The 117,982-nt window shown below is 34.5% G+C and overlaps 1 protein-coding gene across 4 annotated transcripts; it reads left to right on the top strand.

Annotated features, from left to right (window-relative positions):
• The first annotated feature begins 5,559 nt into the window (after window positions 1–5,559).
• LOC123554135 (guanine nucleotide exchange factor DBS-like) lies at window positions 5,560–101,329 on the top strand. 4 transcript variants are annotated; one of them, XM_053548417.1, is made up of 20 exons: window positions 21,772–22,133; window positions 37,754–38,494; window positions 44,904–44,987; window positions 46,095–46,209; window positions 50,503–50,593; window positions 52,161–52,271; window positions 55,531–55,647; window positions 59,544–59,803; window positions 61,009–61,123; window positions 62,627–62,749; window positions 93,557–93,748; window positions 94,282–94,470; window positions 94,910–95,179; window positions 95,630–95,826; window positions 96,152–96,218; window positions 96,895–97,010; window positions 97,422–97,491; window positions 98,422–98,610; window positions 99,530–99,658; window positions 101,090–101,329. In XM_053548417.1, exons 2-20 carry the CDS (start codon window positions 38,017–38,019, stop codon window positions 101,312–101,314), a joined length of 3,138 nt encoding a protein of 1,045 aa, XP_053404392.1. In that variant the 5' UTR covers window positions 21,772–22,133; window positions 37,754–38,016; the 3' UTR covers window positions 101,315–101,329. The 4 variants fall into 4 exon arrangements, with proteins under 4 accessions (XP_053404394.1, XP_053404395.1, XP_053404392.1 ...); XM_053548419.1 differs by lacking the exons at window positions 21,772–22,133; window positions 37,754–38,494 and adding an exon at window positions 5,560–5,913; XM_053548420.1 differs by lacking the exons at window positions 21,772–22,133; window positions 37,754–38,494 and adding an exon at window positions 9,967–10,076.
• The last annotated feature ends 16,653 nt before the right edge of the window (window positions 101,330–117,982 follow it).

Genomic DNA, 117,982 nt, shown 5'->3' with positions numbered 1-117,982 from the left:
GGTTGTATCTCAGTAACCAATGAAGATACTGATTTGAAATGTCATTTTTGCCATCAGATGGACTCAGACAATATGGGTAGATAACTTTTGACTGAATTTATGACAAATTACCTCCCTTTATTTTATGTAAATGAATATACCTCAGCAGCATCTAATGAGATTGGTTTTAAATGTTATTTAAGTCTTCAAGGGTAAGAAATAGTCATGCTAGTACAAAAATGCAGCATTTGAGCCTAGGACCCTCAGACTTGGTATGGAGATTGGTCCTGACTAATACGTGACTCATAGGTCAAAAGGGACTTTTACAAGAAAATATTTATCCTGATGATATTTAAAGTGTATGTCTATGTGATCTATGTCAAAACTTGATCTTATCATTAAGAGCAATGGTACTCAGGCGAGCGATATTTTGATATCTTGTTTATGTGTCCGAGCAATATGAAATATTCAGTATTTCAGTCATGTAACGGCAGGCAGTTAACCTAACCAGTGTTCCTGGATTCTGTACCAGTACAAACCTGTTCTTCGCATGTAATGCCAACTTCCCCACATGAATTATCAGAGGTGGAAGACTGGTTTCAGACACAATGTCTTTTATCAAATCGTCACGGAGAACATGCGCCCCGCCTGGGGATCAAACTCATGTCCCCGCGAACCATAGACCAACAGCCTCCCTACTGAGCTAAGCGGACGGGTGCCGTGCAAATTTAATCAATGAAAACTTTATCTTTGGGCATTTTTAGCTCGACTATTCATAGAATAGTAGAGCTATTGGACTCGCCCATGCGTCGGCGTCCGCGTCGGCGTCCACGTCCCGATTTGGTTAAGTTTTTGTATGTAAGCTGGTTTCTCAGCAACCACTTGTGGGAATGGATTGAAACTTCACACACTTATTCACTGTGATAAACTGACTTACATTGCACAGGTTCCATAACTCTGTTTTGCTTTTTTACAAAATTATGCCCCTTTTTTGACTTAGAAATTTTTGGTTAAGGTTTTGTATGTAAGCTGGTATCTCAGTAACCACTTGTGGGAATGGATTGAAACTTCACACACTTATTTACTGTGATAAACTGACTTACATTGCACAGGTTCCATAACTCTATTTTGCTTTTTTACAAAATTATGCCCCTTTTTCGACCTAGAATTTTTTGGTTAAGGTTTTGTATGTAAGCTGGTATCTCAGTATTCACTAATGGGAATGGATTGAAACTTCACAGACTTGTTCACTGTCATGATCTGACATGCACAAAGCAGGTCCCATAACTTTATTTTGCTTTTTTACAAAATTATGCCCCTTTTTCAACATAGAAATTTTTGGTTAAGTTTTTGTATGTAAGCTGGTATCTCAGTATCCACTAATGGGAAAGGATTGAAACTTCACACACTAGTTCACTGTCATGATATGACATGCAGTGCAAAGGATCAATAACTCAACTTTGCATTTTACAAAATTATGCCCCTTTTTCAACTTAGGAGTTTTTGGGTTAAATTCTTATATGTAAGCTGGTATCTCAGTACCCACTAATGGGAATGGACCGAAACTTCATACACTTGTCCACTGTCATGAGCTGATAAGCACTTTGCAGGTTCCATAACCCTATTTTACTTTTTTACTAAATTATGCCCCTTTTTCGACTTTCTTATTCATTCAAGCGACAAGGCTGTTAAATAGTCGAGCGTTGCTGTCCTCCGACAGCTCTTGTTGTTCTTGAAAACTATCCTGGTACAATGTACAGCTATCACAGCTACATTGGGGTAAACATTTCTAACAATACACCTAGATCAGCTTAAAAGTTACAAGATCTATCTTTTAAGCAAGGATAGTTTGGTCACTGGACACGAAATCGAAATCATACAATTCAGAATTTTCATTTATTCTAAATTTTTCTCATGAGTGAACACTGATTTACCGAAAAGCTTCAAATTTTACTGTGATCTCAGAATTCAAATAAAATATGTAAAGGTATTTCCTCTCAATGGCTTTAAACAGTATGTCATTGGTCAACTTTATCATTAAAGGCTCATAATGTCTTTGTTATCCCCCGACGAAAGTCGGAGTGATATAGTTTTGGCGTTGTCCTTCCGTCCGTCCGTCCATCCGTCCGGAGCCATATCTAGGAAATGGTTGGGAATATTTATTTAAAACTTCATATACACCCCCCCCCCCCCCCCCCCCCCCCCCCCCCCCCCCCCAACTTCACCCTTTTACCCCCTTTTTTTTTTTTTTCATTTTTAATTTTCAATCAATATTTATAATCAACATGTGAAATTTTGTTTCCTCTCCTGTTCCCCTGCACCCCCTACCCCCTAAAAAAATAAATATATACATATATCTATATATATATACATATATATATATGTTTCCATTCCTTTTTTTTTTTTTAATGTTCAATCCTTCAACATGTTAAGTTGTGACTGCACAAATCTTGCCCTCAGCCATGTTCAAGATATCTTACCGGTGTTCTCTTAAGGACATCATATCTGTTCTTTTAAGTTCAGATGTACATGTTAAACAGCAACACCTGGTGCCAAACCACTCAAAGACAATATTTTGTTCCAGTTTAACTTCAAGCTCACATTTCAATTAACTGCATTTAATTTTAAAAGCTAAGCTTATTACAGTAAGCATATCCCATTCAAAATAAATTCTTTAGTCAGGATCAAAGTATCATACATTTATTATGTACTCTTTAATTAAACATTTTGTTTTTTGTTAAATTGATTTTGACTAATGAAATTATTTGCTTCTTATTAACATCCTTAACTTTTTGCCAGATTATTTTTTGCCATTCCTTACCACAAACCCTTTCGGCGGGGGATACAATTCATCGAATTTACTTGTTCAAAATGTGGCTGCCACATTTTCCATTGTGAACATGAAATATATTGATTTCTTGTTAAATCTTATTTCCGATAATTGTTTTCTCTAATATTTGTCAAAAATTTGAATGTTGATTAAATTTTAGAAGGAAGTTTTACTGAATCTATTGTTTTTTTATTACCTCCCTTTAGGGCTCTAATTGTAAAAGTTCATGTGCAGTATTAAAAATAGTGCCTTTATATCCATATTATTATGCATAAGACCTATTTGGGGAGCTGTTCCATCTGTTTTTGACATAAAGTTTAACCTTAATGGAACTTTAAGTTATCATTCATCCATGGTTCAAGTAAATAAGTGTTGACACAGCATAATTTTGCCTTTGCGGGCGAAAAGAGATGCCATATCTATTTGTTTATTTATAACTTCTGAGGCTATATCCAGTGTATGTTTTCCCAACATGAATAAGTTCCCTAATATCCTGGCAACATTTCAGTATTTTTATGCCCCCGGCAGCTACTGTGATGCGGGAGGCATATAGTGATTGTCCTGTCCGTCCGTACGAGGTTAACCAAATGGGACCGTTTGTCTGGCATCAATACCCCTTACTAGAATGACTTGATACTAATGCTGATGTAACCTGTGACCATTCCTCATCTTTAGACATCACCTGACCTCAGTTTGACCTTGACCTTGACCTTGACCTCATTTTGGACTTAGGTTGCTTTATATGGGCCATCTCTTGGTTAACCAATGGGACCGTTTCGTCTATCATCAATACCCCTTACTAGAATTACTTGAAACTAATGCTGATGTAACCTGTGACCATTGCTCATCTTTAGACATCACCTGACCTCAGTTTGACCTTGACCTCATTTTGGACTTAGGTTGCTTTATATGGGCCATCTCTTGGTTAACCAATGGGACCGTTTCGTCTATCATCAATACCCCTTACTAGAATGACTTGATACTAATGCAGATGCAGACATCACCTGACCTCAGTTTGACCTTGACATTGAACTTGACCTCGTTTTGGACTTAGGTTGCTTTGTATCGACAAGGATGCCACCGGGGGCATCAAGCGTTTATTGAACACAGCTTCTTGTTTTCATTTAAATATTACACAATTTAAATTAGCTATTGAAATGTATATAAATCTGTGATGAAAGTTTATAAACTTTAAAATGTAATTTTGTTACAAATCTGTATTGACGTTCAATTCAGTATCAAGATTGCATCAACTTATTTGAAGTTGGCATGATAGTGAATAAGTACATCAGCTTGTGTCAGCTTTTGAACCGACAGATTCGACTTATGTCCGACAATCACAAGATGATGTTAAAAATACAACTTGATATAGCTGACATACTAATTCCACCTACCCAACTGTCAAATAACTTCTATTGTTACGTTTTAACCCTTATCATGCTAAACATGAATGATAATCAGCCTTTGCGATCAGTGTAAATCATGATCAGCTTGCACATTCATGCAGGCTGATCAAGATCTGAGCTGTTCGCCATTCAGTCACTATCTTTTTGATAAGCACCCCTTTTAACAGTTAATGGTATTATCCAAATTGAAAGATGGACCAGTTCATCATAAAAATTTAGCAGGGTAAGGGTTAAATTTCCCCGACTCCTTGTCAGTAGATGCGTCCACTTCTTGTTCTGTATCAGATATCGACAGAGCTTCCAGATTGCTTACTTCCGCCACTACATACTTCAGCTACTATATCATTGACCACGTCTTGTACCTATATGGTCAGACCAGTGCCGTCAGCTGCATGAGTTGACATCTCTCTTCAGCAATATTTACGTCATGTGAATGAAATTCAACAGTACCAATGACTTCCATATTATCTCTTTAATAATTGATGCATGCTCATCCAACAACTGTGCAACTTGATTAGAATTATGTTATTCTCATACTGCATCTAACTTTTTTAAAGAGGGGTTAAAATTATACAAAAGTGTAGAACCCTGTGGCTGGTAAGCAGGAACTATCTATCTAGCTATCTATCTCTTAACACTGTTCAATTCCCCTTTTGCGTAATATTAACAGATGTGCAGCTGACCAGTGCAAGAATAGATATTTGTATAAATTTAAAGTATTGACAATGCGATATCAAAATGGGAAACTTTGATTGAAAAGCAAAAAGTAAAAGTTACTAGGTTTAACATTATATTAGATATACTGTTCAGATTAAAACTAATTGTGGGGTCGAGAGTTCGATCCTTGGCCGGGGCATATGTTCTCCGTGACTATTTTATAAACGACATCATGTCTGAAATCATTAGTGGGGAAGTTGGCAGTTACTTGCGGAGAACAGGTTTGTACTGGTACAGAATCCAGGAACACTGATTAGGTTAACTGCCCTCCGTTACATGACTGAATTATTGTTGAAAAACAAAAATAAAAACAAAAATAAAACTAATTGTATGTATTTTGGTATGATGGCTGCTTGAAAGATTAATTCTTGTCAGTGTAGAAAATATTCTGATAGAGGATATCAAGGATACTTGGAAAGAATGAATGAAACTGAAGCTAAAAATGGTCCGAGTCTCCTGTGTTTTTAAAAATAATATTGTACAAAAGCAACATGGAATAGGTAGATGGTAGTTTGTATATAATTATCAATGAATGTCACCAGTCTTTTAATGATACTGTCTTTCTGTGTCTTTCAAACTTTGGGTTCATTTAATTGTTTCACTTTCCTGTCATTTATTGTCAACGTAACCCTTGACCTCCGACCTCGTAATTCACACCCACCTGTCAAACCACCGATAAACACATTTTACAGTAATAATTTGGAATATTTATTTTATACAATTAATTATCAAATATAAACAATTACCACATGTGACTGCGGAATGACTTTTGATTAAATAAAGATGGATTTTGTTTGTGTTTACCTGTAATTACCACCTGCCACAGGTATATTCGCGATTGACAGTGTCAGTAGGTCACCGGAAGCTGAGTGATGTTCCTGTTGGAATTCCAGTGAGAGAAGTAAACAGAGAAACACAAATTACGAAAAAGAAGGAAGAACCAGAGGTTTTCTACTTGGATGTCATCAGATAAACCCACAGGTGTGTTGTATATCTTTCACTACCGTTTAGAAAGTGTTGACATTGAATTTGAATCACAAATTTCAAAATTTCACATGTTACAGAGTCTAAGAGGTTGGTATCATACTATCCATGTTATAGTTTAATCAAATTGTTTTGGCTTGTTAATTATTATTTATATTTATGATAACATATATCAATAATTGTACATGTACATAAAAAAAAAATAAGTAAATGGGTCGGCCACATTAGTTCTTGCAACATCAGTAAACGTCCCTATCCATTTCATGTTTGTTGTGTATACAATTTTTAAATTAATAGTAGAGCTAGGTCACTAACAGGGGATTGAGACTATTACAAACTGCAGCCAGGCCGGTGACTGTACATTTGATGCATTTGTTTGGTCAGTTTTAAATGATGCTATGATTATAAAAAAACAGCCATAGACATTCCAGCACAAAAGTAAATCCATTGACATTTCAGGACAAACAACACCTCCAACACACCAGGGACATAAATAGATAGGTGTTATACATTATTCTTGAACACGCTAGATATATTTATTAATAGACATTCAAGTCAGTCGAGGACAAAAAGTGAATGCAACACCCATTTAATATGTTAAAAGGGTACTGGATTTATGTTTTGTCTATGAATGTTTTTATATCCCAGGTGTCAAAAGCTTGGGAGGCATATAATAATGATCTAGAGTTTCATTGGACTGACCGTCTATCCATACTTATATACAGACTAACCTTCTGTCCCACTTCCTTTTTGTTTTCTCAACTCTGTCTACAGTTTTCATCCAGGTCAAATAAAACTTAGTATACACATCAAAATGAAGTACCCATGTATTGCCAAAACTTTTAAGTCTGATTATTGATTTTTGAGTTATGCCCCTCTTATATTTATATATTGCCATAATACAACTACCTAGACCTTATGTTACAGTTTCCATTCATTTCAAATAGAATTTAGTATACATATCATCAACTTCAAGCAGACACATGCATAGATCTGGAATTGCATGTCTGATTAATATTTCTTGAGTTATGCCCCTTTTATGACTTTTCATCTCCACCCGGTCTCCTCTTAAGTTTTCATCTGATTCAAATAAAACTTGGTATACTTTATTAAACTGTCTTTATCAACATGAAGTTGACATGCGCATATTATTAGGACTTCCATGTCTGATCATATTGAGTAATGCCCCTTTTGGGCTTAGCAGTTACACTTGGCAATACTAATTGCCTCTTGGCATTCATCGTCAAAATAAAGTAGTCATTCACATATTATTGGGAATTTTGTCTAATTTTGTTTCGAGTTTGTCCTTTTTTAGCTCGACTATTCGAAGAATAAGTAGAGCTATCCTACTCACCACGGCGTCGGTGTCGGCATCGGCGTCACACCTTGGTTAAGTTTTTCGTACAAGTCCACATTTTGACAAGTCTTTTGAGATAAAGCTTTGAAACTTTCAACACTTGTTTACCACCACCATGGCCAGTTATAGGCAAGAGCACATAACTCCATCAAGGATTTTGGCTGAATTATGGCCCCTTTTGATTTAGAAATCATGGTTAAGTTTTTCGTATCAGTTCGTATTTTGACAAAGTCTTTTGAGATAAAGCTTTGAAACTTTCAACACTTGTTTACCATCACCGTGACCAGTTATAGGCAAGAGCACATAACTCCATCAAGATTTTGGCTGAATTATGGCCCTTTTTGACTTAGAAATCTGGGTTAATATTTCGTACCAGTTCATATTTTGACAAAGTCTTTTGAGATAAAGCTTTGAAACTTTCAGCACCTGTTTACCATCACCATATCCAGTTATAGGCCAGAGTACATAACTCCATCAAGGATTTTGGCTGAATTATGGCCCCTTTTGACTTAGAAATCTTGGTTAAGTTTTCCGTACCAGTTCATATTTTTTGTAAAGTGTTTGACATTATGGCTTTGAAAGTTTTATCACTTGTTTAGTATAATAGTCTCTATCTGTAGGAAAGAGTACATAACTCTGTCATCTATTTTGGCTGAAATATAGCCCTTTTTGGTCTTTGAAATTGGTTCTGTTTTCATACAAGTCCACGTTTTGTCAAAACTATTTGATATATGGCTTTTAAACTTTGAACACTTGTTTATCATTATGATTTCCATCTGTAGGCAAGAGTACATAACTATTTTGACTGAATTATGGCCCTTTTTGGACTTTGAAATTGGTTCATACATTGCCATTTAGTGCAAGAGTTATCAAAATCAAAGAAATACAGGAACATTGTCTAATCTATTTATTTCTTTTGTCTGAATATCTGTGGAAATATTTTGACCCCATTCTTCAATCAATTCCTCGAATAGTCGAGCGCGCTGTCATCAGACAGCTCTTGTTTGAATTTATAGTAAATGAGTGCTAAATTTTTATTTTATGACTTGGAATGAAGATATATATGTGTGTGTATGTGTATATATTAGGTAAATATCTGAGGATGCACTAAAACGGTCAGTAAAAATGTTGTGGTAAAGTTACAGCTTGACTATTACTAAAACATTAAGAAAATCTGAGATATTTTGATTTATTTTAGGACATAATAGGGAATTGCAGTGCTAGGACCTATAAGCAGCCACTCTAAAGCAGAGTGCTATATACAAATGATGGCTTAAATGCAGGCTAGACTGTATTCAAGTTATTTAGTTTATTTGTGATGTAAAAATGAAAAAGAAAGTTTGTTTAATCTCGATGCATACATTTTAACCCAAAGCATATTTGCTATTGATCTCAAAGCATGTGATAAAAGTAAAATTTTAGGAGATAAGGCTGGCAGTGATTGAAATGAATTATTTTTGTTGTATAATAGATAGTGCATGAGATTAGAATGGTTAAAGGAAATAACCAGACTGTTAAAAAAAATAATCATTGAAGAAAACTTCTTTTTTTTTTTAGTATTGATATAGTCAAAAATATATTAGCAGCTCTCCAAATAGTTCATATTGATGAACTTGAGGGTGTAATACTGAGGAGATATTTAAAAATATTCTAGACATTACATTTGTAGACCAAGTGTTGTAAAATTTCTAGAACTAACGCAGTCTGTAAATTATGAAGTTGTATTTAAACTAAGTAAGTTTATAAATGAAGCCATTGCAATTAGGCAAGGTATAATAAATAGTCATAGTTAGACATGTATTTACCGCCAATTTTCCCTAACCATCATTTACATGCCCCACTTTTATCATTATAAGACATAATAGCATGTAACCTTAGGATTATATTGTACTGTTATTCCTTTTCATATGATAATATATGTGATGTACCCAATCCATCCTCATGTGCATGTTTATGTAAACAAATATAGAATGATGTTGTCATATAGTTTTCCATGTCCTTGTACATAATTATCATGTTTGTAATATTGTTACGTTTAACAAATTATTGTATCATGTAACAAGAAACGTTTATATGTTTACATTGCTTAATAAAAGATCTTGAATCTTTATATTAAAGTAAACACATAAATATAAAAAATTATAAAATTTCAAAATATCCGTTAACATTTCCTGCCAAAAAAGGTTACTGATTCATGATATTTGAGAAATTTAAATATTTTATTATAAAGAGCTGCTGTCATCTGGAGAATTTTTGTTGATGCATTTATCAGGAAGAACATGTCTTTCCTGAAAGAATTGAATCTAGCAGTAGTTTCTTTAATGTTGAATAAATTTTGTACAGGTAAAGTTTATGACCTGAAAATGGTAAAAACTGACAAGTTAGAAATAACTACTGGTAGCCCTTTAAGTAATTGTGTATTTTTCAGCAAATATTTCAGTATAAGGTTTGATTTTCACAAAAAAAATGTCATGGTTTAAATAGGTTCTGCCGTATATGTCATAAATTGTAACAATAACTTTATCAGTGTAAACAACAATTTATCAGTTCAATAAGCCACAGGAAGTGATCAATAATTGCACAAAGTCATGTCTATTTTTAGTCTCTTATGGTCATAGACTTTATATATAATGCTGAGCAGTCAATAATATTGTGAGGCCAGGGAGTCATCCTCCTGCTATTTCATGCATGTAAAGACCTCCTTTACACTGTTAAATATCTCTAAATTACCTTTTTGTTTAAACTGTTGAAAACCAGGAAGCAGTGTGTATAGTTACATTTACATTAGATTTTAATACTTCAGGTATGTCCAAACTAAAATGATTTATGTATGAATGTAGATAAAACATTGTATTCAGTAACACTTTCAAAAAATCCATTTAAGACAAGGCATGCAAAATATTTAGTATGAAATGGATTATGATGAGATGTGAGTCAACAGTAAACTGTTGGTGGTTCCCCTCAAGTTGTCCAATTTGCACTTGCAGTTACATTATTTTATTGATCATATAATTTTTACCTTGTTTTTACCTTGATTACTAATTGACCAACAAAACAGAAAGCTTATTATGAGTCATGCGATGGCCTGATGTATCTTTGACACATAATAAAGAGGTGTAACTTTTAAATATAGTTTGAATTTAAAAGTTATTTGAATAATAAATTGATTTGCTGTTATTTAATTGGTATTTTGGAATGTGTTAATACATTAATAGGATGTGTAAACTGATAAATGGTATGATAAATTTATTGTACAATAAGTACCTTGTGTCTGAAACAATATTATCTTCTTCTTCTCTTCTTCTTCTTCTTCTTCTAATTATTATTATTATTATTATTATTGTTACTATTATTAATTTCATGTACATGTTTAAAAGTTACTTGAAAGCTAAACAGTATGGGTAACAGATTTCATGATGTATTAACCATGACTATAGATATGTTGTAATTGTTTAAAGCAATTTTTTAGGTGAAATTGTTTTTCTTTCAAAAATGGATAAAATGTGGGTACTGTAATGTGACCAGTGGTACAAACCTGTTAAGAACATGATTTTTGCAAGATATTCTAATGAATTACCAAATATATGTACAGAAGGGAGTAAACAACTTGTAACACTTTTAAAGATGGTCAATCACATTTAAACAACATTTAATGACATTTTTTACTTTTTGTATATTCTGGTACAGAATTATTTAAGGAACAAAAAGACCGATTACATAGAGTTAGATTCCTATTTGAGATGTATATTTTATTATTTTTATAAAATTTTGTAATTACTCCCCTTTAATATGAAAGTATATAAAAAGCTGGGTATTTCTTTTTATTTCGATACAATGTCTAGTTTTACATTTGCATTTGATAGACATATCAACTATTGAACAATCTGAACCAAAATGCAAGTTTAAAAGCTGTGTGTAGCTTCTGAATTCATTTATTTCCAATCTATCTTGGTTGCGCAACCAAGATAGGCAAAGGGAGGTAATAATAATTTTTCAAACTTGTGTTTCTAATGAATTCCATCTAAATACATAATTTTTAATGCAAATTTATTACAAATATATTACAATATGTCTAATATTTATACATTTCCTTAGGCAAAGTATGTTTATCAAATTTATACTTATGATAAAATAACTCTATCTTGGTTGGCCAACCAGGATAGGAAAATGAAATTTTAAAAATACCTCCAGTGAAAATCTAATTTGTATTAAGTGTTAGGTGAACATAAATGAGTGTAAATGATCAGATGCTAAAGTTTCGAACAAATCCGTTACATGGCCAAAATCTGATTATCCACCTTTAAATAAATGGAGAAAATCAACATTCTGTCTTTTTTTTCACCAGTATGAATTTATTTTTACTTACTTGATCATTTTTCAGTGTCATATAATTATGAACATGTGCAGAATTATGCTATGCCAAACTTTGCAAAGTTAAACATGAATCAGAATTTTGTCAAGTAATGTATATGTTTAAGACTTAAACATGTGATAATTTTATCTTGGCAGTGAGATTTATTCTTGTTAGATTTTAACTGGAGGTATTGTTAAAATTTGATTTTCTGTCTTGGTTGGGTAACCAAGGTAACCAAGTCAGTGTTATTTTAGCATAAATGAACTTCATTAACATACATAGCCAAGGAAAGATAAGAATATAAGAACTACTATGTTATATTTCATCAAAGAGTTGTATTGACAACTCTCTCTATATATATATACATTTAGCCAATATTCATTAAAACTGTTATTGCCTCCCTTTACCTATCTTGGTTGCACAACAAAGATAGGTTGGAGAAGCAACACACAGTTTCAAACTTGCTTTTGGTTCAAGTTGTTGAAATATCCCAATATCTATGAAATTGAAATGTAAAATAAACCAGAAATTCTGTTGAAATTGGAAGAAATACTCAGTTTTTTTTTTAGTATTTCCATATTAAAGTGGTGGGGGGGGGGGGGGGGGGGGGGGGGGGGGGGGGGGGGGGGGGGGGCGTTACATAACTTTATAAAAAAAATAAAGTTTACAATTCCATTAGAGATCTAACTGTATGTAATGGTCTTTTTAGTCCTTAAATAAGTCTTTTATACAATTCATGTATATAAAAAGTGAAAAATGTCACAAAATGTTGCTTTAACATGACTGAACACCTTTAAAGTTTTTAAACAAAGTAATCTTTTTATTTACTGTTTAACCACATCAAAGTTGAGTGTTTCAAACCCAAATTCAAAAACTTCATTGTACCCAAGGAGATGCAGGTCAGTCTGTAAAAAAATGTTTGAGTGGACAAAAACAATCTTCTGATTATCAGAGAAAATCTATGTGTTATCAAAACAGCTTGAACAAAGAAAAGTAAAAAAAAATCCAGAATATTCAAAAGAGAATATAACTGAAATTTGTATTTTATCTTTTCATGCATTTATACTGTGCTTGCCATTTATATTTGTACAAGAAAGAGTTATCTGCACCATGAAATTTACATGGATGGTTCTTTTTAAGCATTTCTTTGAGTCATAACTTCCAAACAAGGTAACTTACCAAAAAAAGATTTGTATTGCAAATATTAATTTTTTCAGTTGATATATGATACAAAATGTACAGAGCATCATATTCTTTTACGTGTACAGTCTCACAGTAAGCACCAAATGGTGCAGTTCTGTTTCTTTACCATGAGTTGGTAATCAGGCTGTGTTTCATGGAAATCATTTTCATTCACAATCAGTACGTTAGCACTGCATTGTAAAATTTCTTAACAGTTGGTTACTTTTTAAAACACTGTACCATGAAAATTCTTAAGCACTGCCAATGGAAATTTTTTGTATTTACAGTCAGTAAGTTAGAACTGCACCATGGAAATTCTTTTTATTTACTGTCAGTAATTAAGCACTACACAATGGAAATTCTTTTTATTTACTGTCAGTAATTAAGCACTACATAATGGAAATTCTTTGTATTTACAGTCAGTAACTAATAACTGCATCATGAAATTCTTTTAATTTACTGTCAGTAATTAAGCACTACATAATGGAAATTCTTTGTATTTACAGTCAGTAACTAATAACTGCATCATGAAATTCTTTTTATTTACTGTCAGTAATTAAACACTACATAATGGAAATTCTTTGTATTTACAGTCAGTAAGTAAGAGCTGCATCATGAAATTCTTTTTATTTACTGTCAGTAATTAAGCACTACACATCATGAAATTCTTTTTATTTACTGTCAGTAATTAAGCACTACATAATGGAAATTCTTTGTATTTACAGTCAGTAAGTAAGAGCTGCATCATGAAACTCTTTTTATTTACTGTCTGTAATTAAGCACTACATAATGGAAATTCTTTGTATTTACAGTCAGTAAGTAAGAGCTGCATCATGAAATTCTTTTTATTTACTGTCAGTAATTAAGCACTACACATCATGAAATTCTTTTTATTTACTGTCAGTAATTAAGCACTACATAATGGAAATTCTTTGTATTTACAGTCAGTAAGTAAGAACTGCATCATGAAATTCTTTTTATTAGTCTCCTACTGGTTGAAAACCAGTTTCGGGGACTATAGGAATGCGCTTTTCCGTCCGTCATTCCGTCCGTCCGCAATTTTGTGTCCGGTCCATAACTCTGTCATTCATGAAGGGATTTTAATATTACTTGGCACAAATGTTCCCCATGATGAGACGATGTGTCATGCGCAAACCCCAGACCCCTAGCTCAAAGGTCAAGGTCTCACAATTGGAGGTCAAAGGTCAATAGGGCTTTTTTCCTGTCTGGTCCACAACTCTGCCATCCATGAAGTAATTTTAATATTACTTAGCACAAATGTACCTCATGATGAGACGACGTGTCATGCGCAAAACCCGGACCCCTAACTTAGAGGTCAAGGTCACAATTGGAGGTCAAAGGTCAACAGGGCTTTTTTCCTGTCCGGTCCATAACTCTGCCATCCATGAAGGGATTTTAATCTTACTTGGCACAAATGTTCGCCATGATGAGACGACGTGTCATGCGCAACTTTCAGACCCCTAGCTCAAAGGTCAAGGTCACACTTGGCTGTCAAATGTTAACATGGCATGAACAGGTTCTGTTTTGTGTCCGGTCCATAACTCTGTAATTTGTCAAGGGATTTTAATATTACTTGGCACAAATGTTCCCCATGATGAGACGATGTGTCATGCGCAAATCCCAGACCCCTTGCTCAAAGGTCAAGGTCACAATTGGGGGTCAAAGGTCAACAGGACTTTTCTCCTGTCCGGTCCATAACTCTGCCATTCGTGAAGGGATTTTAATATTACTTGGCACAAATGTTTCCCATGATGAGACAACATGTCATGCACAAAACCCAGACACCTGGCTCAAAGGTCAAGGTCACAGTTGGAGGTCAAAGGTCAACAGGGCTTTTTTCCTGTCTGGTCCAGGACTCTGTCATGCATCAAGGTATTACAATATTACTTTAGTGTTATTTCTAGAGCGACGCAGCGGGGCGCCCCGCCCTGCCGTTTTTTACTGCCGCCACGCTGCCCGTAAAATGTGCCCTGTTGCCTTTGATCTTATGCTAAATCCCGCCAAATTCCCTGTTGACATGCCTCGGCGATTTTTTATCAGCAAATTACGTCACGGCGAGTGCACACAGGTAATGAGAATCAATGAAGTGTTAAAACAAATTGATAAAGAGTATGTGCGTAAGCGGCCAGCTGATTACCGAGCACGTGAAAAGTGCCCTAGATTTCTTTGGGCAAAATTTAAATTAGACCGTCGTTTAGTATAACAAGTATATATCAATGCAGTGTGATTCTACTGTAATTTAAACTAGAAAATGCACACATTTTAATGATTATCGAAAGTAAAAGAAAGTTTAGAATGTCCGTTCACGAGTCTTATTAACCCCGATGTCGTATGCAATTTTTCCATATTTCCTTCAAAAAAGCTGACAGTCGGTGTATTTTTATGATGAGAAACATCAAAATATGTGGAACTATCTCTGATTTACCCAAGTGGGTCATTTAAACTGAGTAAAAACTACTTTCAGACAATATTCCGAAAGTGTACCAGTATCCGGATAGTATATTTTGGATGTGCGATTTAGTAAACTTTAACCTTACTGTAATAGCACTTTTCTGTTAATGAAATATTGATGAAAGACCTGATAAATACATTAGGACTTTTGATAATTATCAGTTTACAATGTGACCTGAAACAGGCCTTTAACTAGATCTATGTTGTTTACAACATGATCTTGGTTTCAAGATTAAGCTTATATTAAGGCCCTCCTCTATTTCACATTCATATGAATAAGCTGACATTCTTGGTGACATTTTTAAGAGAAAGGCTTGAATGGTTTAACCTAAACTATAAAGTAAGTAAAAAGCCTTTGTAAACTTTGTTACTAGTTTTGGGAAGATTTAGCACTTTATTCTGTGACATTTCTTTTAAGTGTGCAATAAAGATAAATGGAATACATATTAACTATAGACATCTAGAAATGAAACTACTGCTATGGTAACTTTCACATCTAAAAGGGCACCCTGCCCCTTTCGGACAGCACCCTGCCCCTTTTTGGCAGCACCCTGCCCTTTTTGAGCTCTAGAAATAACACTATTACTTGGTATAAATGTACCCCATGATGAGACGACGTGTCATGCGCAACACCCAGAACCCTAGCTTAAAGGTCAAGGTCACACTTTGAGATCAAAGGTCAAATTCAAGAATGACTTTGTCCGGAGATTTCTTGTTCATGCATGGAGGCATTTTGATGGAACTTGGCACAAATGTTCACCGCCGTGAGGCAGCATTGTTTTTAGAATTACCTCCCTTTGTTGTTACTATAAATAGATTATATTATAACATTTTATTACTGGCAGTAGGGAAAAATCGAGACCACTTTTCTGTTGTACAACATGCATGTTACATCCAATTTTTAGGTGTATTTTTACCTATCTCTGCCTGGTAAAGAGTTTCTTGTGGACTTATATTATATTATATTTTTTTTGTTTTGTTTTTTTGTTTTTTTTTGTTTTAGGATTAATTTCCCTTTGTTGTTACTATAAATAACTGATATGATAACTTTTTTATAATAGGCCAAAAAATCCAATATGCAAATTTTAATCCAAGTGTTTTGTTATAACATATTGTATGTATAGTACAATATTGTTAATACGTCATTGACAGATATCAGTTCATTATGTTATACTGCAGTAGAGAAAATTAGGTGCCTTCCAGTAGGGGACTTTGTGTTGCATGGCAATACTTCATTCACTTGTTTACTGTCAGTATTTAAGCACTACATAATGGAAATTCTTTGTATTTACAGTCAGTAACTAAGAACTGCATCGTGGAAATTCTTTTTATTTACTGTCAGTAATTAAGCACTACACAATAGAAATTCTTTGTATTTACAGTCAGTAAGTAAGAACTGCATCATGAAATTCTTAACAGTCAGTAAGCAGAAATCCTTCTCCTATACAGTCTGTGAGTCAGTAAGCACTGCACCATGTAAATTCTTTACAGTCAACTTGAAACCAGTGCATTTTAATTATTTACAATGAGTCAGTAAGTACTAAACAATGGGAATTCTTCTTATGTACAGTTGGTCAGCAAGTACTGAACCATGGAATGTTTTGCTTTACTGTCAGTAAGCAAGCACTGCCTCATGTAACTTCATTTTCTTTACAGTCAGTTTTTATGCACTGCATCATGACTTTAACACTCTGTAAATATCTACTATTTTCTTGACATTTGTGACATTAAGCTCTGATCTATACTTTGTATGTAAGGACAGCATTGCCATGTGTCTAATTGTAAACAAATTGTTGTCACATGATCATCGGGATGGTATTGTTATGTCTCCCAACCCCCACTGGGGGAGACATATTGTTTTTGCCCTGTCTGTCCGTCCGTCCTTCCGTCCATCACACTCCATTTCCGATCAATAACTGGAGAACCATTTGACCTAGAACCTTTAAATTTCATAGGATGGCAGGGCTTATGGAGTAGACGACCTCTATTGTTCTTGAGGTCATTCCATCAAAGGTCAAGGTCACAGGGGCCCGAACATGAGAAACCATTTCTGATCAATAACTTCAGAACTACTTGACCAAGAATGTTGAAACTTCATAGGATGATTCATCATGCAGAGTAGATAATCTCTATTGATTTTGGGGTCACTCTGTTAAGGGTTACAGGAGCCTGAACATGGAAAACCATTTCCTATCAATAACTTGAGAACCACTTGAATCAGAGTGTTGAAACTTCATAGGATGATTGTTCATGCAGAGTAGATGACCCCTATTGATTGTTATTAAAGGTCAAGGTCACAGGGGCCTGAACATGGTAAACAATTTCCGGTCAGTAACTTGAGAACTACTTGACCCAGAATGTTGAATTTTCATAGGATGATTGGACATGCAGAGTAGATGACCCTTATTGATTTTGGGGGTCACTCTATTACAGGTCAAGGTCACAGGGGCCTGAACATGGAAAACTATTTCCGGTCAGTAACTGAACTACTTGACCCAGAATGTTGAAACTAAATAGGATGATTGGACATGCAGTGTAGATGACCCCTATTGATTTTGGAGTCACTTCATTACAGGTCAAGGTCGCAGTGGACAGAACATGGAAATCCATTTCCGGTCAATAACTTGAGAACCATTTGACCTAGAACCTTCAAACTTCACAGGATAATAGGACTTATAGAGTAGATGACCCCTAATGTTTTTGGTGTCACACCATCAAAGGTCAAGTTCACAGAGGGCTGAACATAGAAAACTCTTTCCAATCAATAACTTGAGAACCACTTGATCTAGAATGTTGAAACTTAATAGGATGATTAGACATGCAGAGTAGCTGACCCATATTGATTTTGGAGTCTCTCAATCAAAGGTCAAGGTCACAGGGGCCTGAACATGGAAAACCATTTCAGATTCATAACTTGAGAACCGCTAGGCCCAGAATGTTGAAACTTAGTGGAATGATTGAGCATGCCAAGTAGATGCATGATCCCTATTGCAGGCAACCATCAGTGTCTCTTTGACTTTTGCTTCTGTCCCCTATGGACTTTTTGCCAATACGACTATGTATTGGGGGAGACATGCGCTTTTCTACAAAAACATCTTCTAGTTTAAACTTTGAACTGTGTGCATTAATTGTGTAAGTAGGCCAATGGCCATCACTCTCAATTGCTTTTTGTCAGAATTATGGCCTTTACAAAATTGATATTTCTTGATTACATTGTGTAGTACTGTAAGAAATATAACTTTGGAACTCTACAATAATTTATGTTAATCATCATTAGGTGCATTAATAACCCAAGAACCGTAACACACTTGCATTACTTGACAGAGTTATGGCCTTTTTTTGATGTAGAAAAGTTGAATATTCTTTGTTAAAGATTACTTTAAGAGCTAAAGTCTGAATTACTGTACACATGATTATCATCATAAGTTAAGTCCTAGACTTTACTTGCATTTTGTCATTATTATGGCCTTTTTTTTGTAGAAAACAAATTTCTTTGTTGAAATATTTATTTAGGTCCACTTTTCTTGAATACTGTAAGAGCTATAGCTTTGAAACTTTGTACAGTGGCTTATGTTTATTATCAATAGATGAGTACTTAGGTCACGAACCATTACACACCCTTATACTTTTGTCAGAATTATAACTCAAAATCTATTTTATTCTACAGTTAAATTTTGCATTTGGGCTCACTTTCCTTGAATAGTAGAATGGATATATCTTTTAAACTGTGTACACTTGTTTATTATCATTTGATGTGTATGAAGACTATGATCAATAACCCTGTCTTACCTTTTGTCAGAGTTACTGCTCTTTTAAAATGAGAAAATTGGTCTTCTTAGTTAGAATTTTTATGTGGGCTTTTCTTGAATACTATAAGAGCTTTGGAACTTCATATTACATTGTACATGTGCATTTACTTTGTTGTCATTAAGTGAATAAGAAGGTCAAGAACCATAACTCTTTTTTAGCTCATCTGATTTTTTGAAAAAAAATGATGAGTTATTGTCAGCACTTGAGCGGTTGTCGGCGTCGGCGTCGGCGTCGGCGTTGCCTGGTTAAGTTTTATGTTTAGGTCAGCTTTTCTCCTAAACTATCAAAGCTATTGCTTTGAAACTTGGAATACTTGTTCACCATCATAAGCTGACCCTGTATAGCAAGAAACATAACTCCATCTTGCTTTTTGCAAGATTTATGGCCCCTTTTGTACTTAGAAAATATCAGATTTCTTGGTTAAGTTTTATGTTTAGGTCAACTTTTCTCCCAAACTATCAAAGCTATTGCTTTGAAACTTGGAATACTTGTTCACCATCATAAGCAGACCCTGTACATCAAGAAACGTAACTCCATTTTGCTTTTTGCAAGATTTATTGCCCCTTTTGGACTTAGAAAATCAGTTTTCTTGGTTAAGTTTTATGTTTAGGTCAGCTTTTATCCTTAACTATCAAAGCTATTGCTTTAAAACTTGCAACACTTGTTCACCATCATAAGTTGACCCTGTACAGCAAGAAACATAACTCTGTCCTGCTTTTTGCAAGATTTATGGCCCCTTTTGGACTTAGAAAATATCAAATTTCTTGGTTAAGTTTTATGTTTAGGTCAACTTTTTCTCTTAAACTATCAAAGCTATTGCTTTGAAACTTGCAACACTTCTTCACCATCATAAGCTGACCCTGTACAGCAAGCAGCGTAACTCCATCCTGCTTTTTGCAATAATTATTGCCCCTTTTGGACTTAGAAAATCATTTTCTTGGTTGAGTATTATGTTTAAGTCAACTTTTCTCATAAACTATCAAAGCTATTGCTTTAAAACTTGCAACAGTTTTTCACCATCATAAGTGGACACTGAACATCAAGAAACATAACTCTATCCTGCTTTTTGCAAGAATGATGGCCCTTTTTAGCCTTAGAAAATCATGGGTAGGACAATATTTCTATTACACAAAAAAAATCAGATGAGCGTCAGCACCCGCAAGGCGGTGCTCTTGTTTTAGTTTAAGTATAATGCTAGAAAGATATTAAAGGTGCAAAATAAAGACAAATGAATAGACATAAATCTTAAAAAACCTACACATTTTGTAATATAGTACTAAACATTATGATAGCCGTGCAATATTCCCTTGAAATCAACACAAGAACAGAGAAACAAATGATTGTTTCTGTATTTTAGACTGACGTGGGGGGTCATTTTGTCCTACTTTCATGTTTATCGTTTTTCCGTAATCGGTCGGAAATTCTTCGAATTCTTTCAAACGAATATCCGTTTAAAGACGCGTGACAAAATAACTGTATTTCCATGATGGTAATTATATACAACTTGCACGAAAAATATGAAATGTACAAAATTTATGTTTAAAATTGACAGTGATATATTAGGCCAAGACAATGTGTTTAATGTCTAAAATCTTATTAAATTAATGTAGCCATATGTACATAAATCAGTGTATTTAGGTAAATTTCAATCACATTTTGTTCCGGCAGTGTAAGACAGTTATTCATTTATATTCTTAAAACTATACTGAAAAGAAATTAACTGAAAACGTTTGCAGACGAAGTTGTAAAAATACTTTTATTCGGGAAGGGCCTGAATTGTCCTTCCACAAACTTGTAGTATAGCTGTTTATTACATGTATTATAAGAATGATTTTCATGAAGGTTTTGTGAGTTACAAAATTGTTGAATTCCATGTGCTAAGTTTGTATAAATCACGTTATCGTTTGGGCCTATAATATATTTTGCATCTATTTATAAATTATAGCCTCGTTTCGGAGGATTCTTCTGAAAAAATCCGAAGATGCTCGACGGGTTTGTAAGCAGTCGAAAAACATACTTTCGGTTTGACATAGGCAATATTTTTTGTTTATTTGTTAGTTATTCTTGAACATATTCATGACTATTTGGTCAGATCTGATGCAGTGAGCCATATTTTCAGTAAATAGGAAGTCTCAGCTACAAACTCTGGTTTTCATATAATACTCGATCGGGTTTTAGTAATGGACGTTAAAAAATATCATTGTGAATATTTTAGTATTAAAAAAGATGTTTTCATTTAGGTGTGTGTAAAGTATGAAACTATGAGTCACGTTGCAACAGCTTGTAAAACAGCAGCAGAAACATTTGGTGCATTTAACAAAATGAGATATATACTTAATTGTATTAATTATTTTTTTCTGTATGGAAAAAAAGTTTTCTGTATTGTAAGAATGTACTATTAAATGTAGTATTTATGGAATATGTGCATAAATTTCATTTGTCATGCTTCAGTTTGATTTATGCAATCTTAATTAATCAAACTTAGCTAAGACTACAGACATTAAGGTAGAAGTTTTGCATTATTGAAAAATGATAGAACTTTATAAATCTATACAATATTTCTGTTAATAGTCCACATTGGAGACATGCTATTTAATCCTTATACAGACAGTTTATCAGCAAGGAAAAGGGGATGTAATTCTAGAGGACCTAAGTATGTAGTGTTTTATGTGATCTTGGGAATCAATAGCCATGTGGCTGCTTGGCTGCGCCTGTTTGTAATTATTGATGACGCTATACACAGACATTAAAGGAAAGCTGTACTGAGCCGAGAGATGGCTGCCAGTGTTTATTGGAATTTGAAAATAATCGTAACACCGATAGACAGCAAAACTGATAATGTTATTCAACTTTGATTTTTGTTCAGTTTTGCAGTAGTTGACATTGTTGATGTTTTTTAATTCATATGAATGTTGTGTTCTTTTCTTTATTGTGTTGCATTATTCACTGAAGAGGTATGACATTGAAGGAAAATAGTCTCATAATAGGACATGGAGTTGTATCTCGGCTTGTATTGTTCATACAAAAAAGGATTTAAGTGAAGTAAAGTGTTTCATGGTTTTTTTTTTTTAAAAGGTGATTCTTGTAACCACGGTGACTACAGGTAGTAAGGTAGTGAAATGTAGTTTAGTTTAGAAGGAAATAGTCATGATTTTGTATTTTTACCAAAGATTTTGTATGATCATTTGGTAAGGAAATGTACATACATGCTTATACTGTAGGTGTTGATAAGTTTGCGGCTTTGCCTTTTGTCATCTAGAAAGATAACCATGAATTGATCACCTACAAGAATTAGATATTGGATAAAGTGGTGTGTTTTAGATAGTTTATCATGAATTTGACCAGGGATTTATTAGTAAAATATTTGTAAGCTGGATAGATGACCATGAATTTGTTACCAATAGAGTTGACATTGAATTTATACCTACAATAATGGGCAAGATACAAGCTAGATGACAATAATTTTGTCGCATAGATAGTTGGAACTAAATTTCTTTGTAGATAGTTGAGCCTGAATATAATGTAGATGACAGTAGGATTTGTTACCTAGATAGTTTACTCTGAATTTGTACCTACATAGTTGTCTAAAGATAGAAGGTAGATGACTATAGATTTGTTACCTAGATAACTGACTGTGAATTTGTACCTAGATAGTTGACCATAGATAGAAGGTAGATGACTATAGATTTGTTACCTAGATAACTGACTGTGAATTTGTACCTAGATAGTTGACCATAGATAGAAGGTAGATGACTCTAGATTTGTTACCTAGATAACTGACTGTGAATTTGTACCTAGATAGTTGACCATAGATAGAAGGTAGATGACTATAGATTTGTTATCTAGATAGCAGACTGTGAATTTGTACCTAGATAGTTGACCATAGATAGAAGGTAGATGACTAAAGATATCTTACCTAGACAGATGACTGAGTCTGTACCTAGATAGTTAGTCGTGGATAGAATATATGTTACCTATAGATAATTGCCATTGATTTTGTACATAGATTGTTCACCATGGATAGGAGGTAGATGACAAAAGACTTGCATCCTAGACAGTTGGCATTGAATTTCTACCTAGATAGTTGACCACAGACAATAGATTTGTTACCTAGATTATAAGGGAGTTTTAAATGTTGACTTTTGATTTTTCTACAGAAATGATAAATTGTGTAGGTAATTTACCTATGTAATTGACACAAAAGGTAAAATGTTCTTTAACTTGTATGTGTTATTAAACATGGTGTTTGCCGCTCACCTGGGAAAACATGTGTTTGAGCCTAACTAGTTACGTACTGGTCCATGATAATATACCATTACTGATGTATTTTCTTTATGAGTTGTGCAAATTTTAGTGAGCTAAACTTCCATTATACTCCCTGATACTAGTATCTGTGGGCTATTTTGGACTCCTTCATCTGTCTGTTGGTCGGTCTGTCCGTCCGTCCGCCAGTAGATATAATTTGTCCGTGCTATTTCTTAGCAATTATTTGCCAGATTTCCATCAAATCTTGTAATTATTATCAGTACCAAGCCTAGATGTGCATGTGTGAAGAAAGATCCATTTGGATGATTTGCAGCTCATCTGATTTTTGGAAAAAAAAAGATGAGTTATTGTCATCACTTGTTCGGTGTCTGCGCTGGTGTCGGCGTTGCCTGGTAAAGTTTTATGTTTAGGTCAGCTTTTTTTCTAAACTATCAAAGCTATTGCTTTGAAACTTGCAACACCTGTTCACCATCAATAGCTGACTCTATATAGCAAGAAACATAACTCCATTCTGCTTTTTGCAAGAATTATGGCCCCTTTTGGACTTAGAAAATATCAGATTTCTTGGTTAAGTTTTGCATTTTAGGTCAACTTTTCTCCTTTATGGTCAAAGCTATTGCTTTAAAACTTGGAGCAGTTATTCGCAATTGAAAGCTGACTTTGCACAGCAAGTACTGTAACTCTACATTCCTTTTTGCAAAAATTATGGCCCCTTTTGGACTTAGCAGATTATGAGTAGGGCAATAATTCTATTATACAGAGACAAAAAAATCAGATGAGCATCTGCACCCGCAAGGCGTTGCTCTTGTTCACTTAGTTAAGGCCCTTTATTAATTTTTTGTTTATATGTATATGGAAAAATTTGTCCACGCTATTTCTCGGTCCTTCAATACCCCTGTTCCTCTGACAGTAAGCTGCTGTCTGGGTGTATTCATCACCAGTAATGATAGGTCTTGTTTTCAAAAATTGCTAAAATGATTTGTTAGATTCAGATTTAAGCCTAATAAATTATTAACATTACTACCTGAGTTTAAAAATAAAACAACTTCTGCTAGATTGATTGATTTTTTCCTAGTAGAAACATGCATGTTTGTGAATGAACAAAAACAAAGACATATTGGAAAATGCAGGTTTATTGGATTTTTCTGCTGACTTAAAAACCAACACACAGTGGCATTTGTTTGCATTTTTCCTGGAAATGAGTGAAGGTCAGATGAAAATTGGAAACTATTTTTTTTGTTGATATTTAGATGAATGTTTCTGTGAAACAATTAAAGAAACAACACCACAAAAACGTCTGCTTGCATTCCTCAACTAAAGCTGCAGTTTTGCCTTGGATGTTTGTTGTGATATGTTTACATACTATTAACCCCATCACAAACACAGGGGTGGGACCTATATATATTGTGTCATGTGGTAGTACTTCAAAGAAATTCTAGTCTGTTAATGTTTTAAATTGTTATATCCGTTAACATCATATCTAAATATGCATTTGGAGAATCAAAGTATAAGGAGGACGGTTGTACTCGTCTCAAGAGGTGCTGTCACTGTTATTATTGCTGCCGGTTAATCAGGTTAAAGATTTTTGGCAAGCTTTTCAATTTCACTGTTACATTTGGGTCATATTATAATCAAACATCACATAAAGATTGGTCATAAGAAGAACATACATCTATTGACTTAGGGGCAGGTTTCCCAAAGGTCAAGGTCATTACAGTCAGATTTTGTAAAAGTGTTGATTATTGCAAGCTATTAACTGGTAATTGCCCCCATAATTATCAGATCTCACTTAAACCTTATCATGCTGGACACTATTGGTTCTGCCTTTGTGACCAGTGTAGATCATGATCAGCCTGCACATCCATGCAGTCTGATCAAGATCTGCACTGTTCGCCATTCAGTCAGTATCTTTTTGGCAAACACCTCTTTTAACAGTTAATGGTACTGTCCAAATTGAAAGACGTACAAGTTCATTAAAGAAATTTTGCAGGTTAAGGGTTTGATTGATCTTGGGAAGGGGAAAACACCATTTGGTTTAGGATTAGGTACCCAACTCCATTTTTGAGTCGGCTAAACGCTGTCAAGCGTTTGACGAGTCCTTGCTATCACACGATTTCTCATTCTTAAATGGCCTCACAACACAGCGAAGTGATGTAGTTCCATTGGATTGTCTCTAATTTCAAAGAGTTCATTGATCAAATGAAGTTCATTTATGTCAATCCTATTTGCTATGACCAATATACGATGTAATCTGTCATATTTATGACTTGTAATTGTGCAATACTCGAATAAAGCCACGTATTTTCTTCCGCGGTAACTCATTAAGCATAAACACGCATAACGATTCTGCGGGATTTGGTAATACATTTGCGCATATGATTATGGTGACGAATTTTATGCCCTTTTGTCACAAAATAGCAAATATGATGTTCACAAATTCAAATAAAAACTGCATATTAACTTATTAGCCAAATTATCCATTTGTTACCCTGTCCGTTTCAAAAAATAATCTTTAAAATCATTGCGCAAATAACAAATTTATTGTGCTGTGCATTTTATGAATTGCGCAGGCTTACAAAGCTTGCGTAACATCCAGCGAAAGACAAAATATAGTTCCAGAACATACTGCTAGTATTTTATTGAGTGGGTACCTCTGAAAGCATTGGAATGTCTCTTATCAAAGAGTTTACCACATCGATGAAATTAAATTATGACAGCTTTATTTTAAATGACCCGAATAAGAAATGTGCAGTACGTTAATTCTTCCGCGAGACTTCGCGGATGAATCCTAACTACATTCTGGACACTTCTCGGCGAACACGCGTGACCTGTTTATAACAATGCTTCTACGACTTTGCGTGGGTTGAATTTTGCAGTCAGTAAACGGATAAATTATCGGAAGAAGACGCTCTTACTGGTTTGTTTAGTTACTACTGATATTAAAAATGATATTAATTCTTATTTTTCGAGAAATAAACAAATCGGCGAAACATTAAATTGTATTTTCTTGTAGCTTTTGAAATCGAAAGTAGATCGTCTATGTTTGGCTGCTTTGACGAAACGAAACAACTTTTTTATGAAAAGATTTAAATAAGAGGTAATTTAACCGTAAACTTCAATGTCAGATACTGCCAATTGCTGCTAAATGTCTTCGTATCATCACAATTTGTAAAATATATTAGAAAAGGGTAATCGTATCCGGATATAATATTTTGGGTAAATATCGAGCTGTGTTATGAAATTTTAACATTCAAATAACATACATGATAGATATTATTGTAACAGAAATGATTCTAGAATTTATTTTTATTACACCTACATATAATCTATGTCAGACTCGTATTCTAGTCCTGAGGCATGATCTGAAAGTAAAAAGATGAAGTGACAGTCATACTTTGGATATTGTAATACTAGAAAGAATCAAGATCGAAACCTTTCTGGAACTTTGACTGGTTTGGATAATTTGCTTACGATTCAGGTTCGCAAAAAAATGAAACCGTCACCCATTCTGCTTTTCATGATGACACATGGCTTGATTTTTGCAGTCAGTAAGCGGATAAATTATCCCAAGAAAGAGCTCTTACTGATTTGTTTAATTACTACTGATTTCAAAAATAATTTTATTTCTTATTTTTCGAGAAATAAACAAATCGGCGAAACATTAAATTGTATTTTCTTGTAGTTTTTGAAATCGAAAGTAGATCGTCTATGTTGGAGTGCTTTGACGAAACGAAACAATTTTTTTTATGAAATGATTTAAATAATTTCACCGTAAACTTCAATGTCAGATACTGCCAATTGCTGCTAAACTGTCTTCATATCATCACAATTTGTAAAACATATTGTTGAAACTGGAGATTTTGGCGGTATAAAAGAAAGTGTAATCATATCCGGATATAATATTTTGGGTAAATATCGAGCTGTGTTATGAAATTTAAACATTAAAGTAACAGACATGATAGATATTATTGTAACAGAAATCATTCTAGAATTTATTTTTATAATACATAGATAGAATCAATATCAGACTTATATTCTAGTGCTGAGGCATGACCTGAAAGTAAAAATATGAAGTGACAGTCATTCATACTTTGAATATTGTAATACTAAAAAGAATCTAGGTAATATTTAGAAATTGAAACATAAAATTTTCAGTTAGAAATCGCACCAAAGGCTGTATCAAGGGTCTACATTTTCAAAATTTCCTTGTGGTGATACCCCAAACCCTACTTGCAGGAGGGGGTATCCTCCCACACCCTCCCCCCATATTGCCACTTTACAGTTTGATACATTTGCCCTTTTACCACCTGCAACAATGCCCATTTCAAAATCTGACTGCAGTTCAAAGCGGGAAGGAACACCCCTCCCCACACCCACCCTGCTACCGACCACCTAAAAATGGCTCAAACATTTTTTCAGCCCAGTCTGGGCCTGTCTGTCTACATGAATCAAAACGGATAATTGAAAGTACATAGACTTGGGGACTACTGGCATGGTTTTGAAGGGGTTAACAGGTCTGAAATAGAATAAATGATGGTTTTAACTAAAAAAGAACTGCATTTATTAATATTGGTTATCTTTTCCGAAATTGGTAGCTAGTCCGAGTAACTTCTTTTAGTTTCGAATGCGCAATTTTCCTGTCAGTGTAAATATTCATGACACTATATATTGACACTCAGCAACATTTACATATCTTTAAACGCAAAAGTAAGTATACTTTAAATTCACATCCCTTATAATATGATTGAACAATACCTAGCGTGTGACACGGTTATTGCCAGGCCCCTTATCTGTAAAATATCTGAACAGTTCTTTTGTCCATCCGTTACAAATTGTATGTGGCAATCCGCGCTATAAAATTTCAATATATAAATTTTCATATTCAAATTTTATCATGTGCGAATATATACCAGCCGATAATTGCCTGTTTTGGTAATGCCGGAGGCAAATGTTTACTGGAAAAATATTTATAGTCATGGGCAGTATCTTAGTGTCACCTGTCAAATTGTAGTTTGTACTTTCAACATTTTTATTTTTGCGAACCACTCTTCAATTTTAGAGAAATATATTGGGTTTAAATACTTGTATAATGTCAATCAAAGTTTTACTAGGCATCGATTGAATGTCCATTTCATCTATTGTAACAAAATCTCTGTTCAATTGGGGAAAAAAACTAAAACCAAACTGAAACTGGTAGACTATACTACCAGTACATCAATCATTAGCCGACTCGCAGGCCCTTCAGGCCTTTGATTTATTAGCTCGACTACTTGGAGAATAGTCTGAGCTAGTCTACTCACCCTTAGGCATCGGCGTCACTCTTTCGTTAAAGTTTGCATGCAAGTACTTATAGCTATTATTTAAAGGTATATAGCGTTAAAACTTTTTTTTCTAATTCAATTACCAACCGCACTGGGTCAAGTCCTACAACTCTGACATGTATTTTTGGCAAATTATGCCCCCTTTTAGACTAAGAAAATCCTGGTTAAAGATTTGCATGCAAGTTACTATATCCAAAACTAATGCAGATAATGAATTGAAACTTCACATGTGTCTTCAGGGTTATAAAACTTAGTCATAGCATCAAGTCCCATAACTCTGGCATGTATTTTGCAAAATTATGCCTCGTTTGGACTTGGAGAATCCTGGTTAAAGTTTTGCTTGCAAGTACATATAGCTATGATTTAAAGGCATATAATTTGAAACTTAGTTTTAGCTCAACTATTCAAAGAATAGGTAGAGCTATTGGACTCACCCATGCGTCAGCGTTGGCGTCCCGATTTGGTTAAGTTTTTGTATGTAAGCTGGTATCTCAGTAACAACTTGTGGGAATAGATTGAAACTTCACACACTTGTTCACTGTCATGATCTGATATGCAAAATTATGCCCCTTTTTCAACTTAGCAGTTCTTGGTTAAGTTTTTGTATGTAAGCTGGTATCTCAGTACCCATTAATGGGAATGGATTGAAACTTAACACACTTGTTCACTGTCATGATCTGATATGCACTGCACAGGTTCTATAAATCTACTTTGCATTTTTACAAAATTATGCCCCTTTTTTGACTTAGCAGTTTTTGGTTTAAGTTTTGTATGTAAGCTGGTATCTTAGTACCCACTAATGGGAATTGATTGAAACTTCACACAGTTGTCCATTGTCATGAGCTGATATGCATTGTACAGGTTCCATAAAAAATTATGCCCCTTTTTCAACTTTTTTATTCAGTCAATTGACAAGGCTGTTGAATAGTTGAGCATTGCTGTCCTCCGACAGCTCTTGTTTCTTTTTCTAGGCAAATAACAAACCTCACAGGATCAAGTCCAATATCGGCGATATATGGCTTTTTTGTGTCGATTCGCCGTAAAACCCAACTCATTCATTCATTCAAGTCCAATAACTCTGACATGTATTTTGGGCAAATTATGCCCCCTTTTGGACTTAGAAAATCCTGGTTAAAGTTTTGCATGCAAGTTGTGCATATACATGCACATGTAATTTGAAATGTGCATGCTTGCATGGTTGCAAAATAGACTTTCCAGCGAAACTGTACTCAGTAATTTAGTGTTGTGCTACATATAAAAAGTATCACATCATAGTTTCCTCTCTAGTCTTGCTAGCCGAAACTGTAATTGTGATTGAGACTTTGTCATTAGGTTCTTTGCTGATGGCACAAACAGAATATTAGACTTGTTCTAGTTCTTGAATATTGAGAAGGAGGTAAAATCCCTTTTATACACTAAAGTTGTGAAAAAAAAAATTTGTGTTGGCATTTTGTTTTTGCTTATCTAAGGTAGCAAAGAGAGGAGAATGCATGCCAAAGTTTCTTAAAAAACATCTTTTGGAGTGGGGTTGTTTTCCTGCCCCCAAGCAAGGCTTTTGCCCTGGATCAGCTGGAAACCAAACTCAGGAGTTTTAGAAGAGTATGTTCAGATTGCACCATTATTTCTGTACTTTGAAACTTTCAAATCCATGAATTCATGTCCACATGGAAGACTGCATTGAGCGCAAAGGATTTTGCCTGAAATATCTTTCTGCTGCTATCTCAAAGTATGTGATTTGCACTTGTCTGAAGTATCTTTTGCTGCTATGTTAAAGAATGTGCTTTGCACTTGTCTGAAATATCTTTTGCTGCTATCTCAAAGAATGTGCTTTGCACTTGTCTGAAATATCTTTTTGTTGCTATCTCAAAGTATGTGCTTTGCACTTGCCTGAAATACCATTTTGCTGCTGTCTCAAAGTATGTGCTTTGCACTTGTCTGAAATATCTTTTGCTGCTATCTCAAAGAATGTGCTTTGCACTTGTCTGAAATATCTTTTGCTGCTATCTCAAAGTATGTGCTTTGCACTTGCCTGAAATACTTTTTTGCTGCTGTCTCAAAGTATGTGCTTTGCACTTGCCTGAAATATCTTTTGCTGCTATCTCAAAGAATGTGCTTTGCACTTGCCTGAACTATCTTCTACTGCTATCCCAAAGTGTGTGCTTTGCACTTGCCTGAAATATCTTTTGCTGCTATGTTAAAGTATGTGCTTTGCACTTGCCTGAAATATCTTGTGCTGCTATCTCCATGTGTGCTTGGCACTTGCCTGAAATATCTTTTTGCTGCTATGTTAAAGTATGCAACAAGTCTTATTTGAAGAATGGCAATGACTTTTGCAATATTTGCATATATTTACAGTTGAAATGTTTATCTTTTGATGAATAAACAGCTTCTGACTTCTAATTACCATAACAATTTGTCCCACAAATGCTTAGGCACACATAGTGATTGGATGGTAGAATGTTTTTTTTTTACTCCAACAGCCACCTTTATTTGACATTGTGTCATTCACCTACATTAAACATGCCTAAGGTAGACCTACAGTAAAGGCTTAAGATAAGAACATAAATCTCCTACATTTGTGAGTTAAGGCCTTCATTTACATTATACAAGCCTAAGGTGTGAGCATAGACCCTTCAGATGCATTAAACACAAAGTTGTATTTTGTACCCAAAGGAAACTGCTAAAACCTCAGTTTTGTTACTTATGTAAATATTTTTCCTAAACAATACACCTGTAGGTTTTACCTTTTTGTTCATAGGGAATTGTGTTTGGCTGGTTTCTCTGTAGTAAGAGCTAATCTAATAACTCCTTACAAGACATTATGTATCATTAAATGTATTTTGAATCTTCCATTTTATGAAGTTATGTCACAATACATGCATTCAGAAATAAAGCTAGAATTTTATGTGTGAGCTGTTGCAGACAAGCTAGAATTTGTAATATTATCTTTTACTAGATCTCACTAAATTAAATGCATTTTATAATAAAACCCTATGGTCATTCAACAATTCATTGAGTCATCATTTTGTACTTCAGACCTAATGTAGTTATGTCTATGAAAAGTTTGTCCCATTGTAGATTTACCAGACATCTATATCACTGGAATGGAAGTTGGAATAATGTCGCTATCAATGCCGGAGAATTTCACTGGATTTTTATAAGTCTTTAGGGAAACTGATTACAATCTTTCCTATATGGCTAGCAGTGTAAGAATGTTTTATATATAAGTGCTACAGTATTTATGCCTCTCTATATGATTGATCTCATTCCTTCACAAAAGTGGCCAAAAAGTTGTGTTGTCATGGTGACGGTTTCTGTAAGAAATGAATGTTTGGTCATTCATGATCTGAAGGATAGATTTCATTGATAAATGGTAAACAGTTACCATGGAAAACAGTTACTGTTTATCTGAGATTCCTTTTAAGCTGAATTATGTCTTCTAATACTCATGAGCTTAGCTGGCCGTCTGTCAGTCTGTCACAGAATCGATTCTGCTCTGTATTTTTACCCTACTTGAAGGATTGTCAAGTAACTTTGAATTAGATATATGAAAATATGGGAAAACATGCAGACAGCAGTTTTCAATTGTGTCAGTCCAAGGTCAAGGTCATACAGTGAGCAGGCTTTTCAGCATTCCTACATTTCCTATTTTTTCCTACTTTTCTATAAAATCTCCTATTACTCCTACTTTTTCATATCAGAAGTAGTAAAATTGCATTTTTTATATCCCAGAATCAAAATTTTCTCCACGCAGGAGGGGACACCCTACCCCAAATGAATGCAAATTAACACCTTGGAGTGTTTTTGTCGATGTTCAAAAAAGTATATACTGTGGTTTATGAAAGTAGTTTGGATTCACTAGGTGCGTCTTTAGTGCATCCAATTGTGAAACGTGAATGTCGTTGATTCCAGTGCAAAAGCCCTTTTTTGTCCCAAAAGCTCTTTTTATCAAAGTTTGTAACTTACATAAAGTCCTACTTTTTTTGTCAAATTTCCAAATTTTTTTCTACTTTTCTCCTACTTTTTTGCCAAATTTAGTCCTATTTTTCTCTTACTTTTTTGTAATGGCTGGCTGGAAAGCCTGAGTGAGATCAAGGTTTAGGTATGACGGGAGTAATGCGCCGGTATTCCTACGTGGTCCACTTGAATGTAGTCCCTGACACTATATAGTTCAAATTTTTTTGGGGGTTAAAAAGGCATTTTCATGCTAGGTATTGCTTTTATTTTCAATTTAATCAGTAATAATATCCTTCTAGAATATTTTAGAAGAGGTCAGATATATGGAAGATGGTTATATGTGGTTTTGTGATGTTGCTTAGTGACAGCTGAGGATGCTGAGAAAGTTTGCGGAAGAATACATTGTTTACAATAGTGATGTCATTCGAAGTTAGCCAGTGCTCTTGCATTATGGTCAACATATTGTTTTTTTCTGTGCTTTCAATAGGATTTGGATTATTTTATACAAGGAATATGGTCTGGCAACAAGTGAAAGAAAGGAAAAGTAAAATAAAACACTGTAGACTTTGACAATTTAATATGACTCAAAGAAGAAATGTTTTTAATACCATCATACCTTTAAATAAGCATTATTTCTTTTAAACTCGGTCAGTAATTTTTCAGTGACAATAAATGGTACTGCCCAAATCGAGAGATATGCTAGTCAATTTTGGAACTTTAGCCTGGTAAAATTTAAAGACTTGTAATTGTTGTTTGCCGTAATGAGATGAGGTACAAAACATAACTTCCATTCATTGGATTCAAAGTTATATGATGAGATCAAAGGTCAAATATTTCAGTATTTCATGGCGGCCCTGTATCTTTTACCGCTTTGAAGGATTTTCAAATAACTTGTCACAGATGTTTGCCAAAATGTGAAGACATTCATGTTAGTTCAAGGTCATGGTCATATAGTTTAATAAATGGTCAGTTATGCAGGTTTGAAGCATGCCTGCAAAAGATCAAGGTCACATAGGATCAGTGATTAAATAGGCAGAGTTTTCTGTTTGTTCTTTATCTGTTTAACCCTTGAATATTTTCTAATAACTTCATGACTATGACCTAAGTTACAGTATATATATGTTCAGCTAAGTCGATCATTTCTTCTTCTAAAACAGAGTCAGTTACCTTAAATTTTTAGCTCAAGGAAGAGATATCCGCTACTCGATCCTGCATCAGCATCCTTTCCATGTCCACACCTTGCTTAAAGTTTTGATGTACTTTCACTTTATCTCTGATTTAATTCTAACTTAAAATAGTTATTCCTCATCATCATCCAAATCATATGACACAAGGTACATAACTCCAAACAAATATTTCCAGAATTACCCCTCCTCCCTACTTTTCACTAGAATTTCAGGTTGAAATTTTGGTGCTCTTTCACTCTACCTCTGTGATTACCAGATAGATTTGATTCAGACTTGAAATAGTTGTTCCACATCATCACTCACATCATTTGACACAAAGTTCATAACACTGACACCATGGCAGTTTTTCATGAATAATGCCCTTATTTACGTAGAATTTTATGTTTTTTTTTTTATACTTTTTCACTATAATTCTGTTATTACAGAAAACATTTGAATCAGATATGAAATAATTGTTCCGCATCATCATCCTCCTCACTTGATGCAAGGGCCATAACTCTTGCATGAATATTTCATGAATTATGCCCCCTTTTTACTTAGAATTTTAGGTTAAATTTTTGATACACTTTCAGTCTATCTCTGTTGTTACTAAATGGATTTGTTTCAGACTTAGAAAAGTTGTTCCACCTCCGTACCCATATCATATGGCACAAAATTCATTATTCTGTCATCAATTTTTCATGAATAATATGCCCGCTTTTTACTGAGAATTTAAGGTTATTTTGATGCATTTTCTTAATATTTCTGTTATTGCAGAAGGAATTAGATTCAGTTTTAAAACAATTGTTCCACATCACCACCCACATCATATGACACAAGGGTCATAACTCTCACACCAATATTTCATAAATTATGCCCCTTCTTTCACTTTGAATTTCAGGTTAATTTTGATGCACTTCCAGTATATTTCTGTTATTAAAGAAGGGATTGATTAAAACTTAAGACAGTACTTCCTCATCATGACACAAGGGTTCACAACTCTTGCACAAATATTTTATGAATCATGTCACATTTTATTTAGAATTTCAGTTTAATTTTATGCTTTTTCACTGTATCTGTGTTGTTAACCTTTAGCCTGCTTGCGGCGAATATTTCTGCCTTTGCGACCAGTGCAGACCAAGATCAGCCTGCACATCCGTGCAGGCTGATCATGGTCTGCACTGTTCGCTATTCAGTCAGTAAATTTTTAACAAACACCCCTTCAAATAATAAATGGTATTGCCAAATTGAATGATGGACCATTCCATTTTAGAAATGTAGCAGGGTAAGGGTTAATAGATAGATTTGATTCAGACTTATTCATTGTCATTAACTAAATCATATGACACAAGGTCCATAACACTGGTAACAATATGTTATGAATTATACCCCATTTTTACGTAAAATTACAGGTTGAAGTTGTCATGCACTTTTGCTCTATCTGAGTTATAACTGAATGGATTTGATTCAAACTTTAAATGGTTGTTCCACATTATTAGCCACATGATATGACATATGGTGCATTACTTTTGCAGATATATTCCATGAATTATGTCCCTTTATTACTTAATATATTGATACACTTACACACTATCTCTGTTATCACTTAAAATACATTTGACTCAGACTTAAGCTATTGTCCATGATCAGTCATTAAACTTTCCAGTGATAGCTTCAGCTTCTGCAGATGTGCCCTGTTTTACTATCCACCTCTGAAATAGTTGAGCGTGCCGTTTTGATGATTGGGGAAAAAAAGTTGATTAAGAATTTCATCAAGATTTTGTGTTTTCTTGAATTACATAAGCAGACAGTTGCAGAGAGAAATGATTGTAGATGAATATTACTGAGATAGAATCAGCCTTACTGGAGACTTGTTTATCGATTTCTGCCAAAACATTGACCCCCGATCCCTCTTTCTTACAACATTGTGAGAAAATCTCTAGCCATTTCAGGTCTATGTTTTGATTGTTTCAGTAATTGTTTTGTGGAAATCTTTGTGTTTTCCAGTCAAAATTAATTGAATTCATATTTATTTATATGTTTCCCCTTCCAATATTTCTCCCAAATGACAGTCAACTCAGTAAGTGGGTGGATTTACGATGAACTTTTTTCTTCAGAGGAAGTTGACTGCTGTTGATGTCAGTTTGATATAGTTTGACAGTTATTTCATTAGTTGGAATTCTTCACATTTGGACTTTTTCTTGTGAGACATAGTGCTTTAAAATTTGTAAGTCGAAAGAAGTTATGCATGAAAGTTAGTAAAATTTCAGTTTGTAAATGAACTCTGGTACTTTTGACGTATGATATATTGTAGTACTGATTTTTAAAGTAAAATGCATTGCAGTATTGAATGTTGAAGTACCAGGGCATTGACTGTTGAGGCAAAATGCATAGAAGTATTGACTGTTTACGTAAAATGCATTGTAGTATTGACTGTTAACGTAAAATGCATAGAAGTATTGACTGTTAACGTAAAATGCATAGAAGTATTGACTGTTAACGTAAAATGCATTGTAGTATTGACTGTTGAAGTAAAATGCATTGTAGTATTGACTGTTGACGTAAAATGCATTGTAGTATTGACTGTTGAGGTAAAGTGCATTGTGGTATTGACAGTTGAGGTAAAATGCATTGTAGTATTGACTGTTTATGTAAAATGCATTGTAGTATTGACAGTTGAGGTAAAATGCATTGTAGTATTGACAGTTGAGGTAAAGTGCATTGTGGTATTGACTGTTTATGTAAAATGCATTGTAGTATTGACAGTTGAGGTAAAATGCATTGTAGTATTGACTGTTGAGGTAAAGTGCATTGTGGTATTGACTGTTGACGTGAAATGCATTGTAGTATTGACTGTTTATGTAAAATGCATTGTAGTATTGACAGTTGAGGTAAAATGCATTGTAGTATTGACTGTTGAGGTAAAGTGCAATGTGGTATTGACTGTTGACGTAAAATGCATTGTAGTATTGACTGTTTATGTAAAATGCATTGTAGTATTGACAGTTGAGGTAAAATGCATTGTAGTATTGACTGTTGAGGTAAAGTGCATTGTGGTATTGACTGTTGACGTAAAATGCATTGTAATATTGACTGTTTATGTAAAATGCATTGTAATATTGACTGTTGAGGTAAAGTGCATTGTAGTATTGACTGTTGAGGTTAAGTGCATTGTGGTATTGACTGTTGAAGTAAAATGCATTGTGGTATTGACTGTTGAGGTAAAGTGCATTGTAGTATTGACTGTTGAAGTAAAATGCATTGTAGTATTGACTGTTGATGTAAAATGCATTGTAGTATTGACAGTTGAGGTAAAATGCATTGTAGTATTGACAGTTGAGGTAAAATGCATTGTAGTATTGACTGTTGAGGTAAAATGCACTGTAGTATTGACTGTTTATGTAAAATGCATTGTAGTATTGACAGTTGAGGTAAAATGCATTGTAGTATTGACAGTTGAGTAAAATGCATTGTAGTATTGACTGTTGAGGTAAAGTGCATTGTGGTATTGACTGTTGACGTAAAATGCATTGTAGTATTGACTGTTTATGTAAAATGCATTGTGGTATTGACAGTTGAGGTAAAATGCACTGTAGTATTGACAGTTGAGGTAAAATGCACTGTAGTATTGACAGTTGAGGTAAAATGCATTGTAATATTGACTGTTAAGGTATGATACATTGAAGTGTAGTCTGTTTAGGTAAATTGCATTGTAGTATTGACAGTTCAGGTTAAGTGCATTGCAGTATTGACTGTTGAGATACATTGAAGTAATGGTTATGGAGTAAAAATACATTGTAGTATTGGCTGTGGAGGTAAAAAAATAGATATTGTTTTGTAGTATTTAATACTGACTGTTCTGTTCTTCTTATCTTTCTTCAATAATGTAGAAGTGAAGCATCCCGCACATGTGGGACCTGTGAGTGAGAAATAATAATATGTATTATTGTAGATGGTGTCTGAGTAATCTTCAGTGTTCTGTTTGGATGTGGCATAACAATAATTGATGTGAAGACAACTTAAGGTTACATATGGTATTATCATAGGAGTATTGACTGGTGAAGAAAGTGACCAATATTATTTCAAATTACCAAAAATGGTAAAGATATAACATGTAAGAAAACAGGTTTTTTTTTAAAAAAAAGGAATAAGTTCTGATATTTATTCTATATATGGATTATATCAACTGAATATTTTAAAATGTGACAATCAGCAATGTGCACAAGTGGAAGTCGGCCCCACAGAGTTAGAGGTCAGAGATATAGCGGTTTAGAAGCTTGCAAAATTGAGAAGGAGATTGAAAACTTTGTTGAGAATTTCAAAAAGAAAGGCTCCGCACTTGATCAGCCTCTATCATTAGAACGACCACCAAGTTTAGAATCGTGCAGTTCCTCTTTATCTAAGTCATCAAGGCCATCCAGTTCACTCTACTCGTCAGACTATACTGACGAGAGTCCGGAGAAAACTGGTTACTTGATGCCAGAAATAGTCCGGAGATATCGCTACAGCACAACAACCACAAGCGATTCCGATGCAGGGGAGGAAGATTTTAGAAGACTTTTGTTAGCATACAAGGACAGTAAAAAACATACTGGGGGTCATGCTTCCCATACAAGTACACATACGTCAGGTCGGAGGTCAAATGTAGATTCGGTCACAAGCTCAAACACCGAAGGCCCTGACGGATATGGAGGTAATAATCGAAATAAGCATTCATAATATTATATTCTTACACATAGGTGATTTTACCCTTTGCCAGCTAAACCCACATTGTATCTCCAAAGTCAGATGACTGTTGGGCAATTCGTGCATTGATGATTGATCGTGCATTATTGCTATTATAAAATTCCATAAAAATCATATTCTTTAGATAGTTGCACTTTGTTCTTTGTTGTATATTTATCAATTACAAAAAATTCATAACACTATGCTACAAAATTTTAAATGATTAAACTGAAACTTTGTTTTGTGTCTTTGAAATATCATGATGTCAATTTCCTGTTTATGGCACTTTCTGTGAATATGCTACTATAAGAAAGACTGCTGCAATGGAAAGTATTTATTTTTGCTTTATTTATTTCTATAATTTGTAAAGTACGATGTGCAAGAAATCTACCACTGTTTGTATGTGCACATGGAAATAACTGTTTTGTAGGTCGTACGGCAGAACATCCTTACTGCGAAACAGTTACCCTTGAACCAGATATTTCTAGACTGCATCTACAGCCAGTGGCAGACTATTACTGGTCAGCTGCTTTCAGTGAAGATTACATAATTTTTATGCACTTTATTCTGATTAAGTCAGTAGAACTGTATTATAGCTGTCATGTTTTGTGACTTAGAAAGTCTTCAAGGAAATTACCTCTGATCAGTAGTTTTCAGTAGTTTCAAAGTATCATAAAACATGAGATATATCTAATTTCTGTGAGGTATATGTTACAGGATATGAGGGTAAGCAGGGTTTATTGCTAGGGTTTCTTTACAGACTCAGCCGTAGTAAATTTCAGGGTCTAAATATCATGATCCAGGACTTATTGTTGATGTTAGGGATTCTGCTATCATCCTTGGTCTGCATATTATGTCTAAAAACAAATCTACTTTGGAAAATCCAAACATACTGTTTGTATTTGACTATATATGGAGAGAAGAAATTTACTAGTACCACATTGCTTTATGTTTTCTACGAATCGTTGCCTGTTTTAAAAGGTATCACAAATTGTTACTGTAACATCTGTTTAACAGATACAAATATCAAAGGTATCATTTGACATCATAAACATGAAACAGAATATAATAATAATAGAGCCACACTGTGTGAAAAAAAATAAACCCTCATATATATGTTTGGCTTAATTAGAATTAAATTGTCATTATCAGTTGTTTCTTAATTAGGACTGTTTTCTAGTACATTTGTACCTGAAATTAATGTTGAAACTTATTTGATATTCAGAATTTTGATTAAAATTTATTGATTGGAAAACATTTTGAGGGAACAGATTGCATATTATATTGTATGTTTTAATAGAATATGCTGCCAGCTGTTACTGTCTACATGAACAAATCATTATTCCAGGGAATAGAAAGGATGTATACTGTGACATGTTGTTATAGGAGATGTTTTTACGAAAAATATTGTAGGAAATAAAGATATGACTTTAAAAGATAAGCATGTGAATTCAGTGGCTTAGTTTTGTGCAGAGTGAAAAATGTTTAGATATTTGCTTCAAGTTGATGATTGCCCCATTTCAGGGAGAAAAGTTTGTTTCTGGAGTGATGTCAATGAGTGAATGTAAAATTTGTCAAATATATTCCTAAATATTTTCAAAATTTTTTTTGCTTTTATAGAGAAAAATAAACCAGAAATGATTTGAAGACTTAAGGCAATAGAAAATTAGTTTTTAGATTCTCATCCCCGCCCGCCCCTATATGAAACCCCCCGCCTCGAAATTTTTTATTAGTCAAAATTCGGATATCCAAAATTTTATATCCGGATACCAGTACACTTGCATAAACATTGCATAATTCTCAAGTTTAAAGAAAATGTTTGACATATTGTGGTGATGCAAAGACAATTTAACAGCATTTGACAGTATCTGATATTAAAATTTACCATGACATTACCTCTTATTATAATAAATTAAGAGAAATGATAATAAAATATCGGCAATTCACACGACTAGCAGACGTTCCGGCAACCTACTTTCGATTTCAAAAACTTTTAGAAAAAGATAAAGCCAATGTATTTTCTTATCCTGATTTGATTGTTATTGGTTTTTATTGATTATAAATAAGTATCTGTTGTCTGAATTTCAATATGTCAATTGTGTTTTACAGGAACATTTGCCTTCGTGGGGAAGCCTGACATGCCATTTTCACGTGCAAAGAATACTGAACTAACTGGCTATTTGTTTCATAGATCTGGAAATAGGATAAAAATATGTTATGTATGCAAGTGCATCTAATTAAGAAACATCTAAAAAAAAAATCTGGTGTAAAACTACTAGATTCCTCGTATTTTATACTTTAAGCTCAAAAGTCAATAGCATCATTATCGGTTACAGGGGTATATATAGCTTTTAGCACATGCTCAGCAGGAATGACAGATTGATTGTTCTTCACAGGTCGTTGTTGTACTTTGACAAAACTAAATATTTTGAATTTGCAAACACTGAACAGACAAATATTGATTTGCCATTGTTGTAGATTTAATTATTTGTAGATCTACAGGATACAATCAACCTTCAGACAAAATGATTAACTAGATCTATCACATTATAAATAAGATAAAAGTTTATCACATGAAATTATTTTTTTCCCCATAAACATATGTATTTCAAAATGAGTTTAACATATAAAAGATTTCAAAGACACAGCAACATACACTAAAATATCAATACAGTGATATTTCAAATATAATTTGTCAAATTGACCTCCAGACTCCCATATTTCCAAATTAAAAAATAAAAAATAAAAAGTGCCCACCCTCCCCATTTTTTCTCAAAATTCGGATGAGAATCTAAATATTTATTTTCTCTGGCCTAATACTAGCTACTGTAAAATATTAGGAAGTATAATTTAATTTTTTAACTATAATTGTTTACTTATTTTCTTTCTTTCTGTGGTTGTTTTGTTAGACAGAAAAATTGATATATATCACAACTAGGAAGTTGAAAATATTATGAATGTCCTAATTTTACCTTTACTTTAAGATAAACATTTTATCTGATACGGTGCATCCTCTGTAGAGCAATTCCACTGGAAATGCCAAACTTTAATTGTATTACAGAGGTTTTTGCTATTAAAGAGGATAATATACTAAAAAACTTGTTTATTTGGAAGGAAAACACGTTTATCTGACTTTATAGGGAAGTATTCCCTGTACAGAGATATCAGTAAATCCTGTACAGAGGTGTCAGTGTTGTCAGTATTCTCTTTACAGAGATGTCAGTTAATCCTGTATAGAGATTACAGTATTCCCTTTTAAAGAGGTTTCAGTGTTGTCAGTATTTCATTCACAGAGGTGTCAGTATTGTCAGTATTCCATTTATAGAGATGTCAGTAAATCCTATATAAAGATTTCGGTATTCAGTTTTAAAGTGGTGTCAGTTGTGTCAGTATTCCTCCACAGTGGTGTCAGTATTGTCAGTATTCCCTTTACAGAGATGTCAGTAAATCCTGTAAAGAGGTTTTGGTATTCCCTTTTAAAGAGGCTTCAGTGTTGTCAGTATTCCATTCACAGAGGTGTCAGTTTTGTCAGTATTCTATTTACAGAGATCTCAGTAAATCCTGTATAGAGGTTGTGGTATTCCCTTTTAAAGAGACTTCAGTGTTGTCAGTATTCCATTCACAGAGGTGTCAGTATTCCCTTTAAAGAGATGTCAGTAACTCCTGTATAGAGGTTTAAGTATTCCCTTTAAAAGAGGCTTCAGTGTTGTTAGTATTCCATTCACAGAGGTGTCAGTATTGTCAGTATTCTCTTCACAGAGATGTCAGTTTTGTCAGTATTCTCTTCACAGAGATGTCAGTTTTGTTAGTATTCTCTTCACAGAGATATCAGTAAATCCTGTATAGAGATTGTGGTATTCACTTTTAAAGAGACTTCATTGTTGTTACTATTCCATTCACAGAGGTGTCAGTATTGTCAGTATTCCCTTTACAAAGATATCAGTAAATCCTGTATAGAGGTTTCAGTATTCCCTTTTAAAGAGACTTCAGTGTTGTCAGTATTCCATTCACAGAGTTGTCAGTATTCCCTTTACAGAGATGTCAGTAACTCCTGTATAGAGGTTTAAGTATTACCTTTAAAAGAGGCTTCAGTGTTGTCAGTATTCCCCATACAGAGATATCAGTAAATCATGTATAGAGATTTCAGTATTCCCTTTTAAAGTGGTGTCAGTTTTGTCAGTATTCCCTTTAAAGAGGTGTCAGTAAATCCTGTGTAGAGGTTTCATTATTCCCTTTTAAAGAAGCTTTAGTGTTGTCAGTATTCCATTCACAGAGGTGTCAGTTTTCTCAGTATTCCCTTTACAGAGATGTCAGTAAATCCTGTATAGAGGTTTTGGTATTCCCTGTCCAGAGGTACTAGTATTCCCTATACGAATGTGCTAGTATTCCTTCAACTGAAGTGTCAGTATTCCCTGTACAGAGGTTCCAGTATTCCCTTTAAAGAGGTGTCAGTAAATCCTCAACATAGGTGTCATTAACACAGGTTATATTGTAAAAACTGTTAAACACCTCTAATGTTGCTACGTATATACAATGTATATGTACCCCATGGGTCTATGACCTTCTGGTTGAATGAAAATTAAACTTGAAAAACTTGAAACTTTTAAACAGTTGAACCAGTTGTCTTCAAGCTATAATGACTTGCAGATAGAGTAAAATCTTTGTCCAAGCACCTCCAGTCCAGGGCAAAACCTGTCTGCAATAAATATGTTTCAGTCCAGTCTCTAGAGAGTTTACACTGTAGAGGGAAAATGGTAAAACATCCTCATTTGCAGTTTGACATAAAAATATTTAAGATTTAAGGTAAATATACATGTTTGGGACATATTATTGCTCTGCAGTGTAGACTTTTATTCAAAGTGTCAGTATATTGAAGTGGATTCGGCAGATAGGGTCATGTGCTTGAATTTTTGGTAGACAGATTTGAAATTATTGGTCCTCGGGTCAATATTCCCTACCTATGGGAAGATCCCACTGTTTATGTCATTTTCACATGTCAAAAATACCATAATGTAGATTTTGATGAAACTTTTTGTAGTTGTAGATGTACTAGTTGTGAATCACATGACAAAAAAACATATATAGGTTGCCAAATATCTTACATTGCTGTTATTGTTTGTTATCATTTTAAATTGTTTTATATCAAAACATATCTATTATCAACATTAACCGTAGCATTCATTGTTTAATACTTCATACTCATTGTTTAATACTTGATACACGGGATGTAATAGATTTCCTTCAATATTTTTGCTACCCGTACTAAAGTTACGAGGCATTATTTTAGTGTTTCCGGATAAATGACATTTCACTTAATCAAACATGCAGAACTTCCTTGAAGACACTATAGATGCTGAGATTTTTTTTAAACCTTTCCCATGTTAGGCTATTTAAATTGGCTGTATTTATATTTGAAATACTTGGATGTTACATCTGCTTCTAGGTTGAAGTCCCTTCTCATTATTTCATATGAAGACATTTTCGATATTTTTATTGACCTCTAATGATCCAAGCGGGTAAATTTAATAATTTACTGAGCATTAATCAAAAACCAAACAATAAACACACAAGATGTGTTTGTTGGATGTGATTGTGAGACATATGCAGGACGATATATCAGAACTGCGTGGTAGTTTCAGGCGTGCAAGAAAATCCTGGAAATTTAGGTCCTCAATGAAGCATTTATTAACTTGTGACGAAGCTGAAGTTATCTACAAAATATGGAAGTATGGAAATTCAGGTGATTGTGCTAGTAAAAATATTGTCTAAATTAGAAGTACATCATGTACACAGGGACTTGTAATATGGTTAAAGTAGTCTACATTAGTTACATGGAAATAAGTTGATTCACATCTACATGAATGCCAATGTTACAACATCTTTCTTTACTTTGTTAAAGATGACAAGTCATGTCTACAAGCAAAGACCAATGAAATAATAAATTCTCAATTTACATAGAGTGAAATCTCCCTAAATCTCATGACAAGCAAATAAAATTTGTTTATCAGTGAAGACCCTTTCTGTGCTCCTTGCTAAATAAGATGTATTGGTCACAGCGATGTATGTTTTCAAGAGAAAACCGTCAAGTTTTAATTTTATTTTCTGATTCCTATAGTGTTTTATGGTTCATTTTCAGGATATGGTTCAGAAACCAGTGCCTATATATAGTCTGCTTTATGATTCTCATAATTATTAAGTACAGGAATGGAGTCATGAACCTAGTCTGCTCCATGATAGCATTGGAATGGAGTCATGAGCCTGTAGTCTGCTTCAGGATTCTCATTGCAGTCAGTTCTTGCATATTTTCAGGAGATGGTATGGAGACAATAGTCAGTGCTTCAGGATTCTCATTGCGTTCTGTTCTTGTATATTTTCAGGAGATGGTATGGGTATGGAGACATGTCCATACAGTGTGCTGGATGTAGCACAGCTGCTCCAGACCAATTTTGCTTTTATATCAGGTGAGTTAGAAAGAACGTTTTAACAGATTATCAGGTAAGTTTTATGTTGATATCATAATAGAAATATCTCCTGGAAGCTCACTGCTCATTTTTATGCCCCCGAAGGGAGGCATATAGTTTTTGAACCGTCTGTCAGTCTGTCGGTCTGTCAGTCTGTCCGCAATTTTCGTGTCCGGTCCATATCTTTGTCATCGATGGATGGATTTTCAAATAACTTGGCATGAATGTGTACCACAGTAAGACGACGTGTCGCGCGAAAGACCCAGGTCCGTAGCTCAAAGGTCAAGGTCACACTTAGACGTTAAAGGTCATTTTTCATGATAGTTGGGCGTGTCCGGTCCATATCTTTGTCATCCATGGATGGATTTTCAAATAACTTGGCATGAATGTGTACCACAGTAAGACGACGTGTCGCGTGCAAGACCAAGGTCCGTAGCTCAAAGGTCAAGGTCACACTTAGACGTTAAAGGTCATTTTTCATGATAGTGCATTCGTGTCCGGTCCATATCTTTGTCATCCATGGATGGATTTTCAAATAACTTGGCATAAATGTGTACCACAGTAAGACGACGTGTCGTGCGCAAGACCCAGGTCCGTAGCTCAAAGGTCAAGGTCACACTTAGACGTTAAAGGTCATATTTCAACATAGTGCATTGATGGGCATGTCCGGTCCATATCTTTGTCATTCATGCTTGGATTTTAAAAATATTGGGCATGGATGTGTACCACAGTAAGACGACGTGTCGCGCGCAAGACCCAGGTCCGTAGGTCAAAGTTCCTAAACTCTAACATTGGCCATAACTATTCATTCAAAGTGCCATCGGGGGCATGTGTCATCCTATGGAGACAGCTCTTGTTTACTAGTTTAAATAAGATTGGGATGTTTATTTGAATGATTAAAATTACTTGCTAATATATACAGTTGAAACTAGGTATCTGAAATTACAAGGGATCAAGCTTTTTACTCCAAGATAACCGAAATTTGATTTAAAATAATATTTTGTGCAGAAGTTTTTCGGACAGGATTGAAAATGTCTGAGATGGCAGGAATTTTGAGAAAAGAGAGGTTGAGGTATCTAGTTTTAACTGTATATTGTATCTTAACAGGAGCCAAGGCAAAGAATGGGGCACCAATAATGACATTTCCAGATCGACCAAATCTACCGGAACCCAACGAAGATGAGTACCGGAAAATTGTCACTTACCTCTGTAGTATACCTCCGTAAGTTTCTACAATACACATTCCAGTCTTCCTGCCGTTGTAATAATTCATTCACCTACAATCAATGCAGCCATCTGCCAGCCCAAACATTTACTTAGTCCAGATAATATAAGAATGTGGTGATATGTTTTGCGGTAGTATAAAGTGGTGATGTATCAGCATTTGCAGAATATATGGGTGTTTAGTGACTAGTCACGTTTCAATTTGTGGTCCATCCAGCGTCTCGCAGTCCCTTCACACTTTTCTACAAATGACATCTCCTCTATAGCTACCGGCCTCTACTATGACTTCTTCTCATGAACTGCTTGGTCTTTAGCAACAGTATAGGGTCCTTTCCCAACTTTGGGTGCTTTACCCTTTTTAGGGGCTGCTAGAGCTAAAAATAGAAAAACCTTTAAATGATTTCTTAAGAATCATCATCAAATTTGGACTGTAACATAATTATAAGGTCTTCCAATCTTGTTCAAATGGGGGTGTTTGGCACCTTTTAGGGGCTGCTAGAGTTAAAAATACTTTTAAATAACATCTTGGCATAAAATGCTTGATAGATCTTCTTCAAACTTTTTCAGCAGTTTTTAGCTCGACTATTTGAAGAATAAGTAGAGCTATCCTACTCACCACGGCGCCGGTGTCACACCTTGGTTAAGTTTTTCCTACCTGTCTACATTTTGACAAAACCTTTTGCGATAAAGCTTTGAAACTTTCAACACTTGTGTACCATCACAATGTCCAGTTTTAGGCAACAGTACATGATTCCATCAAGGGTTCAGTTTTCGTACAAGTCCATGTTTTGTCAAAACTATTTGACATGTGGCTTTGAAACTTTGAATACTTGCTTATCTTCATGATCTCCATCTGTAGGCAGGAGTACATAACTCTGTCAACTATTTTGGCTGAATTATGGCCCTTTTTGGACTCTGAAATTGGTTCAGTTTTCTTACAAGTCCATTACTTCTCCTCTAGTCCAACTAATTTGATGCGATCCTAGGAAATATTGAGATTTTTTTTTGTATGGGCAATAGCCCCACTCACGTCAAACACTCCAAAGACCAAAATAGTTGAACCAATTTCCGATGAAATTTTCATCGCTACCGAGGCTTTACATGCTATAGGTTTAAATGCCGATTATTTCATGAGTTGGCCATAAATTCAAATAAAACTTACATGTATCAAAAGGGGATTCAATTCCTCTTTGATTTATGTAAAAATTATCAAATAATATCCCAAATTACGAAAGTTCTGGTGAGTTAAACCTTTGTATTTACTGTACACGATTAACGCTTACCGTGTGTATACACGCGATAAAACCAATAACTTTACATGACTGTGTACTGTGATTCATCCTCCATTATTTTGATCCTTCAAAGTTTTGACGTTTAGATTGCCAGTCACAAATATAAAACAATCTGAACGTCAAATTATTTTGACTAACTTCTTCTCATGAACTGTTTGATCCTTACCAAACTTTTATTGTAAGGTCCTCTCCCAATCTTGTTCAAATGGGGGTATGCGGCCCCCCTTGTAAGGGCTTCTTGAGCTAGATATAGAAAATACCTTTAAACTTTAAACAACTTCTTCTCATAAATCACTGCATGCAGATAACCATCATTAAGAGACCATCCAGAACATCCTCAGCCTGCTTCAATGGTCTCTACCTATTTTTTTCCACCAAAGATCTAAGAAGCATAAAGTGAAACTCTCATCATGTATGCAATACAAGGCTGTACTCTATTCATTTTCCAAATCTTTACCTACTTACCCTTGCTCCTATTTCATTGAAATTTGGCCAGTTTGTTTTGTCATTTGTCGCCCACACTTTAAAGCTGTCTGGCATGGGTTTTTGTACAAGCTTAGTTTTTGGACAAGCAATAGGCTGTCTGCAGGATTATGGAAAATATATTTTTTTTGCAACAGGAATGGTTTAAAGAAAATAGCATAATTTCAGTTATTGGTTCCTGGCTGCCATTCGTTTCATGCCAGCATTCTCTGTCATTATTCAGTTAAGTGGCAAACCTAAAGACCTTTTAGCACAAAATGTCAAATGTCTATAATCTTTAACAATGGCTGTAAGTAATTGCTGCCTGCAGCAGTTTCCTTTTAGAATATAAAACCACAAATTATACAGGCACCTTCAGTTTTCCAAGGTTTATAATAATATCTGCATATTCTCAGGCAATGGTACAATATGGAAAATGGTAGAAACTGTTTGCCAATGAAGCTAGGAAATAGAAATATGTGGTACATGGAATCTTTTTTTGTAACTCTTTGAAAAATCATGAATATTGGACATGTGTATAATAATATATTACACTGAACTAATGCTCTCTTAAACAGTCTTGATATATTTGAACACTTTCTCAACTCCAGATTGTTAGGATAAAATTTTGATCCATTGCAATGGTCTATAAACCCTCCATGGGACATATTTCTTATATAGTTCTTCTAAAATCTAATTTGCATTGAAAACTGTGCACATTATGCACTCTGCCAATCCCATCAATGTTCAGGCAAACATTTACATAGCAAAGGGAAATAACTCATACAACGGTCAGATAAGTAGGTACAGAATTCAGTTTAGAAGTTTGGTGTAAATACATCAAATGCATTATTATTTTCATGTAGAGAATTCAAGAAATTGTAGTTCTTGGTCTTTAAAGTGATTAACCGTTTGACTTTCATAATATGGCCAAAATGCCAAAAAGAAATGCTACAGGTAGAACTCCTGAATGGTGAGATTTTAGCTATCGGAGAAAAAGGTAACACAGAACAATGCTGGGAAAGTAGTTTGTCTTCGGGTAGAATGGAGTAAGAACAGTTAATGTTAGTATATATCTTTGTTTAAAACAGCCGTTAAAAACCATTAGCCTGCTGGCAGCCTTTGTGACAAATACAGACCAGTCATAATCTGAACTGTTCGCTATTCAGTCAGTAAATTTTCAGTGAATACCCCTTTAAATAAGGAGTGGTATTGCGGAAATTGAATGATGGACCAGTCCATTTTAGAAATTAGCAAGGTAAAGGTTAAAAAGCACAGATTGTGAAATCAGTTGTATTTGCAAGGGGAGAGGTAGGGGTTCAGGCAAGTTTTCTCCGATTTCATTGCTTTGTTCATCAATGGAAAAAGAACCCTGTGAAGCAGTCAAATTCCCATTTCATTTTGAGCTCACCTGAGCCAAAGGCTCATAATAAGCTTTTGTGACCGCTCAATGTACGTTGTCCGTTGTATGTTGTGCGTCGTCTGTCCATCAACATTTTCTAAAACAATCTTCTTCTTGAAAACCACTGGTCAGAATTACACCAAACTTCACAGGAATGATCCTTGGGTGGCCCCCTTTCAAAATTGTTCAAAGAATTGAAGTCCATGCAGAACTCTGCTTGCCATGGCAACCAAAAGGAAAAACTTTAAAAATCTTCTTGTTCAAAACTGCAAGGCATAGAGCATTGATATTTGGCATGTGACATCATCTAATAGTCCTCTATGGCCCAGGGGGCACAAGTTTTATATAGACATGTATAGGAAAAAACTTTAAAATTCTTCTTGTCTAAACTCACAAGACCTAGGCCTTTGATATTTGGTATGTAGTATTGCCTTGTGGTCCTTTACCAAAATTGTTCAAATTATAACCCTGGGGTGAAAAGAGGCCCTGCCCAGGGGAGTCTCAAGTTTTATATAGACTTGTATAAGAAAATACTATAAAAATCTTCTTGTCTGAAAGTTCTAGGCCTAGGCTTTTGATATTTGGTATGTAGCATTGCCTAGTTGTCCTCTACCAAAATTGTTAAAATTATGCCCAGGGGTCGCTTTTTATACGAGATAATATACCGGTAGAAATAAATAGTTAAAAAGTTATCAGATCATATTTCCTAGACTGTTTACTTATAATTACCTGATGACCCCAAGCGATTGTGGTCACTTGACTGTGACCTTGACCTACTGACCTACTTTCTTGTTTTTTAAGATACAGCCTTGAAATTTGGATGACATGTACAGTTTTGCACACCGATCTTAAAACTGACTTTCATTGACCTACTGACGTACTTTCTTATATTTAAGCATCAGTTTGCCATTTTAAAACAGTGGCTCATATTACTCAGGTGGGCGATTCAGGGTCATCACGACCCTCTTGTTCATTAAAAGTTGGAATCCATTTATTTATGTCCGCAACAAAATAGCCATTTCTGCATATACCACAAAAGATCTAAATTTTGTCACAATATGTTTTTGGTTTTTTTCTTAGTGTTTTTTGAAATATGTTCACAGCTTCACAGCTATAGTATTTGATATGATTTCAGGCTACATGAGACACAGATGGGATACGTGTTGTTGGTAGATCGCAGACAGAGTGGCTGGGGTTCTGTCAAGACAATTCTCATGAGATTCTCAGTAAGAATTTAAATTGTCTACATTGATAATATAAGAAGCAGAACAGTTTCCAATATGCTGCTATCAGCTGTTTGATTTAAGAAAGACGTGTACACATATTATTTATGATCATTTTTCTTAAGTATGAAATGAAATCTAAAATGTGAGCCTTTGGGAACTATCACATAGATATTGAATGGACTCCATGATCCCATAGGACCAGAGAATATAACAACATTGAATTCAAGTACTGGGAGACTTTTTACAGTGCCACACGACACTATAAAATGTTGTTGTGATAGTTAATAAAATCTGTAAGAAGACCCTTTGGTAGCATAGAATGCTATGGAACAAAATAATAGCAGACTCAGTTTGATAGAGTCAGTTCATGAGAGGTAGTGGATAGTGCAACACCTCTCATGCCCCCTTGCACATGCTAATGGGAATTTTATTAAATAGATACTGAGTGGACTTAGTAATCCCAAAGAACCAGAAAATATAACAACACGGCAACATTAGTGAATTTTTGATTTGCAGCTGGTGGCAAGCATGTATGTTATAGAATGTCTGACTACTTTTGACTTTTCCATTCAAGAAAAAGAGACAAAAATGTCTGGTCACTACTGAAAGTTTTAGACTTTGATCTTAACTGCACCTGCCCATTAAGCTGAGTGTGATTAGGATCACGGGTCAAGTGATCACAAGTTTGATCACCGTGCAGAGTTGATGTTCACATTTACGATTTGACAAAAGATCCTTCCTTCTCCACCTCTGACTCATGTGGGAAAGTTAATCTGTTTTTAAGAAAAACAAGTCAGTCCTGATGCAGAATCCATGAACACTGTTTAGTTTAAAGGTCCAATACTAAGGAAAGTGAACATTTTAATTTCTTTTGAAAAGCACAGAAACTATTTCATTTTATTGGAACACGAAAGTTGGTATGTAGAAATTCGAAATAAATCGCAGTATATGTACAATTATTTTTCTATGAAGTATGAAGAAAGTTAAAAAGACCTGGGGGGTCATTCTGTCGATTCATTGAAATTTCAACATAATACACATACATTTCTTTGAGTTCCAAAGACCTTCTGTAAATTTTGACCTGCCAATCTTCATTATTTAGTGTCTTGCAGAAGTCTATGCACTGGCTATGAAAAAAATTGCCAACTCACTTTCCCTTAGTAATGGACCTTTAAGTAACTGTAAGTAGATTACATAAATACCATTTTGAAAAATATATTTGAAAACATGTCAAAACAAACAAGACTTTATAAACTTTATATGCTGTGTCTCAGGTCTACTCAGTATATACTAGTATGTACCATGATTACCAATGTATAAATTGCAAGTTTTATTGTCCAGGTAGGCAGATATTCTCTGTGATGATTTTAGAGAAGTTATAAGAAGTTGTTCATCTTCTAGCACTAACTTGTATGTGGAAGTTGTCAGTTTCTTCGGGAGAAAAACTTAAAAGTACTCCAGGAGCTTTGGATATGTTAACTGACTGATGTTATATTACAGCGATCTGATTGAAAATCAGCATTTAACCCATATCAGAAAAGCAAACAGAGATTTTTCTATATTTCAGAGTTTCTTCCCCGGTCATATACAGGTGGTATTCCTGCTACAGCCACACGGCTTCTTCCAGCGAGCTTTCTCGGAATATAGGTCAAAGTTCAAAGAGGAACTCGAATATAAGGTATATATTTTCACACCCTTTTTTTTGTAAATATCAAGTTATAGTTTTGGTTCAAAGATGAGATTTTCCATACTGGGTAATTAAGTATTCATGTCAAAGATAGAGCTAATTTTGGATTGCTTTACATACATTTGAAGTGACATATTTCTTTTTGATCTGAGAACACTTAACTTTTACTGCTAAGTTGCTTATAATGATTTTATAAAAATTTTCTTTGTTGAGTTACAGAATATATACATTAAAGATACTTGTCATTCCAACCCTTCAGTCCGGAGTCTGTAATATATCACAGACGCACCAGATCTGTTTTTAGTCACAGTCTTAGCTCTTGAGTGATGAAAGCATTTTTATGCCCCCCTTCCATGAAGGAGGGATATATTGTTTTGCAGATGTCAGTGTTGGTCGGTTCGTAGACCAATCCGTTTCCGGATGATAACTCAAGAACACTTGGGCCTAGGATCATGAAATTTGATAGGGGGGGTGGTCATGACCAGTAGATGACCCCTATTGATTTTGAGGTCAAAGGTCAAGGTCACAGTGACCCAGTACTGTTAAACAGTTTCCGGATGATAACTCAAGAACGCTTTGGCCTAGGATCATGAAAGTTGATAAGGAGGTTGGTCATGTCCAGCAGATGATCCCTATTGATTTTGAGATCAGTAGGTCAAAGGTCAAGGACACAGTGACCCGGAACAGTTAAACAGTTTCCAGACGATAATTAGAGAACGCTTGGGCCTAGGATCACGAAATTTAATAGGGATGTTGGTTATGACCAGCAGATGACTTTTATTGATTTTGAGGTCAGTAGGACAAAGGTCAAGGTCACAGTGACCCAAAACAGTTAAGCCGTTTCTAGATGATAACTCAAGAACACTTGGGCCTAGGATCATGAAAGTTGATAGGGAGGTTAATCATGACCAGCAGATGACCCCTATTGATTTTGAGGTCAAAGGTCAAGGTCACAGTGACCCGGTACAGTTAAACAGTTTCCAGATGATAACTCAAGAACGCTTGGGCCTAGGATCATGAAAGTTGATTAGGAGTTTGATCATGACCACAGATGATCCCTATTGATTTTGAGATCAGTAGGTCAGAGGCCAAGGTCACACTGACCTGGAACAGTTAAACAGTTTCCGTACAATAATTTGAGAACCCTTGGGCCTAGGATCGCGAAACTTAATAGGGAGGTTGGACATGACAAGCAGATGACCCCTATTGATTTTGAGGTCAGTAGGCCAAAGGTCAAGGTCACAGTGACCGAGAGCAGTTAAAAGGTTTCCTGATAATAACTTAAGAACCGTCGGGCCTAGGATCATGAAAGATGATAGGGAGGTTGGTCATGACCAGCAGATGACCCATATTGATTTTGAGGTCAGTAGGTCAAAGGCTAAGGTCACATTGACCCAGAACATTTGAACAGTTTCCGTACGATAACTTGAGAATGCTTAGGCCTAGAATCATGAAAGTTGATAGGGAGGTTGATCATCCCCAGCAGATGACCCTTATTGATTTTGAGGTCAATAGGTCAAAGGTTAAGGTCACATTGACCCAGAACAGTAGAACTTTTGTGTACAGTAAGCAAATTATTTCTGTTCCATTTGCAATTACTGAATGCATCAAGGGGGCATTTCGTGTTCTACAAACTCTTGTTAGTAGTTACTAGAGTTAATCCTGGTCAGTGAGCTGAACTTGCTCACTTTCTCCTGTGATCAAAAGTTAACATTCAATAAATTTTCAGAATTATTTCAAAGAAATACCATTTGTTAATTATGTTGTGCATGAAATGTGTATGAAATGTCAAGACAAGTGATGCCTTCATACCCTTGAGGAAGAATGTCATGCATTTAGGAAAAACTTGATCCCTACAGGCATAAAGAAAAATAAAGCATGTAACATCCATGAAGTAGAACGTACTTTGTAACAAATCATGCTGGTATAATGCTAGACAATTTCTATTTTAAGGCATAAAATGCACTGAGACTCATAGACCATCCTTGATATTCAGAATTTAAGGAGAAATTAATCCCCAGAAAATTGCAGTAGCAGTATATCTGAATTAGATCTCAAACAAACAAATTGCTTCCAGTATGACTAGATATTCCTGCTATTCTTTGCTATTCAATGAATGGAAAAAAGGTTTTCTGTGAAAAAAGTGATCATCCAGAACTATTGCAATCTATTTGCAATACATACAGTAAAAAGGGTATTGCAAAAATCATAGTATAGAACGGAATGGTATGGAATGGAATGGAATTGAATAAAATAGAAAATAGAATGGAATAGAATGGAACAGAATATAATAAAAAGTCAGGGTTGTCTCAAGGTTGTCCCTCACAAAATTTAACCCTGATTAATTGGTGTGAAGTTTGTGTTGTTTTGTCCCTTTTCCTCAGTAAGATTTAATATTGAGAATTAAAGAAATTTAATTTTAACAGGCCTTTGAATGATCTACAGATGCTACATGGTGCTATGGTGGTATATGCCAGACCAAAACATTTAGTAACCTGATGCTCAGTGAATTGTTATTGGTTACTTTTGACTGTGTCTGGCTTCAAAGTGTTTTGAGGCTCAGATTAGTTTCTGCAGTAATGTAGTCTCCATTATTGGGCTTCTTTTTACAGAAATAAATTAGGAAATAAAACAAGTTTGATGTGTGTTTGGGGAACAGTCCAACTTGTGTTCTTCAGTATAGTGGACAGTGTTTCGAAATGTTTCTGTCTGAATATTGGCAGCAGCATAGTTCTTATGTCTGAATATTGGCCGCAGCATAGTTCTTATGTCTGAATATTGGCCCCAACATAGTTCTTATGTCTGAATATTGACCTCAGCCTAGTTATTATGTCTAAATATTGGCCTCTAGCACAGTTCCCATGTTGTTCCCACTGTCTCGGGAAAATAGTTTTGACTTTTGCCCAGTAACTTGTAAAATGATTATATAAAGTACACTGAAATCCGTATCACATATTTCGGTTTCTCCATAAAATACGGCCATTTTATTGTTACATCATACAAAATAATAGTGGATGTTGTTACAAAAACAATATGTAGATAAAGGGTTGAATATAACTGTGGTAACTCCTATTTGATAACAAAGGACTTATGATGGTTTTCAATTCAAACCTCAAAATAATACTAGTATTAATTTGTAATTTCTTAATTGGAGTTGGAAAAATGTCGTGAAAGAAAGTGCAGTAACTCAAACTAGACACCATTTAAAAATCACTAGGAAATGTAAAAATGATTTATTTGTGTTTTTCAGGTAGTTTCCTTGGACACTCCAGAATCAATGTTTGATTACATTGCACCTGAATATGTAACACCTGATATGGGAGGTCAGCTAGAATTTGATGCTATTGAGTGGACACAACACAGATCTGTAAGTACATGAGATACCTGGTTAGAATACAAATGTAGGGTAAAAATATGTAAAAGTGAGACTATGAAAGGTACATTACTTTGCTGCACATTTTTTTCAAGTGGTTTGACTATTGGAAGAATAGGTAGAGATATTGGACTCACTCATGTATCTACGTCGGTGTCAGTGTTTGTGTCCCTATTTGGTTAAGTTTTTGTATGTAAGCTCATATCTCAGTTACCACCTGTTGGAATGGATTTAAACTTGACACGCTTATTTACTGTGGTAAACTGTCTTATATTATACAGGTTGCAGAACAATGTATTGCTTTTTATGCCACCACACATTTATGGGGGTCCATATAGTGTTGCTGCTGTCCATATGTCCATCCATCTGTCTGTACGTATGTCCCGAAATCTAGTGTGTCCAACTCCTCCCACACTATTAACCTGATTTGCTTCAAACTTTCACAGATAAACAAGCAGATGGCCATAAAGGAAGTATTTTTTTCTGTTTCTATTTTTACTGCAGTTATGGCCCTTTGATAGTTTTTGCTATATAGAGGATGAAACAGTGTGTGGGGGCATCAGTGACCTATGGACAATACTTGTTTACAGAATTATGCCCCTTTTTTGACTATGCAGTTTTTGGTTAAGGTGGCATCTCAGTACCCACTGATGGAAATGGATAGAAACTTCACACACTTGTTCACTGTGCTGATCTGACATCTGATGCACAGGTTTCATAACTCTACATTGCATTTTTACCAGATTTTTCCCCTTTTTTGACTTACCAGTTTATGATTAAGTTTTTGTATGTAAGTTGTTATATCCATACCTACTAATGGGAATGGACTGGAACTTCATGCACTTGTTCACTGTCATGATCTGACATCCAGTGCACAAGTTCCATAACTCTACTTTGTATTTTTATAAAATTATTAACCTTTTTTGACTTAGCAATTTTTGGTTTCGTTTTGTATGTAAGCTGGTATTTCAGTACCAACTTATGGACACACACTTGTCCAGTGTGATAAGCTGACATGCATTGTACAGGTTCCATAACTCTGTTTTAAGTTTTACAAAATTATGTCCCTTTTTCGACTTCTATATTTGTTCGCTTGACAAGGCTGTTAAATAGTGAAGCGTTGCTGTCCTCTGACAGCTCATGTTTTCAAGACTTTCAAGTGAGTTTGAACAAAGCAAATAATATGATTTTTTCATGTCTGATATGGTTTAAATCCATTTTTCAACACTAACTATGCTGCCACAAACTTAAGTTTTGTGGGGTATATAGGTGTCATTTTATGGGGGTTGTTTGGTTGCAATAAAAAGTTTTGGCACAATCTACAGCCAAGCATTGCAGTGTTTTGTGCATTTGGACTTACAGAAGATACGTACACTGGTATCGTTGGTACTTGGAAGTGTGTTTAATGGACTACTTTAAATTTATAGTTTTACATGTATTCCAATGAATCTGCCACTGGATGGAGATGTGCATGTAAATGTTTTAGGCTCATTTGACGTATTGCAGAGTTATGCTTTCTTGGACTGAGACGGCATTTCTTGTTTCTTCTGAAGAAGTCTAGTTAGGTTATTGTAATGGTGGCCTGTTTACGTAAATAGTCTTTTTAGCTCACCTGTCGCAAAGTGACAAGGTGAGCTTTTGTGATCGTGCGGCGTCCGTCGTCCGTAAACTTTTGCTTGTGACCACTCTAGAGGTCACATTTTTCATGGGATCTTGATGAAAGTTGGTCAGAATGTTCATCTTGATGATATCTAGGTCAAGTTCGAAACTGGGTCATGTGCTGTCCAAAACTATGTCAGTAGGTCTAAAAATAGAAAATCCTAGAGGTCATATTTTTCAGTGGATTTTCATGAAAACTGGTCAGAATGTTTACCTTGAAAATATTTAGGTCAAGTTTGAAACTGGGTCACGTGCCTTCAAAAACCAGGACAGTAGGTCAAATAAAAGAAAAACATTGTGACCTCTCTAGAGGCAACATTTTTCATGGGATCTGTATGAAAGTTTGTCTGAATATTCATCTTAATGATATCTAGGTCAAGTTCCAAACTGGGTCATGTGCGGTCCAAAACTATAAAAATAGAAAAACCTTATGAACTCCCTAGAGGCAATATTTTTCAATGGATCTTCATGAAAATTGGTCAGCATGTTCACCTTGATGATATCTAGGTCAAGTTTGAAACTGGGTCCACTGCGGTCCAAAACTAGGTCAGTAGGTCTAAAAATAGAAAAACATTATGACCTCTCTAGAGGCCATATTTCTCAATGGATCTTCATGACAAATGGTCAGAATGTTCACCTTTATGATGTCTAGGTCAGCTTCCAAACTGGGGCATGTGTGGTCAAAAACTAGGTCAGTAGGTCTAAAAATGGAAAAACCTTGTGACCTCTCTAGAGGCCATACTTTTCAATGGATCTTCATGAAAATTGGTTTGCGCGTGGACAGGTGAGCGATTCAGGACCGCATGGTCCTCTTGTTCTAGATTTCATAATAGGACTTGCTTGTTCACAACAAGTAACTGACAGCTAATACACATGGGTCAGAGATGAAGGACCATTGACTAGATATATTTTCTGCTGTAAATTTGTGAGTTTGATGAGAGGCAATTAAATTGCAAAGAAATTTCTTTTCTTTTTTAGCTCATCTGATTTTTTGAAAAAAAATGATGAGTTATTGTCATCACTTGAGCGGTTGTCGGCGTCGGCGTCGGCGTTGCCTGGTTAAGTTTTATGTTTAGGTCAGCTTTTCTCCTAAACTATCAAAGCTATTGCTTTGAAACTTGGAATACTTGTTCACCATCATAAGCTGACCCTGTATAGCAAGAAACATAACTCCATCTTGCTTTTTGCAAGATTTATGGCCCCTTTTGTACTTAGAAAATATCAGATTTCTTGGTTAAGTTTTATGTTTAGGTCAACTTTTCTCCTAAACTATCAAAGCTATTGCTTTGAAACTTGGAATACTTGTTCACCATCATAAGCAGACCCTGTACATCAAGAAACATAACTCCATCTTTCTTTTTGCAAGATTTATTGCCCTTTTGGACTTAGAAAATCAGTTTTCTTGGTTAAGTTTTATGTTTAGGTCAGCTTTTATCCTAAACTATCAATGCTATTGCTTTAAAACTTGCAACACTTGTTCACCATCATAAGTTGACCCTGTATAGCAAGAAACATAACTCCGTCCTGCTTTTTGCAAGATTTATGGCCCCTTTTGGACTTAGAAAATATCAGATTTCTCGGTTAAGTTTTATGTTTAAGTCAACTTTTTCTCTTAAACTATCAAAGCTATTGCTTTGAAACTTGCAACACTTGTTCACCATCATAAGCTGACCCTGTACAGCAAGCAACATAACTCCATCCTGCTTTTTGCAATAATTATTGCCCCTTTTGGACTTAGAAAATCATTTTCTTGGTTGAGTATTATGTTTAAGTCAACTTTTCTCATAAACTATCAAAGCTATTGCTTTAAAACTTGCAACAGTTTTTCACCATCATAAGTGGACACTGTACATCAAGAAACATAACTCTATCCTGCTTTTTGCAAGAATGATGGCCCTTTTTAGACTTAGAAAATCATGGGTAGGACAATATTTCTATTACACAAAAAAAATCAGATGAGCGTCAGCACCCGCAAGGCGGTGCTCTTGTTTATTTATTTAGGACATCCTTTATCAAATTTTCTTTTTATTATTTATTTATGAATTTTCTATCTTAAACACAGCATGACTTTACTAACAAATACAAAATCCTGTATTCAACTCCTATCAGATATGGAAAAATATTCAATAGTGGGTGTAGTTATCAGGTCCATTTTTGCACATGCTTTTACAATAAATACAGATTTGTGCAACAGTTTTGTTCTAATTTGTTTCTTTTTTGTAATATTTCAGGCTGTAGAGAAGTTCAGTAGCAATACTGAGAAAATAGCCCTGTCTCTAACAACTTTGATAAAGAAAATGGAGAATGCATGTACACCAAATGATGTAGCGGGGACTGAAAAACAAATCAGCGAGCATTCTTCACAGAGAAGAGAGCTTCTAGAAGACCTAGAGTCATCAAGCTTCCATGGACAGACTTTATTGAGCTGTATCAAGGGAGATAATGAGAGAACTCCTCTTGTACAGTTGTCACATGTTCTTGATGTTGAGAGGTGATTATCTCCCTTACATAATGTTAATATTTACTACTTAATAGTCTTGTTTAAATGCATCATCTTTTTGATGTTTCCACCAAATAAAAATGGGGGAGGCATGCAGTTGTAACCCTGTCTGTGTGTGCATTCATCTGAGTATGTATATGTCAGATTTTAAAAATAACTTGGCACAAATAAGCACCATAATAAGATGACCAGTAATATACAGACTTCAAACCTGACCCTAAGCCCACCGCTTAACTCAGTAGGGAATGGCAGATCTACAGATCGCAGGGTCTTGAGTTTGATCCCCAGGAGGGGCGTATGTTTTCTTTGACGATTTGATAAAAGACGTTATGTCTTAAATCATTTGTCCTCCACCTCTGATTTATGTGGGGAAGTTTGCCGTTACTTTAAGAGAACAGGTTTGTATTGGTACAGAGTCCAGGAACACTTGTTAGGTTAACTGCCTGCAGTAACATAACTGAAATACTGTTAAAAAAAAACAGCGTTAAACCTCAAACAAATAGACAAATCAGACCTAGCCCTAAGCTCAAAGGTTGTCATACTTTGAGGTCAAAGATTTAAGGTAAATTTCTTGTCTGCACTGTAACTTTTAAGCTCACCTCAGCATAAAGTGCTCAGGGTAAGCTACTGGATCAGTTACTGTCCTTCATTGTCCATTTGTCCATCTGCACTTTTCTTCAAACGACGTCTCCTCTAAAACTGTGTGGTGGAAATTGATGAAACTTGACCTTGGTGTTCCTTGAGTGGTCTTCTTCCAAAGAGGTTGAAACAGTTCTGCTTTGTTGCACATAGGGCTTGCAAGAGCTAAAAATAGAAATCTTCAAATGACATCTCATAACCCACTAGTCACAAATGATCCTTGTGTAAACCTTTACCAAACTTGTTCAAATTATTTTGATTGGTCCAAAAACATGGCAGCCAGGGAAATACTGAAGATGTTGGTGTCCAAATCTGTGAATAGGTTTTAAGTCATTTAAACTTAGTATATGTTAAAAGGCAACTTCCCAACTTAAGTAGTGGAAGAAAACATCCAGGTTGCCCCACTGGGTATTATTTCAGGCACAGGTGAAAATCCAGGAGTACTTGTTTTAATGTTCATCATTGCAAAACTGAAATGCTTTTGATAAATGGCCTTAAACCTATTTCAAAGACACACAAACAGAATTTTTTATCATTTTGTGTGATATATGTTTTAGATTGATTGTACAGTTAGAAGAAACAAAGAAGAAGTTTGACGAGTATTGGGACAAGCATTATTCAAAACTGCAGCAGTCCTTACAGCTGAGGAAATTTGAAGAGAATTTCAAACTGGTACGAACTGTTGCTAATTATATTACTTTCTTGATAAAGGGAGACAACTCACTCTGGATAATGTCATATCCTAGCAAACTTCTTAGATGGAATAAAAGATGCTTTTATTGTTGCATGGTTCAGTTACAGGTTAATATAAAGATATAAATGTATTTGCACTGGTACTTATTGAAAAAAATTTAAACTAACCTTACAAGTACTACAACTAATAAAATATTTGACTCTGACTGAAAACACTATAGATTTGATACAGTTGTTTTTTGAGCCTCGGTTAGTTCTTAGAGGCATAAGTACAACACAGAAATTAAATCTCTGATGGTAATGAATTGTGCAACAAGCCTAAAAATCCCTGGCACCTATTTAAGCGGATTCTACTTAAGCAGAAATGAATGTGCTCCATTATCCCAAAGGACCAGAAAATATAACAACCCGGAGTTCAAGTATGAGGAGACTTTTTACTGCCACCAAAGAACACTTAAAAGTCTGCTGTTGTGCTAGAGAATAAATTCCTATAGAGAAGCATAGAATGCAACCAAAAACATAATAGCAGACTCTGGTTGTCTGAGTTTGTTCATGAGAGGTAATGAAACATGCAATACCACTTACTCCCCCTTCTATAGGAATACTTGATATGGCAGAGCTTGTGATTTCTCCTGTATATGTGAGGTAAATTCCTGTACATAGCATCAGGCATCTGCTAAAATTGTTGTATAACTCTGATGGAATCCCTGTGTGGCCAAGTGGTTAAGGCTGCTGACTTAGAACTACTTGCCCCAAACTGATGTGGGTTTGGGCCTTTCTCAGGGTGTTAAATTCTTCATGTGAGAAAGCCATCAAGCTGGCTTATTGAAGGTTGGTGGTTTTACCTAGGTGCTCATTCTTGATGAAATAATGCATGGAGGGGCACCTGGGGGTCTTCCTCCACCAGCAAAGCTGGAAAAGTCACCATCTGACCTATACTTGTGGCAGCTCGACATTAAACCCAACAAAAACAAAAAAAAGTGTAATGGAATCACTCATTGCATGCAAACCTACACATGAGTAAGTTTGCTTTTACAGGTACAGTTTTAATGTTTCAGTCATGTAGGGAAGTTGTTTGGTATTTAAGGAGAACAAACAAATACTGTAGATCTGGTATTTTTCTCATCATTTTTATAGTTTGATTAATACTAAGCAGCTATATTTTCGTTGTTAAGAATTCATGTTTCATAGCTGGCTTCATTTTTGCTGTTTTGGACTAGTGAGAAGCCAGAAGTTTGCTTATACAGTAAAACACTGCTTGCTTGAAGGCATTAAGGGGATAAAGAAATTGCTTTTTATGTTTGGTTACTTAGAAATTATAAGAAAACAACCCAAGACCACATTAAGTTTTCAATTCAGTCATTTTGGCTTGAGTCCACTTATGCTCGAGTCACTGATGCTGGTGCGGGAACAAGTGGTGTTTCACTGTAGTAGCAAAAATATTATCAACAGTAGCTTTAAACATAATGGTGCTTATTTCAGTTCCAAATTATCTGTGATAAGAATATGGACTGGTTAGAGAAGAAAATGAAAGAGATAGGGGATAGTGTTAAACAGGTGGAGGAGCTTATTCAAGAGTTTGATGAGTTTGAGACCAAAGCTAAGGTGAGCAGTCCAAGGTCAAAAGGTTATAAAAATGAATATGTAAACCAGTCTCAGAGTTTCAGTATCTGATTGGTTGTTTCTGAGTACAGTTTTGAAACTGTCCAATGATAAGCTTACATCGTAAGACTGGTTTCAGAATATAAGTTTTATAACCTTTGAGTCTTCTGTAGCTTGTGTTTATGCTTTATCAGAGGTACGTAGTGGTTGTGGATTCAAAAAGACAGTTATAATATAACAAGTTGCACACTTCTTTACTGCAACATTAATGCAGCCCCTGGCTGACTTTTCATTATTTAGTTATCATGGGAGGAGGTGATACTGAGGGAACAGGGAAGGGAGATGTGTTATACTAATACCAGTGGCTAAATTATGACAAGCTGCACAATTATAATACTCATGTTTGTCTCTGGACTGAGATCAGCATTTTACTGACTACAGGTACATAACCAAAATGGTATTTGTACCCATGTAAGGTAACCAAATTTTACTAAAACATCAATTTTAGGTAATGTGTATAATGATAAATAATGCGAGTGAAGTTAATTGAGCAAACAAAAATTCAACCTGACTTGTCTACTTGGTAACTTAGTTTAAAAAATGAAGTCAAATGTTGCAGTTAAATGGATGTTATTATGGAATATGTTTCTTATAAGTCTTTTCTCTTTCACTGATCAGTATAAGTAAATATTTTAAATTACATAAATCATAATGGCTCATTCTTTAACAAAACTAGAATTTCTTATGAATGCTGCCATATGTCAGTAGTCCAGTTGAAGATATTCTCCCTGTTCTCTTTTAGAAACCAATTTGTACATATTGCACTAATTTGCTTGGGTGATTAACAAGATTGAAAAGCAGCCAATACAACATCTGTCTATCTGGTGCAACCAGTTATTTTGTAATTAAGTGATTTGCTGCAGGCAGTACATACAAGAATTACTTCCCTTAATGAGATCACATAAGATGCAATTTTAATAAATAAATAACTTGGGACTATTTTCTTGGGGGAATATTGATGCAAACTGCTGGAAAACTACCATGTCCTATTGCTGACACCCCATCCATGAAATTATATGTGGTATATATATATGATTCATATGGAGAAGTTATTAGTAACTTGCAGAGAACTTGAGATTCCAGGGTGAGTGGTAAGGTAGTACTTGTAGAAATGGCTTATACGCAATCAGTGACTTCCAGTCTAGAGGTTGAAAGATCAAGTCAGATTTCTGTGATGTTTTCACAAAAGGCAGCATGTCTCTGGCTGCTGGTCCATGTGGAAGAGTTGTTAAGTTACTTAAAGGGAATGAATTAAGAAATACCAAGTATGTTCATGAATGTAAGATTATAAAAAAGGACAAGCTATTCACTTCAAGATGAGTAACTTTTTGTAAATTAGTTTAATTTGGGGTTTTAACACTGAGGTTTTGGGCTTTGGCCCTTGTATGTGTGTGCAGCTTTAGAAGTAAGTGATGAAATATCTAGTCCACTCTCCCACTTCAAAAATCTTTTCAAAGTCCTTTATTTTTGGCATAACATTTTGTGGTTTGTGCTAAAATGGCTGTTTTATGGAGGCTTAAATTTGTGAATTTAAAAATTCAAAGACCAAATAAAGAGTATTTTTCTTTGTTTGCATTTATTTTAACCATGCAATCAATGGAAATAATTCCTCGTCATGTTCCTGACTCAGAGGCCTTTAAAACTTTATGCATTTTCTATAAGAGCATTTACTATTACCAGAGGTAATAAAAGCTGTTTATATTTTCTGTTTAATAAGAAACATGCCAGCTATTTAAAGTTTTAAATGCGAGAATGTTAAGGCACACTCCTATTGAAATTTTATCAGAAATATTTATCTTACATGATAAGCAAGACTCAATGCATTGCATAAACAGGATCAATGAATTTCGCTACTTATTGTGTACGGATCAAATATAAGAAAAGAAAATCTATACACGATCATATATTGTTTACGTGACACGGGTGACCCTGTGTAAATGTTGACTTTGTATTGTATTTTGGAACCTTATCTGTACAAAGCTAATTGGCGAGATTAGTGCGCTAGGACTTTCATTGAATTAATGAACTAAATACCAGATATAGGCATATAGCATGACCCAACTACTAAAATAGTTATGTTTGTAGATTATGGGGATTATATTAAATGAATCGGAAAGCCAAATTACATTTGAAATTAAGTCTTACGTCTAATTATATACCCAAGACCTTAATGTCGGAACTTGAGAAGTTTTGTGAAACACTCTGGACCAAAATGCATTTTATTCATTGACCTTGTAGATGAGCATGAGATTTTAGTTCATAGAGCAGCTAGATAGGCCACTCTGTACGTATTTGCCAATTTTTTCAGTAGGATTGCATTTTACATAACTTCCTTGTACTCGGCAATGAAAGAGAGAACAAAGGATTGTTTCATTTCAGTATTAATATTTCAAAGTTGTCCGTGTGCCAGTAAAAACGATATTTCACAATTATACCAGACTTACAGAAGCAAAATAATGATGTTGTTCTCTTTATAGAGGTCTCTGCGGCCGAGTTGTTAAGTTAAATTTGCTGACTTCAAATCACTTGCCCCTCACCGATGTGGGTTCGAGCCTCGCTTGGGGCATTGAATTCTTCATGTGAGGAAGCCATCCAGCTGGCTTACGGAAGGTTGATGGTTCTGGCCAGGTGCTTGCCCGTGATGAAATAATGCACGAAGGGGCACCTGGGGTCTTCTACCACCATCAAAGCTGGAAAGTCGCCCTATGACCTATGATTGTATTGGTGCTGCGTTAAAAAAATTCCCTTTATAGGAAGTCTGTGAGATTATAAAAGGCAGCTTGCTGAATGGAAAAAAATGTCTTTATTATTTACTTCCCATTAACTGCAGTGTAAGGGACCTCAGTGGCAGAGCGGTTAAGGAAGTTGACTTCAAATCTTTAGCATCTGACCACTGGAGCGTCAGGGCCCTCTCTGATTGTCATATGAGGAAGTCATCCTGCAGTTGATGGTTCCAACCATGTGCCTACATGTGCCTGAGATATGTTGCCTGGAAGGGCACCTGGGACACTCCTGAATCGTCAGAGCTGAAAAATTGTCACACCATTTTGTCAGTATGACTTTAAACCCAACAAAAACATAACAACAGAACTGTACAAATTAAACTAAAAGTTAAACCATGTTGGACTTCCAATAGAACTCGAGACTTTACTTATGTCCTTGTGATATACCTCTCCATGTCAAAAATCTTACAGTGTTTTAATCTGCTCATTAGGAATTAAGCATTTATTCTTTATAATATAATGTAATATTAGATGACATTCTTTTCTTTTTATCTAATACAACATGAAAGACCTTTATTTGTGATTACAGGGCTAGGATTGGAAAGTGGTAATTGATCTCTCACAGGTTCTTTAGTCTACTATAGTAAAACATTACTCTTATATCAACACTCTTAAACATACTAGCGCATGGCTTCTTTAAGAGACAGATTAAAGTTGATAACTGTTTGATAAAATACAATTTGGTGAAGGTGGCATATTATTGAATATTTGACAAGCTATCATAACAGAAATTGTACAGTGAAAGTAAATGGTGTTTTATTGTGGATTTATGATGTTACATCAATAAAAGCTGCCAGAAAAAAGGTAAAAGTTTATTGTATAATAATAATATTGCTTCTAGGCATGCAACACTTGTTTAAGATATATAAATGAAGATGAAAAAGGCTGTTTCATTATTTCAATACAAAAGATTTATTGTTGCTTAGTTATACCAGTTTATTGCTCTTGACTATTTTATGTTTTCTAACACAATGGTTTCAGCTTCTGTCGCATTATTAGCTCTGTCAACCCCATTCCCTCTACCTTCCTATTACTCCTCCCTCCCTGAGACAAATGGCACCCAAGGTGATGCAACTTTGAATTCCAAGGTTCTAATGATAGTCAAAGATGGAAGCAGATGAAACACATAGGAGCTTTTAAAGATACTGAAGAGGTTGCTCCCTCACTACCCTCACCCCATAGTGTTTCTTGGATTCTTCAGATCTTCCGTTTCAACACTTAGTCTTCTGTCTACTGAATCATTCATGTTTACCTCACGGGCAATTCTACATACCAGTACTTCCACCAAAATGTTGGCAGCTTATGTTTTGGGTTTGCAAAATGTACTTGAGGACAAGCTAATAAATAATGGCACTGTTGTAATAAATGAAAGTTTCAGATTTTTGTGTATTGGTATTTAAGTGCTGCAATAGATTTACCCATAATTCAGTATATATTTTTACCAGATATCTATACATACAGGAGATAAAGATTAAAAGATTTGTTCATCTGTTGTAGATCTTGTATTTACACTGGCATGATTTATGGATATAATTGGATATTCAGGTGAAAATGATTTTAAATGTGAGAATTTAGTAATGAAGGTCAGTTACTGAAAACAGCATGAATACTGGTTTAAGCATTTAAATTTTTAAAGAACTACCAAACATAGCTAGACCCATCTCATCTCCATTTTAGAACAAAGCCTAACCTCAAACTTAAATATTTCAAATCTACTAAGTCACCTGTATGTCAGTTTCAGTGATTGGTACCGTGCAGCTAAAAGTTTCCGTAAGTGTTTCATTCTATATTACAGGTCATAGTAGTAAGACAAATGAAAAGATATCTCAGGCAGGTACAGATACAAGCAGTACTTTTATAGATAGTAGTCTATCCATATAGACAATCTCAAGTACTTTTTGAAGATCTCGTTATCTGTTTTGCTTTGCATAATTTCAAATACCCTGTAAAATAACTAACCATGAATTGTTTGAAGGATTTACATTGAAAGTACATTAACTTTCCTGGTTTTTATATGAATGTTTGTCCTCAGCTGCATGAATATATAGCAGTCATAAGGAATAATTTTGACTGGCACAGCTAAAAATAGAAGTTTTTTAAGGCTAGTCCTTACAGCATCCTTGTTTACATTGATTTTTGTTCTAATGTCCACTTCAGACCGAGCCATATTTGCTACCTGAATTCCACCTTTGCTTAAAAGTGTGTCATCTTTTGCTTCAAGCTTAAAAAAACAGAGATGGGAGACCAGTCTACTGATGCTATGCTGCTATTCAATTGGTCAGTTTCAAACCAGGGATCAGAAATATTTAATGCTAGAGATTTCAGACTTCTCTCTAAACTCAGTTTTACAACCTTGGATCTTGATGGTTTTTTTTAATTTTTCACTGTCAGTCAGGGTGTCAATGTACTAATATTGTTAACCCTTAGCATGCTAGATAAATTGTCGTTTGCTGGAAATGTCGTCTGCTAAAATTGTAAAGTTCATTCAATTTGCTCCAAAATTGGAAGAAATATTGTCACAGTAGCAAACAGCTTGGAACCTGATCAGACGCCGACTTAATCGGCGTCTGATCTGGTTCCAAGCTGTTTGCAAAGGCTGTTAAATTCGCCTGCAGCAGGCTAAGGGTTAAAAATGGTGTGAAGGACTTGAGTAAAGCAAATGCATAGCACAGTATCAGCAACCAGTTCAAATATATTAGTCAAGTCCTGTCAGTTTTATCTGTGAGGATACCAGTGTACAGATTCGGCAGTGATAGGCACCTATTGTTGAGTCATTTATTTTTACAAAACTAACAAAAATGTCTAAACATAGGAAGCGCAGTGCACTACTATGGAATGTTTACTTTAAAGGAAGATATAGGAAAGAATATGTTGGTTCAGTCAGTGTAGGGCACTCTGGAAGGAAGGCTTACCATGTCAAACATGTTGTTTTAGTTTCATCATTAAAAAGGATGGGTATATCTTCTGGGTTTATTTAATTTGTTAGGGTGTAATGCAAAAATATTGGAGAAGCATTTTCTGTAATGTATTTTATTTTAATACACATAAAAGTGGCACAGTCTCCGGCTGAGAAATGTACAGTGTCAATGAATTTCCATGAAATTCCAAACTTCGGAGTATTTGGACAGACTTCAGTGAAATCTGCGGAAAACTGTGGAAAAATGTTTCTCACTGCCCCACCCTTCCCAATACCAATTTTTAGCCCACCATCATGATGATGGTGGGCTATTAAAATCACTCTGCGTCCGTGGTCCGTCCGTCCGTCATTCCGTCCGTCCGTCCGTCCGTCAGTCCGTCCGTCCGTTAACAATTTCTCGTTATCGCATCTCCTCAGAAACTACTGGGGGGATTTTGACCAAACTTTGTCAGAATGATGTATTGGTACCCTAGTTGTGTCCCCCTGAAAATCAGACTGGTTCAACAATTTATGAGTGAGTTATGGCCCTTTGTTTATTTCTATAATTTATATAGATTTATATAGGGAAAAACTTTGAAAACCTTCTTGTCCAAAACCACAGAGCCTAGGGCTTTGATATTTGGTATGAAGCATCATCTAGTGGTCCTCTACCAAGATGATTCAAATTATTTCTCTGGGGTCAAATATGGCCCCGCCCTGGGGGTCACATGGTTTATATAGACTTATATAGGGAAAAACTTTGAATAACCTCTTGTCCAAAACCACAGGGCCTAGGGCTTTGATATTTTGTATGTGACATCACCTAGTGGTCTTCAACTAAGATTGTTCAAATTATACCCCTAGGGTCAAATATGGCCCCGCCCTGGGGGTCATATGGTTTACATAGACTTATATAGGGAAAAACTTTGAAAATCTTCTTGTCCGAACCACAAAGCCTAGGGCTTTGATACTTGTAATGTAGCATCATCTAGTGGTTCTTTACCAAGTTTGTTCAAATTATCCTCCTAGGGTTAAATATGGCCCCGCCCCGGGGGTCACATGGTTCATATAGACTTATATAGGGAAAAGCTTTTAAAATGTTCTTGTCAGTAACTACAACATTCAAACTTGGACCACATGTATATTTTTGAGTGGCAAGATGAACCTTGACATGAGTTGACCTTGATTTTGACCAAGTGACCTACATTCACATTTCTGTAGCTACAGCCTTCAAATTTGGACCACATGCATAATTTTGTGCACTGGAAAAAACTTTGACCTTTATTTTGACCTAGTGACCTACTTTCACATTTTTGAAGGTACAGGCATCAAATTTGGACCATATGCATAGTTTCGTGTTTCAAAATGAAATTTGACATTGATTTTGACCTAGTGACCTACTTTCACATTTCTCAAGCTACAGCCTTCAAATTTGGACTACTTGCATAGTTTTGTGTACCGAAAAAAACTTTGACCTTGACATTGACCTAGTGACCTACTTTCACATTTTTGAAGGTACAGGCTTCAAATTTGGACCACATGCATAGTTTTGTATTCTGAAATAAAATTTGACCTTGATTTTGACCTAGTGACCTACTTTTACATTTCTCAAGCTACAGCCTTCAAATTTGGACCACTTGCATAGTTTTGTGTACTGAAATGACCTTTGACCTTTACATTGACCTAGTGACCTACTTTCACATTTTTAAGGTACAGGCTTCAAATTTGGACCACATGCATAGTTTTGTATTCCGAAATAAAATTTGACATTGATTTTGACCTAGTGACCTACTTTTACATTTCTCAAGCTACAGCCTTCAGATTTGGACCACATGCATAGTTTTGTGTACCGAAACAAACTTTGACCTTTACATTGACCTAGTGACCTACTTTCACATTTTTGAAGGTACAGGCTTCAAATTTGGACCACATGCATAGTTTTGTATTTCGGAGTAAAATTTGACCTGGATTTTGACCTAGTGACCTACTTTTACATTTCTCAAGCTACAGCCTTCAAATTTGGACCACTTGCATAGATTTGTGTTGTCTACGGAAATGAAATTTGACCTTGAGCTAGTCAGTAAGTCTTGAAATTTGGAACACTCAAAAATGGCACATTGGTGGGCGCCAAGATCACTCTGTGATCTCTTGTTGATATATTAAAACAGCCATCATTATTACATGTCTCTATATTATTTAAGAAAAAATATGAATGCTCGAGTCAATACACACAGAATTGTTAAATGCTGAAGTGAAAATTATAAAACTGTTTTTAAAAGCCCAAATAAATATATTACATGACATGTATATAATTTCTGTTTTAATGTACCTGTCTTGTTAAGTACTGTAATCATGATAATGACTCTGGTATTTAAGAAATACCAAGAAACTGTTGCTATGTAACTAGCTTCAAGTGTGCTATCTTGTTTCCTGAGAAAAGCAACATCCTTATTGGGAATTATATCAGAATAAAGCCATGTTGAATCAATATCCATTGTTTCTGCTGTGAGATAATTGCCCTAACTGGTCAATACATCAATTTTTACCAGATTATATTTGGTTCCACAAATAGGATAGTTGGGGTAGGTTTAAAAAAGAAATCTCATTTCAATGAGCAACATTGTATGAAATAAGGAAATGGTATGCATGCAGTAATAAATGCTGTTGTAAATCTCTTTGTTTTTGTTCGCTATAAATTCATTGCTAACTTGTTGTCCCAAGTATTGACAACTTCTCCTCTTCTTTTAAAAAAAGGAAATAAAATATCGTTGTTTAAATACTAGAGACTAGAGTTTCCCCCGTACAAAGAACTGACACTATATTACAAAAAAAAAAGTTATTTATGTTAATATACATTTTCAGAAAAAGGCAGTATTATGAATAATATTTAAAAAAATTTCAAACCACCAAGTTTGTATATATTATACCATGTGTTTGTATATCATGTTGTTATACCATGTAATTTTCATGTGTGTAACCTGATAGAAAATAAAGGTATCTGTCTGTCTGTCTGTCTGTCTGTCTGGCAACTTCTCCTCATGAATCTGAGTCATGGGGTACTATATAAATGATGATGTTTAACTTTAAAATGAATGAAAACTATTAAGTTAATGCAAAACATTTTAAATGTTTTGTTTGTGCTCTGCAAATAACACGTTTCATAACAAATGTTAAACATAGCAGTGAGACTGTTTACACGTGTATTAAAGTATTTATCTTATCGATCACACTCCAGATGATTTAAATGAAATTTAAAGACGATAAAAGAAACAAAAAAATAATTGAGAAACTACATTAAACTTTATTTTTATATAAGGCCAAATGTTTTATGTTTATCGCCATTAGTTGACATAAAAGATAAAAATGTTGAAATATTTTCCATAGTTCGTGTAAAAACATGAAAATAATTACATGGTTCAGCGTAGCAAATATATCCCCAGTTTGATCGCTAATATTGTTGATTTTATTTCCAATATTTGGTCGTGTGCTAACAAGGCCAGGTTACATGAAGTTTTTGTGTATATTTACACAGGATGTTGCTTACCCATACAAAAAGTTTTATTTATTGATTTGTACATTATCTAAATGAAGGAAATAGATAGATACACTCGGATAGTTAATTGAACGCTTAACATGCATTTATATGGGATAGAACAGTGGATCAAGGCTTAATTAGATAGACAGGAGTTTGATCAATTTCTAAGTGCTGAATTTGACAAGATTTTCATGATTTTTGCAAAACTAATAAGAAATTTTAGAATTTTGTTCTGAAATAAGCAGGTCCATAATTTTATAAGTTTGTGAGATTGACAGTATTATATGACGAATTAAAAGATTAAATTTTTGTGAAAGGAGAAAGAAGTTTGATAACTGTGTGTGTTTGATAATTTAATGCTGGATAAGACGAGGAGTTTTAGAATTTTGTGCTTAGGTGAATACATAAAATTCATGGCTGTACCGAAAAACACAAGGTATTACTTTATTTACATTTTTGATATATGCTAGTTTAAGCGACTGGCTGCTTAGCAGAATTTTATAGCAATATTTTTTTCAGCTTTACTAAGTCTTGCTTATTGTAACATGGAGTTTAAGGTACTTGAATAAATATGTTGATAATTGATGTCATTGTGAAGAAAGTGTTTAATTGCAGTAAGTCACAGGTTGTGCACACATTGATAATTGATCAGCACTTCTTTTCAGTTTTTTTGAAAGCCTTAGATTTTATCAAAGGTAAAATTATTGTGTGCAAATAAAATGCGAATAAAAGATTTGATAGACATGCATATAAAAAGTAATATCACATAAGTTCTTGATTTAAAAGGGTACACAGATATTTTTCTTCCTGTAAAATGGAGTCGGGGACCAGAGATGTCATTACCTTTCTGCTTTAACATGTAAATGATGAAGTCCTTTTCGAAGTCATTTTATGTGTGTATAATTGCATTAAAGTCCCATGCACAAGACTATAATCATTAAATAATTAAATCATTAGAAAAGCACTACTATCATGAATGCATATGAACTTATAAGACCAGAGCCATAAAGGGAGGTAATTAAAAAACAATAGATTCAGTAATACCTGTTGTACTTCATACTCTGTGAATTAGATATTTGAAACCATGACATATACATATATGTGGGAAAACAACTGATCAAAAATAGGATTTAATAACAAAATTTATGTATTTCATGTTCATAGTCCAAAAACATTATGACCCTTTAAAACATTCATTACCTAACAGTAAAATTTTCTTTTAATTCCTCCTAAAATAATTTCATTCATGTAATTCGATTAAGAATAGATGCTTATGTAATAAAAGTATTGTTTAAGGGGACGCATACTTTGAAATTAGAAAAAAGTGGGTGGGGTATTATAAAATTTACCTGCAAAAAAGTACAAGGTTTTGGTAAATGAAATGAATACTGTTTCAACTGTTATAAGTAAACAAAGGATTGCTCACTAAAATAAAAATGAGAAAAACTGAAACAAGAAAGTTATTGTTGAATTACATAAGACTTCTTGTGTACATTCAAAGTCAACAATTAAGACTTTTTGGTGCGAAAATAATAGTGCTTCACTTTGTCCAAACATTTATCAATGTCCTACAGATTCTAATTTAAAGAAAGAATGTGAAATAAGTTCACTGTCTTGCTTTTCATTTGGCATATGTGAGCTAAAACACATTATTTAGTTTGTTTACAAAGTAGTGCATAAGAAAAGATACGGTGGTCAAGGAATGCCACATTACAAAACTAAAAGAGTATATTCCCCTTAATACATTAAACATTTATCGTTACAGAAGTCTAGTGGCTTACAATAAAGGCCTAGAAATGTTGCCATTATTAATTTTGAACTTGGTATTCATGAACTACAATGCACTTAAATATCAAAACACATTCAACAAACTTTTGAATTGTATTGTCTTAAAAATCCCAAAAATAAGGTATGAAATTTGGTCGAGAGGTCCAATCAATGTGTATATGTGCGTCGAAACTGGTGAGTCTGGGATATGTGCAAAAGCAACATTCTAATCTTGTTCACAAAAGTTACTAATAAACAGCAGGAATGTCAATGATCAAAACTGGACGAATATACAGTTATCCTCACTTTAATGTCATTTATAATTTGTCCTTGAATTCTCCACCATACTTTTCATAATTCTGTTTGCACGAGTTGCACGAGAATGCTATCATTCACGTAAAAAACGGGGTCAAATAAGTTGTAAATGCAATATCATCTAAACGTAATTAATGGATTATGCAGTTCAAGATAAACTTTATATCATAACGTAACGAACATGTATAATGTTGTAACAACAACTTTACTTACACTGTTTTAAGTAGCAGTCGGTTTATAAGTGACTTTATTGATTCATTTTGCGTTTTGTTATTGTTGTCAAAAAGTATAACGGAAGTGCCTCACAACTGAAGCGGAAACCAGTTTGATGCGCAAAGTAGTCCACTGTAAGTAATATTATTTGACAAATGTCCACAGAAATTAATAATTTTCTAATATTAAAGACAAATATCTGAATAGGATTCATTATTTGATAAGAAATTATAATCATCGACAAGTTTTTTTTAAAAATCGTACATGTCCTGACACCTAAGTTGTCTCCCGTTGTTTATTAGAGTTACCTTTCGTCCGGCGCAGTAATACATTTGCAGTGAATCGCCGAGAAGTCGTGGGAAAATTAAAAACCATGTAAACAAACTAAAATTAACCACCTTTTCAAGATGAATTTCAAGTGATCGACATTATGCATTTAACCCGCCTGACCTGTGTAGCATCTTAGATATCTGTTCTAAGGTATTCATTGTGTAGAGTGTCATGTTATGCCCTTGCAATGCTAATCCCACTCTGATTTTTTTGTTTACATTTTTTATCAATGACAAATATGGCGTCCATCCCGAGATGAACAGACGTGGCGTTAAATTTTTACATGTTTAAGCAAACCTGGTGTGTTAGAAAGAAAATCTCATCCCTTCAACATTATTTGGAACACTGCTATTGTAAAAAACCTGTTTTTTCCTTATACAAAAGCTTAATATTTTGTGTTGAATGTACTTTCACAAAGACCTCTGTTTTCCTATTACATTCATAGTACCACATCCTTATCTACAAAATACTGAATATTACAGGTGTCCATCAGTATTATATAGTTTAGGAATATGTTTTTTTATTTTCCCACCATCGATTTCTTGAATATGCACCCCTTCCGCATTGCTATATGAACTGTGAATGTAGCAATATGCGTCCCCTTAATGAAAAATATGCTCTCATAGGCTCTTTCACAGAATGATACTAATGACAGTGAAACCCCACTAAAACCCCACTAAAACCAGAATGCCAGAATACTTAAAAACACCCCATACTGAAGAAATAATTTGGCCTTCTTATTTCATTTGAAGAATTACCCCTGAAAATTGGAACCCCTCTATTCTGGAATCAGAAGAATTTTCCTGACTGAACCCCTATTTATAAAAACAAATTTACCACTGAAACCAAACAATTTTAAAGTGCACACAGAATTTTGGCACATAGGGCTTTTATCATATGTTTACCAGACTTTACTCTGTCTGGTAGAAATGTATGTACACAAAGGCTTTAATGGTTGTAAGAAACAAAATCAAGATGTATTATAAACTATTATGTAATGTAGCACACATACCACCAACAAATCCCCTCAAACCTGAAAGCCTCTCCAAACCAAGCTTCTGCTCTGGTCAGGAGGCTGTTCGATTTGGAATGTTTCCTAATTGTATGCGTGCTCCTAAAGTTGCGCAGTATCTCTGCTACAGAACTCTGGCATATTTCTCAAAACAAAAGTATAAGTCTTAATTTTGAGAAAAATCAATGATTTGAAAAGTAACATTTTGTAATCATCAGATTTAGAAGGACTTTGTTTTTTCATTCAATATTGTATCATGCTGAAGAAAAAATAATAAACACCTTTTGAAAAGCTGTAAATTTTCCATCAGAATTATATGCACATGAAGTCACTTGGTTACTTTGTGTATTGTTACGTATGATTGTATTTCATTGTGTTCCTTTATCCTTCATATAAAGGGAGGATTTGAAGTCAGCGATATCTCAATGAATTTCTAAAATAGGAAGAATTTTATCTGGAAGAATTATCCGATATTTGACTCTTTACTTTATGTCTGAAGTTTCCAAAATAACCATTGTATTACGAGTATTATATTAACTACAAAACTGTATCTATGACAACTAAACAATAGCATGCAAGATATCTACAACAAGATATAAATTAATTATAGGCTTTACATTTAGTATGAAGTACAGTAGAACCTCTCTTAAGGAGGTAGGTTACCTTGTTACCAGGGTAAATTCAAATTAGTTGAACCGCAGTAATTTTTTGTATTTCGTGTAATATGATGTTTTAGCTGTTACAATCTCAATTTCGTTTATCTCTGTCCCTTTAAGTTCTTTTTTTATCCAGGTTTGAAGAACATGACCCTTCAAAGGTATTTTATATTGAAAAAAGAAGGAAAATGCGGATATTTAACACTTTTCAGTGTATATTAGTTTCATCGATATCCGTAGAAGTCTGCATAATTGATAATTTTACTAGTATGCGCGTTAGCTTTCTAATATACGCTTAAAATGTATATGTCGCGGGGCTCGTGTTTCCATGGTAACGCATTTTCTCTCATTTTTAAACAATTATGTATAAAAAACGGGTTTCTCGACGGCTTCAGTGCCATTCTGTTAATGACCAATATGGAATATTTGGGTAATATTATTAGCAAAATATCAAGCACTTTACATGGTGCCCTATTTTTCTTAAAGTTTATAGTAACCATGGCAACAGAGATGTTTAAAATCGCTTAGATCTTGCTTTTTGTCGTAATTTCTTATGAAAAATATTGAATAAAATTATCTTTCTTGTTATTGTAGCTTTACAACATATCATTTCTAACGTAAGTTATATTTTCGTCTTATTTGCATTTATTCTAACAAATTTCACAGCTTAAAATGCTTACAGCAGTACCCTTCGTCTGGCATTTCTCATGGAAAAATCGTTCAGCATGCTGCTATTATTCTCATGGATATTGTTGAAATGAAAATAAAAAGCCGAAGCTGTGTTCCTTAAATAGACCAGTGTCAACGCTTTTGAATTTTACATTTAGATATATAGGTCACGGGCTTCGTTTCCATGGTAACATCAATTCAGTTCAAGAAACCACAATTTTTTACTGAAATTTGAACAATTTTAGATCTTAATTTTAGTATACAAGTAACAAATTATCAACGGAAACTGAAAAATAGGTATTACAAATCAAACTGGTAGTTCTTTATTTGAAAATGGCCGTAACAAGTAACCTTTCACCGAACTATATTCCGAATAACATTGGTTTCCATCATCCATTTTCTTACATTCCGCATAACATTTCAATATAACTACATAAGAGAAGTAAAACATTGATTATCATTCATCGCGAAAGACTCATAAAAAATATCTCAACAAATAATGGCTGTTTGAAAATAGTTCAAATAAAGAAAATGCATAGAATTACGTACTTTCAAAAGAAAAGCTATTAATTTTGCGCGGTAACTGACACGTAACGTCATGACGTCAATGACGTCATTTTAAGGCAACATTGTTTTGAAGCGTTTCTGCGGCAATTTATCCATTATTTCTGCATTATTAAAACATAAAGCATCAGATCGGAGACAGGTTCATGATTTGTTTTCAAAAGAATGGATATACAAACACATTTAGGTTGTCGTAAACGTCGTCGTAAATCATCACGTTAGCTTCCGGTTGGACATGCGCACATACAAATATCAAGGTAACCTACCTCCTTAAATGAACAGCCTTGGGACCAAGGGAAAAGTTCTGGTTTTATCGGTTTACAGTTTGGTAGAAAGGGGGAGGGGTATATTTTGAATAGAGAAAAGCTCATTCTGAATCAAGATAGTTATTCATTGTGGAGGAGTTTCCACTTTTCAGAGGAGTTTCACTATATATTCTGTCTAACCATTCGAGCGTACATAAACACCCCACTTTTGAGAGCCAACAAGAAATCTTTGCAGGCTGTCTGTAGTACATGTTAAAATATGCTGTATTACCTGTAAATGAAACTAGATTGCCTTTAAAGCCAGATGTCTTCTGTTTTACAGTTTAAATAGTATTTATCACAGGTTTGACTGTAGTAAAGACAGTTTGTCAGTTTTTTTGTAGCCATGGTAACAGAAAATACAGACTGATTGCTTTAACTATATGTGTTCGAAATCCTACAACTACATTCAGTGTGGATATAAATGTGCATTTTATTGCTACAGCCACTGTATACATGCTCACAGCCTTTAGCATTTTATGGACTGTATTAATATCAGTCAATAGCTTTAGGATACAGACCTCAAATATTCAAATGTATAAGTTAATAGTTTTAATTTGTAAGAATTAGAGCACGCTGAAATGGATTTTTAAATTTCTGCCTCTTGGAAAGGATTGTGATACTGTACCGGCTGTGCTTGGTTGGAACCTGGTGTAGAATATATTCTCAGTGTTGATATGGAACACAAGTTCAGTAGAACCAGTGTGTCATACATGAAGCAGGTTGATAATCTCTATACAAGTATGTGTACAAGTATTTTTTATAACTTAGATTTTACATTAGTAATGTTTTTGCAACAGTAACACTAAGCAGTTCGGTTCTGCTTATGATTTGTTTATTAACCCTTAGCCTGCTGGCGGCAGATAATTCTGCCTTTGCGACCAGTGCAGACCAAGATCAGCCTGCACATCCGTGCAGTCTGATCATGGTCTGCACTGTTCGCTATTCAGTCAGTAAATTTTCAGTGTAAACCCCTTTGAATAATAAATGGTACTGTCCAAATTGAAAGATGGACCAGTCCATTATAGAAATATAGCAGGGTAAGGGTTGAAGAAGTGCTAATGTATCAGTACAGAATACAAGATTTGGCTGGTAATGGTAGACAAACCTGTTATTCTGAGGATGTTACAATATAAAGGTTACCTTTTCAAATTAATATTTTGTTAAAGTTATTAACACTTAAACCTGAAATATCAAAAGAAATAAAGTGCTTGTAGCCACTGAACTTTAAATCTATTTTTTTTTAAAGTCAATCGGTTAAATTGGTAGATCATTAAAATTTTCATCTTGACAATAGCGCTCTGCTGGTCTGAAAACATATTATACCTAAACCGCTTTTTAATCACCAAGGAACTACCCCAGTATACATTTTATATTTTTCACTTCAAAAATCAATTATTTTGTAGTTCCGAATTAGCAAATTTTACACAGTGATTTAGCACCTTTTAAAATCTTGTGATCCATGGTGAATAATTGATAAATTCTTTTATTGTTGATTGATTTTATACTGTGGTATAGGGGATATCTTTTATTTGATGCCAGTAAAACTATTAATGGTTATGGGTCATAAATTAAAATTGTACAGGAGATATTTGACATAGAGTAAAGGTATATTCTTTAATTTGAAATACTAGTGGAACATAGAGGATATTTAAATTAGTAATAGGAAAAGGAATATTCTGTGTAAATGCAGGTTACTTTTGAGGTGAATGTGTTATTTTTTATTAGCATAACAGAACAGATTTGTTTTAACTGTAGTATTGTTACAAGTTCATATCCCCCCCCCCCCCCACCACCACAACACTAGCCCATTGGGCAGAATTTTGATGGGTTTTAAGGGGCCATTCCTTTTGGATAGCCTTATTGTGCCCCCACCATGAGTAGTAGGGGCATATAGATTTGCTCTTGTCCGTGCGTCCATCCGTCCGAAGTTCGTGACGCGCCTAGCTCAAAAAGTATTTCATATAAATTGATGAAACCTTGCATGAGTCTTTATCATGATATGAACTTGCGCCCCTCCTATTTTTCGTCTGGCTCGGCCCCCTAATTTTAGAGTTATGGCCCCTGAAAAAAATGCACATTTTCACCTTGTGACACGCCTAGCTCAAAAATTATTTGATATAAGTTGATAAAACCTTGCATGAGTCTTTATCATGATATGAACTTACGCACCTCCAATTTTTTCGTCTGGCTCAGCCCCTATTTTTAGAGTTATGGCCCCTGAAATAGTCAAAAATGCACATTTTCACTTTGTGACATGCCTAACTCAAAAAGTATTTGATATAGATTCATGAAAACTTGCATGAGTCTTAATCATGATATGAACTTGCGCATCTCCTATTTTTAATCTGGGTCACATTTTCACCTTGTGACACGCCTAGCTCAAAAAGTATTTGATATAAATTGATGAAACCTTGCATGAGTCTTTATCATGATATGAACTTGCGCACCTCCTATTTTTCATCTGGGTTCTCTTCCTATTTCCAGAGTTATGGCCCCTGAAATAGTCATAAAATGCACATTTTCACCTAATTATGTGCCTCACTCAGAAAGTATTTAATGTAAATTCATGAAACCTTGCTTGAATCTTTATCATAATGTGACCTTGCACACTTGGCATTCTTCTTGAGAATTTTAGTGTGTATTACAGAGTTATGGCCCTTGAAATAGCCAAAATAGTGGATTTTTTGTTTGTGATGCTCATAGCTCAAAAAGTATAATGGTATAGAATAATGAATTCTTTTCATAATTTTTTTGAGGCTATACTCCATTAAGACTGCAAACATTTGAATTATTTCCCCTTATTTGTGACAAATGTACCTGGGGGGGGGGGGGGTTGGGGGGGCACACCCTGTGTCCTACAGACACATTCTAGTTTTGTATGAAACAAAATTGGTTTACACAAAGAAGTCATAGAGAAATATAGGCAATATTGTATTATATTTATTCTTTTTTTATGAAAACTTATGTGGTTACTTTTGTGATTCATGATTGTCAGCAGCTGTGCATGTTGTAATTCATGTCATATAAAATCCATAGCATTTGTTTACAACTGTTTACAAACTTATGTCACTACCATTTCTTTAAAACTGCGAAACTTTTCCAAAATCTAGCATAATATTTTGTATATTAAAATTGTTACCTACTTATTAATAAATAACTGTCATTAATATCTCAAAATCTCAAGTCTTTTTTTAAAGCATTACTTTGCCACAAGATCAATTCTCATTCAGTTATTTTAACCTTTACCCTGCTAAATTTCTAAAATGGACTGTTCCATCATTCAGTTTGGGCAATATCATTTATTATTCAAAGGGGTGTTCACTGGAAATTTACTAACTGAATAGCGAACAGTGCAGACCATGATCAGCCTGCACGGATGTGCAGGCTGATCTTGGTCTGCACTGGTCGCAGAGGCAAAACCAATCGCCGCCAGCAGGCTAAGGGTTAAAACAGCTAGAAGAGTCACCAAAAGAATATATCAGGATCAGATACATAAGCTTCTCACATTGTGACAATATAAAAATCAACTTGGGAACCCTGGTCTGTTTATTCGTGATTTAATGGTGTCAGCACTTTATTCCGTACCTACCATCTAACTACTGTATATCCAAATACAACTTGCAGGAATGCAATGATTGTTTCACAGTTTTTGGTCTTGTGTCAAGTAGCACATAAAAAAACTCACCTTGCAAGTATAATAAAATTATGCATTAAAACATATTCTCCCATTGATTAAATAAGGCATTTTAACTCTCTGCCTTACATTTTGAGAAAACACATTCAAACAACACCAAATCATAGAAAGAAAGAGTTGTTTCACATGAAAATTGAACAGCATGATAGTAAAACATGTACTGTATATTACTCTACGAAACAAGTGTCAGTGATATAAACTGATATAAACATTGAATTCCGGAAAAGGACTGTATATTTCGATATAGGGGCCACACAACCAGACAGTTAAACGCCTTTAAAAACACACCACTTTCAAAGAACTGTTACAATTATGTTCGTTTTGATGCATTTGCAATAATGTACAAGTGTTGAAATTTCACAACTAGGTGGAACATGTTTATTTTTATTTCTTTACAAATGGCATTCATTTTCAAAGGGGGACAACTTTTTCAGAATATTTTAGGTATTCGTCGTACGGGACAGTACGGCAGAACATGTAATGGTCAGGTAAGATATTGGTAAAGATGTTGTTCGTTTATCAAATATTTCTGTGTTTTGATGATCCACTCCTAAACCTTAAATTTCTTGAGTGTACATTTAAAGATATATCATGTCCAACCTCATAATGGACATGAAAGTGGAGGCATGCTGTCTAATATAGGTTTTGTTCTATAAAAACACTTCATATTTATTTTGACAAGGTCATTTATTTCTTTTATACCATTCGTCAAACATATAACCTCTCTGTATGTAATGGACATACATTCACACACCATACATCACATATATAACACTGACATTGTATGTTGACATACATTACCTTGTAAAAATATATGTTACAGTTGCACATAGCTACAGCCTGTAGAACCTTTTAGTACTAATGGATGTACAGAAATGTTCTGAATGCATGACATATTTCTAGGTGCCAAGTACTGTCCATATTATGTAGCTTTCTTGTGTTACTATCCTTACTCTTTGTCCAGTGTGTAACCAGAAGTATGTAAACAAGTTGTTTTGTAAGATACAGTTTAAAATTTTTGGAGATATTTAAGGAGGTTCATTTATATATTAAAAAAAAAAAAACATATAAAAGTATGAAGGAATTTTCAAGAAAGGTACTTAATTATGATAACTTTTAAAGCAAATTATTGTGCCATAATGTGCTTAAAAATGAACATCTTGCATGGTTGCCATTATATTCAGCAACAAAGTTATAAATTTGTTTTCTACACAAAAAATGTATGAAGTCATTCATATAGTCACTGGGACAAGATTTCAAAAATCTATGTAAATTCTTAGTAGCTGGATGGTGCTTGCACATGATGCAACTAAGTCCCAGTCTGTGACTCTAGTTACCCCTTCTGATGGTCCATCCAGTATCAAACTGAAAGAAAGGAAGGTGATAATTTAATGTAAGGATTTGGACTAATGATGTGCTAACCATTGATTATCTGCTGTACTTTATCGTAATTTATTTACATGAAAATAATTGTTTTGTTTGTTCTCTTAAGAATATAAACCTATATGATGCGTAGTATCAAAATTAGTGAAATTAGGTTGTTAATTAAGTGATAAACGTGTTGTAATAGCCTCACATGTCACACATGTAATGCCTACCCCTTGGCAAGTGGTCATATGTAACCACATTTCAACATTGAGATTGTACAACTCAGGGTGCCTGCAGCACTCACGTTATTTGTTTGTGTACTACTAACCCATTTATACGAATTTTGCCAGAAAACATATTATGATGTCAAGAACCTTAAGTTGTAGTTTTAACAGTAGGGAGGACCATAGTACATGAACTATGTAAGTTTGAAATTCTCCGCAAAATAATTGAACGTGAGATTCCTCAGCATCTTCCTGAAAATGCTGACACCTTAGAAGACATTGAAAGTGAAAAAAATAATGAAGATATATTATACTTTTATAACAGTTATTTCATAGTTCAGTGTATGAGCACATGATATTGTGCAGTGCTATGAAGACCTAATCCTTGATATTAACTTTCATATTGCTAAATTTCTAAAATGGACTAGGGTGTTCATTGAATAGTGAACCGTGCAGGCTGGTTTTGGTCTGCACTTGTCGCAAGGGTAAAGTCACTTGCCACCAGCAGGCTTAAGGTAAATGCTTCTTTGTGCTTACACGTCCCATATGGTTGGTTTCTCTTTGCAAATTCTATGTAGGAGTTTTTAGTGGTTGTTTTATCTGAAGCTTTGATGCTGCCCAATGTTTCTTGGTATGTTGCTAGGTTACAGTTGCTCATGAAAAATCACACATTATGTGAAACACACACTCTTGAGACAGTCATAGACATTATAAGGTATGGAATATACCCAAAGTTTTCTTTGTTGAGAAATATTTCGCAGATGAGGAACTCTGCAAATCACACATCACAGAACATTATGTCCTGCAGGTGTAACATTCTAGTTTTTGTCCAAGATTAAATAGCCATGGATACAAAACATATTTTGATTGAATCTTCAGTGTTTTGACAGTGAAACTTACTTAACAGACAAAACAATCTTAAATTGAACCCTTTTCTTCCTTACCTTCAAGACTTTGATTTATTATCTTTGATATACAGATACCGAGAATCACAATGCACAGTAAATTTTTTTACAGAAATATGAGTGGCATAACTCTAAGTAATAAATTCAGACTATGATGATACAATATATTGAAATGTGGCAACTTCTTTGTCTTTGAAGACCAAATTTAATCAGACAAATTTACAAAATTTTATTGTAATTTTATGATAACTTTTTTGTTCTACTTTGGGTAGCTTCTATTTATCATATGATAGCAAAAAACATGTTGAATGATAAATACTCTTTTTCTTTCACAAAATTTAAATTGAATAATTTTAACAATTTGAAAAATGAAAAGAAATAAATTAAACCGGAAATGTGACAGAGGCTTGTCCCCTCAGGTGTGAAACAGGGACTAATGAATTGACAGCTTCAATACCTGTGCTTGTCATTCTGATCATAAACTATTGAATGCTTTAACCCAGAATTTTTTATACCATTTCTGACACCAGTTTGAACTTTATCCCATGTGCAAACTTTTGATTTTTTTAAAAATCTGCAGATAAAGCAAAAAAAATAAGGTTGAAATTTACCTGGTGAAACTGATTTTTTTTTAATCTGCAGATTTTGAAATTTGACTCATGTTCACCTGTCAGTTTTATTTTTAATCTGCAGATTTAGTGCATTAAATCAGTTTGAACTTCATGCAACTTTTTAGTATTTGTCAAAAATGTTGCAGAATTAGCAAGAATGTTTGCTTGGAGATAACCCTTGTGTATTTAGCAGCAAGTATGATAGATGGGTCTTCAAACAAGAAGACAGGATGTGCTTTATTTAGGATCTGGGGTAGTTGTTGAACATTGGAGTTACAGTGAAGAATAAAAAGACAATTTGACATGTGTGAATTTTAGTTAATATTAAAGTTGGAATTGTGTCATTCTGGATTTAAAAATTTGAGCTTCAAATGCACAGATTCAGTTCTTTTTAGAAGACAGTCTGATACTGTTTTTTTTTTCCATTAAAACAGTATTGTGAAAAGATGATATATATTTGAATCAGAAAGTATTTTTTGTGTTCTCTATGTGTTAAATTGATTTTATAAGGTGAATGGGGCACCTTTAATTTGTTTTCAAAGGCAATTTAAATGACATTATAAATGGGAATTATTAATTATTGCCTGTGTTGTTGTGCTTAAGTTTAATTCTGGTCTAAAGGAATAATGTAGTGAAATTATTCTATACCTATTTACAGATACATTACTGTAATATAAATGGAGTGCTTTCAGTTTTAAGAAAATGGTTTAAAAAAAACGTTATATGGAAATGTTTAAAATTTAATTGTGAATGATTGCAATGAAAATCATTAAATTTTGAAGAGGAAGCAACCTTGTAAATTTGTTGACAACAGCAAGGTAACAGCTATCATCGATCAAAATGTTGAAATTTGTCGTTAAAAAGGTAATTATGCTCTATTTTAAGTAAGAAAGTTTCATTGAATTTCTAAGCCTTTTACATTTTATTGATCTGAATTGAAATGTGTATATTTATTGAACAACAAAGTTGTCTTGATGAAGTGGATAGTTTAGGGATTGCTGGTGCTTTATATCTTTAGACCCAACAAAAACTATATCAGTCTGTCCTAAATTGGCATAATTATAATACTCAATTTATAGTGCAGGGGCTGCAGTGGTTGAGTTGTTAACGTTGCTGACTTCAAATCACTGGAAGTCTATAGTTCTACCCAGGTGCCTGTCTATGATGAAATAATGCCCACAGGGGCTTGAGTTTCAAAAGCTGGAAAGTGCAATATGACATAATTGTGACAACGTCAACATTAAGCCCAACAAAAACAATTATTATAGTCCATTTACAGTGCAACCTGTCTTAAGTGTACACAATTGAGGATTACTATTTGTTTGTTATACAGTCTCAGGTTGTTTTTGTAGAGAGTTTAGGTTACTTTACAAAGAATTTAATGTAAAAGAACATACATATATCTGCTTTTCCAAGTAGGTAATCCGAGCTGCACCATGAGAAAACCAACAGAGTGCGTTTGCAACCAGCATGGATCCTGACCAGCCTGCTCATCCATGCAGTCTGGTCAGGATCCATGCTATTTGCTTTCAAAGCCTATTGCAATTAGAGAAACCATCAGCGAACAGCATGGTTCCTGACCAGACTGTCACAGATGCGCAGGCTGGTCTGGATCCATGCTGGTTGCAAACGCACTATGTTGGTTTTCTCATGGCGCGGCTCATTATTGTTTGTAGGAGTTGTCCTTAATAGAGAGAGTACAGTGTAGATGAATTATTGCTCAAATTTAAATTATATACAAGATCATGTTTAAGGACAGGTGCATGGTATGATAAAATAGTGTTTAAGATTATCTCCTTTCAAAAGTTCAAAGGTTCGACAATTTCCCTTTTTCAAGAAGATTCTCTCTAACAACTGAATAATTCTAGTCCAAGTGCGTGCACACGTTTTTTGGAAATAGAGAATTTAGGTTTGATAAATGATGCAGATACACGAGTTTTAGATTGTGTTTAAAAACATTATATAGTCTGAAAAATATGTTGAAAATTAACTTAAACAATTAAACCCTTTAAAATTTGTATATTGTGAGCCAGAAGAGCATGGCCCTTCCTGACTAACAGTAGCTGCATATTAAACAAAATTATGAATTAACTTCAAAGTTTACTATATTCTATTTAAGTTTTGATTTTTTTTACCCATGTGTCACTGTGGCTGTAAGAAGTTTTAACTTGTGAGTTTTAAATGTCACAATATTCTGTCTGTGGTACATCATGATGGTTCAAGTACTTTGATATATTCTGTCAACCACCAAAAAGAGCAAACTGTTTTGTTACCTGTTGATAAAAAGGATTGTTGAAAATTTACTCGGCCGAGTCGAAAGCGTACCTAACAATGAACGACAAAAATATAGACGTTTTAACCATTTTAATCTATCAAGGTGTCTGAAGTACGTACCTGAGATCGGAAGTAGTATATAGTGAAGTGATTCAGGCAATAATGTGAATATTGAACAGTTTCTTTGTGTGCAAAAATCTGATATTATCTCTCATTTTTAAAGTATAAAAGGGTAAAAATGTGATTCGATTTTGGTGATTTGTGAATTTTATAGTACCTTATATACTTAATGGATTGAATATAGCGAAATCGTATAGCGAAATCAGTTAATGATGTTGTGATTAATATACTGTATTTGAATAATCGGTAGTGGGAAGGTTTATATTGATAAAACAGTTCATGTGTAGTTTATATATGGATATAGAACTAAATATGAAAGGTAATAACTTATACATGTACCTGTATTTATTTAAACATGTTTATGTTAAATGGGATTTAACAGAAAATTCATAGCAGTACTGGTGTGGAAATTGTGTTAGAATTTTGCACCTCTCGTAGGGATTTGAACCTGAAACACTGAATTAGGAATCAGAATGCTATGCCTCCATGTGGTATGAACTGAGATTTATATTTGTTGTAATTCATATTTATTTTACAAAAAATGTTGGAACAATTTCGTCTACAGGGAATTGTAAAAAACTTAAATTTGATCGGATTCATTTTTTACATATTTTGGGTTCATTGATGTAACAATTTGCTCTCCATAACCTTGTGTGTTTTACATAATGTAAAATTTTACATGTTAGAATATGAAGTCTATAAAGGTAATTCAGGCTGATGTATACAGTAGGCAGATTAAATATTTTTTGATTGTTATATAAGACAGTTTTATTGAAATTTCATATATTTTCAGTTACCTCCCTTTAAAAGAGTTAACTAGATTTCTGTGATCATATTGAAAAGAGATGCTTTTTAATGGGTAACTGAACATTTTTCCTTGATAGTTACTTTTCCTGGATTCTGTAAAAATATTGACTTGCTGTGGAACACTCTTCTTGGTAGTTACTTATTTCTGGATTCATCTCTTTACATCTTGCTGTCTGCAAGAAATAGGGTGACTGATGATTTCAGTATACTGTCTTCTGTCTTAAATAAATTGGACTAAAGTGCCTCACCTACTGAGTTAAATGGTTTAAGAAAGTGGAATGAAACATTCTGTTTAGTTGTAACTTACTGTTATGTTACTGTAGGGTGAATTAAAACAAAAATAATGTATCATAATTATTTAACAGTAAAGACAGACAGAAAAACAACAAAAAACTGTCGTTACTCATCACGTCATTACTGAAGATTTGTTATGTTGTGTTGTTTGTTAGTGTGCCTGCAGCAGAAGTCATTCACGCCTTTCTAGTTCATTTATTATAAATCACATCAAGAATAAGTAAACTAATATAAAAAGTGAACTTTGACTGTGTTTTGTTATGGTCACTTACGAATAGCTTGTAAGTTAAAACCAATCTCTGACAACTGCGTCAGGGAGTCGACTCTTTGGCTCAGTGGTTAGAGCATTGGACTTTCACCTGTGCAACGCGGGTTCGAATCCCGCCTCAGGCACGCGGGATTTTTCATAATAAAATTCTGTCTCTTCAATTTCTGTTATGCTCTTAAGTCATAAGATGGGGGCTCGTCTGGGATCTGGACTTTATCCCATGCCGAAAATGGCACTTTATATACCAAAATGGCTTACACGTCATCATAAATGATGAGTTTATGGCCGCTTATGCATAGCTTGTAAGTTAAACCAATCTCTGACAACTGCGTCAGGGAGGCGACTCTGGCTCAGTGGTTAGAGCATTGGACTTTCACCCAAGCGACCCGGGTTCAAATTCCGCCCCAGGCACTTGGGATTTTTCATAATAAAATTCTATCCTTTTCAATTTCTGTTACGTGTTTCCCTAATCTAGTATGTTTATCAAAAAATGAAGGTCCTAGCATGGGATCGGAGTTCAGATTTGCAAGAATTGAAGCAGAGCATTAACCCTTGTGGTTAAATATCCAAGCATCCGAATGATGAACCATGGTACATCAGAGGTTACACAAAAAATGACAAAAGTAAAGGGGGTGATCTCCTACCCAGATAACCTTGTTTTTCCCTGTAAGGTTGGCAAGACCTATGTTCCATGGATATTTCAGATCTGTTGTATTTTATAGATCTGTATGTGAGCTCATGCATATGTTGATGAAGTTTCAGTTCAGTGAATAAGATTAGAGTTATGGCCCTTTTACGTTTTAAATAACTTTCACTTTAAAGCTGTGATCTCTACTTAGACAAAATCTCAACATAAATAGAAAAAGTGGGATCGGTCTTACTTAGCAGCCTGCCCACTTAGCTCAATAGGGAGAGCACAGATCTACGGATTGCAGGGTCATGAGTTTGATCTCCAAGGGAGGCATATGTTCTCCGTGACTATTTGATAAAAGACATTGTGTCTGAAATCATTCCTTCTCCACCTTTGATTCATGTTGGGAAGTTGCCATTTACTTGTGGAGAACAGGTTTGTACTGGTACAAAGTCCAGGAACTTTGGTTAGGTTAACTGCCCGTCGTTACAAGACTGAAATACTGTTGAAAAACAGTGTTAAACCCAAAACAAACAAACAAACTAACTAACGTAGCAGTGAACAATACCAAGGCAGTTATGTATGTCACTGACCACTGGGTGACAGCTGTCAGAGGTTACATCAACGGCTAGTAATGATAGATAAACAAACAAATAAATGGGTAGAACATTTTGGTGGCACCCAGTCACACAATGAATGGAATGCTGGTTTGTTTGGTAAATGTATAGTTGATTGTTCATTGAATTCTAATTCTTCATTTCATATCTGAAATATCAGTAGAACACTGACTGGTGCAACTGACAGCTGTACTTAACAGTGTTATTACTATATTAATATGGATTTTTTATTCTGCATAAAATTATAGAAGTTAAGACCTTATCAAATACATTGTAAAAGTTGTCTTTTTAGCTCATCTGATTTTTTGAAAAAAAATGATGAGTTATTGTCATCACTTCAGCGGTTGTCGGCGTCGGCGTCGGCGTTGCCTGGTTAAGTTTTATGTTTAGGTCAGCTTTTCTCCTAAACTATCAAAGCTATTGCTTTGAAACTTGGAAGACTTGTTCACCATCATAAGCTGACCCTGTATAGCAAGAAACATAACTCCATCTTGCTTTTTGCAAGATTTATGGCCCCTTTTGTACTTAGAAAATATCAGATTTCTTGGTTAAGTTTTATGTTTAGGTCAACTTTTCTCCTAAACTATCAAAGCTATTGCTTTGAAACTTGGAATACTTGTTCACCATCATAAGCAGACCCTGTACATCAAGAAACATAACTCCATCTTGCTTTTTGCAAGAATTATTGCCCTTTTTGGACTTAGAAAATCAGTTTTCTTGGTTAAGTTTTATGTTTAGGTCAGCTTTTATCCTAAACTATCAAAGCTATTGCTTTAAAACTTGCAACACTTGTTCACCATCATAAGCTGACCCTGTACAGCAAGAAACATAACTCCATCCTGCTTTTTGCAAGATTTATGGCCCCTTTTGGACTTAGAAAATATCAGATTTCTTGGTTAAGTTTTATGTTTAGGTCAACTTTTTCTCTTAAACTATCAAAGCTATTGCTTTGAAACTTGCAACACTTGTTCACCATCATAAGCTGACCCTGTACAGCAAGCAACATAACTCCATCCTGCTTTTTGCAATAATTATTGCCCCTTTTGGACTTAGAAAATCATTTTCTTGGTTGAGTATTATGTTTAAGGCAACTTTTCTCATAAACTATCAAAGCTATTGCTTTAAAACTTGCAACAGTTTTTCACAATCATAAGTGGACACTGTACATCAAGAAACATAACTCTATCCTGCTTTTTGCAAGAATGATGGCCCTTTTTAGACTTAGAAAATCATGGGTAGGACAATATTTCTATTATACAAAAAAAATCAGATGAGCGTCAGCACCCGCAAGGCGGTGCTCTTGTTTTTTTTTTCAAATTTCTCGATACCTCTGCTCCTTTGCAAGCTTTGGAACTGCGAATACTTCAAGTCATGTGACAACAGCAATTCTACAGTTTTATCTCCCTTTATCAATTCAGTAAATTAATCTATATCTAAATGGTTGAAATAATGTGAGGTAGGAGAATATATTTAAGGAAAACACATATTGTGATCTATAAAATAGGCAAGACACCTCTTTATCCAGTTATCCATGAGAGTTCAATTTAATAATATTCATTGAGGTTTCTTATACACCTGGAGACTAGCAGCTTAAATTGTAACAAAGCATGTCTAATCCACCTGTCTTAATGATAATGAATCATTAATACATGTAATATAGATTGGATTTTGATTAATGACTAATGGAATTTAAAAAAATCTTAATGATTTAAATAAGAATAATTCAGGCTACCGGAAAACACAATACACTGTGACATTTCACGCAAGGTCAAAGACGTGCTGTAGTCAAGTTGAATGTTCATTTAAACTGGAAAGTAAATGGACTATTTTGTGTACTGGTACTATTTTTGTGATGGACATTATAATATGACAATGGCTTTGGATATTTTAGGTAAAATAGTTGGTCCTTGTAGATTTTGTTGACTACCATAGTAAAAATATAAACAGTTACAATTATAATGAAATTAGAAAAAACAATGAAAATGTATACTGCTATAGAAAAAGAAGTCAGTTTAAGTAGCCCTAGTAATTTTAATGAAATGTAGTCAAATTTGTGTATAAAGATACCTTTGGCAAATAAAAAAGTAGTTTTTGTTGACAGGTGATCTCTCAATACAGGTGAATTACACTATACATGTATATGGTTAAATGGGAAGAGAAAATAGCGGACTTTGTAAGCAGGTTTTATAGTAGATGCCTGTAGGTGGTCTTTAGCATAGGGTTGACTTTATGCTTTACATAAAAAAAAGTGAAAATGTACAGAACCATAGAGAGAGTGTGAAACTTTGAACTGATGTAGAAAAGTTATAAATGTGGAAGCTGCCTTAGAAAGGGCTTTAACACATAGCCTGGCCCAAGAACAGCGTCTTAGTTTTCTTTCAGAAGTTTAATTGTCAATGAAAACTTGATTAAGCAAATTAAGTAATATAAAATCATTAAATTTCATGGGCATGAAATTTCGTGGTTTTGGTCAAAACGGCAATTTCGTGGGGATATCAATTTGTGGATTTCAAACTTCTAATATAAAATGAATGGGAATTTTATTTTTTCGTTGGGATTAAATTTCGTGGATTGACTTGACCACGAAATCCATGAAAATTAGTCCCCCACGAATATTAATGATTTCACAGTATTTCTTCAAAGTGTTGATCTCTTGGGCATATTCTTGCTAAATGGACAATACCTAGAAAAGAATGTACAGATGCATATACTGGTAATTTAAGAAGTGTCTTTTAGACAGCTGGTGCAATGTACCTCTTTAAACTGGTTACTTCAGCCTTTAAAAGAATAGCAGCCAATCAGACTCATTTATTAGCTCATCTGATTTTTTGAAAAAAAATGATGAGTTATTGTCATCATTGAGCGGTTGTCGGCGTCGGCGTCTGCGTCGGCGTTGCCTGGTTAAGTTTTATGTTTAGGTCAGCTTTTCTCCTAAACTATCAAAGCTATTGCTTTGAAACTTGTAATACTTGTTCACCATCATAAGCTGACCCTGTATAGCAAGAAACATAACTCCATCTTGCTTTTTGCAAGATTTATGGCCCCTTTTGTACTTAGAAAATATCAGATTTCTTGGTTAAGTTTTATGTTTAGGTCAACTTTTCTCCCAAACTGTCAAAGCTATTGCTTTGAAACTTGGAATACTTGTTCACCATCATAAGCTGACCCTGTACAGCAAGAAACATAACTCCATCTTGCTTTTTGCAAGATTTATTGCCCCTTTTGGACTTAGAAAATCAGTTTTCTTGGTTAAGTTTTATGTTTAGGTCAGCTTTTATCCTAAACTATCAAAGCTATTGCTTTAAAACTTGCAACACTTGTTCACCATCATAAGTTGACCCTGTACAGCAAGAAACATAACTCCATCCTGCTTTTTGCAAGATTTATGGCCCCTTTTGGACTTAGAAAATATCAGATTTCTTGGTTAAGTTTTATGTTTAGGTCAACTTTTTCTCTTAAACTATCAAAGCTATTGCTTTGAAACTTGCAACACTTGTTCACCATCATAAGCTGACCCTGTACAGCAAGCAGCGTAACTCCATCCTGATTTTTGCAATAATTATTGCCCCTTTTAGACTTAGAAAATCATTTTCTTGGTTGAGTATTATGTTTAAGTCAACTTTTCTCATAAACTATCAAAGCTATTGCTTTAAAACTTGCAACAGTTTTTCACCATCATAAGTGGACACTGTACATCAAGAAACATAACTCTATCCTGCTTTTTGCAAGAATGATGGCCCTTTTTAGACTTAGAAAATCATGGGTAGGACAATATTTCTATTACACAAAAAAAATCAGATGAGCGTCAGCACCCGCAAGGCGGTGCTCTTGTTATGACAGATGAAACTTTTGTTGACTGTGATGCCTATAAATTCTTGTCTTCTTACAGCAAGAGATAGAGCAAGGGGATAAGATGCGAGCAGACGGTGACCAATACATCATGGACGACCATTATGCTGTTGATAGTATAAGACCAAAGTGTATAGAGTTACAGAGAATGTGCGAACAATATCGACAGCTTCTGAGAAGACGGCGAGAAATATTAAACAAGTCACATGAGCTGCAAGAGAGAATTGAAAAGGTATTACCTTGTGAAATATGAAGTTTTAGCTGGTTTGTAAGAAAACTAAGAAAGCTCTTTTATTGAAGAGTTTAGTTTATGGGTTGTAGAACAAGATCTTACAAGTTAGGAGTACACCTGGACACCAGACCAGTAGTTGCACCTAAGTAAGGGCTTATGGAGAATGCATTCTGAGTCTGATGTCACTGGGTTTTAGCTTTGGGTTTTGAGTCCATAGCTCTACCTCAATTCACCGGGCTATATTCATCATTGAGATGTTATCCTCAAACACGTTGGAGGGTAAACTCAAATTTGCCGCTAACTGTATTATTTTCAGTGAAACATTCGTCATCTGTTCTCAGCAAAGTCTAAGTAATGTTAAAACTTGAACTGTTGTTAATGTTTCAGTCTGCAGTGTGTAAATTAGGATATTCCATTAATATGATATGGTTTTATCCAGACTGATATCTCATTTCATGCTTGTTATCGATTTTACGCTTTTTTAAAAACTGAATAAATAATTAAATATTTAATGACTGATTATCGTATTTCAGGCGAGTAAGTGGTGTTCTAGCGGTATGGATATGCTGACAAGTCAGATGGAGGGATGTAACACCCCTGAGAGTATCCGTAAAGCAATCGATGATATAGATAAATTTGTTGCTACTTCCAAAGATCTAAAACTGAACAATCCTAAAGAGTTCAGACAACTCTTTGACAGTGTGATCACTTCAGATACACGGGTTAGTACTGTTAATGAACAGTTTAATTTACATCAAGATATTATACATAATACTAAATACTTCAAAGGGAGTTTTTCAACACAGGATATCTTTTTAATCAAATAAGAATCTCTGCTTCCAGGAAGACATTTACACTATCAATATAACTTAAGGTATATATATATATACTTAAAGGAGTCCTACAAGTTACAGATATCTAGTCATAAATTAAAACACAACCTCTGGGTTCAGTTTGAAGAAATGCACTTCTTCAAATAAAAGGATGAACTACTAGCTTGAGACTAGGATTACATTCAAAATATGAATAAAGATTATTTACTTGAGATGAAATGTTCACATTTTTATGAAAATTAAGAAAATAATTAGATCTAGGATTTGAAATATATTGGCCATGTAAACAGATTTTGGAAGTTTTCATAATGATTATTTTGGTTTCCAGGCAACTGTTCAAAAAACATTAAAAAAGATTGAGGATGTTCAGACAATGTGTAGTAAGAGGAAAGCTGACCTGCAGTCCCAGGCTCGAGCCCAGCCAGTGCATCACCCTGCTCAGCCTGACCTGGTCACGGCATCTTCAAGAGGTCAGACAACAGTACCAGAGTATGACCTGCGTAAGAAGCAGGGTGGTCACAGGGACAGGCATCGGAAGGATAGTAAAGATACAACCAAGAAGACAGCTCCAGCCCCCTCTGTAGAAAAATCTGCAAGGGTATGGATTGTTATCATTTTCTCTATCTAACAACATGGCAGTTTTCACAACTAAGATTATGTAACGAAAAATTATCTAATTAGAACTTTAGATACATGTTTATTTGAACCTAGAGGTTTGAACCCTATAAAGTTCACTAACGGTAATTTCTTTGTATAAAGATGCCAGTATTGGGTTTATTTTGAGAAAAACCTTTAAACAGGCTGTAATAAATTTGACGAAAATAAATAAATAAAATAAATATTGCTGACGTACTGCTGTAGTCAGTGCTTCCCTAACTATTGTGATGTATTTCTTTATATTTTCTATTTTATGCCAGTCATTTTAATCATTAATTCTGTCAGTTGCTTTGTTTTGGGTATTTGACAAAACTTTCTTTTTTCATCAATAACTGTTCTTAGTTAACTTTTGAATGTAACATTAAAACCGATTGTTTGTCATTGTGAATAGATACGGGTAGATATAGGGCCACCCCAGCCTCACCTTCAGCCCCGCTCCACACATTATGGATCAACAAGCACCTGCAGCAGTATGTCAACCGCAGACAGTATGGACGGGGCGCGTAACTCTCTCGCCTCCACATCCACTACCTCTGGATCAAGTTGTGTCTCGGAACAAATGCTTGAAAGTTTACAGGAAAAAAGACAGTATGTAAATATTTTGTTTGTGTAAAGGAGAGGTACGATTTAACAGAGCATTTTAAAACTACACCTGTAACTTTGTTTAATATACTTTTAACTGCTCAAGTTAAGTCAAAGTAATCTGGTTTTCTAAAATTGAAATACGTCTCTGTTGATATCATGTGATGAATCTAGTCAGCATTTTTCCAGCTCACTTTGAGGATTATACGATGTAGATAGAGATTCTTCAGTTGTTGACTTACATGGCATTTTGAATAAGGGCTGATTTCTTTTACCAGAAAATTTACATGAGACCGAACCTTGATATTGTGTCCATATTGATGTATTTCAGACATGTGTTAAATGAGTTGATAGAGACAGAGAAGACCTATGTACAGCAGCTGCATGATATACTTAGGGTAGGGCAGACCTTTTTCTGAACTCATTATTGTAGGGAAAACCTTTTTGTTAGTGACAAAGTTGTAGAAAGATTAGATGAAATCTTTTTGTAGTCTTTTAAATATATTTCCAATATTTTTTGTAATTAAATTTCTAATCCCATTGGGATGAAGAAAATTGAGATTAAAAACAGCTTAATAATGAAAAGAAATATAAAAATCTATACTTAAGTATTGTAAAAATTGATAAATTTAAGGTTGCTTGTTTGAATACCAGCGTGAGTGGAATTTGACATTTTGTTAAAAAGGAAAATAATGTGTTAAAATTTGGTACTGTTTGGAAAGTTCAATTGATGTTAAGTAAGCACGCTAAAATTTTTATAACTTTCCTTCAATGATTCCAATGGAATGTAAACAAATCCCCCTGCACAACATATCCTCTGCCAACTTTTGCCAAGGCTTACAAAATACCTTTTAATTTTTTTAGTTCATAATTTTATGACTATTCAATTTAAAATGAAGATTCATATTAATTTGATTAAATGATATCTATATATCAATAGAAAACTAAAGTTTCAATTTAACAACTAAAGAGGGAGAGGGGTGTTGTGCACATTCATCATTTTAAACAAGCAAGATTGTGTCCTACATTCCATTATATGGTATGTGTATTTATTGGAACATTTTGTATTTTCAGGGGTATTACTGCGAGATGGATAACCGAACTATGCAACATTTAATACCAGAAGAGCTAAGCTCTAAAAAAGATATCTTGTTTGCAAACCTTGATCAAATATACAAATTTCACCATGAGTAAGTTCTTGGTTAAGATTATTGTTAGCTTCACTGGTCATGTTTTTTGGCTGTTCAGTTGGAGTGTGTTCATTGCTTTGGTACACTGAAAGAAAGCCCCTATTACTCCAGAATTCCAAATGTTTAGCAAACAAATCAAATTGTTGTCACTGTTAATAGATGTGGCCATTAAACAAAAATAAAATGTTATAATGAAAATTATTTTGGTAAAGTTTGTGCAGTTTTATAGTTACCGAGTTTTCCTGAATTGTTATGGATTTAACATGTGTCATCATTGGACATTATGTTATCAAATATATACTGATGAAATGTAAGAATTCAACTACTTGAATTTAACAGATAAGTATTTTGTAAGAAGTACTAAAATGATGTAAGAGTTTTGCATGATAAAGAAAAATGATTATTTTTCAGTGTGTTCCTCAAAGACTTACAAAGTTGTGCAGACTGTCCTACAAAACTAGGAAAATGTTTTGTCAGTAGGGTAAGTAAAAAATACTACAGAGATTTTAACTACCTCTGTAGCCAAGTTATAGAGTGCTCACTTTGAGTGCAAGAGGTCATTGGTTAGCTCCCTGGCCACTTCATACCAAAGATGTGAAAAATGGTACTTGTAGCTTCCTCGTTTGGTGCTCAGCATTAAGAGAATAGTACTAGGACTGGTCAGCCCGGTGTCAGTGTAATGTGACTGGGTGGGGTATCATGACACATGTTTAAGGCATGTGATATTCCATTAAGGCAGCACTATAAAGTTGAGCATAATATTACCTGCACTGCTACAAGTAAACATTGTCATTTATATGACTGAAAAATTGTTGAAAAAGACACTAAACCTGAAAAAACAAACACACACACGCACATACACACAGATATTTACACCAGCAAACCAAGTGCATTTTAATTCTTGATTAAAGTTAGAGCAGTATCTTAGGTCACAGCGGTTGATTGGTTGCTTTTGTTTATATGTGACATGTTCTCCTGTAAACTTTTAAGTAACGAAAAATGCATACACATTAGGCTTGTCTCACATAGTTCAATACAAAACCGCCGTTCTTTTCTGAAACAGACTGCATTTAAAGCTGTAGACATGAGTCATAAAATTGTATCCCAGCATATAGAATCTATTGAGCTGAAATGATGTAAACATGTAAACATTGATTTGTTTATGTCTTTTATAAATGTTGATAAGCTGTTTTTAATGCTGGCTTACTATTGTGAGCATGAAGCCATTTTCAGAAGGGTATTAAAATTCTAGTCATCCATGTATGTAATAAAGTGAAGAATATTTTGATTGAATACATTGTTTAACCATCCAGTGAAGTCTTATTTACCCGAAGTAAGTTTTTACAATCTTTATTAAAGGAACTGATTCAAGCCATTCATATTTTTTACATAATTTCCTGTGATTTTACAGAAAGATGAGTTTCAAATGTACAGTATATATTGTCAAAACAAGCCACGATCTGAAGAATTAAGGACCCGGATAGGGGACAGCAATCCTTTCTTCAAGGAGTGCCAGAGGAAACTAGGCCACAAACTGCCACTAGGAGCTTTTTTACTTAAACCTGTACAGAGGATCACCAAATACCAACTTTTGTTAAAGGTATGTATGGGGATTAACTTGGGGAAACATTTTTGAAGTATTATCTCTATTTTCTGGGACCTAAGGTTTTAAAACAGAGTTTTTTAGACTAGTCTTACAATTCCAGCATTGATTGGTTGATTATGAACTCACTTTGACCAATGAAAACTTGCATTTTAAAACTGGTCTCTGAGTCCAGGTTTTATGTCTCGGATACAGAACCCCAAGGTTTTAAAAAGGGGTTTAAAAATTGGGCTCAAATATAACTTTAGCCAGAACAAAGCAAGCAGTGAAATGTTTGATTTTTGTGACTGACCACAAAACTTAAAGCCCGCCCGCTTAGCTCAGTTGGGAAGAGCGTTGGTCTACGGATCCAAGGTCGCGAGTTTGATCCTCGGGCGGGGCGTATGTTCTCCGTGACTATTTGATAAACGACATTGTGTCTGAAATCATTAGTCCTCCACCTCTGATAATTCATGTGGGGAAGTTGGCAGTTACTTGCGGAGAACAGGTTTGTACTGGTACAGAATCCAGGAACACTGGTTAGGTTAACTGCCCGCCGTTACATGACTGAAATACTGTTGAAAAACGGCGTTAAACCCAAAACAAACAAACAAACAAAACTTAAGTCCAGAATTAAAGCTCATATCACATGATTGGAAGTGTCAGTGTAATTATGGCCAGAAAATAGATATGATAAGAAACAAGTTTTTTAACACGAACCTCATAAAACTTGTATTTGTAAAAATTTAATTTCTACATATTATTTGTATTAAACGGATATGTACCAATATGTTGTATTTTCTGTTTCTGTAGTTTGGAATATGCATTCATTTGCATTTAGATTCTTTAGATATCCTTACCATTTTAAACTGTTTACAGTAGAGTGAATTTTTTCACCAAACTATGATCTTTATTAACAAGACTACTTTATGATCAGGAGATGTTAAAGTATACAAAAGATGATAAGGTGTGTCAGCAACAACTAGAAGAATCGTTGAACACAATGCTAGAAGTTGTCAGAATTGTTAACAACAGCATGTATGAAGTCTCCATCGTTGGGTTTCCTGTAAGTATGAACATACTATACAGTACGTTATTGACCTTTACCCTGCTAAATTTCTATAATGGACTGGTCCGTCATTTTATTTGGGCATTATCATTTAAAGGGGTGTTTACTGAAAATTTACTGACTGAATAGCGAACAGTGCAGACCATGATCAGACTGCATGGATGTGCAGGCTGATCTTGGTCTGCACTGGTAGCAAAGGCAGAATCACTTGCTGCCAGCAGGCTAAAGGTCAATATTCATTTTCATATTCATGAAGGACTAAATTTTGTATTTGATTTAGTCCCAGTGAAGAAGTAATATTCCTAACTGTTTAATGTTCAAAAGTTGCAATCGATGAAATTTATACATGTATTCCCACAAAGTAGCAGTTTTGACCAAAGCCATACAATGTCATGCCAATTAAATGAGTTCACAGTTGTTAATATTCATGATAACTTCAAATGTTCAAGGAGTTTTAAGAAATGAAAACATGAAATCTCAAATATCTTTTCAAGCATTTTGTTTAACTGGTTTTTGGTGTAATTGACTATAAACTGACTTTTGGTATACAGTTGGCTATTGGTCCTTTGGAATCATGGAGTCCATTCAATAGATGTGTAATAGAGTTCCGCTTAAGCCGGTGCTACGTGGCATGAGAGGTGTTGCACATTTTATTACCTCTCATGAACAGACTCAAACAAACCGAGTCTGCTATTATTCAGTTTTGGTTGCATTCTATGCTTCCAAGGGATCTTTTTACAGATTTTATTGTATATCTGTATGTAAATATCACTTTTATACAAAATCCATGTTTTGTGTTTCACAGAAGCATTGCAGTTCTTTCAAATGATAAACATATTCAATATTTAGCATGAATATGTAAGTGTATCTAAAGTTATTCAAAGTTACCATCTGTACAGGCAACTACTCCAGATGAATGTTTATTTAAGATTTGGAAGAGAAAAACAATATGAGCCATGCCATGAGAAAACCAACATAGTGGGTTTTCGAACAGCATCAATCCAGACCAGCCTGCGCATCCGCAGAGTCTGGTCAGGATCCATGCTGTTCGCTTTTAAAGCCTATTGGAATTAGAGAAACTGTTAGCGAACAGCATGGATCCTGACCTAACTGTACGGATGCGCAGGCTGGTCTGAATCCATGCTGGTTGCAAACCCACTATGTTGGTTTTCTCATGGCGTGGCTTATATAGTTTTTACAGAAGACTTTCTGATTCCAGAAGCTTCCCCTTGTTTTATTTATCATGTAAAATGGTAGAAACTGTCAGTGAATAAATTTGGAGCAAGGGGGCCTCAAACTTATGACCCTTCTTTTGTAGTCTACTGCATGGACAGCAGGTAAGCTATACAGACCTATAGAGAACTTAACTTGTACTAAACTTGATAGTTAGTTACCTAATATTACTTTTCGCCTGTTTATTTGTTTCAGGGCAACCTAGCAGACCTAGGCAAGCTGTTGATGCAGGGCAGCTTCAACTGTAGCACAGAGCACAAACATGAGAAAATACGCGATATACGCTTTAAACCAATGCATAGACATATATTCTTGTACGAGAAGGCTATACTTATGTGTAAAAGAAAAGAAGATGCTCAAAATGGGGATAGAGATGTGTATAGCTTCAAAAATATGCTCAGAGTAAGTATAGTGTCTTAAAATCCATGTAGAGTAGCATCTAAGATAAATTATTCACTAAGTTAAATATAGCTTCAAAAATATGCTCAGAGTAAGTCTAGGATCTTAAAATATACACAGAGTTGAATATAGCTTCAAAATATGCTTGAGTAAGTCTTTAGTCTTAAGAGATACGCAAGTTAATTATAGGTTCAAAATACGCTGTGAGTAAGTCTAGCATCTCGAATTCGAGATGGGTCAGTTTAGATTCTTACTTGGTTTTGTTATGCTGTCTGTGTAGTAAATGTATGCCCTTTTCCTGTATCTTCGTGCCCCCTATGTATTCACCCATTTAAATCCCAAAATTAGGCAAAATACATTCAAAAATGTATATATGATATTGAAGATAAACCTTTTATCTTTATCATGCAAACTTTTTTGTTTGGATATCCTAAACAGTCATTGTGAAATCTCAAGATGTTTCCACCATGTGTGTAACCTAAGTCATGGCTGCCATTTTCCTATATCATCGTGCCACTTGTGTTATTTGGGTCGCTTATGTCATTCAAGCATGGAAATTTTCCCCTTCGATGAAATTAGGTTAGGAGAATTGGCAATGACCTTGGAATGAAACTGTCATAAGTTTTGGAAATGAAAATTTGGATATTTTAAAAATAATTGCATTGTACTTGGTTTCTTTGTAAGCAGCTACACATTTTTAATGATAGATATTTAATTAATGTGGATTAAAGTCAAACTACATGTTTTTTATGCATTTTGCCTTCTTTGTTTACGAAATACCATGTGCTTGTTATGTTAACACAATTTAGGGACGTCAGAGCTTTTGCATGAACTAGCAGCGTGTGTAAATGACAGAGGCACGTAGATATAGGAAGGCATGAAGATACAGGAATTGGGGATATATAATAAATATATATATGGTCCATTTCTTGTGTTTAAAATAGAGAAAAGTGGCTTGTATAGAGGTTGATTTTATGCTTCTATAATATCTGATAGTTGACGCTTTGGAGCAACATTTTCAGATCGAGGTCTCTGCTTAAACCAATTTACATACAATAGAGGAAAGTCCATTATGTATGAATATCTTTGGATGTTTGAAGACAGACTTTAGTCTCTTATTTTAGTTTTTCATATAGACAGATCTATTATGCATAAATCATTGAAGACAATTAGATATTCATTTAAAATGTTATTATGAATATAGGAAAATGCAGATATAGGCATGAAACTAAATAACTGACTTTAGTAATTTGCTGTCCTCTTCTTACGTCTGATAAACATTGATTTCCTTCAAGCAAAATGAATTTCAGATATACAGCAAAGCTTTATTACATACAAAAATTAATGTTTTGATCTTCTTTGGAAATAAAGATATGACTTCATATGAAATGAATACTGAAATAAAGGGAGGTAACTGACATAAAATCAGTCCATAGTTATCTACCCTGATTGTCTGAGTCCAACTAATGACAACAATGAAATATCAAACGACTCCTGTAAGTACTTACTGATATAAATAAAATCAGGGGAGATAATCAGATATAAAATAACTCCAGAACCTATGATTGGACCTGACATATTCATCAAGGAATCCAAGATTTATTGTTGCTGAAGATATTTTGCAAGTTTGTATCAAATCAAACCATAAATGAAGTCTCCATATGGCTGCAAAAGCCAAAGTAGCAAATTTGGACCTCTAAGGGGCTACAACTCTGGAACCCATGATGTGATCTGGCCAGTTTTCGAAAGAAACCATGGTATTATGCCAATACAAGTTGTGTGCAAGTTTGATTAAAGTTGATTGCAAAATGTTGTCTCTATTGTGTTCACAAGCCAAAAATGGCAAATTTTGGCCCTTTAAGGGCCCGTAACTCTCAAACCCATGATGGGATCTGGCCAGTTTCTAAAAGGAACAGAGATATTATGCCAATACAAGTTCTGTACAAGTTTTAATAAAGTTGATTGCAAAATGTGGTCTCTATCGTGTTCACAAGCCAAAAATGGCAAATTTTGGCCCTTTAAGGGGCCATAACTTTGGAACCCATGATAGGATTTGGCCAGTTTTCGAAAGGAACTGAGATATTATGCCAATACAAGTTGTGAGCAAGTTTGATTAAAGTTGATTGCAGAATGTTGTCTCTATTGTGTTCACAAGCCAAAAATAGCAAATTTTGGCCCTTTAAGTGGCCTTAATTCTGGAACCCATGATGGGATCTGGCTAGTTTTTTAAAGGAACCGAGATTTTATGCCCATACAAGTTGAGTGCAAGTTTGATTAAAATCAAATACAAAATGTGGTCTATTGTGTTCACAAGGAAATTGTGGATGGACGGACGACGGATGAAGGATGATCACAAAAGCTCAGCCTGTCACTATGTGACAGTCGAGTTAAAAAGGAAAATTTTGGAGGGGAAGGGAGGGTGCGTGCAGCTTTGGGGGTGAGCGGGTGAGGGTACAAAACATCACATGCTGATTATAAACATTGATGGTAAATTAACAAGAGCTGTCAGTTGACAGCGCGCTCGACTATTCTCAGTGCTTGATAGTATAATATAGGCTATGAGTAAAGCTTTAACATTACAATAAGCATATTCTAAGTCAAAAAGGGACCATAATTCAGTCAAAATGCTTGACAGAGTTGCCTCCTCCTTTTTACAGACTGGGGCCATGATGGTAAACAAGTATGCAAAATATGAAAGCAATATCTCAATGGACTTTGAATATATTTGGGGTGGTATGCAAACTTTAACATTACAATAAGCATATTCTAAGTCGAAAAGGGGCCATAATTCAGTCAAAATGCTTGATAGAGTGGCCTCCTCCTTTTAACAGACTGGGGTCATGATGGTAAACAAGTATGCAAAATATGAAAGCAATATCTCAATGGACTTTGAAAATATTTGGGGTGGTATGCAAACTTTAACATTTGTGTGATGCTCACGCCGATGCTGGGGCGAGTAGGATAGCTCCCCTATTCTTCGAAAGGTCAAGCTAAAAATGAAACAAGAGGGTTAATGACCCTAAAGCACACACCTGTGTACAAGGCTTCAAGTGTGTTTGTATTAAGTACAGAGTTAGGTTTCTTCTACAGTAGCCTATATTATATACATACACACTTTTGAACCTAGGGCAATAATTTGAACAATTATGGTAGACATTACAAATCTGATATAACACGCCAAATATCAAGGCTGTAGCTAATAATGATTCAGAGAAGAAAAGTGACCATGCCCTTTGGCAGCCATGTTTTTTGACAAATCGGAATAATTTGAACAATACTGGTACAGGGTCACACAAGAACCATTTTTTGTAAAATTGTTTTAAAATCGGGCTTGCAGTTTCAAACAAGAAGATTTTTAAAGTTTCCACTATATACATATAGGGAAAAGTGATCATGCTCTCTGGCGGCCATGTGTTTAGACGAATCAAAATAATTTGAACATTCTTGGTAGAGGGTTACACAAGGACCATTTGTGTAAAATTATTCTAAAATTGGTAGCAGTTTCACAAAAGAGCACCGCCTTGCGGGTGCTGACGCTCATCTGATTTTTTTTGTATAATAGCAATATTGTCCTACCCATGATTTTCTAAGTCTAAAAAGGGCCATCACTCTTGCAAAAAGCAGGATAGAGTTATGTTTCTTGATGTACAGTGTCCACTTATGATGGTGAAAAACTGTTGCAAGTTTTAAAGCAATAGCTCTGATAGTTTATGAGAAAAGTTGACTTAAACATAATATTCAACCAAGAAAATGATTTTTCTAAGTCCAAAAGGGGCAATAATTATTGCAAAAAGCAGGGTGGAGTTATGTTGCTTGCTGTACAGGGTCAGCTTATGATGGTTAACAAGAGTTGCAAGTTTTAAAGCAAAAGCTTTGATAGTTTAAGAGAAAAAGTTGACCTAAACATAAAACTTAACCAAGAAATCTCATATTTTCTAAGTCCAAAAGGGGCCATAAATCTTGCAAAAAGCAGGATGGAGTTATGTTTCTTGCTGTACAGGGTCAGCTTATGATGGTGAACAAGTGTTGCAAGTTTTAAAGGAATAGCTTAGATAGTTTAGGATAAAAGCTGACCTAAACATAAAACTTAACCAAGAAAACTGATTTTCTAAGTCCAAAAAGGGCAATAATTCTTGCAAAAAGCAAGATGGAGTTATGTTTCTTGAAGTACAGGTTCTGCTTATGATGGTGAACAAGTATTCCAAGTTTCAAAGCAAAAGCTTTGATAGTTTAGGAGAAAAGTTGGCCTAAACATAAAACTTAACCAAGAAATCTGATATTTTCTAAGTACAAAAGGGGCCATAAATCTTGCAAAAAGCAAGATGGAGTTATGTTTCTTGCTATACAGGGTCAGCTTATGATGGTGAACAAGTATTCCAAGTTTCAAAGCAATAGCTTTGATAGTTTAGGAGAAAAGCTGACCTAAACATAAAACTTAACCAGGCAACGCCGACGCAGACGCCGACGCCGACGCCGACAACCGCTCAAGTGATGACAATAACTCATCACTTTTTTTCAAAAAATCAGATGAGCTAACAAGAAGATTTTTAAAGTTTCCACTATATACATATAGGGAAAAGTGACCATGCCCTCTGGCAGCCATGTTTTTTTTGACAAATCAAAATAATTTGAACAATTTTGGTAGAGGGTCACACAAGCACCATTTGTGTAAAATTATTCTAAAATCAGGCAAGCAGGTTCTCACAAGAAGATTTTTAAGTGTCCACTATATACATATTGGGAAAAGTGACCATGCCCTCTGGCGGCAATGTTTATTGACTAATTAAAATAATTTGAACAATCTTGGTAGAGGGTCACACAAGGACCATCTGTGTAAAATTATTCTAAAATTAGGCAAGCAGTTACACACAAGAAGATTTTTAAAGTTTTCACTGTATTTATACTGGGAAAAGTGACCATGCCCTCTGGCGGCAATGTTTTTTGATGAATTGAAATAATTTGAAGAATCTTAGTGGAGGCTCACACGGCCATATGTGTAAAATTATTCAAGAATCGGGCAAGCAGTTTCATAAAGAAGATTTTTAAAGTTTTCACTATATACATATACATGACCAGATGTGGGTACACAACTTCACATGTTTATAATAAATGTACAAATATGTGGATTTTTAAACAATAAAAGGGCAATAACTGTTAAGTTATAGATCAACTTTATGCATCGAGGCATGTCTGTATTTTTTAGCTTATAACAATACTGCAGTAAACGCCGAGGATAGCGGATAAGTCATGCCTCACTAATTGTCGCTGAATTTAGTAGAGAGATCCAGACAAAACTGTTTGCTCAACCATATTATGGTGATCTAAATTCAATTTAAGTTTCATAGTTCTAGGTCATATATATGACAAGTTATGAAGAAGAAACTGCCATATTTATAGTACCCTATATAGTTAACACTAGAAACTTCTAAGGGCCATAACTCTGATGTTAATTGGGCAATCTGACCGAAACTTGACGGGCCGCATAACCTCATAGTGGTGAACATGTATAGAAGTTTTTTTGGAATATTCTCCCCACTTCCTGATAGGGCAGGAGGGATGGAGGGACAACGCCAAAAAAATTATTAAAAGGAGGTGCAGGCTATAGATCTACATGGCTGCACGTCAGAATAAAATCTGCCCCACAGGTAGGGGTTAAATAACCAAACCCTTGTTAAATGATACGAATTTACCTTATTACCTATTTCATTGTCTCGGCCCTTCAATTCATATTTAAAACTTTTTTTTTCGATTTAGCCAACCCCTTTTATGGCTTGTTCGTGGCTGCATGTGTTATGTGCACATTTTTCTTTGCAAAAAATCCAAAAACTGGTTTTGAAAAAATGACCTTTTTTCATCCTGTGTTTTTTTGAATCATGTTGACCTTCCTTACAAAGGGAAACAAAGTAATTGGGGTCCATTGCCTTTCAATAAATTTTCCCTGAAAGTGTTACGAATTAACATCGGGCAAAAAAAAATTTCAACGCTTTTCAAAGACTTGTTTGCTACTTTTAATTCTAAGAGTCGCAAATTGAACCCTGGGCCCAATTTTACTTTTTTGATAAACACAAAAAAAAATAATATTTTGAATTCCCATTGCACTTTTTCTTTGTACCAAGTTGATAAAACATACTTTTTGATCACTGGAGTGTATTTTCAAACAGCGTTTTTAAATCAAGTGAATGACTACAATAACAAAATATAGCACAGTAAAAATTTACCCCATTTGCTTTTAATTTTTTTTCCCCTCTTTCTCGAGCTTGTAAAATTTTAGGACAGAATACAAACTCTTTTGACTTTTTATTGGACTTGTTTTTCCATTATTAATAAAAAGGTTTCCCAAAATGTTCTTTGTATTGAAAAAAAAAAAAACAGATAGAGCCTAAAATTTAAAAACACACTTTTTTCATTTTTTTCAAGGAAAAAATTCTTTCCCGTTCCAAAGTTTGGTAATTTGGAAAAAAAGGATTACTCTGTTCAAGACTTTACCAAAATGTGACAAAAGTTGTTTAAAATTTTGGTCAGACAATCTCAACTTTCACAAATCGATGACTAAATATTATACAAGGGCCCAGGAGGCCGTTTTTATTGAGAATAATCATAACGGGTTTAAAAATTTTGACCTGTGATTATTTACCCTTTCCCTTTAAAAGATTGGAAAAAAAAATGGGGTTAGAGTGTAAATTCTTTTTTGTTTGCCCCTGTGCCCTAGTTTTTTAAACCCCTTGACCCAGTTTTGCTTGTCCAAAGTTCCATAAAACAATTAACTTTTAAAGGGAAGTTTGGAGCAAAACACAGTGGCTCTGTTATACGCTTTTCCTTTGATTGATCTAGGGCCTATTTTTTGCCCCACTGTCCACTTTCCAAAACCAGTCTTTTGATAAAAAACTTTTAACAAATTTTGATGCAGAGGGAAATAAAAAGTGGCCCCTAGAGTTAAAAAAGCTTTTTCTTTTATTTCCCTGGTATTTGGTTTTAACCTATACATTTTTACAAATTTCCATACTTAAAAATGTTTTTGCCCCCTAGTTACACGGGTTTTTTTTTTTTTCAACAGATGACCAAGATTCAAAATTGGGGCCAAAGATCTAAAGATAAACTTTTTAACCCAAATTTCAAAAAGATAGGTCATAAATGGGGCCTCAAAAGTAAAAAAGCTTTTCCTTGATCTGACGGGATGACCTAGTTTTCAAGCAAATGACCCAGATTAAAACTTACCAGGTAAACAAGCTATCAAATTTCATGAAGATCCAGTAAAAAAGAGTCCCTATTGCTAAACATTTTTTTTCTTTATTTGACCGGGCCCTAGTTTTGCCCCCGATGCCCCATATTAAAAACGGATTAAAGAGTTTGCCCAGAAAACATCTGATCAAATTTCACAAAGATCGGAAATTTTTGACCTACTGACCAGTTTGCCCCCCAATACCCAAATGATTCAAACTTGACCAGAATTCATCAAGGCAATCTCAGGAAGTTTAAATTTGAAAAAATCGCTTACACAAGGTTTTTCTTTGTTTAACTAGTAACCGTTTTTGTTTCCCGAGACCAATTTTTGAATAGCCCTAAATCTTATCAAGAAATTTTTTTCCCCAAATTTCATGAAGATTTTTTGAAAAAAAACCCCTGTATCGCATCCAAGGTTTTCTTATTTTACTTGGCCCTGTTTTTCACCCCAGTGATCCATTTTCAAACATTCCAAACAAAAATTTTACAAGGCAATCATTGACCAATTTCAAATACAGCCTTTGCATACAAAAAGCAAAATGTTGAAGACAGAGCCAGACAGACCCAGACATCGAGTGAACAATACTCCCCTGAGCATTGCTCGGGTAGCAAAAAACAGAATAAATTTTGTGGATTACATGTTACATCCCTTTGTAAGACAGACGTTGAAAAATTATTTACTTGACTTGTTCTCTGCTTCCAAAAAAGAATTTTGTTTTGATTTGATGTGAAAATTTAAGCATAAAAATATTAAAAAAATAAAAGATAACATACAGACTTAACGTAGAGACATATGAAAGGGCGGAAACGCTTTAAATTCCCGGGGAATGTCTCTTGCATCATACTAAAATTATCAAAAAACCAAAACAGGCAAAGCTGCCACAGAATTGTTAATTAAGAAACGTTTTAAATAAAAAAAGTGCAAAAGGAGTGAGCAATTAAAATACGAAAAAAAATTGCCAGTCCGGCCGTCCGGAATGGAAGGAATACTTGGAAAAAAATCTAAAAACGAAAAAAAATCCCCCGCTCCTGGCGGCCTTAAATCTGGAAAAAAATAGAAACCCCGCCCAATGTTTTTTCCGCCAAAGTTTAACAACATTAGATGTTTGGCAGGGCATGTCCCTGAAAAAAAATAAAATCTTAAACCCCGATTCCCATCTCACCCCAAAAAAGAAAAAATTATCTAGCAACCCCCCGCCGGAATTGAGACCATCACCCCCAAACTTTCCAACCTTCGGACAATTCCCCGGTACCCCTCGTTGGGTACGATATCTGTCTTGACAACTTTAAGGGATCTTAAGGCCTTGGAATCGCAAAAAAATTTTCTGCCTTTGTAGTCGATGAACCAACAGTTGCTGTCTAAGCGGCCTTGAAACGGGAAAAGAAAAAATCCGCTACCCAAAAAAGAAGTTAACCTGCAGCTTGACCTGAAAAAAAACCCTCCCACTGTAAGTATGGCGGAACAAACGTCATTGTAAAAGGCGGGGTTTGGACCTGAAAAAAAATAAAACCCAAACAACCCCCCAATTCCCAAAATTTTTAAAACCCTTTGGAAAAACAATTTTCAAACCCTGCCGGGCGAATTGCAGCCCAGTTAGTTACCCCACACGTCCATCTTGGGAAATTAGCACCGGAATCCTCGAGGGTACCGTTTGTAGGCTCGATCAATAGTTCGGGGTTTTGTCGGGCCCTTTGGCAGCTTAAAAAAAGCAATTTCCCATTTTTTGAAGCAGTATCTCCTCCTCACCCTTTTGGGGAAAAATGGCAAAAAAAAAAAAAGGGCCAGAAGGCCCTGAAAGCTCACCGACCTTTTGAACTCGGTGCCCCTATTTTCTGCCCCCAGTGACCGAAATTAAACCGCCCAAAGCTTTTATTGAGGTATATTCTGCCCAAGTTATTAAAATTTGGCCAAAATGTGGTGTTAAGAGTCAAATTGTGACGACAAGGGCGCGACGACGGAACAGGGCGACCAAAAAAGTCCCCTTTGAGCATTTTGTGCTCAGGGAGCTAAAAAATTCTCAACCCAACAATTTGTAAAAGGGAGCCCATCTTTCAGAAATTAAGAAAATTAACCCCTATCAATTATTTAAAATTTTAAAATTTTTTGTTACATTTCGATCAATCAAAAGTAAAGTTGGTGCTAGCTCTAAAAAAAGTTTAATTCGTACTGATTTGCCCTGTGCCCTATTTTTTTATGTTTTTAAAACCCCGGACCTTTGGCTTTTCTGATGGTTTATTAGTTATTTTAAAGAGAAAAAACTGATGCATTTAAAACCTAAAAAGTGCAGAAAACATTCAAAAACAATTTTGTGCGGGTCCTAAAATTTGGGCTTTGCATTTTGAGCAAAACCCGTCCCCTGTTTTGGCCCAAAGAAAACAAAGTTCCTACTTAATCTAAATTAACCAAATTTTCTGACATGCTTCAAGTAGATTAGGCAGAAAATGCCTCATCTATAGTGTGTTAACAAGGGTTTTTGATGATTTGATCTGTGACCAAGTTTATGTCACAGATGACCAAATTTCTCCCTTTGAAAAATTTCTTAAAAAAATTTTACGACGGTAGGCAAAAATTTTACTTTAAATTTTTTTAAAATGCAGAAAGGGCCCCTAGTTTACACCCTATGTCCAATTTCCCCCTTTGGGAAAAATTTAAACAAAGACATTTTATGCAGGGGTCAAAAACCAATTTTTTGTGCTTTGCAATTTTATGATCTTTAGCAATTTCCCCAAGTTTTAAGATAGTTTGGGGGTTTAAAACTCAATTTTTTCTACTTCACTATGCGTAACGCACACCCCTGCCAACTTAAACTCATACCTGATTAAAAAGGGGTTTTTTTTTAAGGTAAGTGAAAAACGCAGTCTAAAATTTTAAAAAATATAAGTATGGACGTTTAACTTTTTAAAGACATCCAAGTCTAGTTTTATAGGAGCAAATTTGTCCTTAAACTTCCCCAGATCTTTTTCCCATAAAGCCTATTAAGCCGTTGACGAAGCGGGATATACATGGAAAGTTATGAAAATTACGCAGTTTAGGGGGCTGATTTCGCAATTGGTTTTCCTTTTAAATATTTAACATGTTTTTTTTTTTCTTTTTATATACAAAAGTCAAAGAACACCCATATTATTTTTAAACATTACTGCCACCATTTACATAACCTTACTCCCACCTTTTTTAAAATAATCCTGACACTTTTTTTTACAAATAATTCTTTAAAAGACTTCAACTGTTTGACCTAGATTATTAATTTAACAGACTTGCTAAGTATCTAAAACAATTCTTTTTAAAAAAGATCTTAAAGATTTGACTTTTTAAAGACTTAAATTTGGTTTAGAGTTATGCAAAAAAATTTTAAAAATCATAGGGCAAGCAAGTTCCTTTTTAAAAAAGAGGAAGTTGTAGCTGGATTAGTCATAATTTTTAAAGAGGACAATTGATAAAACTAAAAAATAACAATGCTTTGGTGGGGGGAAACTGATTTGCAAAGTTTGATCTCTAAAGATACTTGTCTATACTGTATATAAGTCATATAATCCAAAATTTAAGGGGTTTCCATGTTTTGAATTTTTTCATATAGTACGTTTAAAAAAGTTACAGTTTGGGGACAAGGGAAAAATAACATTAAATCTTTACCCAAAGTTGATTTTCCCCTTTGGGGGGCTGCATTTTTTTAAATTTGTAATGGGGCCTTGTCCATATAAATTTAATAAAAAAAGTGGATGGAAAATTTGGCATGGACACAAAATAGTCTTTTTTTTGGGGCCCTAAAGTATGAATTTTTAATTTGAGACCTAACATTTGCACCAAGTAATAACTCTTTTATATTGATTATGCCCAAAAATTTATTAGTGATCCCTATATAAAAATTTAGTTTTTTTTAAAGAAAAAGGATATGTTCGTAATTTCCCCAAGCCAGCATCCAGGGTTTAAAAAAAAAAATAAGTGAAATGATTTTTAAAAATAAGTGTACAGCAAAAAAAAACTTGTACAAAATTTAAAAGACCTTGTTTATTTATGTTTGCAAATCTTTTCAGGATTGTTATATCATGTTTTACCCCTTCTTCCTTTAACCCCAATAATTTAATCATTTTCCCTTTAGGGAATTATACTTAATATACAAATAGAAAATGAAATCTTACAAAAAAATTTCAAAATTAAGTTTTTCAGAATGTAAATAAAAGTGGGCAAGAAAAAAGATACTCTGCAAAAACAGTTCTGCCAAAATTTGACACAGAATCTGAGACCTGAAAAGAATAAATCAGACAATCCTTTTATTCCGCTCTCTCAAAACAGGAACAACATCATCTAGCATCCCGCCGGGACAGATTGTGACATCACTCCCCCACAACCCATTTACGGGAAAATTTGGGACCGGAAAACCCCGATGGTACGTTAGCAGCTTGTTGACGTTAAAGGATTGAGAATTCCCCAGGGAGGGCTCAAAATACAAAAAAACCCTCCCGTCAAATTTATGGGATTTCTTCTGTTAGCATATACAAAGCATATAGCATTTTCAATTTTAAAAACTAAACATGAAAGAGAAAAACCTGACGATCCCCATTCCCATATCTTAAAGCAAAAGGGAAACCCTTTTCTTTACATGCCGGGAAAAAGTAGACCCGTTTCATCCAAAAACGACGCCATTAGGGTAATAAGCAGGGTCCCGATGGATCTTTTAGCGTCATAACAGTTCAGGATCTGTCAGGCCCCAGTAAAAAAAAAAGAATACACCAAAAAAACTTCAAGCAAGCTGCATATCAATTGTTTTTTGTTAACATTTTAAAAAAAAAAACGGAAAACCCTTAAACTTTTAAAAAAATTTAACAGTATAAATTAAAAAAAAAAAAAAAAAAAAATCTCTCATGTGTAAAAGGGATGGCCGCCCTTAAAAACTAGAGGCACAATTGTCAGAATCATTTCTGTCATTTTTATTACTAGTTTTTTCCTTAATCATTGAAAAAAACAGCCAAAAGGATTATTATGGGGGCCTGCAAACTCTGAAATTCTCCTTATTTAAATTTTTCTTGAAAAAAAAACAAGAGATACAAATGATATTGCGAACTAAAATATTTGAAAATAAACCTTTCCCCGCCCGCATTTAATTATTGGAAAAAAAAACTTTCCCCAAACTTGAAAACCATAAAATATTTAGTAGGCAGAAAAAGCAAAAAAGATGCTCCCTTTTTTTGCTGAAAAAATCTTAAATTACTTAAAGGGCCCTTTAAAATTAATCCATAAAGACCTTGCCACTTTCTTTAAAATAAAAACCCCCTTAAAAAACCTTCCCCCTGCTTTCTAAAATTAAAACTGCTTAAAAATCTTTATTTTATTTTCAAAATTAAAACCCTAAAAGACCTTGCCACTGTATTTTAAACTTAAACCCCTTACATTAAAGACTTTGATTTATTTATAAATTAGACCCCCCCCAAAAATCTTGCCTTTAACTTTACAAAAAAAACCCTTTAAAATTGCATTATTTTACTAAAAAAAAAACCCCCCTTAAAGACCCACCAACCCCGTGACCTTTTTTCCTCCGGCAAGAACCCTTTTGCAAATCATTTGATATATTGTATGATAAGTATTTAAAAGGGGACAGGTGGACAATTAAACCCCCCTTGAATTTATGTGTTTTTGCAACTTATCTGCAAATTATTTGATTCCTTTTCAGTATAGTTTAATAAAAATTTATTTTTTTTTATTTGGGTTTTACTTTCGCCCAACACTATATGAAAATAACTTTTTGTACCTGTAGAAAACAAACTTTTGGGCCAAATATCAAGTATGTGCATTTATACACCGATTTAATAATATATTTTGAATGAAAAAATATCTTGGCTATTATGTGACTGAAGACTTGAAAAGATCTTTTACCCATTTTCTCATACAAAGCAGTTAATTACATTTGGAAAACAAAAGTCAGTTCTTCGGGGTGCATTTTTAAAGAATTGCCCTATTGTTTCAAATTAAAAAACTTAACAAACTTTCCATTATGTTACGGTTTTTAAAAACACTTAAACCCTTTCCACTGGCATTACAATTTAAAAAAAAAAATTTTTGGGAAATAAAATTTGTAACAAAATTAAACCCTTGCCATGTTTTACGTATCACTAAATTAACTACATTGTCCATTTTTTAAAAAAAAATTTTTAAATTTTTATCAAAAACCCCTTTTTTACAAATTAAATTCATTGTTTGACAAAATATTCATTTAAAAATTCCCCCACTGTTTTACAAAAAATTCATTTAAATCCCACCTTAATTGCATTACTTTACTGTGTTTTACAAAAAATCCTGTTTTACAGGAAATTAAAAACTGTTTCCATTTTATTTTATATTTCCCCCTTCCCCCCCCCCCCCCCTTTCTACTCAAAATTCAAATTTACCTACTATTGCAATTTCAACAAAAATTTAATTGCTGAATTTTTTCCCTTTTTCTACCCTGATCCCCATTTCTTGAAATTTAGTTTAAAAAAAATTTAAAAAAACACGCACGTGAGCTGTAAAAAAAAATGTGTGCTCCCGTTTTCCATTTAATAATTTTTCCTTTACTTTTTTTTTCTTTTTAGTAGAAATCAAACACCGCTGTAAAATAAAAAAGATTATGACTGGAAATTGAACCAAAGCAAAGAAATAAATGTCACTTCCCGTAATAGTTAAAAAACGCTTAAAGATAAATTTTTATGGGCTTGCGGAGCACAGAAAATAATTTGTCAAAGCCGGCGTGGCCCAAAAATGCCCTTTAAGATATTGTGATAGGTGTTTTCGAAACCATTGCCATTTTTCCTTTCCTTTTCCTACCATTCCTAAAAAATTACAAAAAGCAAGAAGTGGTAGTTTAATTCAAGACCCGTAGGCAGTTAATATCATTTTTTAAAAATTTATTAAAGACCCACTCTACCACAGTCCAAAAAAAATAAAACTCAAAAAAAAAAAAATTTTGTAAAAAAATATAATACAATAATAAAAAACAATGCTTGAAACTGTCCCTTTAAACCAAGAAAAATGTAAAAACTTTAAGTGACCATTTCCAAGAAAACTTTTTTTTGAGGATTCTCTAAACTTTTATGGGTTTTAAATTGTACATTAACATGTGAAGCACAAGACATGGGAGTTTCATCCCCTTAGGGCTGTCAAATTTACAGTGGTAAAAAAAAAAGTTACAAACTCAAGGGCATGCCAGTCCCTATAAAGCAAAACCAAAAAATTTTTGGCAGTCTTTTTGCAGTAATGTCTCGTCAATCGTCGGAATGACTCCAAAAATTTTTGCACTCTTCAAACCAATTTTTTATATAAAACTTACAAAAAAATATACTGATTTTTCCCTTTTTTTACCATATCATTCCCATCCGAAATTTGTCCAAAATGAATGAAGTGGCCCCCAAAGTGCCCTTAAAATGTGTTATATGGTAGTTTTTTTAAAAACCGTGCCAATTTAAAAAAATTTGCCTTATTTACCATATCCCCCACCCGCCAAAATAAAAAAAATAGAAATATGAAAAATATGAAAAAGTGTTATTTTTTCTTAACCAGTAGCCCAAATTTGAATTGGCATTAGGGCCGTCCCCCCCTAACTAAAATAAAATAAAAAATTTGTGTTTCTCCCGCTAAAAGTATAATGCCTTATTTTCGGAAAAAAAATTTTGGGAACCAAATTACTAAAGCAGTGTTTAAAACACTTTATATCCTTAAAAATGAAGAATGATATGACCGGATGCACCCTCTTTGTGATGGATTTTTTCCAAATTATGAACACCTGGTACAGTTGTTGCCCCCAAAAAAATGTATGGCAATGTGATTTCCTTGTTAAATGTAGGGCTGACTTAAACCCATACAAATTTTCTTTTCATAAAACATGGCAGTAAAACTCTTATGTACCTTATCATCCCTACCCACTGAAATTTTGTCAAAAAAAACATGGCCGAAAAGGTCCTTACAAAGTGGTGATATGGTGTTTTCTTAAAACCCAAAAGCCAGTTTTTTTGTTGTTTTTCCCTTATCCTACCCTTCCCTCAGTGGAATTCCTAAATGCAAGAAATAAAAGCTTTTCTGTCTTGACCAGTTTTTTCAATTGCTCTTGGGTTTTCACTAAAACCATTGGCTACAAGCATTTACAAAATAAATGAAAGGAGTAATGTAATTTTGAGGGATAAAACCATTGCAGACAGCTAATATTACACTACAGATTCGGTCTGCCCCCAAAAAAAGCTGTAATTAAAGTAGGTAAAATTCATCCCTACTAGTAATTTTTAATGATTTGGTTTTAAAATAAAGGCTGATACCCCTTTCACTAGTATTAAGTTTACAGTGGCTGAAAAATAACCCAGACACCCTTTTCAGTGCCGACACCTTTCTAAAAAATACAACATGTAACGTATTCTATTAATGTCACTTCAATTAAATAATTTTTTTCAGCTTACCAAATGTAATCAAAATCATTTTGAAAAACCATTAAAAGATAAAATGAAATAACCCACTATATTGCAGAAACTCTTTCCCGTACTATCCTTTTCTGTCCCCCCTTCCCCCAAACCCCGACCTCAAAACAAGTGTTTCCCTTTAAAAAAACTACAATATTTCCATATCTGCCAGCTGAATTGGTATATGTTGCATTATTTTTATTTAAGAGCCCACAAAATAAATGTATTCTTTTTATTTTCCATAATGGTATTATACTTGATTTGCTTTGGGAAAAAAAGAGATATGCAAGTATGTGTTACAAATGCATTGACATGTATTAGGCCAAAACAAAGTTTTAAAAGTTTAGATTTTATTGAATTACTGTAGCATTATGTAAAAAAAACATTGTTTTTTTCAAATTTTCAATCACAGTTTGTTTTAAAGGTGAAGACGTTATTTTTTTTATGTTTGAAACTGTGTAACAAAGGGAGTTGAAAAGAGTAAACCCCCCCCCCCTGTTTAAATAGTAAAGGGTAAACCTTTGCCTGACTGTGACCTTGACCTTGAATGACATGACTGACAATTCGCACATCTGGGGAGATGACATTTGACCCCCAATTTCATGAAATCCTTCGGGGGTTTAAGAGATACAGCCTCAAAACCCTTTTACCTTGAGTTATGACCCTTTATTTTGACTGACATAGTTAATCATCAGTTCTTGATGAGGTGAATTGACCCAAGTTTAGGAAAAACCTCCAAGGGGTTTAGGTGATACAGCATAGGAGGGAATAAAATGAAGGCTTATGAACCTTTGTGACCTTGCCCCCGAGCCAGCAGGGTGATTGTTTCTGCACATGGTCCTTATAGTGATCTTTTTACCCCGGTTCATATGAATCCTTCAAGGGATTGGAGTACGAGCAGACAAAAAAAACAAGGAAAACCTTTGACCCCCCCAATGTGCCCTGACTTTAGCCAAAAGGCTGATCAAAATTTGCGCATGTCTTTATGAGGTAATCATTTGACCAAAAATTTTTTAAAATTTTTTTAAGGGACTTTGGGATACAGTGTGGACA

Source organism: Mercenaria mercenaria, chromosome 7, assembly GCF_021730395.1.
Source record: "Mercenaria mercenaria strain notata chromosome 7, MADL_Memer_1, whole genome shotgun sequence".
NCBI classification, from domain to species: Eukaryota; Metazoa; Mollusca; class Bivalvia; order Venerida; family Veneridae; genus Mercenaria; species Mercenaria mercenaria.
The sequence above is the reverse complement of the archived record's forward strand: the minus strand, read 5'-3'. Positions and strand labels throughout refer to the sequence as shown.

Coding starts and splice junctions, on each gene's coding strand:
- LOC123554135 (XM_053548417.1), top strand. CDS start 38,017: ATGTGCACAAGTGGAAGTCGGCCCCACAGAGTTAGAGGTCAGAGATAT. Junction 52,272..55,530: donor AAGAGGAACTCGAATATAAG/GTATATATTTTC, acceptor TGTGTTTTTCAG/GTAGTTTCCTTGGACACTCC. Junction 99,659..101,089: donor TCTCCATCGTTGGGTTTCCT/GTAAGTATGAAC, acceptor TATTTGTTTCAG/GGCAACCTAGCAGACCTAGG.